Source organism: Chaetodon trifascialis, chromosome 19 (genome assembly GCF_039877785.1).
Source record: "Chaetodon trifascialis isolate fChaTrf1 chromosome 19, fChaTrf1.hap1, whole genome shotgun sequence".
Taxonomy (NCBI): Eukaryota; Metazoa; Chordata; class Actinopteri; order Chaetodontiformes; family Chaetodontidae; genus Chaetodon; species Chaetodon trifascialis.
In genome coordinates, this window is record NC_092074.1 from 5366947 (window position 1) to 5489686 (window position 122740).

The 122740-nt window shown below is 41.6% G+C and overlaps 2 protein-coding genes across 2 annotated transcripts; one reads left to right on the plus strand and one right to left on the minus strand.

The window, feature by feature from the left end:
* Positions 1–12913: 12913 nt before the first annotated feature.
* cd2ap (CD2-associated protein) lies at positions 12914–61824 on the minus strand. Its single transcript, XM_070987847.1, has 19 exons — positions 61508–61824; positions 46161–46318; positions 39115–39292; positions 37390–37490; positions 36681–36807; positions 35587–35765; positions 33653–33740; positions 33272–33366; positions 30726–30824; positions 29825–29878; positions 27632–27668; positions 26535–26597; positions 23262–23409; positions 23055–23164; positions 20874–20989; positions 19828–19911; positions 18014–18234; positions 17240–17303; positions 12914–14830 (listed from the first exon to the last, which is right to left on the minus strand). Exons 1-19 carry the CDS (start codon positions 61509–61511, stop codon positions 14789–14791), a joined length of 1968 nt encoding a protein of 655 aa, XP_070843948.1. The 5' UTR covers positions 61512–61824; the 3' UTR covers positions 12914–14788.
* Positions 61825–71067: 9243 nt separating this feature from the next.
* tnfrsf21 (tumor necrosis factor receptor superfamily, member 21) lies at positions 71068–115380 on the plus strand. The gene is made up of 6 exons (XM_070987743.1): positions 71068–71446; positions 80991–81702; positions 89588–90172; positions 102469–102734; positions 110959–111211; positions 112848–115380. Exons 1-6 carry the CDS (start codon positions 71420–71422, stop codon positions 113075–113077), a joined length of 2073 nt encoding a protein of 690 aa, XP_070843844.1. The 5' UTR covers positions 71068–71419; the 3' UTR covers positions 113078–115380.
* Positions 115381–122740: the final 7360 nt, after the last annotated feature.

Consider the following 122740-nt stretch of genomic DNA (forward strand, 5'->3'; position numbering starts at 1 on the left):
GATTGTTACATGGGTACTATCGTGCTTTTTATAAGAACTTTTCAACAGCTGTTGCACCCTTGTTGATTTGTTAAAGGCCAAAGCTAAGTTTGCGTGGTCTGCTCAGTGTCAACTGCCATTTGAAAACGTTAAAACTCTTTTGTGTTCTGTGCCAGTCCTTGCTGCACCACATCTTGATGAGCCTTTTAAATTAGAGGTTGACGCTAGTCATGTTGGGGTTGGTGCAGTTTTGCTGCAGGAACATGAGGGGATTGATAGGCCAGTTTGCTACTTCTCAAAGAAGTTCAACTCATACCAGCTTAACTACTCGACCATTGAGAAGGAGGCATTAGCTTTAGTCTGGGCCCTCAAGCATTTTGAGGTTCCTTGAATTGTCCTAACAGGCGGCTGATGAGGTGGACTATGTTCCTGCAGTCTCATAATTTGGACATAAGACATATTAAAGGCAAAGAAAATATTGTTGCCGATGCCCTTTCACGGGCTCCATTAGAGTAGTGCATTTCATTGTAGCCCAGTTGGCTTCCAAAGTTTTTTATTTTGTAGTTTAATAAGTATTTTTTGTGTGTACCTGTATGTTTGGATTTTGGTGTCGGTGATCCCTTTGGGGCCCCTGTCTTGGGGGGGGTGGGGGGGGGGGGGTGGGGGGGGTGTGATGGGTTTAGTTATGGTAGTTTAGGTTTAGTTCAGTTTGCATTTTTACAACACTTACACACATTACTTCCACTCATGCACATCCTACACTACTGACTCCACTGATTTACACCCTTTATGCTTTAAATATTTGATTTGATTTGATTTGATTTGATTTGATTTGATTTGATTTGATTTGATTTGAAAAAAACTTTGACTAATTTGGTTTAATTTGGTCTAATTTGGTTTTTCTGATTGCTTAGTTGGCCCAATTTGGTTTAGTTCTGCCTTGGTTTAATTAGAGATTTGTTTAAGTTGAATGCTCAATTTGGTTTTATTTGGTTTGATTTTTGTTTGATTTTTGTTGTGACCACTTGAGTCAGGTCATGACAACATCAGTTGATGCAGCTAAGGTATGTAAGCTATTTTAAAAGTTTTCGGTTTTAAGAACAGTTTAAATCGTGTAATGGAGTCCAGCATGTGGATGTGAGGGAGAAGGGAGCTTCAAAGTTTGGCTACAGCATAAGAGAAGGCCCTAACACTCATTGTGCTGAGGTTGATGTACAGACGCAGACTACAGGGACCCTTTCTGAAGGAGGTCTGTGGGATTAATAGAGGATAGATTATAACTTGAAATGTATAGCCAGTGTAGTTGAACCAGCTGGGGAGTGACCTTTTGAGTGAACTTTGAATGTGTAATAATCAGTACTATAATGAATGTGTAATGATCCCCCTCACCCCCTGCAACCCCAAAAAGGGATGCTCCTCTCCTCCAGTTGGTCTGGGACACTCCAAAGTCTCACTTGTACTAATGCTTCACTCACTCTCTGGGTGGAAGCAAATGACAAATGGTGTGATCAGTGTTGAAGCAATGGAGCAAAACCACTTCCTTGTGGAGGAGCATCTGTTCCTGATGGAGGCAGCTATGCGCCTCATGAGTGGACACTGGCGTTGCTTTGTTTGGTCTTTCAGATATTCCTCTTCACTCACACAATCTGTGGAAAGGATTTCATTATGGATCGGCTCAGGTACCGTTTGGTCTTTCAGATATTCCTCTTCACTCACACAATCTGTGGAAAGGATTTCATTATGGATCGGCTCAGGTACCGTTTGGTCTTTCAGATATTCCTCTTCACTCACACAATCTGTGGAAAGGATTTCATTATAGATCGGCTCAGGTACCATTGGAGGAGGGTAAGTAATATTAACATATTCTGGATAACTGTGATCTTGAACTATATGCTGTCCTGCTCCCGGTGTTGCTGCAATCATAGGGTGAGGACACTCATTTGGAGATGAAGCACAAAACCTCCTGAAGCATATTTCTAACCACAGGAGAACCTGCAGAGTACAACGTGCAACAACCTCCTCTGTCCTCATATAAAGGACATGAGTGTATATGTGTGGGTTGTCTCTCCCCGGCTTTCTATACATTATGGTATCACGCAAGCGTGTTGTGGCTGGCGGGAGCACAAGCTGGTAGTCACATCCGCTCATTACCACACTAAAGAGTTTGTCTGTGAATTCCCTTATTTTCAAATTCTCATCGCCCATGAGGCCACCACGTGCTGCGCTCTGCAGATATTCTGCTGAAAATGCATGTACCAGGTCTGCAGCAATGTTCTTGACAGTTGCCATCTCAGTGCGACTCAAATGAGGAGAATGGTCCCCTTTTGAAATTACTGTAACTGAACTGCAGGGGCAGCGCTCAGAATGGGACGTGGCATCACTGCTGTCAGGCACAGCACCTGGTATGGCATCCACACTGTCATGTGATTTGTTGTGTTCCGCAGTCAAAGTCTGTGTGTTTGCCCCAGCTTTAGTACAGACATCTGTGTGGATGCTCAAATGTGGCATTTGAGCAGTCCTTCTTAGGAATGTCACCATGTCAACAATGTAAGTCTTCATCAATTTCTGAAGGGCACATTTGGAATCTAAAGAGAACAGGACATACTGTTCTGTGCTGAGTCTATACGACGCATCAGAGCTTGACTGATCTCCAGTTGTCTCTTGAGCATGAGCTTTGACGCTTCTGCTCAGTATGGTGGCAAGCTGAATGGTGATGTTTCTAAAATCAGTCATGGAAGTCATATAGATGCTGACAAAAATCACTGGGACTCTGGACTCCACGATGGGAGTCTCTCTTAAAAAGACTGCCAAGACTGAGTTGACAGTATTTGAAATTTGACGAAAAAGCATGCGGGAGAACACCCTAGTTTGCATAGCTAAATCTCCTTTGATCTGCAGGAAGTGGTTCAGCTCCTCTTCAATAGAATCCCCTAGGAAGGTGTGGATTCGGTCCTCAGTTAGACCGAGGATGGCTGGAGAAAACGTGCCATAGATTTTCATGTATTTGTAGACCTGCGGCACAACAACATCTATGATGGCTTTTGCAAAAGTCGTGATCATCTCCATGCAATCACTGCATATATTCATCAGGATTTCACAGGTGAAAACACTGGTGTTCATTAAGTCCCAATCACTATAAGAAAACAGAAAATGACATTAATATGCTGTTATATCCCATCTAAAAACAAATTTTACATTTTACTTTGGCATTTGTACAAACAACATGACTTTACATCTAAATAGTATATTTGAAGCTGCAGTACTTACTCTGCGGAGAAATTTATCAAACATTTCCTGACAACCAGAGAGGCTTCCTGTGGATCAAGTTGGGGTAGGTCGATATGCAGCATATCAGGCATCTGCTCCAAAGCAGCAGAACATCCTGCTCGGTCTTCGTCTTGTTGTTCTGTCATGATGATCTGATGTTCCTCTTTGTGGCAATAAGATTCTCTGAAAGTTGTGTTGAAATAATTGTTCTGGTCTGGAGTGTGCACCTCTCTTGATATAGGCTTGTCCTGTGATGTCACTGCCCTTTAAGTGCTTTGATGTTTCCTTTGATATTTTGGTTTGTTCATTTGAACATAAAAGCATCATTTGAACACGGTTATTTTAGCTGTGTGTGCGTGCGCGTGGGCACGTACGTGCGCGTACATGTGCGTGCGGACATGTTCTTAACAGGTGGTTCATGTAGCAGAGTATATGAAAATAAAAGTTGAATGTTGTAAATGCCGATGCTTCTGAGGAACAAAATATTAAAATTAAGCTGATGTATATTTTAACGGTAAAAAAAAAAAACAAAAAAAAAAACAGTATTTTTCATTTTTCATTTCTTTTTTTCATCTCAGTGCAGTCAGACCGGCTCACTTGCTCGCACAGTCAATGTAAAGATTCTGAAAAAATAGTAGTTAATTAGTATTAGTATTACCAATCATTGATTTTATTCACGGTGGAAGGAAGAATAGGAAGAGGCAGAGATGAAGAGGACGCTTCCCACCCTGCTCTGATCGGACAGCGCCGATGCGGACGGACACTAAGCTGCTCTCCACCTGATCAACAGACACGGCTCATCATCCTCCATCCTGCTCCTGTGCTTTACTGAAGGCGGCTATGTTTTTATCAAGGACCGCGTCACCCCGTTGTCTCATTTTGTGCTGAATCAATATTGTATGAACTACTTTTTTTTATTAATCACGTGACGCTAGCATGCCTGCAGGTGTTTTCAGCTAACGTTAGCTAGCAGCTAGCATCGCCTCTTCAGCTGCTCAGTGAACAAATTTTAAGATCTCTCTGTGGAACCACGTTACCAGTAACATGTCAATTCATCTTATTTTCGTGGCCACAGGATCAAATTTCTACACAATCAGCAAACTAAGTTGAGTTAGCTAGCTTGGTCATTCACATTTAACTCCTGTTAATTTGTAATCTAATCAAACAGCGGAGGTAAGATGTGATCTTCCATTGATTTGTTGTAAAGTCCACAGGAAGGACCAGCTGGGCTATTTAATCATTTGTTGTTCAGCCATTTCACGTCTTCATGTCATGTCACTTTGCACATGATCATAACTGATGAAAGATGGACACTGAAGGCAGATGCATTAAGTTTCATATGTCAGTTCTGTACAAATTGTTGAGAACCTGTTTGACATGATTAATTGTATTTTACAATAATTTTATTTTCTGAAGTGCATTGGCTACTGAGTGTCATAAATGTAGTGTGGTACAAAAATGAAATTATTTTAAAGATGTCAGTCACTGAATGCGTTGGACGCTGCCTTGACTTTAATAAAAGACTCATTTTGTAAGGTATTCACTTGTCCAGGTCATTTCTGTGTTGGCAATTTTCAGTCTTTTCATTCTACATTCTACAGCTTTACAATGCATTTTACAATGAAGTGGAGATTGCAAAAGAATAACAGCATTGATGCAACAACCAGCTTGCAGTATTATACTGTAAATAAAGCACAATACTGTTTATTTTTACAAGCTAGCAACTGTAGCTGCCAGTAGTTTAACTTAACAGAGACATTTCTTACAGTGTACAACTGCTGCTACCACCACTGCCACTGCTAACTCTACTGTATCTAACAACAAGTCTGAGGCGCTTTGGGTCGCCTCCATGCCCTTAGAGGAGGGGGGAGGCCCATTATGGAACTGCTCCCAACTGCTCTCTTGTGGGGGGATTACCAGTCAAAGTTTTCACTCAATCAGAAGTGAGGAAATGAGGAAAAAGTTGACAAAGCCTTCCTTCCCCATGTTCAGCTGTTCCTGAACCATCCAAGAACTCCGAATGGAGCAGCGGCTACCAGGGACGATGCAGACCCCCATCCCAAAAGTTGATTATGTTGCATGAGAGAGAAAGAAATTGAATAAATAAATAAATAAATAAATAAATAAATAAATAAATAAATAAATAAATAAATAAATAAATAAATAATCAAACATTTTAAGGAATGATGAAACTCTTAGAGAAAAGTGAGTGTGTGAATGGGTCACTACAAAAAAAGGAATGCAGTAGAAGGAGGATATATTCATGCCAACCAACAAGTATGCAAAGAAAATAAGGAACAGGAGTTAGTAGTTTGTCCGTGTTTGAGAGGTTATGGATGTATGGCTTTGGTAAACTTTGGTATTGTGTCCAAAGTGATATAATATTTAGCCACATAATACTGATGGGCTGAAAGGATGATCTAGCATGATGCTGACCAGCTGCTTCACGTCTCTTCCTTCATCATGTTCTGATCATAAATGCAGACTGCACAGATGTAACGAATTCAAAGATACACTGTAATGTACATTTAGGTGACTGGCTGAAGCGGAAGAGGCTGTCTGATTGGCTTCAGGTAATTCCTTGTTCAAAAAAAGCTTTTTTGAATCAAACCAAGTCAAGTCCCAACAAACCCAAACGCAGTTTTCACTGTTGTCACTTCACTTTAAACCAAAACTCTGATTTATGGGCCCCCAGAAGGCCTTTGGACCCCCTGGAACCATTTGGTAATCAACCTGAGTCCTCTCACTGAGCACGGCTGTGGATCCTCTGCAAATGTCGCCTACAGGGGAAACTGAAAGAGGAGTCTGAACTTCTCTTCTTCTACCTGGTGTTGTAATCGCAGCGTGCATCTGGAGCCAGTGATGAAACTGCACAAGTGAAAATTGGAGGGAAACTGACAGCTTGGCAGGGAGCAAAAACAGGCTGTTCCATGGCAGTCACACTGAAAACACTCTGACCTCCATGTTGTGCTTTTGAAGATACACTCATGTCTTTAGGATCGCGTTGGTCATCTGTTCTCACATGCTGTCAACATTAATCAGCCTGTATTACCTTTTTTTGTCCATATGCCTGAAATTCTTTTGTGGGGCGGAATTTATCCAGTTCACCTGTAACTCTGATGAGAAATGAAATGACAGTTAACTCAAAAGCAGCATGCTGCATTCTTCGAAATACTAACAGTCAACACGAAAGTGCAGTAATCACTGACAGACGGACATCAGGAGATGACTGAACACTCGTCAGCCTGCTGAGTTTCTGGAAATGACAGTGCGATAGAATAGGCTGATAATTCAATTCTGAGATGAGCGGCGCTCAGTGGGAGTCTGATGATTGGTTGGCACTGATGCGCTGTGGCCCGAAACACTGCTGAGATTGTGTCAGGGTTGGGTGCTTTGATTCCTTTTTGGAGACCGCTGACAGTTATCATTTAAGGTACAGACGTGATATGTGAGGACACAGACACAGCAAAAGCCATTCCCTTCTTCTACAATTACCTTTTCTTACTTAAAGAAATCTTGAGAATTGATTCCTTGTGTACCACTTACTGCTGCTGGAAAAGAGGCTCTGAAAGAAGTGATAATTCAACTTCAGCAACTTCCCATCTGTCTCCTCAGATGGTTTGATTTCAGTCAATCTCAAAAGGAGCTGCAACAGATCTGCAGAGAATCTGCCCTTGAATTGCTGCAAAATGAAAAAAACATTGTGAGCTGCTGTCTTTTGATCGCTCGATGTTTTTTTAATAGAACTAAATGTTGTTCCTGGTTGATAAACTGGATGATTGCAGGAGCAGAATGGCTTTTCAAAAATACACTAAGATTAAGACTAAGACAGTGGAAGGCACATGGTGTTGCACATGGGAGAATTTAACTCAAACAGTCGATTAACAGATCAAATTGTACATTTCCCCACGCTCAAACAGCCCTTGTGTGCACATACCCACCACTGTTGCATAGATATTGATTTGCTATTTTTCTGATTGATTTGATTTTTCTATTCATCTGTGGTGAGAGTCTCTTTCGTCTTTTCCTAACACGAGCTTATCTATATTCACACAGTGTTGAAGTAGAAGATTAAGTTATTAATTTTATGTATGGTAGACTGGAAAACAGTCCCTTTGCCAACAGTATATTAAAAAATGAAGCATTTACATCATCATGTGTTTCCAGTTAATTAAAGTCTATAAGATAACAACATTATGAAGCTGTTTCCAGTCCCATGTAATATTAGCACCTTTTTATTTGTTGCACTGTTTGTGCTGCAGTGTCAAACACAGCGGAGAAACATGAACGAGCCTGGTCTTTAAGCAAAGCTCTCGGGGCGTTGCAATTGAAAATAAATTAAATTGGACATTAACGTGACATAAATTTCAACAGTTATTAAACATGGAGATGAAAATTGAGCCCTGTTACATCTGCGCCGAGAGCAACGCACAAACAAACACACTCCAAGTGAGTGAGTCCAAGACATCTGTTCATGGTTCATTATAGACAGACAGACACACACACACACACACACACACACAGGAGCACAATTTAACATGTCCATACAGTTTGATGTCAACCACGGCTTTAGGGTGAGAGGTGGCACCATGCTGTACTACTGAATGGACACAAGGCACATTATTAATATCGTGTGTGTGTATGTATGTGACTCCATGACTGAATGAGCTTACAGCATGAGCTAAGCGACACTCCGTTCCTAGTACACATTCAGACATGTATCTAAGAGGGTTTGGGCAGCCGTCTCAGAGATACACAGTGAATGGAGAAATAGATTAGGAGTCTGATGACAGGCCACATTCACCTTAAATTCAGTCAGAGGACTGTTCACTGAAGACCAACAGCACTGCATTCATTGGCTATTCAACGGGACCTGGTGTTGCAGCCTACTGTTCCTGCCTTGCTTATGTTGTTTTGTCTTTTTGTCTTCACAAAAAAAGAAGCTTGTCTCACCCACTCAATGCCGTATTCAGCCTCAACAATGTGGAGTAAAAAACGACCTCAAGCAAAACATGCAACGACAGGACATGAACAGCTACATCACATTAACAGCTGAGCAGAGAATGTAAATGAGGGCACACCCACGCGGGGCTCCTGTGTTGACGTGACCGATACACTTTCATTTCTGGAGGACGCCCAGCCATCATCATCATCATCATCTCAACGTTCCGATGGCTCACATTAGTTCCTGCATCGTGTTGTTGGAAATGCGTTCGATCACTGCGACCTGAACGTTCACAGGACACCTCACTTACTGTCTTAACACTTCCAAGAATTGTTGGTGCGTGTTGCAGAAGCAAATTCTACCACAGCTGCTCCCTTGAAGTGCAGAGCTGAGATGAAAAGCACACATTGCCCTGCGGCAGATCAAGCAGGCATGTATGGATTCCACCACTGTGCGCACATGCTGCACCTGTATGATAAAGCCTGAAGCTGAAGTATTCTTCCTCAGCGAACGTCCTGGAGATCTGCTGTATCAGAATCAGACACAGATGGGATCTGCTGCAGTTTGATCTAGATCTTCGTGTGCAGGCCGCTGTATGTTATCAAAGCATCAATGAGAAAAGGTCAGTCAGACAGAGATTCCTGCCCTGATTACACCGACAGATGAGTGCTTTCAGGTGGCTGTGACAGCCTGACAAAGCCGTGTGAAGCATGATGTCGCTACAGATGTAGCATGTAATGTCCTTTCGTGTGGGCACACCTTGTCCTGTTCTGATGCACCAAAGGGGATGACACAAGGTTAAAAAGCATAACAACCAAACCTCCAGAGTGATTTTTCCTTAAGCTGAGCTAAGGGGCAAAATGTGGACGAATGAGGAAACCAAGAGAGGCTGAGGAACATGAGCTGGCAAAGAGCCAAAGTCACATGATGCTTGTAAGAGGGTCAAACCAAACAGAGACCTGAATGAAAGGAGGAGAAGGATTCAGATAGCCTGTCAATTTGGGACTTCAAAAGAAGAGAAGAGAAAAGCTCAATATCCCCAGAGTGCTTTCATTCGCTGCGGGAGGCCTTTGATCTCCGTCTATCTGAACAAACTTTCACCAACACGCTCATACACACATGCATGGTTGATTCAAAATGGAAAAATGGATTCCAAGCTGACCTGACCTCCTGCATATGGACTGTTTCCTAATGAAATGACCTTTTCAGTTAAAGGTTGTGCACGTGTCAGAGAATGACCCCCCTGACCCCAAAATTAAAAGCCTCCAGAGAGAAGACCACTGTGTGTAGCATGGTCCGGGGGGGGGGGGGGGAGATAATGATGAGCTGAGCCATTCCTGTGCTCTGGTTAGCTTTGTTAGCACTGCATTCTGGTCCGTCGAGGGAGGGTCGGCTACCTCTCCTCTTTCATAAAGGATTCATCCCCATATGTCTGTTCAACATCATCGTGACTCGCTCTCAAAGGAGCAGACTGACACCTGAACACGGCGTTCAGCACAGGAGTCTTCTTCAAGCTCCATGTTTATCTGCACTGGAAATGTCAAGGCCAGGTAAGTTCTTGTTAGAGAAATTCTTATACTTAATGCCCATTTTGTGTGATCACCTCGCATTGACCTAATATTATCTGTGTGACAGTTTGTGCTACTATCTCATGTTGACAGAGGCTGCGTCCAGAGGAGTGAATACCACAGGAACAGAGCATTTCAGTTCCTCTCCTCAAGGCCATCTCACCTGCTTGCTCCCGTATGACAAACAATGAATTGTCTTCAGCATGACAGTAGCAAGAATGCAAGCCTCCACCCTTTGGGCATTATAAAAGTCTCATATGAACTCTGTATTATTGAACATTTACACTGCAGGCTCTCTGTGGTGACTTGTTCCCTTGCAGCAAGAATAAACAATCTACTCTCATAAACTTCAGATGGTGTTCCTGAGTCTTCTTTAAAACTTTTCCTGTGTCAACAGGTAGCTGTTTGCTAACACGTTTGCCACAGCTTAATAAGGTGAGAGTATGTTAGTGTTGTGTTGATCGGCTTATTGCAGCTTTAAATTCTAATGAAAATGTGTCCACAAGGTGATTTAATGAAAGCAGGCTGCACTAATTTAATGAATTTGTTCTAATCTAATGAATTAGCGCAGCCAAGAAGGAAAAGATAAATAAATTAGGAATGTTGTGTTTTTATCAGCGTAAATATAATAAAGCAACTAGCTGATACTGTCATGTAGAATAAAATGATTGAACTTTAAAAACCCTGAAAACTTTCTCAATTCAATTTAATTTTATTTGTATAGTGACAAATTACAACAGAAATTGCCTCAAGACACTTTCCATATAGAGCTGGTACAACAAGCGACAGTGGCGAGGAAAAACTTCCTTTTCACTATCATTGTAAAGTATTACTAAACAATATCCAGTTTTAACTTTAACTCCTGCTGTTGCAGAGAAACACTGAATATTTAAGACCATGTTTCAGAATACAACTGTATGTACACAGAGGGGCTGCAGAGTCCTGCATGCTGGTGGCTGTAGACCATTCGAACGCTCCACAGATGCAGAATACTGCTGCAAGACTTGGAGTCAGAGGTTGGATTAAAGCAGATGTCTTGAGGCAGCGTCATAAATCCCTCATTTGTAAACGCTGCACATTCTCATAACCAGAGTCTTAGACCATTTTCCAGAGTAACCTTTACTACAAGTTTCTGTAAGACGCCCTGTTATAAGTGCACACATGCAATATATATACACACAAACACAGGGCTGGACGGACAGAAGCCCCTCTATCCATCCATCTTCTGCGAATTATTGGCCAAGTCGAAGCAGGCAGTCCAGACGTGCCTCAATATTCTCCGCTCCTCCAGGGGGTCCTGAGGTGATCCCCGGTTCAGCCGCTTGTGTCTGCTCGCTCATTCTTTCGGTCAGTGCCCAGAGCTCAAGGCCATGGGCGAGGGCTGGAACACAGATCGACTGAAAGCTTTGCCTTCCGCCTCAGCTCCCTCTTAACCACACCAGTCTGGTGCAACACCCACCAGACAGAAGTCCGATACAATAACAGACCGAACACATCACCAAGGACGAGCTTCACTGCAAACTGCAGGTCCTCAGAAACTCCCTCTCTGCTCCGAACTGTCGATATTTTCACTCGATATTTCCAAGAAAGCTTAAGTTGTTAAGAATTCAAGCATTAAAAAGCCCTCAAAGTTGTTGGAAACTTTTTAAGCAACGCACAATTCAAAGGCAAAGACAAACAAAAGAAGAGAGTCTGTGACAGTAAATAAAGATATTTATTCATTTTTGAGAAGAATCTCAACTCATGCAAGGATACAGCTCTTGTAAACAAAATCACTTGAAAATATGTTATAAATGTGCACAGATTTCTTCTTTTCTTGGTGTCAAACTCTGGAATGTACAATATGTTGAAGTTAAGCCGCATTACAGATATTACACAAAGAGCTGTCACCCCAATCCCCTGGTCCCACTTTCCCACACTGTGATTATTTCATTGCCCAGCCATATTGTTAAAGAGCTGCTGTGCTAAAAGTTAGTCTGTTTCATGGTAGGCATCAACATGTTGCGTGAGTGCCATGCTCATTAAGGTCAGATATACAGTATCAACTTGGTCAAAGCACTCTGTCGCCCAGAATTTAGCATCACGGACGCTGCTGCACTTGACTGTTTGCGGGCAGACACCGGCAAGAGCATGCGCACACACACGTCGAACACATGCAACGAAGCCTGAGGATGATTTAAAAGCAAAGTAACACTTCTTTAAGACATTTGTGAGATATGTATAAAGATATTTAAAATAAAAAAAACAAGGAATAACAGTAACCAGTACTTGTATTTGTGGTACACAGTAGTAGATGTGAGACATTTATACAACGTTTGAGTTGGAAGTGAAACCTGCTGTAAATATTGAGATCAGATCCTGAGGGCTGAATCGTTCCTCTAACCCACATCAAAGCCAGAGGGGGTCACACTCGGTGCTGTGTTTCTCAAACGTATCTCAGTGCTGAGATAAGCTGTTCATCAACAACAGAACCGCTCACTGCATCCAGAGCTCCCTGCTGCAGGTCAGAGCCGACAGCACACTGGTTCGACTCGCACCGTGCGCAACATTTCTGTAGCCCTGAACTCTGCCAGCAGTGAGAGGAATTCAGTTCTGTACAGTCTGTAAGCGACCCTTTCCTTTTCTGTTCGTGAGCTTCATCTTAAAGCCCCTCTGTGTAGGATTTTAACATGTGGTAGCATCAAACGAGACGAAAAGGCATCCATGGCAGCAGCTCTGTGAGGCTGTTTGTGCTATGAGCTAAATGCTAACACTCAGCGACAACCATAGCGACAGCCATGTGTTTGCATGAACACAATTCCATTGGTCAAGATATTAAACTCTAACAATAATATCAGCCTTGAAAATCCAGTATCAGTCAGGCAGTAAAAGCAACATGCTGATAAATGCTAATTACCAACAAGTACAGCCGAGGCTGATGGGAATGTCATTAGTTTCGCTGCTATTTGGTCAAGTATTGGACAGATAAGAGTGATTTCAGCGGTGGATCGCCTGATAAAGGATTGTCTCATTTTTCTAATTCTATGTAATTTGAAGGATTATCTTCTGATGTTAAAACTCTACACAGTGGGGGTCTTCACTCTGCTCCTGAAGCAGAGTCAGAATAAAGAGAATGTGAGTTAATTTCATTATTATTGCGACTCTCTACTCCGTGCTTCCAGTTAATTGATGCACTTGGAATGTGGGAAGATAAGTAGATGACAAGACAGACACGTACAGAAGGACAGAAGTGATGAGTGCTGTGCAGGCTCATGCATAACACATTACAGAGCAGAAAGACGAGGCTTCTCTCAGATCATACAATTCACTTTGAATCAAAGAGGGATGAAAGAAAGGAGAAAATGGGGAAAGGGCTGTGTCAGGGATTAGAGAGATGGTGGCCAGATTGAAAGCGATAAGAGAAAAGCAGGTTACAGAGATGATCATACAGAGGTTGCCAACGTGTTGGTCAGCAACCTTGTTAAAGAAAGACTGCAGGTTCTCCTTCTTCCTCATCTCTGTAGTTTTTTTTGCATATGGATTCTGTCTGCATTCGCTGCTGATTATAACTCTGGCAAAACCTGTTAGAACATTCCCAGCGGGTGAGACAGTTTGACAAAAATAGAAGAGACCAGCAAAGAAGAGGCCCTCTATATAGTATTTGACTACGCATGTCAGTAGACTTAAAAAATATAGATATACAATATCATGCTGCAAAATCTCCAGATACCATTCAGGAAGAGCGACATGAACGAGTTTGGGCACCGCTGTCCAAGATTTCTGTTACGTGAGTAGAAGGTGAACTGTTGTGCAAAAGACATAATGTTAAATATCAAGCATTCTTTTCAACAACATCTCTTTTAATATGTAGAGCTGTTGAGCATGTGGGTGGATCATTCATGCCTTGTGTTGGAGCCTTGAGGAGCAGCTCTCTGATAGAACAGACTGAATTGAATTCTGTAAGTATTAGACTGTCGATAAAAATGCTGAAGATGAGAGGAGGATGGAGGATCTAGAAGAGAATAATGATTCTAAATACACATCAACATCCTCAATTGACTACCTCAAGAAATAGACCTCAGAAGAGCAAGACTCTCAGAGGAGTAGACGCCTTTTGAGAGGAAAAATGGGCGAACTGAAAGCTGGCTGTGAAAAGCCTGCTTCAGGCCCTTCTTCCTTTTTTGTTAATTGGAAACTGTAAAAAAACAGAAATAAAAAAAGCAATCTCGCTTGTTGTTAAAGAAATGTCTCATCTCGAACTTTATGCCTTTTTCAAATCTCTTCGCTTTTCACAGCAACAGAACTTTTGATCAGGAGACCCCAAACTTCTTCATGCCACTGTAAGCTCCCATTAGAAACACTTAATAATATATTTTCATTTTTTAACAGGCACAGTAGTGTTACCCTGGATAGGAATGCTAGAAACCATATAAAAGACAAAAAAAATGAAAGCCAAGCTCTGTCTGAAGCACAACAGCTGTGTGGAGTGGAGTGCTGCTGACAGGCGCCGTGCAGGAAAAGCAAAACAATTTGCTCAATCAAACATCTTCGTATTTTTAAAATTAACTATTTGCGCATCCTAAAAAAAATATGAGACAGAAAATCAGGAGAGGAAAACGAGTGCCGCCTGCTTTGTACAAAGTCAGTAGTACTGAGAGCGAACCTCCTCCCTGAGGAGTTCAAGGAACGCCAGAGTGAAGGGAGAGAGCGTGAGCGGCAGGGCTGTCCAGCGCAGTAGTTTGAAGTAAGGCCTCAGTTTTTTTGTGTTGGCAAAAAAAAAAAGAAAAAGTAATACAGAGAAACATATACATCTGTAACTTAATTACATCTAGCTTGAAAAAAAAATTATATGTGCAAAATGTAAATCTTACAAAGATGGGGAGAGTTTATTTTTGTCGATCACTGGAAAAGGATTGTGCTCGAGGTGGTGCGTCTGATTCCCCACCTTCTCTCTGTCCATTCCATCTGTCCATCAGCACCCCCCTGCTCTCTGGTTGGTCGACAGGCCAGCGGGTGACCTTGAGGCTTGCTGTTGATGGAAGCGCAGGCTTCACGTCGAGTGGATGGTCCGCTTTAGTTTTTCTATCTCCACCTGTGAGGACACAACGCACACAGGATGGAGACTATAGCAGCAAAAAAGTAGACCAAGACTGGTGGTGTTGTATCTGCCAGAACAGTCTGAGCGCACGATCCAGCCAACGTCACCCCTGCTGTGAAGCACAGCGCTGCAGGCGTCCTGCTGTGGCGGGGCTTAGAAGAGCTGGAATGACAATGAATCGGCGTGCTGGAGGAGAACCTTAGCTGAGAAGCAAACGTCTCTGTCGACAAGTTCTCACATCATCATGACCTTTTACGTGACATACATGACTGATGGACCAGCTAAGCTTATTCTGCCTGCCATTTATTTCCACTGGCGATGTGGTTCTTGGGTCAAAGGATTAATCAGATGTCAAAACTGCACATTGTCACAACACACATCAGGAGTCAGGACGACTACACGGCGTGTACGAAAAGGCACGAAAAGTTTTCTAAAAGTTGCCTTATGGGTAGAAACGTTGCTATAAAGAGTAACAGAAAATAGACTTGCCGAGTAAATCAATAATGTTCGAACAACGTGACTTCACTGGAAAGATGAAAGACAGCAGCAGACAAAAAGGGAAGCTTTGTGTGAGCTGTACTAACATAATTATCATATTTAGTTTCACCAAGTTTCCTCCATTTTTTCCCACCATTTGAGGTTTTGGCTGGTTTTCCTTTAATTCCAACTTCTTCTGCAGTCATTTAAAGGAGGGTTCAATAGAGAAGTGCTGCCATCAGCTGTTTATCTCCATGAACCAACGACTAATGGGTGAAAACACACATTTATTTTGGTAACACTAAAATCGATGCCAGTCTCACATCTGCATGGTAAACTGGGGCCGGAAAACAGTTATCTTTGCTTAGCATAAAGCCAGGAAATGGGAGAGAAGCCAAGTCCCAAGGCAAAGTCAAATGTAGCTCTAATTATTCTTACTACCACTAACACAAATACGACTTCGATGGAAATATCTGAATGAGAACCAAGAGGAAAGCCTGAAAGTCCTGAGGCACAATAAATGTGAAGGAAGTCTCCTTTTATTTCATCTCTTTCTACTTTATCTGTGGCAGTAGATGTTAACCATAGGGAGGTTTAAATAAACCTACAGTCATGTTCTCACGTGTGCATGTGTGGACTGTGAGCCTGGGCTTCTCTGCAGTAACTCTCTCTCTCCCTGTGAGTTGAGAAGGGCTGGGCCGCGTCCACCGCTGCTTCACCAGACAAATCTAACAGTCAGGCTGCTGGTGCTGGGTCACGGCAGCGAGGGAGACGCTTGAGGCACCGCTGAGGTGAAGAAGCTGACCTGGCACTGTGCTAACAAGCTAAGATAGCTTCGGGAAAAAAAACACTGGCTGGAGGATCAGCTCTATGTGTTCTTGTATTAACATATTACCATTACCATTGTCAGTCAAGAAAACTTATTAATACTATTACACAAACTAATTTGAGGTATTAGATTCTGCAACTGTCACACTCCATCAATAGCCCCCCCCTCCCCCCCCCCCCCCGCCTCCTCAATGTCCACCTCTCTCAAACCCCACAGTTCAGGTTTGCAACAAAGGCTCTCTCTCTCTCTCTTCTACACTCCTGAGTGGTGCTCATAACTGAACCTCATGTGTAAAACGGCTGGAGTGGCCCTTAAGGACTTCCACCAGTGCGATGGAGATGTTTTTCTGTGCAAGTCCCTGTCTCCTTAATCTCGTGCATCATGCACATGTACACGTGCGCACGTGAGTCGAGGTAGTACATGTTCCCACCAATGGTTTCACACCACTCCATTGATCAATAGGTGGCTAACTGCTAGGTATTAGCCATGGACGCAAAAAATGCTGAGTTTAAAATACTTTGTTGGTTTATGAGGAAGGATGAGAGAGATGGATGAGAAACAGAGAGGAAGAGTTACTGTCAATACCGGTGTGTGTGATGTGTGCGAGACAGAATAAAAGAACATACTGAACATGATTGAAGGTTACATTTCCATCATCTGGACAAAGGGAAATCACAGAGTAGGATCAGAGGGAGATAAAGCTGATCATGTCAATGTGGTGCGTATGTATACCTTAAACATTGAGGAGGAGGTTTATGTAAGTGCCGCGTAGGGAAACACGGCACTTACTCCTCTGCTAAAGTGTAGATTACAGCACATATACATAGTCGTCCATCTCCGAACAAGTTTTTCTTTCTACACTTTCCACGAGTGATCACTTCCTGAAATATGGCACAGGAACTCTCCCACCTCTGTCAACCATTCTTATCAGGTCTGCACTTCACCGCGTTCTTGTCTGAACCTTCATTGTGCGCACTCCGGCCATTTTGCCTGTTACTGTCTTCATGTGTGAACAGACAGCATCAATATTTGACTAAACTAATGAGAGTAATGACTATAGACAGCCCAGCATGTGTTGTTGTGGGGATCAATGTTACCTGCAGGGCCACACGCTTTAGCTTCTCCTCATCCAGCTCTCCTCGTAGCTCCGCTATTTCTTTCCTGGAGACAAACACACACGCATACACATGCACACGCACACATTAGCACGTGTATACCCCTGCAGCATGTGCAAAAGGTTCAAACTCATGATCTAACTGCCGTGTGTTCTTTTTTTTTCTTTTTAACATAAAACTTAAGTGCTGACATGCTGAAGTTCCACAAACAAAACCAAACGTCAGTGTAATTCTAAGTATGTACATGAAGCTCTGCATCTAAATCACTTCACTGAATTTATGGTTAATGTTCAGTGACCCACATTACATACATGCTCCTACTGAGCCAAACAGCTCATTTCATTCCTTAAAACAGCCAGAATCACAATATATAATGTGACAGCCTGACCTATATAGAGTATAATATTATGGAATAGTAAAGAACCCAACTTCCCTATGATGTGGGATATGGGCAAATGTTGGCTGGAAAATTGCTGTAGGCCATGGAAATGCCTGACAGAACTTAAAAGGATTATTAATTCAGAGTGACTGGAGTATTGTGTAATGCAAACAGAAAATAGGCTCAAAACCAGCTTGTGACTTCTGTCAGATCCCATTCTGTCACTCAAGTCTGTCCTGTCACTCTCTAAATGAGTGTACACTACGTGTTCTTTCAAAGACACGCATGCAAGAGCACATTTCCACAAGGTCAGATGCTTGCATGACACATTCGGTTTTACCTCCCAACCTATTTTCATCCACACTGAGTTTCATTACATTTGCTGGGCCTTGAGCAGCTCCACGGACATCAGCAGCTCCTTCATCTGGCTCCTCAGCTCGTCCAGCTGGGAGCTGGACTCTTCAGGCTCCAGTGGGGCCTTGCCACCCAGCAACGCGCCGTCTGAGCTCGGGGCTGGCGCGGGGCTCGGCTTGGCGTCGGCGCTGACTGCGGTGGGCTTGTGGAGTGACGGTGAGTGGGATAAGGTGTTTGTGGAAGGCTGTGAACATAACAAGACGACAGACATTGATTAGACATTGACATAGGAGTGTGTGGGCCAATACTGGAGGGATGACCAGCAATCATTGAAAAGATATTTAGCCATGGCATAGATAGTTCAATTGTTGAGTAATCCTTTATGCAGCACAGGGATAGAAATATTTCATCATAGGATAAAGGTGATCACTCAGAATAACCATCAATGATTTGCCGTGACCCTTTCTCCGAAGGGGACAGATGTCAAGAATAAAGTAAGTGATGTTGAACGATGAGAAATCAACGCCGCCATTTTTTGCATCACTGAACTGTCAAATGAGCATGCATGAACAGAAATGCTTCGATTCAAAACTGCAATCCATACTGACTCCACATGACCCCGCATCACTGCGCACCCCCCGCGTCTCCATAGGCAGCACTTTAATTGCACAAATCCCCTGCTGTCTATACGTTGTGAACGTTTTGGACTGCTAGCAGCGCTCGGAAGCAATCTCTTTAAGTGTGTCTCCTGTATTGTCAGTATCTTGGGCACATGGGCATGTAAACACGGTTGATGTGCCACACAGTCCTGGTGATTGTTTACCTTTAATATCTATAATGATCAATCAAGGACCCCAGTTTCACTCGGAGCATTTCCAGTTCTATATGTTTTCAGTCAGTCTGTCTTTTCACCCTTCTTTAGGTGTATTCTCACATTCACTGCTACCCTCAACTATTCCTGACATTACCCGGATGAGCTCTATGCGTGAAGGCAAATGTACAAATCAGCTGGACCGGACATTACCCAGACTTTACCCTGGCAGAGAGTGAGTGTAGCTGCTTCGTACTCTTCTCTGCTTGCCTCTATATTGATTTCCACTCTTTTGTTGATATTGCAGGTATTCAGATACATGAAGCATTCATTACGAATGAGTCCTCCTCGTTTCCAGTAAAGAGAATGTGTCTGACATGGACAGTCTCCTGGTGTGTGCTTCATGTGTGGAAAGAGACTCAGGTCTGGAAATAATCTGGACTTCATGTGAGAACAGAGTGTGTCCTACTGTTACAAAGCACCTTTTCCATTCCCTCTCATTGACTTCAGTTATTCAGTTTCAACAAGGAATTCACCTCTGCTGCCCCAGAGGGCTCGCACACTCCTTCTCTCATCCTTCAACTCGACTGGAGGCTCAGAATCTCATTTTGAAATAAGATGAGGGTGAGGAGACGAACATGCAGAGTCCATGTCCTGTGATTTCACCTCTGGACGTTCCAACCCCTGGATTATGAGTGCTCCAGGACAGGCTTTATTCTGACTGCTCCCTCTGTCTGAGTGTATGTGTGTGACAACGGGGTGGCTTGCTGCTGTGTACCCCCAGCTGAAGAGCCAGGTCGAATCAGTCTTGCTTGACCATGACCAATCCAGACTACACAGCATCTAAGGCAATTAATGAAAAGCTCAACAGGAAGACTGAACAGTGGGTGGTAGTCCTTCCTCCCTCTCCCTCTCTCTCTCTCTCTCTGTCTCTCACACACAAGCACGCACACAAATAAATGCAATATGTGGTGTTTGCTATCTGCAACTATCAAGAAATTGGTGACTAACGGTGCTTTGAGTTACCTTTCTGGTTTCTGTTAGCTTTGGTTTGGCTGCGTCCTCTTCATCAATCTTGAGGGATTTCTCCGCGCTCACTTCCTTGTTGGGCTGCAAGGGAAAAGTTTCATTTATAGTCTGATTTACATTCATATCTTTATTTGATTTTCAGTTTACAGCTTCAATCCAGTGATACAATATTCAGGGAGGCAACTATCCATAATGGCGTCTGACAGTTAATCTCACACAACTATATGGAGTTGACACAAGTCACAGCTCTGAAAGGATGGAGGAAGGCAGGCGGTGAGAAACCTGTGTGAGGAGGGCTGCCATTAAGTGGGCGTTTCACAACCACTCACATGCTCAGAAAGTGGCTGTCAAAGTGCAAATTGACAACAACATGGGAAAAGCTGCTGCATCCTCACAAAACCTTGAAGTGATTAGGAAAAAAGGGAGTGCAGCACAAACAGACAGGCTGAAGGAAATCATGTTGTGTTGCAGCAATGCTTTTCGGCGGCGACTGCAATGTGTTTCTAGCATTTAATATTCGCTAATTATCAAGTCCTGCAAGCAGGCATCTGCTGTCTGAACAGAAATGTCTTGACAACCTATTCTTTCATTCGACAGCTCCCGATTGAAACTGCGATTTTTTACTATGTTATTAACTGCCATGTTTACTTCATATTTCACATTGAAAAGCGGCTCTCGTGGTCTCTTCCATTAAAGCAAACAACCATTCACGCTCACACTCACACTTAAGGACAATTTTAGAGTCACCAATTAACCTAATGAGCATGTTTTTGGTCTGTGGGAGGAAGCTGGAGTACCTGGTGAGAACCCACACATGCACGGGAAGAACATGCAAACTTCACACAGAAAGGCCCTGCACGACCCAGTGATCGAACCGGCAACATTCTTGCTGTGAGGCACGTGCACTACCTGCTGCTCCACCGTGCCGCCACTCGAACTCAAGGGGTCAATTTAAATCTTACTTTGGCTGAGAGGTCACATGGTTTTCAATGATCTGCATTGGCATAGTCATAATCTGTGTGTGAGTGCTCGTGTGCGCTCACCGAGTGTCCTCCAGCAAACTGGGCAGGCAGCCTCCTGCCAGGCATCTTTGGTCTGTTAACAGTGGGGTGCGAGAGCTTCTCCGAGGTAGACGACAACTCATCAAAACTCATCAGATCTGTCGAGGACAGATGAGGAGGCAGAGGAAGACAAAAGGAGGGAAAACAACAGAGGAAATCTGTTTAAATTGAAGGGGAATATTTCAGTTGTGAAATTAAGTCAGACTGCATTCAAATTGATTGAAATGAGTAGCTGGTTAACAGCTTGGGCACAGCTCTGTTTCCTGCCTTTTAATGATATCAGCAAACAGAGCAGCAGAAAATAGACTGTTGTAATGCTTGACTTATTTTAGAGTGACATTTTAATTTCATTTCAATTTAATTATAAGCAGCAGTCTAAATGCAAAGACTGTCTGATTTCTATACAGCTATATTAACGCTCACTTAACTGCATGTTCTGAAATTGGGAGCATGGACCATTAAAGGCAGAATTTCCACCCTCTGATGCATTACAACAGGCTAAAGCTAGCACCATAATCATCAGCAGAGAGAGGGTTTACACAAGGCAGAGATTGGTGGGCGCCGCACACACTCGAGATTTCTCTTTGTTCCTGTAGCACCTTTGTGGAGCTCCCTTGACCTCCTTCTCTTTCTGTTGTATAACGCCATATTGCACATTTCATTTAAACTCTTTCAAGGCCGTGAGATAAACAGTAGATCAAGGAGACGCCTTCAAAAAATAGGTGCCATAACACACAGTTCTAAATTATACTGAGCATGAACAAATACAAACTTAGCGCTACTGAAGGCTGAATAACAGGAGGAGGTCATATCATTTTTACCATCACGGCTCATGTCATACCTTTAGTTTATGTGTGCGTACCTGTGAGCACAGCAAACACATGCAGAGGAAAGAATGAGTCATTCCCAGTTTCATTATGCAATGCTGAAAAACTTTTGCGACCGTTGCGTGACAGCACTTTGCAGCTACACAGTGGCAAACTGCTGCCGTTAGAAAGGCTTGTCAGTGAATTGAATTGAATTTTCATGTTCCACGGCAATGCGTGCCAGACTGACTCCTGGTGAGAAGTGTAGAGTTTTAGCAGTTCTTTATCACCTTTACGGAGCACAAGCAGAGAAGCCTCTGGTGATATACCTTGAGGTCAGCTCCATTCGTCACTAAACTCCTGTCTTCTCTCAAAACGTCAGCCTTTAAACTACTCATCTTTTCAATGATGCCTCTTCCTTTTGACGGCTTCCTCACCACCTGCTCTCTCTTTTGATTCCTCAGACTTGCACAGAGCTCTGTTTTCGTTAGTGGAGGTGATGTCAATTAAGGCTCCTTATGTTGTTCTACATCTTTCACCATTTTTACACATTAACAGGTAAAATATGCAGACCTGACAGCAGCAGACTGTTGATTGACAATGTTCTAAAGCTTGACCTGAGGGAACTCTTCATGGGGAGAGTTAATGAGGAGTATTCCCCTCTCATACTTATTATCAAAGTATTCTGCTACTGAGCAATCTCAGCACCAACTGAAGTTCTTAAAGCATTTCAATGCCATACGAGGACTCAAGGTTTGATAAACTTGAGATACTTTCCATCAGTCTTGCATATTTATGATTGATTGGCAAATGGAATTTTAAGTTAAGAACCACAGTTCTTGAGTGAAATCAAAATTTCCCACCAATTTCCAAAGAACCTGAGACCAACTATATTTTATATTTCAGCTTTCTTAAGTATTTAAAAGCAGCATGCGAACAAAGCCAAAAGTCCAAGTGTTTCAGCCATAAACTGAAGCGAAGACACACTGAACTCACACATATGAATGGATATTTGAGGTTGTTCTGAGTTCTGTGACAGGGGCAAACGGTTTGAAGGTCTGGTGGAAAATAGGTGAAGCACCTAGTAATTTCAAACATAGAAAAGTTTGGGAGCTGTCACACACTCAGCCGCTTGTTGTCAAAGCAAACATCGTCTGGCAAACTCATTCATGGACTGCTTGTGGCTAAAAGACACAGATTGGAAACCACTACAGTGATCAAACGAGAGAGAAGCGTCTTATGTCATCCTGAATATCTTCTGGAGTTAAAAGACTAGATCAACAAGTCAAATTATTCACCCCATAATTTAGGATTCTGGTTATAATTTGACACAGCCTGTAGGCCACACTGCACGTACCCATATCCAAAGACTTCTCCCCCCACTCCCCAGACAAAGTTTTGGGTTTGGTGGGCAATAACGGCTCGAAGTCAGATTTTGGTCGCGTGGAAGGCACCTCTCCATTGTGTCTGCAGATGGAAGGGAAAAGAAAAGGAAGAAATATTCATTGTATACAAGAAACAACAGGCTGCATGGATAAACAGGTGCCGGAAATAATAGACTCACTTGAGGTTTGGCGAGGGAGTGAGAGGCTTGTCGGGCCTCTTCGGTGGGAGGCTGCCCGGCCTGCTTTTTCCAGGAGGGGGGATCGGCTTCTTGGGTGGGACCACCGGCGCCGCAGGCTTGGATGGTTTGAGATCTGGCGGCCTGTCAACTGAAACAGAGAAACAAGAGCAGAGAGGAGAGTGATGAAATGTGAATAATGCGAGAAAAAAGAAAGAGAGAGGAGAGACAGTGCATGCATCAACAAGAACCATGTCTGCAAGAAACACTGAAACTAAATTTCACCTTTCACAATTACACACACACACACACACAAAAAAAAAATCACACAAAAAAATATATGTTTTTTTGCAAAGCATAAATGGCCAACAGATGACCTTCCATTCTATCTGTAATTTTTCTGCATTGTGAATTATTCAGAGCTTCTCCTGGCTTCTGGCTCACTAAGAATGAGATCTGCCTGCTACAGTGCCTGTAAAAAAATTAAAATATTGTTTCTGAATAATGACTAGAGGGACTCAGGTGGGAATAACAGCACATGCCAGTCAATATTTTCACTGAAAACCAGGCAGCTTTTATTCTGAACTTGTAAATGCTTTGCCCTCAAGGAGTTAATTAAATGAAGCTGTCAACAAGTCCTGAACATATATTTTAAAATATTTAGTTAAAGTTAGTTAAATAGATCTTGATGTACGTCACAGTTCATATCAGATATACATGTGAAGTCTACGCTCTAAATGCTCCAGCTAATTTGCATGTGAAAGGGACGACTGGAAGCACGCACTCATTTAACATGTGGGAATAGCTTCTTCTGAACTGAGCTGTGTTAATTGACATGAACTATTCAGCCAAGCAACGTTAGGATCATTTAAGGAACAGCAGATAAAACTATGTAATTCAAGGTTGCGAAATCTGTTCTGTGGATTGAATCTGAGGCGTTAACGAGTCAAGCTGAAGTGTGAGATCAGCAGGACGTGTCCTGTTGTGCCTGCGCTTTAATTCTTTTAGAGTTACCTGTATTCATTTAATATTCCACACAAGTAAGGTTTCCATTACTTAGATTTCCATTCATTCAGCCATATCCACCATATTATTCTAAATTCCTGTAATAATTTTACATGTTTTATTTTTAATGTAATTTCTACGTTTAAAATAATAAGCACATTTTAGCTTTATACTTTATATATGTGTGTGTGCTTGCATGCTTTTTTCCATCATTTTAAAATATGTGTGTCTTACTATTGCGCCTATTTCTTGAAACAATCCAGTATTTTATCCTATTGTATATTATCTATTTCTAACCATTTATTAAATTAGTTATCTGTCTTCAGTAACAAACAGTTACTTCAACCCACTCGACCTATAAACTCCAGGGGAATAAACACCTATTATAAGCTAAGGTAGGTTTTTATTAAAGGAAAAATGGTTTTAATTTATATTATATTTCTGCTACCCCACCTGCGCATTGGACCACATAAAACTAATACAGCAGTCCTACCCTAACTTTCATCGTTTTATTTTATTTTATTTTTCTTACAGATACTCTTTTAACCACCAGTGGTTAAAACGGCCCTTTTAATAAGACTGTCTCTTCCCCTTTCCCCTGAGCCCGTGTCTCGTAACATCAAATAGGATGTTGCGTTTTTATCTTACCTAACCCTCACCATAACCATACCCTAACCTAAACCTAACCTTACCCCAAGTATTCATCCTAAAATTGAATGATTTACCCCATAAGGAAGGTGAGCCCCACAGTGTGACTGTGTAAACTGTCCCCACAACGTGAGTAATGCATGGCACACACACACACACACACACACACACACACACACACACACACACACACACACACACACACACACACACACACACACACACACACACACACACACACACACACACACACACACACACACACACACAGAGCTCATTTCCTGTGTGTGGCTTACTAAGATAGAAACTGCACGTCTGTCTCTTCACCGACAATGACTTGACAGCTCACTTCAACATGTGATGTGATTTCATGACGAGAATAAAGACCTCAGTTATCAATACTTCCTGCAATCACAGACCAGCCACCACAGACGTAAGTCTGTTCACTTCACTTTCTATTTCCATCTATTAATAACAGATTACTTTTGCTCAAATTTAAAGCTGGATGTGATTTAGTCTGACGTGTTAATGTGGGTTGGTGGTGCCTTCACTGACTTCATATACTGTATCAGCATATGTTGATAATACGATATGTGTCACTTTAACCTATTATCACTTTCATTCAATGTTTCAGTCGATTCAACAATAAATCTAATTTAAAATATATGTAGCTTGTGTTACAATCAAAGAACAGAAAAAGACAGAAAGCTAAAGAAAGAGAAGCAAAGAACTGCAGGCACAGATTTGGCGGACACAACCTCGTACCTGAAAATTTCCATCGCTCAGAGTTTCAGCCCCAAGTTAGGCTCTTGTGCAGATATTACGTTGCTTGTAAGCTTACTTAAAAAAAAGCAATCTTAATGTGTGTTTTCTGCACTTTACACTCACAAATCTGTAATTGTGTAACATTACTCAACAGACTGCACAGCGACCCCGTTCTCAAAGGAGCACTGCTGGAGTCACACACGTACAAATGCAGTTCAAAGCAAACTCGAAGAGTGCAAATGCAACAGCATGACCAAACAGTCTTCATGTGTCTGCCGGCACTGCTACTTAACACCAAGCATACCTGGAGGGGGGGCAGCATGAGTCAGAGAAGATAAAGGATGAAGCTCAGAGAGCGAAAGCAGGAGGGATGAATTCACAGAGAGAGAGAGAGTGTTGAAAGGAACTTCTTGCTGCTTTACAAATTCAGATTTTTCCATAAAAACATATAATAATCTAAAAAGATTGAATCAATGATTTCCAACTTTTCTTTCTTTTGAGAAAAAAAAAAAGACAGTCGTCAACAGTAATATATGGAATAATCTATCCATCACAGAACGTGTACTTTTGATATTATTTGTCCATTTTATTGACAATACATCTGTACTTTTACTTAGGACCATTATTGGGCATGTTTTTATATGAACTTATTGGTACTTTTACTTTCAGGATGTGAGTACGTCTGCCACCACTGGGGAGGAAGGCACAGATGACTAAAAAAGAAACAGCCCTTGAAAATGGTCTGTCTGTCCAGGCTCTTCGGGTCATTAATGGAGTTAATAGCCTCTCAGACAAATAGAAACGGACTGTTTGAAATTTGGAAAGAAATTTGGAAAAAAGATGGCTTCTGAGATGTACCTCTGTCCTCCGTCCTGACGTGGTGAGGCTTCTTGTCGGCACTGGGAACGTCTGGCTTGAGGGCTGAAAAATGAAACATGGTCCACAGAAAAGTCACCTCGTCTGCCTGACCTGCCTGATTCAAGACTCACAACACAGTGACAAGGAACACGCACACTTTCACAAGTACGACCACACACACAGAAATCCACCGCTCACTGAGACACACACACACACACACACACACACACACACACAACACACACACACACACACACACACACACACACACATATAGAGGTACAAAGAGACACACAGTTCCACACACTCCATCTAGCACACACTCATTTGTGGTGTGCTGACACATATTCACTGATATCTCAGAAACAGACACACACATCAAACTGTGGAGGGAGACAAATGCAAACTCACTGTTACTTCCTGTGCAGACAGGAAAACAATGATGCAAGTGTGCATTTTGCAAACTGGAGATCTTAGCACTGATATGAAGCACTGCTGCTTTCACAGTTAACGCTCAACAGTTTGACGTTTCAGGCTTGGCTCCTGCGTGTGATTGATTGTTGACATGGTGACTTTGACGAAAAGCAAAGGAAACCTCTGCATGTGCAGTAGATCCCTGTAAATTCACCTTATAACCATGGGCTGACCTCAGTGTGTTTGGATGCTCTTAAGTATGTTATTACTGACGGTTTTCAGCCGTAATCTGATTTCTCTACACCTCTGCAGGAAATCACATGTTTAGTGAATGAAAAAGAGCTAAATGTAGGTGGTAATCTCCTTTGCTTACACGATACACCAGGTGCTGCAAGACTAAGGCGAAGACACAATACCTGCGGTACATTACATGACAACATGTGACAAACAATCTCACCTGATTGAGTGGAAACAAATGTATTTTAAATGACACTTGGTTTCTGGGACTGAAACCAACAAGTCATTAAACACTACAGTTACACACCCTGTCAACGTGTATGTTGAAGCTGTATTAGGGAAATGTATTCAATATCAATAAGGTGAGCTTTTCCAATAACACCACTGCCTCACACCTACCACTGAGCTGATAGCACTTAACGTGGAGGATGCAAAGTGTTCCTTACCGGCACTTTTTGATGGTGGAGGTGGCTTCTTCGGCTTCTGACAGGAAGAGAAAGGGGGTGATAAGACAGAAAAATAGGTCAGAGTGACATGAAAGTAGATGATAACTCGCTAACATACTCTGACATTTATGGTCTCAGCCACAGAAACCCCAACCCTGAAGGAAGGAGGAACAAATTAAGTTAGTTAAACCTCAAATTAATAACAGAAAGATTTCAGCCTCAAACCTTTTATAGCTGAAGAGTTGCAAGGGAAAACCAGTTTAGTAATTATATACTGTCTATGGGCAACAAGTCAATAATTACATGGAGATCCTGATAAGTTGTGAAGCTCAGTACCCCGAGGCAGGGTTCTGTCACTGTTACCCTTTTTCATTGAAGTGAAATCATTGAAGCACTGAATGACATTCACTTAAGCACAGACAGTTGTCAAATTTCGCTCCTGCTAGTATCAGATCTCAGTGCTTCAGCATGGTCAACTACAGCACGTAAGCAGGCAGATTGAAAATGGCGTTACACTGCATCAAATCTCTCAAATGTTCTACTTTAGTCTTCTAAATCTATTTCTGTGTCTGTTTACATCGTCTGGACTTTTTTTCTATAATGTTTTAATGCCTTTTTTTTTCTATGTAAAGCACTTTAAATTGCTTTACTGTTGAAAAGTGTTATACAATTGAACTTGCCTTTAGTTATAAAATATGTTGGTGCTTTAAATTTGCTTGGTTGGAGGATGAGGGCGATATGCATGACTGGGGTAAGTGAAGCCAAACTGAAACAAAAACACTTGTGACAGGCTTTTAGGGCTCTGTGCAGCCTTAACGGCAGATATTGTTATTCCATTTACCAAGAGCGTCAAACAGGGATTACTCATGGGAATAGCAAACTGTAGTACTCTGACCAGGACCTAAAGCTAAAATGAAAAGGGCTTTCATCTACAGTGGAAAGTGGGAGGAGAGGCACGGTAGACTGAATATCACTGGAGCTGTTATCTGCAGCCGACAGGCAGTGGTGGGCGCTACTTTCACATTCAAGTTCTTTTTATGGCTTGAATTGGTGAAAAGCTATTCTCAGATCATTCTTAAAATCACTTTGATAATAACTTCTTTCAGCAGATACACCTAACTGCTCAGAACAATGTGCTTTATTACGACAGTGTTGCCCCTGACTCTCACCAACAGCTCTCCTTCTCAGACTACATGTATGGAAGTCTTCCCTTTCAGCTGATTACCATCTGAATGTGACATTATGCTCTCCATCTGCAGTCTCAGTAACGTGTACTGTCGAAGTGTGATCACACACGTCAGACCCGCTGGATTACCCTGATTCAACCTTGCGGCACGCCAGGAGCATCACTAACAGTAGACCCGTGACTGTAATGACTGAAATGGCTGTTCACTGTAATCTCTTTCCATGGCCAGCACCGTCAGAGACCCTGTGGGCTGAATTATCAGCTATGATGGGGTGATGTCTATTAAATAAGCAAGTCCTTTACAATCCAATCATATTATATAACCCCCGGCGGGTCTTGCCTAACACACATATTATGTCATACTCACAGGAATAATTTCTGTTGTTATACATTCACACTTAGGGAGACAAAACACCTTCAATTGTTTCTTATCAGCGTTCTAGAAATATGTTGTGTAAGGGGGGTGTCACTCGAAAATATGATGGCTTGAAAAACGGACTTCTCAATACAGTTTATATGAAAACTGATTTCACGTCTGCCGCCAAAATTTTTAAATAAAAAAAGAGACGAAATGGGAGGAGGACAAATGGAACATGCAGGGATTTCAGGGCGTGTCTGTATGTGCATATCTATGTCTGACCCAAAACTACAAACAATGGCTTTATATGTGAGGTATAAGAAGGTGGGTTTGTCTCAGTCTTATTCTCCTGGTTAAGTTCCTCAGGCGCCCCAATTCGTCTCTTTTTAAGAGGTTGATTAGATGCTTGACCTGTTGCCGTCAATAACAAGCATTTTGCCTATCAGTAATGTTTTGAGACGTTACTGGGTCATCCACCCCCGGCCCCAAACATTCCTTGAACAAAATCAATATTCAAGTGCATGTAGGCAGCAGGCTAATCTAATAAAGGGATAAAAGAGTGATGAAATGGAAATCAGGCCTTTCGGCTTATAGCCACATTCTGCCAAGACAGAAATGACAAAAATGATCACAGACACTGAGAGCATACCTCCTCTGATTCCTGCTTAGGGGATGATTTCACTGACCCCCTCGACGTGGGAGTCTGAAATACGAACACAAGGACACAGAATATAATAATGGATTCAAATCAATGAAAAACCACAAATCACCTTCAGTAATCACACCTCAAGGGTCCTTTAGATGAACATGGAGAACAGTGGGGATTAGAAATCAGTTTGTCTTCACATAGAACAGATGCCCGGAGGGCACATTCACAGTCTGCTCAAACACTATGAACATGACTGCTTCACAATCATTTAAGACGCCTGGAAGAGAAGTCTCAGCAATAAGGTCTTAACCCCCATAAGGCATCTGGCTGATTATGAAGGAGCCTTATAATCTATGTGGAAAAGCATTCAGAAGAAATCAAACAGGATGTCTGCATTTGTTTCAAGCATGTTCAGAGCATCATTGAAACAGTAAAAAACTAAATGAACTAAATTGAAATGCATACATCTGTTTAACCTCTTATCAGAGGAACAACAGAGCAAATAACATTTTTATGACTTAAAAAACAGTCATTTATGAGGGAATGCTCCTACTCAAGTGCCCTTTGTTTGCAGGCTTTCCATACCAGCGCAGCGGCCCGAGCATTGTAAGCATAACACCCACTGCAACCACACATTTCCAGATGACACATGTGACACCAGTACCAGTAGGAAGAGACACAAACACTCTCATCAACAGATGTGCAGAACATTTAAAAGATGGCAACTGTTCATTTAAGTGCTGCACTTAACATGTCATGACATTATTGACGAATCATTAGTTTGTACAACCAACAGTCCAAAACCAGCTAATCAGCAGCATTGAGAAGCTGAAACTAAAGAAAATGTTTGCCATTTGCTTAAAAGTGACGATTAATCATCTAAAATAGCTCCCGATATCACCTCTTTCTCTGCTTCAGAATACATGACGACAAAGTTGTCCGGGAAAACACCTTCTCTGCCCCCGATGTCGCCTCGCCACCAGCCGGGCTCCCCTGTGTCCTGTTAGAGAAAAGAGAAAAAAAGGCTGAATGGCTGTAACATTTCCGCTTCAATTAGGAATCTTTGCTTTGTCTCTTTCTGTATAATATGTCTGTTATTTGCTTATCTTGCAGCAAGAAGCAGATTCAGAAGAAAAGCAACAAAACAAATGTCTTTACAATTAAAAAAGTGGCCGAAAATAACAAAAACCACGAGATCATATTCCAAGAACTTCTCAACAGTCTCCACTAGGTGTCACCATACATCAACATGTCAGCTGAGCTGAGCCAGCACAGTGTGTGGCTCTGCTGGCTGGCTGCTCGTTCATTCATGATCATTTCCTCCTGAATGACTGGGACTCTACAGGAAGGACTCGGGGCCAATTCTCTGGAGTAAATCAGTCTTAAACTGATACGACTAAATGGGGCTTTATAGAAACACAGGTGTGACAGGAAGATGCTAAACTGCAGTGAGTAATTTTAGAGGATGCACAATAAAGTCATTAAATAATTTAAGAGGGCATATCAGCCACGGACCCCCTTAAAAATCAGTTTTATGAGTTGTTGAGTTAGAGGAAACTTTAGAAACTTTGTGAAATGCTGTCCATGTCAAATTCTTGAGATTACATTAATGATAAGCCTTGTTAACAGCAGATCAGCTGCACAGCTGATACAACAAACACTGTCACACACAGTATATCATTCATTTCCCACTTGCACTGCTTTCATTTTTCACGGGGTTCTGTTGAACAATGCATCTTTTAGTGCCATCATGGCACAGAATAGACATATAATCAGTGATTAGTGGCGTGTCTCTTTCAGCCTTCTCTCAACCTCTATCTTATGTTAGCTACAAACACACATCTGTGTCAGTGTTGTGTTGTGTACAGACACAGCACATTGTACAGACTGTGTATATGCCGACCTACGATCTGAACGCAATGTGGGCCAGGCACATCCCATTACACCTCCATCACAACACATTTACACCTTGCATTAAAGCTGCAGTAGGTAACTTGTAGTATTTTTTTGTCATATTTTCTGCCCCTTTGCCCAGACAGCAGTACATGAAACATGTAATCTGTGAAAAAAACAGCTCCCTTGGTCTCACCTACTGCTCCTACGGCGATTTGCAAGAATCCACCGCACCCGACACTACCAACAACCACTCAGAGCCAGAGTAGCGTCTGAGGGAGTGTCTGACATCTGTCAATCACTACTCACACAGGCTGCGAACCGCCCCCTCCCTCCGCTCATGCTGCCGGCTGCCGCTCAGTCAAACAGCTCTGTGAGCACGTCAGGAGGTTAGTGAAAGCTATGACAGAGCAACAGCCACCCGCAAAGGAGAAAATGCCCACACCGCCGCTGCCAACAACAGCATATACGGCTAAGACAATAAATAACCATAAAGCTAAGATGGTGATTGTTACTGTAACACTCTGCTGTGTGTACGGTATGTTAGCGACTGTGATGTAGCGAATGGGCAGAGTTAGCTTGTTTCCAATGCTAAGGCTAACGTCACGGCAAATGCCGTAGGGAGGAGGGGCTTGGAGGCAGGGCATGAGAGCAGCAGAGGAGGGGGAGTGACAGCTTTAACATGCGTTTTTGTCCAGATACCGATCACATCTAAATACCAGGGGTATAAAACAAAGCATTCCCTTGCACCCAGTGATCACGTACATAATTTATAAATGGATCAACAGCTATGAAAGAAGGAAATGAAGACATGCAGCGTGCACAGTGGGGTACATCTTCTCAGAACTGATCTCGCTCCTCCTCGTCTGACACAGTCGAAGCATTATCTCACACTTTAACCTTGTTCGAGAAAAATCCTTCCTATGATCAGTGCATGCATCTTCTGCTCATTTCCTCTTATGAAGGTGAAAGTGCACATTCTTTTTCAAGGCCATGTTCCATGTGCCCTCTTGGCACTTATTGCTGTATCATTACTTATGTAACAGCTGAGATTTTTGGTCATCAGGAGGGAGTGGGGAAGAGACCATGGGGGGAATGGGTGACATGAAATGTTGCGTTTGAATTGTAAGTTGTCCTCAGTTCAAAATAAAAAGCAGCAGAACTTCATTTAGTTCTTTTGTCTCCTTCTTGTGGTGGGATGGACAAATTTGTTGCAAATGCACTCTGCTGAAAAATCCACATTTATTTCACAAGTTCTGTTGTTAAAATTAGATGTTGTGCAACAGTTTCCGCCAACAATTTTGAAATTTTTGATGTTGAAGAAAAGAAGAGCACTTGGAAGGCTCATATTGACTGGGCTATTAGACAAACTTTAAATAACAATTCTGTGGTTATGAGCAAGGATGACATCAGACAACCAATCTAACAGGTTAGTGCAGCTAACATGGCTCAGTGACTTCTTTCACAGGTGAACACCAAACTCCGCCTGTCAGCCTTTGTACTGTTCTGAAATCTGCTGTTGTAACACTTTAATGCACAAAGCAGAAACTGTACCTTGCTCAGGATGTGGATGATGTCACCTTCTTTCAGGGTCAGCTCATCCTCGTTCGTAGCTTCAAAAGCAAATGTGACCTTACAGTACTCTTTTGCTGAGGAAACAGAAATAATAGGGTCTCACGATGGAAAGTAGAGCATAATTGACGTACACAGCAGGGATATGAACACTTCTAGTCACTACAGTTCTCTCTTACAGTTACACTTACAGTGGCGCTGTAACTGATGAGAGACACAAATCATGCTAACATGGCTAACACAACTTCAGAAGTAAAACAGAAAAACCTGTTTTTCCTCTTACACCGACAACAATCAGGTGACATTAAATACACTTTTCCACATGTAAAAGCATAACATTTCAGTACTTTGTCAGCATTTTACCTTTGGATTTGTTGTCTCCATCTGCTCTCTGCGACTCTGTCATGTTGGGATGGGCGGGCTTTGCAGCAGATGGTAATGATTGGATTGGCTAAAATGAAGCAAACCATACAGATGGCAATGATTTATCGCACATGAGTGGATATGTGGCTTCGTGTGGGCGGGTCCTGTGTGTGAGGAAGTTTGTGTCTGAACTCATCTGATCATGGCTCGATGCTATTAAGTAAAAATGTTCATGAATGATGCTGTTAATTATGGGGTTACCAGGTAGGCACCGCAGAGGATGTGAAAAGAAGTAATAATCTCTGAAAGAAAGTAACAGTGAAAGAGAAAGCATGTACCTTTTCTGCCTGTTACTAGAACCAGAATTAATGTGTCATATTAACCTGCTAAAAGTACCACACAGGTGAATGACAGAACTGTTCCCATTAACAGAAAATCACTAAAAAACAACCAAAAAAAAGTAAATAAAAAACTGAAAATGCCACAAGCAGGATGCTTTACGTCCTGGATGCTTCTGCAGGCAGAGGGGAGAGCAGTTAAGTGGATTGTGCAGGCCGATCGAGGCCAAAGTGAGATATCCTGTGAAGAAGAGAGTGTGAGAGCATGCGACATGTGGTGGTATGTGAGGAGTGAGGAGGTGTGAAGGAAGCCGTGTTAGTGGTGGAAGAGAGTGTGAGGGCTGTGGTGAAGAGGAGAGAGAGGGGAGAAGAGGGGACAGTTTCAGATACGAGTTACATGCTACACTAATTAAGCCTTTGTTATTCATTGTTACACCTAAATGCCAATATGTTATTATCCACCTGCCACTGACTTAAATCCACCTTGCATCTAGTATGTCAGAATAATAGATAAAAACAGAGAAAATCATATGCAGAAGAAGATATTTCCTGTCTGATTCTGAAGTCGTGTGCATGTGCCAATGACAGCGAGCGAAGCAAAATCAATTTTTCATTCCTACTATGGATTTTATTTCCTCCAGCTGCAGGTATCAAATGAGACCAATCACAGTTCATCTGATTTGCATATGTTGCTGCTAAATAACATCTGATGTCAGGTTGTTTTGACATGTGCTGCACATGTATTTATCCTGCCAGAGAAAGGCTACTCCATCATATCTCAGTGGACTAGAGCTGGTGGGACTCATTGAAAGTCAGTAGAAACACACATTTAGAGCAGGAGGACCACAGAAGGGGAACAGAAAGGTAACGTCATGAGAAAATGAACAGGGTGTTCCAGAGAGCTACTGTAAGATAACTACATAATCTATCTTTTCATTTGCTGCTGTATTCTTTACAGCTATCACTGAAGCGTTCTCACTGTGTGGACATGTAGGTAGTTAAGTGTGAAGGCAGTCAAGTGTTTCTATCTGCTCTGAACAGCCACACTGGAAGGAAGGCGGTCGTAGCGCTCCGCTCGACTGTACACATGAAAGGTGACAGAAGCAGCTGTGTCATGAATGAAGAAGAAGCAGAGGAGAGCTTCTCTGTCACCTCCACACACGTGGCCAATCATTGAATGAAGTGGATGGGAATGTCAGACTGTCACTTTGGGGAAGTTAAAGAAATTCCAACATTGGAAAGCTACAGGGTGATGTGTAACAAATCCATTACCGAAAGTAGGATGACGAAGGCACAGTACATGTGCAATTTCTAAGTGCGCATTTTCCAGGAGCTAAAGGAGGAATTTCTGTCAGTTCCCTCTGTATTTTCACTGAAAAATATCTGTCTTCAGAAACAGAAAAAACAATTACCATACTGAACCCTAATCTGTACTGTGCCTCCTCTAAAATTATTCTAAAAACATCAGATATTTCTGAAATGAGGGAACTGATGTTGCTCATAATGTATGTCATGTATGTAAATATATATCACAGTGCTTTCACAACATTTCTTGTGCCGTATATGCTGTATATTCCCAGCTTGCATCTCACTCACTCTCTCCTTCTTTTCCTCTGTCTCAGGACTTGGCAGTCGGACCTTTAGTTTGACCGACCCTTCTCTGAAAATGTCTCCAAAGCCGACGCCTCGGATCTTCTTGGGCTGCGCTATAACTCCATTCCCTGAGGCAGGCTGAGGCGATGTGGGGGTGGCGGTGCTTTCCATTCCACTTCCATCTGGAGAGGACATACAACGGGGTGAGTTAATCCACAAGTATCTCATCTTACTGCGTTTGCAGTACTGTATAGGTCAGCACACATGATTTGGCTCATCCTCATTTTGTTCCCCTTTAAGCCACCAGAGGTTGCTACAATTGTGTTTGTGTATTAAACAAAGACATTTTAACATTCCTAAACACATGAATGAAAAGATTAATTCCTAAAAAAAATAACAGTTCTTCTGAATGTCAACAGTTTACCACAGCTCTGATGAAAAACAGATGTAAGATGGGAAACGTGTGTGTATTTACACACTGTATTATTTAACATTGTAGTATTCAAATGTAGTTAAAACTTCAAGCTGTGGATATTCAAATATGTGCACAAACGCGCACACAAACATACTGCTGTAGCTCTCAGTCATATAACTAGCAGGTAAAAGGCTTAAAAACATGCAGCTGCACACTGAACTTCTTGTTGAGGCTTGCAGCGAGGCTGCACTCAAACTCAATCACACCTCAACAGCTCCATTACTACACTGATGATAAATTAAGGGCCATGAGGGCAAAAGAACAACATTACAAAACTGGTGAGAAATTCTCTGCATAAACAGTTCTCCACTACCTCAACCAGAGAATACATGTCTGAATGAGACAAGAGAAAGTAGTCATCGCTGTTCTCTGAAGAGCGATGTAAGCAGTTGCTGTCAGACACTCAACAGACTGCCCTGAATGTACCTGCATTGTTCTCATACAGTTTTCCTGAACATCAAGGGCATTTTAAAGGCACTCTACAACCGCGTTTGAGTCCAAAGAAGAACAAGAAAAATGCTGAATCACTTTGCTGAACTGCAGCAAATGCAATGCACCTTCTCCAACTAAGCTGCATCCTTCACATCAATGAGGTCCTGCTTGTTTGCTGCTTCTCTCTTACCGGTTTCGTCTGCTGCCGTGTCGTTGGACTCTCCGTCCTCTCCATTGGCATCCAGCTCTTTGACAAAGTTGGAGGGAAACAGCCCAGACTTGCCTGCCAGGGTGCCGTTCCACCAGCCCTCTTCAATCTGCACAGACAAAATATTCACTGAATTCATCTGACACGGAAATGTGACTTTTTTTTCTCTATTTTTTAAAGTAATCTGGTGGCTCTGAGGTCCTGTTTAGCTCAGGAGTGAAGTCTTCCACAGTTGCACCGAAATTCCCCTGATGCCATTAATGCTAATTATAGATAATCAAGGCTATTAATTAAAACAATACAGAGTCTGTGATTTAAGACCACAGCACATGTATTTCCCTTTCAACAAACTTCTTGTTCGCCCTTCTTGTCACATACACTCACAGTATTGCAGAATGCACAGTCCTGTCTTTTACTTGTTCTGACTTGCTCGTTCCACAAATAACCATTTAACAGTTGGTGTATCTTCAGCGGTTAAACACATGAAGTGGTTGTAATGTTTCACCTCTACCAGCATCTCTCAAACCACACACCAAAACCTGAAGCTCTGTGTTGTGTTTATCCTAAACACTAAAAGGTCAGCCAAGGTGAACGTGAATATCCCAAGAAATGGCATTGCAAAAGAAAACGGTTATATCACAAGGTGCACTTACTGTGACTTGGAAAGATAACTTTGCAAAGACTCAGGTACCTCTTCAAGGATGTCTACGATGTCTCCGATTTTCAGCTCCAGCTCATCTTCGTTCACTGGCTGATAGTCAAACAGCACCTTGCACTGTCTCCTCTTAGGCTCTGTGGAACAGAAAACACCAGTTAAGTCAACCAACCTGCTGTGTGGCTTCCACATGTGCACGCCAGTCAGTGTTTTTGTTTTTATCTAATGGGAAGAGCTATGCTGTGTGCACGGGCACGTCTCTGTCTCATCTGTAATGCCAAAAGGGGCAGTGTGAGATCTGTGACAGGTGAGAAAGCAAGCAAGGTGTAAATCCAGGAAGTGGGAAAGCTAGCAAGAACCCTAACCCTCCCCACAATGAACTCTGGAATTGTTCTGCTCGCTGATCCTGTGGCAGGTGGCTGACACACCCTGCTGAACAAGCAGAGCCGCACACAGAAAACTGAACAACCGAACAAGACATGGTGTTGGCGTGAATATGTTTTCAACGAGGACAGCACAAACGCTGCATCAGTCTGAGCTGATTGCACAGATTTGCTACAATGAAGACCAGACTTAGGAGCAAAGCTTTCCACGAGAAAGCGAGTGACTAGTAGAAAAACTGGTTACACAAAAGAGGCTCAGTGTAATGATACAGTAACAACACAGTGTCATTCACAGGCCAGCATTAGTTCACCTGCAGCATATGCTGAATATTCTATGATCAGAATTTTTGCTTTTTCACCACACCACAACGTCCCTCACACAAAGCTTTTATTACAAGAAGTCTCTGTTTATCTGATAGTGTATGGTGCACATGTTTCTGCTGATTCGTCAAATTAGACTAAATCAAAGGGCAGCATTACTCCTGTATATTAACATCATGTTCCATGACTTGATGGCAGTTTGCAGAGCAGAGAGCAGACAGTGCAGAGTGACAGCTGGTGCTGGAGGAGCCCTTTGTCACATGGTCACAGGTACTGACATTCAGGAAATACACAGAGCTTAGGCTGACTTATATTACAGGCTTTTATATCCTACTCTACTTCTGAATGCAAAACAAATATTTATTATTAATGCATTAACACTGCAGACTGATTTCTACTATTTATAGCAACATTTTGTGCTGAGGAAAAGGCAGAGCTGCACCCGATGGGGTTTAGAAGGAAGGATGTAACACAGCCTATCTGCAAGCTAAGCAAAAGATGTGTGTCTGTGCTTTATAATGTATTTAAAAATCATTATCTTGTCTCTAATATTATAATCTAAACCATACCCATAAACGTAACTTCTCTTATGGAGCACAGAGAAAAGGTTTTGGTGAGCAGGCATATGGGGAGCGGATCCAGGATCCATGGAAAAGAGGTGGCAAACAGGCAGACATGTCATTTTATAATATCTTACTTCTGATACTATGTTAATTAAAATGGCCTTAATATTGACATATATAATATATGACATAATATTGACACTAGACATAACCACCACTGGCACGGTTTAACGGTGCTATCATGTTCAACAGTTGCATTGTTCCCTGAAGTTGAGCTTTTTACTTGGGACTCCTCAATGAGCATAAGCATCGGTAAAAATAGAAACATGGCAACAGTAGCTAGGTGGGTGAAGACAAAGATAAAATGGCACTCATGACTGAGTCTCAGAGCAGCTGAACACACATGCACAAGCTCACACACAGCACACGCAGGTGAAATGATATTTGCAAACAAGCAATGCAAATAATATATAAAGAAAACTACACCAGCTTACTCTTTGCAGCTGGTGGAGGCTGAGGCTGGAAGCCACCAGTTGGGATGCCAATAGTGCTCATCCTCTGAACCAGGTTGGCCACATTCCCTGCACTCTTCTCTCTCCTTGAAGGCTGAGACGTCTCCTCTTTTGGCTCACTCTTTGTTTCCTTGACATCTTTGGATTCCTTCTTCAGTTCCTAAAAACACCAGACACACAGCAATAAGTGGAAAGTGTGGTTTCTACAGTCTTTAGAGCAGCATACTTTAAACACTCATTAAAAGCTGCTAGTGCTCATACTGCTTATACAGCATGTTTAGCAACAATGATCAATATTCTTTACATATTTAGACAAGATATTTTAGTGATTTCGAGTTTAGACAACAAACTTTAAAAATTGTAATCGAGCGAGTACTTTGTTAAAAGTATTATTTAACAAACAGGCGCATTATAACATGAGAGGATGAAATGAGGGACACCAGGGACAGTGGCGCACAACAGGTCAGTGAAGTAAATGTCCATGGAGAAGCAGCACAGCTCTATCTGTGCAGCAGCAGACATACACACAAGGCTGAGTAATCGTCTCACAGAGCAGAGAGGCAGGACTCTTCCAAGGACGTATTCTTAAAAGAAGGCATACAGTAACTTTAATTTAGGGTACAAACAGCTGGTGAATCTATTCATTCACATAGTTTGACTGTAGCAGACACAAGTTTTTCTTATTGCTGTTTTCAGCAGTGCTGTGACTCATTTCCTGACCACTGACCAAAAACCTAATTTTCTAACCCCAACCTTAAACCCCAAATGAACCCATGAAGGAGGTGAGGATATTCATACTGTCAGCTTCATCACACAATGACAATCTGTGTTCTGTTGAGCTTAAGAGACACAACGTAAACAATAACTATGGCAACCTGAGTAAGTGCTCAATGCAGCATTGTATTAGTTACAGCCCACTCATGCTAAATGTAGCTACCACTAATGATCCAAATCATGTCACAAGCCAGGCAGCAAAACAGCGTTGCATTCTGCCAGCGGGGGAACTCCCTGACAACAGCACAGAGTCCACGTCACACTTTCACTCAATAGTGTGAGTATGAACATGGGGGACACATTAGACCCACTGATCCTGTAGAGGGTCCTGAGGGGCTGGAACCTATCCCAGCATGCATGGGGAAGAGATGGAGTACAGATCACCTATCTATCAGAGGACACACACGCAACCACATTTGCACTGCATTTATACACACAGGTTGCCCCTTAACCCAACCTGCATGTTTTGGTGCTGTTGGAAGAACGTGAAGCACCCACACATTGCTGATTGATCAATCAATTCCAGATTGATCAGGAATTGAAAGACCATGGATAGTGAAAATCTGGAGAACAGCTCAGGTCAGGTTTAATTTTCAAGTTAAAACAACATAATATTTATTCTGAAATACCACTGTACATCTTAGACAGTTATTTAAGCCTGGAAGTGATGTTAACAAGCTTGTAATGTAACGTTAGCTGTGTTGCTGTCTCTTCACCTGCCCTCAGAATTGTTCTGGTTAAGTCGGTAACATTATGTGACATTATGCTCACGAGAACACATATTTCTATGTCGTGTTCATACAGAACCATCACAACAGTGTGTTCCAAGCTCTTTAGCAGGCTGACGAGACATGCATGCTTCATTACATTAAGTTAGCATTTACATTGGAAGCTTGAATACATCTGGTGTGCTTTAAATGTGTTCAAGAGGTGTGTTGATATTTCAGAATTCATTCATGCCTTTCCCATCATATCATATAACACTATCAAACAGTACTGTTAGCTCGGAAGTGGTTAAATGCTATTGTTAGCTGTTGTCTAACGGTCACTAATGGGTTATCAAACATGTTGGATTAGCTTCAAATATGGCCCAAAGTCCCTGGATTTTTACTATCCACTGTCTTTAAAGTTGCTGATTCCTTACATTTTAATCAATCAACAATCCTTCAACTCATAGATCATTTTCAGAAAGAGGAGATTCCTCATCTTACTGCATCCGCCGCAGGATATTTAGGCTTTTAAGGCTGAATATTAGATGCATGATGATATAAAGATAGGAATAATGCCTGTTTTCATGTTTCCCAAATATGCCTTCCACTAAAACCAGGAGATCTAAACTGTATTTGACATGTGAAAAAATGAAAGCACAACAGAAAGTCTTCTTTATATTTCTTCTGAATCCACCTCATTCTTCATCAGCTTGCCACTCTGACCTCTTAAAGCACACGTGTCACAAGAAACCCAAGTGTAATATTAGGGTGTGATCACACTTTTAATGACCAGACCAAGCCAGTGACATGACTGACATATGACCCAATGCATATACTGCAATCTCACTCCGTGTCGGCTAAGGTCAAAAAGCAGCTGACCTTAAGCTGACGAGCTCTTACATCCAGAAACAGGACCACAGAGTCAGGATATCATTGTTAAATCTCCAAACAAATTTCTTATATGAAGAGATGATTAGGATTTTTACACAAACACACCAACAGACAGGGGTTGAGTGGTGCTCAGCAGTTTCCAGCTCTTAAAAAATAAAACCGTCACACTGGGAGCTAAGAGTAACAGCAATTAAATGTGTGTGTGTGTGTGTGTGTGTGTGTGTGTGTGTGTGTGTGTGTGTGTGTGTGTGTGTGTGTGTCTAGCTGGCCAATGAGCCAGTTCACCATCCACTTCCTGGTTCACACATGCTGACTTTGCAATTTCACTGGATAGGAAGTCCAGCTGTGTGAGTGTGTGAGCATGAGCATGTGCGTGTGTGTGTGTGTGTGTGTGTGTGTGTAGCAGCCAGGCACTGACACAGAGATAAGAAAAGCAACAGAACAAGAGAAAGACAAACAGTATGGCACGATCTGCTACAGAGGCAGAGACAAAGCGATGCAAGCAAACCGCTTCAGACCCACAGCTGACAGAAGTGAAGTGACAAAAGATCAATGTGAACACTCAAGAATGACTTCCACTCATCTGAGGTGTCTCCGTGTAGTTCACTGACACTGCTGAAGAGTGTGAAAGGTCTATGCTGAGAGCTTAAGAAGTGAGACCACACGTCGCTACGTTTGCAGTACATACACACACACACACACACACACACACACACACACACACACACACACACACACACACACACACACACACACACACACACACACACACACACACACACAGAAACTGTTTTTCCACTCACTGGGTGTTAATTAGATTGCACATACAATGAGAACATACAAATGGGCATTGTGTCTTCTTCCAGCATTCTCAGTTTACAAAAGGATGTTTCTCAGCAGATTTCTATTGTTATTTTCTTGTAGTTGAAGTAGGGAAGTTGCAGGACACTTTCTAAGAAACAACACACACTTTGCTGAAAAGGTGAGGCTAAAGCTGTGAGTACTTGGACTGATAACTCTCCATGGAGGACACAAGTATCAGCTTGACACTTTATGGTTTCATAATCACCTGGAGTAGATCTATCAGAGGACAATGATCCCTGTAATCATTTCATCTAATGAGAACTGACTCCTATTACCAACAGGGGATTTAAATAAAGGGGAGGAGAGGGCACAGCATTATTAGAAAGGCAGTCTTAATTGGACTTGGATATTGAACCTCTTTACTTATTTGGTACAGCGGGACCAATAAATCGTCCACGCAACATGTCAAATATGTACGTTCAATGGGTGAGTGCCAGGGGTGTGAGGGCTGAGGTCGAACCCAGCCGAGTGAGAGAGGCTGAGCAGACTGTTATATTATGCTTTGAAAATTAACAACTGCAGACATTTACCCTAGTTTAAGAATAAGACAGAGTTAAGAATATTATATTGCATTTATGCCATATTCTACCAATAGATCGCTTAAGCTTAAGCTTTGTTCTCTTTCCTGGTTAAAACAGTGAGACAAATGTCTATCTACAGAAAAGGAATGTATTGTAGGTCTGGACAGAAAGGCTCGGTTGTGGGCTTGGTTGTGCGCTTCATGCCCAGCGACAGCATGATACTGCTCCCCTAGTTCATACGTTGACATTTCAATATGCTTTATTTTGCAGTCTACAGGTGTTCTATAATTTAATAGGTCTATCATATAGCATTATCATTGTCATATATCATTTTTTTTTTAAATCACATTGGTAAGACTGCTGGAAACAGCAAACACCAATTTCTGTTTTCATTCCAGCAAACTGCTATGTACACACTGTCACATGTAATCTCACACACCCAGAAACACTTGAACCCGCTTCAGCAATAGAAAATGGATAGTTCTACCTACAGAAACACACAGTCCTAAAAACATATTCCCATGGCAGTTTGTGTACACAGACCCCATATTCTTCCAAAGCCCACACTCACAATCACAGACAATGACATTCCTCTCTTCAAGACAATCTGTACTTTAACAAGACACATTCATGTAAGTTAATACTAACTAACTACAATGATGAATTCTTAAATCGCTTACCAAGTCACTCTCCGACATGTTTCATGTCCCTTGATTGTTCAGCTACAACACTAATTAAAGCAAGCAAGAGGAAGACAACATCTCAGGCGACAGTAACGCTGTCAGGAGCAAAGTTCAACAGCCAGCAGGCTTCTTAGAGGATTAACTATCAAAGCTCAGTTCCTGGGCCAGGCTGTTTAGCTGATTACCTATCTTACTACGTAGGATTACAGAATGAGGAAAAAAAACTGGAGAGAGATGAAAGAAGGGAAGGGAAGTGCATTAGCTATGTCAATATCTTGCACAGAAAAGACAAATTTCAAGTGTACTAAGTCTTCTAAAACCACAAAAGTTATGCATCTATTGCCCCATGGCTGCAGAGTTAACTGTGTGTAATCACTGGCTGCAAACTGAGTCTCCAAATGTGATTTAAATCCTGGCATGTTAACAGCATTTTAATTCCTCACTTTAAATTAATAGGCTATTGACCAGTTGCATTTTTTGCAGCTGATTTTAAGTTAGCATTGAGCCCAGTCGCACCACCATTCACAGTATGTCAGCTCAGCATTTAACAGCAACAAAGTGTCACTGCAATGTGATTAAAAAAATCTTTCCAAACACAATGAAATCTCTATCTCCACTTAAAGCACTTGGAACGAGCAAGGCCTGACCTGGCAGCAACAGAGGCCCCCCCTTCCTTCCTATTACAAACAAGTTCAGTGAGGATGCAGAGACATCTGATGTCTGATCCTTTCAAAAGGATCAGACATCGTAAGGATCACTAAACTCTATTACACAAAAATATTAAATTCCACAGTCTTCCAATGGACACAAACTGAAAGCAATGAGTTCATCATAACCTTACATCAATTCGCTGTCAAAAATTGTCATTGATCACATCAACAATCTCCACCAATTCCCTCCAGGTATGACTTTTCCTGTCATTATTGTTTCACAGAAGACAGTGAGACAGTTCAGTAGATCTCAAACTGTCGTAGTGAGTTTCTATGTTTAGCAGCAGAACTGACCGGAAAATAAAGGTTGATGATGGTCATAATGAAGGGAGGGCAGGTATTTTGTCTCCTGTATGTGAAATGTGAAATTACTTATTTGATCCAACTTCCTGTAGGATGCTTAATCGAGAACTTTACTTCATGTATTTCATTATTAGACAGGACGACAGAAGAGAGAGGAGGACAGGAGAGAGGAAGAGGAGAGGCAAGATCAACCACAGGACAAAGACTGACTGGGTGGGTCTTAATGCATTTTATCAAACAGAATTCAGCATCTGTAACCACGAAGACATTCTAAATATCTTCGGGCGGTTCAAAATAAGTCTGGTCAAGTGCTCGAAACAAAGCCCAGCCTCAGACTTTGCAAGAGCCTTTTGCCAACAGCACACCATGTAGCAAAGAATCACAGAGATGAAAAGAGATAACGCCTGCTGGTCCCGATTTACACAGTCAAGAAACGGGGATGAGTTGGTGCAAACACACCAACTCATCAACTGCAAGTGACACAAAGCCAAGCTAAAAACACTTCACTCAACTCTCATTAGTTTTTACTGCTGATACAATTCAGGTTTACTATATGTTTAGTTGTGATAATGTTGACCATATTCACATTTTCAACTTTGGTTCTTTTTACCTTTTTAGGTTTTCTACGTTCGTACTTTACGTCTTGTTACGTACATACATCTGCAGAGAGCTGGCTAGCTAAGGTTAGCGAACTGAACGCTGTCAACTCCTGTGGCTTCAACCTCATAACCAGAGATGATATCTCTTCAACAAACACGAACTGAGAGCTCAGGACAGCGTGCAAAGTCTGTTCCTGTTGCACATGCGGCTGTTAGATTCACTACAACACAGCCTGAGCCAGCTAGCCACCTGGAGATGGGTGGAGACACTTGTCAGTACATTGCACTGTAGGCCAAGGGCAGAAACAGTTGATAGATTCAGTGCAGCTTCTAGTTGTTCTATCAAATCCGACAAAGAAAGGCCGGACTAAACTTTTACCATTATCAACTCGCATCTTTCATCCAATCCAGCACAACCACGTGTCAAACAGCCTCATCATGTCTGCACATAGGTTTGTTTACACACTTCAGTTTGTAGTGATTTCCAGATAAACTCGAAGAAGGCCAATAAAACACGCTGCTCACCGCAACTTCAGTTCAAACTTTGCATTAGGGATTCTTGTGTTCGGGGTAATCGGGTAATGGAAGTCTAGTAAAATGAAGTCATCCCCACACGGGAAATCATAATGCCTGCTCATTTTCTGTAAAAACGTTCTACTAAATTACCAAAGAAATGTATTTCATTTGTTCTTAACTGAGCATACACCTGGCATCTCTCAGAAACTCAAAGACATCAGTGACCACATCTGCTGCAGCCTGTGACCAACACTCAGCCACAGACTGTTATGGTCTCCTAATGCTCGCTGCTCCAATAGGATTATCTCTAATTGAACAACAACAACAGACAAAGGCATTTGAAACCTCAGAGGAAGTGCACGGTCAGCTCTACAGAGTACACAAGCTAACTCTATTATAACACATATGATCAAGTAAGTGGAATGACAAAAGAGCAATATTCTAAAAATAAACTCACCTTAACAAAGTTGTCAGGGAAAAGGCCTCTTTTCCCATTGAGGTCTCCCTCCATCCAGCCATCCTCCTCTATATACCGCACGTTCTTGATGATGTCGCCCAGTCGCAGGGTCAGCTCGTCATCATGGAGCGCATCATACTCAAACTCCACCACAACCTCTACTCAAGACAGGGTGAGGGAGGAAACAGATGGGGGGGGGGGGTAGAAAGAGAGGAAGCCAGTGCGGTGGGGTGGGCAGCAGGAGGTGAGGGAGGTCACAGAAAAGACAAAAACAGAAAGGAGTAAAGAGAAGGCAGTGGCAGGAAGGGCATAAGGGTAAGAGAGATAAGAAGAGGAAGTTCAGGGGAAGAAAGGGTTTGAAGGGGGTGATAAGAGAAACAAAAAGACACAGAAATTAACAAAATATCAAAGCAACATTGTAAGATAACAATAGATTCAGATTGTTGGAAATAATCATTGCAATCATTCCAAAACCATGATTAGAAGAACTTTTACTCTATAACTCTGACCTGTTAGTTCGACAGTATCCACTGAAATTGCAATTTTTGGAAGAGACATTAATGTCATGCATTCCTGTTGACAGTTAAAAAAATGCTGCTCACAAAGTCTGTGAAGGAACTCAACACAATCCAGAAGCAACATAAACAATGAGCTTCAGCAAAACGCTTTCTTATGTGTACTGACATTACAAGATAAGGAAGGAATGGTAAATTGCCCCAAATCAGGCACAACTGCTTACAAAAAGTAATACACGCATCACTCTGTTTAGTTTCTGTGGCAACAGCCACACAGAAATCATCACAATAACCACTAATCAAATCGTACAAACCCAGCCTAAATATGGCAGTTCTAGTGGTGAAAGAAGGTCTATTCCCTCAGCCCTGAGAATGAATGAATGTTTGGCTCAGTGAAAAGAAGTGCTCATCATTCATATAAAATAATTGTAAACAATGGTCACAACAAGTATGTGACAGCAAGAGTGCTTAAAGACCTTGAATGTGCTGCTGTTTTGCAAGATAATGCATTTCCAAGATTGTTGAAGTATAAAACTGCAATAAAATTATTGTATTGTGAACACGCAGCCTTCTAATTAGGCTGGTCACTTGTACACGTACCATTATAACTCACTCCATGTAACATGTACTTTACAGTGTCTGCTATTAGGGTTGGGCGGTAATCCAGTAATAAGGTATCCCGTGGTATCTAAAAATAGCAACGGTATCAGTTTCATTACCATCATTAAAAAAATGCTGCGCATATAGGTCTATAGGGGCCTAACATAAATGAAGGCCAATGTATCTGGTTGAATTTTTACTCGTAAAGTACATGCTAAAAAAATGAACCTGAGCAGTTTTACAGATGTTTTAACCAGAACCTTTGTGATTGGTCTCAAACTAAGACAGCGTTATTTCGAGCTGGAATATAAGTTTTTCGTCGCACAGTGAGAAGGCAGACATTTTCGTGATCCGCAGACCCTCTGCTTTCATATGATACTTGGCTGTTGTGGTTTACGTGAAGTGGTGAAATCAGCAGACGCAGTACCTTTGACGTGCTCTATTTTCATGTTTTCGTTACATGCGCATAGAATTTCTTGGGGTATGAATTATGTTTCGTTTGGGTGGCAATGCTTGGTAGAGGCTTTTAGCTGAGTTTTCCCCATCATTCTGGTATGCTACAAGTTAGCATTGGTGCTTCTTAGCATGAGCATTGACCGTCTGAACTGCACGCATGTCATGCTGCCCTGCGAAGTGACTTTTAATTAGTCACGGTAAAACCGTATACCCCGGGAAAATGTGGGTTTGACGGTATCAAAATTTGGATACCGCCCACCTCTATCTGCTATAACATGCAGGTACTCTTCAGTCACTCACACACACCCATGCACACAGACACTCAACACCCAATGAACCATGTCTATACTCACAAACACAGGTTAAAAACATGGAAGACAACACAATGGTCACCACTGTATTTGTTCTATTCAACAATGTTAAAGTCATGACCCAATGAAAGTGAGAGGCGAGGGAGACTGAGAGGCTACCTGGCTGCTTCCAGTGCAGCAGGTTGAGCAGCCACTAAAAATAAGCAGGCTGCAGAGGACTAACTGGTAATGAGGTATTTTACTATGTGGTGTGGCCCTTTCTTACATGACTCAGAGCAGAGAAACTCCACTGACAGAGCTGGCCTCACACCAAACGCAGCCAAAACAAAAACATGATGGGTGCACCGCAAATTGACACACACACACACACTCACACACTCACACACTCACACACTCACACACTCACACACACACACACACACACACACACAGGGGCAGAGTCATTCAACACTATATTGGTCAAGCAATGATAAGACGAACTGCTTTAACACTTGGCTCAGTGTTGACTGTTGGCATATGTGTTTGTGTGTGTGGCTCCATTCTCCCTCTGACATCACCAACCTTGGCCCCAACACTTCACCAGCCTGGGCCAACCTCCAAGGAGAAATTGGCCCCGACCAATGATCTCAGACCAGCCTTTCCCTCTACATCAAACACTCTGCATTTAAGCCTTTGAAAAGAGGATAAGAGGAACAGTGGTTCAAGAGGAGGGAGAAAGTAGAGTGGAGTGCCTGCCTTGCCTAGCTGCCCGCTCCACTGTCTTAATGCCTGAGAAAAATCAAACAGAGTTGATTGATTAGCGATGCTAAAACCAAGCATGTAAGGGAGGACACTGCTCCTCATTATGCCATATCAAATTGGTGTCATTAGGATAGATTGATATTGTACTACATATATATATATATTACACTATATTGTACTACTAGATATACCTACAATGACATGTTCATGTCAAATCATTCACACCGTAATTACAAGGAAATGAGTAGGAAAACCTGATCACATCCACCTCCCAGTTGTACATCTGAGTCAGGCATATGGGGAATTTCTGAGGGCGGCCGTATCTCCCACTTAGTGAACAGAACGACAGAAGTGTCAACAAACCTGCAGCACAATGACTGTAAAGGCTCTTGATTAATGCGCTGAGCAGCTAATCAGCTATCTCGCTGTAAAATGACGTTAGCAGTAGGGATGTCCCGATCACGTTTTTTTGCCCGAGTCCGAGTCCGACTCATTTGATTTTGAGTATCTGCCGATACCGAGTCCCGATCCGATACTTCTATAAAACATTATGAAATGAACTAAGAGCAAAGAATAAGATCCAGGATGTCCCTTATTTTATTTTTTTTACCAATGGCTCTTTTTTAACATGTACCACTTATGCACAATTGTGCCTACATGCAGTGCAGTGTATTGTAAACTTCTATGAAGTAGCTTGAATTACAAGTCAGAACAGAACACAGAAATAAAATAAAATTTTCTTCACATTCGGAATAGTGCAACATTAAGTAAGGGATAATGCCCGACGAGGTGTCCATTATCAGAAATTAATGGACGACACGGAGGTGTGAACCACCCGACGCGAAGCGTCCGATGTGAATGAATGGACTTTGCTTTCATTTCTGATAATGGACATCTCGAAGGGCATTATCCCGCTTATACCATGGTCACTTACAGAAGAAATAAATATTAAATCAATTATTAATATGTTAATGATGTTTTTTACAAGAAGCGGCTGAGTGGACTATTTGATATCTCTCGTCGTGACGTGTTGCCAAGGTAACTGGCTATGGCCAAAGAACCTGCAGCTCGGTCGGCCACAGCTGTTATATTAGGCCTAATTAGTGGAGGGAAGTGAGATGATTGCTTAACGTTATGTTACGTGATACAAAGTATCATTTCAGAGGGCAAGTGCACCTCTTACCGCTTGTGTGTGTCCTCTACTGTCTTGACGTTGTGATAAATAAACTGTGAAACAACGTATGTTAACATATGTTCTGAGTTTCTGTTGCCACGGTTACCAAATATCATTTGAGCCAGCGCAATAATTTGGAACAATCAGGCGGAACTTTTTTATAAGTGTCCACAACACTTTTTAACGGACACCCTGCAGCCAATCAGAATCGAGTATTCACCTAGACCATGGTATAAAGACTCAATCATCTAGTATTAAAACAAATAGCTGTTTAACTTAAAATAGGCATCAAAATATCAAATGCAAACAAATGAGCAAATAAAAGTGACTTTTATCAAGTAGCCTAAGGCCAGTACTGTGCGTTTTGGAACTGCACTCCTAACTCATATTCTCAGTGCAGTGTATTGTAAACTGCAGTGCAGTGTATTGAGGGGTCGTATCAAGTTTGTGGTGTTAAAAGCAGCTTTGTCCTTGCCACCTCTCGAGATCCCGAGCTTCAAAACAAACTGCTGCGTGCTGCCGTGTTCCGCTCACGCGCTGTTCAGTGGCGTCTGTCACAGACACAGACCCGGCCTGTAAACGTTGGTAGTTAATAAATACTATTTTATTCTCATTTATTTTTAAATGAAAATATATTAGCCCATATATTGTAGATGTGATTAAAAATAACAACTAAATATATATATATATATATATATATATATATATATATATATATATATATATATATATATTAGGGCTGTCAGTTTAACACGTTAATTAGATTAATTAATTATGCTGCAAATTAACGCGCTATAAAAATTCAAGCAATTAATCATGAGTGGCAAGTCAATGCACAAGCATTTTAAATTTGGCCCTTTGAGTGACCCGTAGGCTGCAGTGGCAGGTCGCATCTTACCTGCGCCACTGGTCAAAAGCAGGGTGACAACAGACATGGATGCGACACCGGAGAGCGAGGCAAGCCTACTTGGACCTTTGAACGGCAAGTTTATTTCTAAAAAGAACAAAGACGGGACTATTAACAAGAACGCAGTGATTTGTACCTTGTGTAAAAAAGAATTTTCCTATCACCGTAGCAGCTCCAGCCTGAATTATCATTTCAACGCTAAACATGTAGTTGCTGCTAGTGCCGCTAGCTGCCTCACGGTAGCACCGTGAGCTCACTCCGCCAACCCACACTTGCTGAGTTAGGAAAACGAATGAGCAAAGCCACGACAGAAAAACTGACAAACTCAATCGCAAAGTGGGTTGCTGCTGATTGCAGGCTGATTTCAATCGTGGAAGACGAGGGCCTAAAAGAGGCGTTTCAGATAGCGTCATCTGACTCTAATTTCCAGCTACCGTCGAGAACTACAGTGATAAAAAGAATTCACCAGCTGTAATGTGAATGTCAGTGAATTGTAATGTCCTAGAATTCAAATTCTTTATTTGGGGACCTTTAGCAGATATGAGATTAAAATGCGATTAATTAGATTAATTAATTACAAATCCTGTAATTAATTAGATTAATTTTTTTAATCGCCTGACAGCACTAATATATATATATATATATATATATATATATATATATATATATATATATATATATATATATATATATATATATATATATATATATATATATATATATAATTCATCCGATACCTGATCGGGACATAACGTCTGATCCAATCGAGTCTGCAGTCACGCGGCCCCGATTTCCAATCACGTGATCGATCGTAAACCCTAGTTAGCAGTGTACTTTTCCCTGTTGAATGTTTGTTCGGTGGCTCATCCAAGAAGCTACGGTGCAGGACGAGATGTGTTCATGTTTGCAAGTTAGATAAGATGAAGATGTTAGCAGAAAGCTAATGTCAGCTGCTGTTCAGAGCCTGTGGTTCTTTTGTTGTGCAGCAGCTCCTGTCTGGCTCAGTGTGACTGTCTGCTCTGCCTGCAATAGAATGCTGTGATTTGATTGGCTGTTTCTAAATAAGGTCTCCATCTAAGTCGACATACCAGAATGACAACATCCAAAGCAACACTTTGCAAAGCAACAAGTATAATGCAGGGTATTTCTGAAGGTGGATCCCTCTACCAATTTCAAAAGTGCTTTCTAACAGCTTGCTGGATTCCACTGAATTTGGGACCCAGTGCTTTTTAGTAAATTTGAGTAAGATCTCCCTCCCCTGCATGCCTCTCTGGGTGATCTCAGCAACTCTCTTGATTTTGCAGCTGTCAAACTGAAACTGCCCAGCAGGTTGATACATGAAAAAAAATATTATTCTGGTACAGTGACTTCCCCGTCAGACACGTCCAAAAAACAACCTTTTTACTGCAGCATTTACCTGACCACATCAGTCCCACTATGGTCACAAGCACCATCGTGTATACGCATGAACAAGGTAATAAACTGCCTAAGCCACAGTTTGTTGGAGTCCAGGCAGACATTATGGATCAGGCAGTGACACCAGGCTTAATTTACTTCCAGGCGAGTAGAGTGACACTCGTCTCCTCTCCGCCTCTGTCAGTAATTGGTCCAGCAGCTGTCCAGTTACAATGAAATCACTTTCCCTTAAGCAAAGCAGATCAGCTGTAGATATGACTATATTTAAGATCATAAACGAGCCAGTACAAACAGTCTAGAGACGAGGTGCAGAACAATCACAACACAAACTGAGCAACACACAATAAACAACTCAGCAAGGACCCCAGACAGTAATTTGGGACTATCTGTCCATATAACCACAGGAAGAGATACGGTCTGCTACAGTAAACAAAACACGAGGCAATGCTGACAGACATAATCATACTCTGTTGAGTTAATTCAACACACAGGGCGGTCCTCATCTTCCAGATGATTGCAAGTGGAGCAGAAGGACTCTGCAACCACACAAACACACCCTGCCTGAGGAACGCAGGCCAGCCAATTCAGTGTCACTTCTGAACACACATCCCTACACAGCTACTTATAGTTTATGTTTTAGATTTTGATTGATAATATAGTGTTTTACTTAAAATATAGTTATCTTCAGTGGGGGCAAAAGGGCAGCCATTTTTTTGTCTTTTTAAAGCATTTTGTTAAATGAACGCTGTACTGTGGAAACAGCTTGACAAAGCACAGAACAAAATCATTACTGATATGATGTAACATAAAAATTACGTAGGGGAAACAGAAATCAACTTTTATTTATTTATTTTTTGCAATTAAGTCCAACTTACGGCTACAAAACTTGGAGAGGAAAAAAAATCTTTTTGGACATATATCAAAAACTGCCCATTCAGCTTCCAACCTTGTGTATGGGCACACCTGCACCCCTTGTTGAAAACAGGTTCCCTCAACTATGAAAACATTTGTTGAGGTATTTGCTTCAAAGACTGGAAACGCATAAAATTTGAATGTGTGCAGCATTCATTGAAGAGCAAGAACTGGAAATGACAGGCAGCACTCAGCAGTTTGTAGCTAGTTGATGCAGTGACTGAAAAAGAGACCCATGTAATGTTACTGTACATGACATTGCATGGCAAGCTGAAGGAGGATATTTATAGACGAAGCCTACTGATTCATGTATTATGATCCGTAGAGACGCTGCCGTTACTGTGGTGGTGGAGTTAAACTGAACACATTTTCACAGTGAAAGCTGAGATATTTGGGTTAATTACAATGTACTTTTATTCTAATAAAATTTAAATCCTTTGTATACATTACAGTTATTACGCGGGTATAAAGGTGTGAGGCAACCACAGTGATCGAGGCTTGTTTACTTCCATCTACAACTTCAATTGGTGTATATTTGAAACCTTTGTTTAAAGAGACCAATCTGACTCAATTACGTGCTTTTTGAGACTTTTGGTAACTGAGCTCTGGGGGTAGGAACAATATGTCTCCTCTTTATTTTTATGTGAGGACACGCAATGCACACAGATGAACTCTGATGCTCACTTCTCTAGGAGTCAGGCACCACTCACCACTTCTGGCTGCTGCTACTGAATGAGTGCAGTGAGTGATGGGTGTCGGCCTGTGAAATGCCAGCAGAGGGGCAGTGGACAAAGTCTTCTTGGTTTGTTCCTCAGAGGAAATGCCTTTCTAAACACACTTCCACGCAGCCAAAAACAGTCAGTGTACAGGTGGTTTGTGTGTGTGTGCGTGTGTGTGTGTGTGTGTTTGTGTGTATGTGTGTGTGAGGAGCAAACTTCCTGCCAGATTCTGGCTTAAATAGTTCTACTGATTTATGAAGTAGCAGAACTGAGATTTTTTTTGAGTAATGACAGTGAAGAAAACAAAATAACCTGGATTACAACTATCCAAGGTCAAATCACATCAGGGCCTTCAATCAGGGTTTACAACCTGAGGTTTATGCAAAGGTTGGAGAACTACTTCATTCATCCAGTGTTGGCCACTGTCCCAGGAACAGTTACACTCCCTTAACAGTGACATTAATACAAGCTTATTATTGAGCCCTTTGCAAGAGCAGGAAGCTAACTGGCTCGCATGCATGTCTCCCTGGCAACCTTTGTGTTAATGAATGAGTGGATGTGGGTCGGCAGATCTGCGGCTCATTCATGGTCTACCTGATGTCAGAATGTAGAACCATAAAATATGATGCTTCCATGCTGTTATTGGTGCCACACATGCAGAGCCCTTAAAAGAAGTGTGTGATGTGGAATGAATTACATCACACTTTCATTTAAGTTTGGTCTTGTCTGAACACAGTGACGCTATGTGGGAATAAACATTATAAAGATCTGATGTACAGCTTTCCAAAACAACACCGTCATCGGGCCCAGCAGCAGCCTCACCGCACAGCCAGAGTTGTTCTCTTGTCTTGCCATAACTGCAGAAATAGGTCAAAAAGCTAAGTGCTATGGCCAAAAGCACATCCACTAAATGGTGTGCTGTCAAGCAGATGATGAGAGAAAAAAGACTGTACAAGCACGACATGAGATACACAACCAAGGGATGGTGGGTGTCCTGCAGCATTGCTACAGCTCCGTGGAGTTAGTTAGTTCCAAAAAGGGGATTGACTTCAGTAGTGTTGAAGAGGTTTGGTTACAAAAGATCAGATGTACCAGATGATTTTGTAACAACAAAAGGGTGCAATAGAATTATTTCACCACCCCAAGGGGAAGCGTGCGGCTGAGTACGAGGAGATCTTAACTGCTACTGTGAGTTCTAAACCAAGCACATGAATTATCTTGTTTTTGAAACATCAGCTCTAGTTAAGATATTTGTTATATTCTAGGCTGATGCAAAGCAGTTAAATAGTATCATCAGTACTCAGACCTTTATTTTTGCTTTACTTTGTATGCGGTATGATAATAGAAATGTGATGCGTGTTAAAATGCAATTGCTGATTCGATAATTGACAGTTTTGAGCACTGAGCAAAATAATAAAGGTGAGAACAAAGTTTAGGACTTGTGAAACGTGTTAGATAGGTGTCGGATCCTCTACAAAACAAAGTCTAGTCTGCCTCTGACTTACAACTTCTAGAAATTTAATGACAAATTTTACAGCCATGAGTAATAAACCACCCCACCACTCCAGGGACTTCAGCAGTTTCTCCTGCTGCTTCTTGTGGCAAAGATGTGGACCGAGACGTGAAATGGATAAAACATTTCCATTCACCAGCCGAAATGCTGTGTTTGACTGAATGATACAGAGATAAAGAACAGTGCCTGGCTCTTATAATGTACGATAAGAACCACATATTTAGACTTCTTCAAACCACACTGCCATGTTACATCCTGGCAGATTACTTGGTATTACTCACAGTTCTACAGACCACCAGCACCAAAGGAAAAACAGAGTTAACAATCTCTGATGACGGTGTCAGAAGAGTTGCGAGTGATAATGATAGAAAGAAGGAGTGAAAATAAAGGAGGAAAAATAAAGGAGTGCACATGAATACACACTAGGAAACCTTCTATCTTTCAGTGACACCTTGGTCTTGGGGAGTGGCAGCTGAGCATTCCTGACATATTTGCCGTAGCTCAGAGACATGAGCGAGAAAGCTACAGCTAAAGAAGTGATTCCTTGACACTTTGAGCTAAAACAAGCTCACTATGTACGAGTATGCAAGCATACACCCTGTCCACAACTTGCTACCACACTGTGGTGGAGTTATTTGTTGCTGTTATTGCCCTTGATTCAAACCTTAAACATTATTTCCTCTTACATGACAGTGCTAAGGATGGGGATCGACAACAGGAACCATCGAGAGCTGGTTTAAAACTGTCCCATCCATTGGAATTGTAGGGCTTCAAGCTTATTAATTCCTTTTATTGACGACAGCCTTTTTTATGACAGCTGCGCATTGCAGAACAATGGCGTCAAACTCAGGCCTCTCTGATGCTGGAGCCCTGTAACAAAGACAGATGGGTTGAAATGTCTGTAAAATGATCTTTTCAAGTAAGGGTGGAAACACTAGCATTATACTGAAACAGCTTTCTATTTAATATGGGCTTAAATTCCAGCAATGACCTGACACTCTATGCACAAGTGCTAGTGCTTCACAAACAAGCAGCATGTCCATCACAGACGGTAAATATCCTGTTATAATAACATTACCGCCATGCAGGTAAGCTTAGCAGACTTTTTCTTTGACTAAGAAAGCCTAACTGAAGATAAAGCTGTACAGTCTGTAATTTCTTCCATTTTAGATGATGACAGGCAGACTGTTGCTACAATTAGCTCTCTGCCTTCAGCCAGCTCAACTGAAATGTATCAAGAATCAATAAGGGAATGGATAAAGAGAATCCATGATGGCATTGGTATAAATAAAATCTTAGCATTTCCCATCCCTAGATGCAGCTGGTACACCAACACACCCTCTGGATTACTTCTGGAAACAGCTAATGTTGACATTAAAAAGTGGAAATGTTTTTACAATGTTTTAAATTTTTCCTATAATCAAGCTCATGTGATTATATCCAGCTGTATCAGTGAGTGTGGTGGAAAACTTTAGAATTTATCACAATAAACTCAAGCAATTTTAAAAAATACACACATATCCCTGCATGGATCACGGCCATTTATGATGCAAGTCCAGCTGGTTAATACAAACTTTAAGCTAACATAGCTAACAACTTGATGCAGGCTTTACTGGGTAAAACAATGGATGATTATCACTCTAATTTCAGCCTGGCATCAGACCTGCAGAGCACTGGGGGTTTTTTCCCCTCAGTAAACATCTGATTGTGACTGATTACAGCAGTTTATCTCTAACAATTCTTTCAGAGCAATGCTGATTATTATTGCAAAGAGAAGAGATCAATCTGTCGTGCTGAGCTGTATCAGACATCTCGTCTCACTGGAGTTAATAGCACGACTGTCAAAATTGGCCAAAAATGACGGCTGATTATTCCCTCTAACAAAACATAGGTTCCAACCATTCAAATATCAATTTTTGTGATTTATGTCCATTAGAGGGAAAAACAATACAACGATAACAACAGCCTTTGTGCTGCTTTGTTATGAATGCCTCTTTGTGTGTGTGCGTGCTGTCTCCTCAGCATACCTACATCATGCCCAGTCTTGCTTCGAGTTGTGTCCCTCTTATCAGATACAATTTATCTTTGTTTCTTCTCCCCTCAGTGTTATTTTACTAAACCCACATAAGGGAAGAAGAATTAAATAAAGAGAGTGATTCAAATACTCCTCACTATTAGGACCTAGGATTCAATCTGAGAATTTCACCCTCACCAGACACATTCTCAAGTCTTCTAAATCAACTTTATTAATTTCTGTGTGTTGTCCTTACTTTCAAGTGTACCAATAACACTCCTGGGAGTGCACAGCAAATCCTGCGCTCACTTCCTGTCTGTGTGACGGGTCGAGGTTCAGCAGAAAGGAAGGAATTTCCAGGTTATCGTTTTCCTCTCCTCACACAGTGCTTCCAGCTAAAGAGTTTGTACAATATGGGTCTTATATAAGCCAGTGACAGACAGGAGGATGTTGCAGGGGAGGGAGAGAAAGGAAGAAGAGGGGGTGGGTACTCAAGGCCACGCAGGCGAGCTGACTGCCAGGCAGACTGTCTAAACCAGTGTGCTCTCTGTGCTTCTCTCAGTCACTCAAACACACAATCAGTAAAGAGGAAACTCATAACTGCATTCCTTCCCACTGATGTGAGAGGTAGCTGATATGAAGGGCAAAGTGTTACCCTAGAGAAATCAAGTGAGAGCGAGATGAGAGAGTTATTGTTGTCTAAATAAATTCTCCTGTTCACCTTAATTTACCCACGGCACTGACACTGAAGATAATAGCTCAACGTGCATTTTGCGCCAGTACCTTGGCACACATTAGACACGCCCGGAAGCTAAGTTGGGGCAACTAGATAAATGCTTGACAAATTACATAACCAACTGTTCTACGGGACCACTGCCATGTGCTAACAATGGCTGTGCCTGTCAAATGTCAGAGGTCATGTCGTGGAAATCTGAGAGGAGATGTAAGCATTGCATATTACAGACATAACACAGGAAACTACCAGAGAAGACATTCATGCTGTGAGAAAAGAGTATGTGAATAATCGATACAAGAGTCATATCAACATCTATAGCTTGTTTTATGGGTACAATCTGTGAAGCAATTGTATACAAAAGGACAGCTCTACCAAAATTCAAAACACAAGTTTGGAAGCTGGTATAAAACTCTAAAAAGAGGCAAGATATACTGTTAATGTGAAAAGTGTGTCTGAAGAATGCATCAATCTGACCAAACTGCCATTGCCGTGGATGCCACAGAGTGTGGCCATAATGTCCCTTCTCCCATATGACCAGTTTGGCATAGCCTGTTTGAAGTGGCTTTTATACCCTTAAAAGAAAGTTGTAGATTTCCTTATTTAAAACTACATGCAACACAACAAGCAAACTCACATTTCCCAGTGTCTCTGTCATCAGGTAGACATAAGTAGCACAAAATTTCTCCAGCTCCATAAACATTAATAGCTAACGTGCTAGCTACCAGGATGTTGCTGCACAGTGTTCGCTATCTACGAACGTACATAGACTTTGTATCTTTCTGGGAGATCTGACTTGCTGTTGCTATGTTTTTGTGTGTGTGGGGGGGGGACTTCCACAGTAAATCAAATTTGAAATGAAAAGGTGTAAATATGCTCAAATCTGCCTGACATGTCCCCTCATTCTGAATCCAGTGAAATGTGTCTGGCTAAATGCATTTGGTATTAACTTGAGTCTAAGCAGTTCTTCATTCAGATTAGATGTGACAAATGCATGCTTACTACTGAATGATTATGATCTAATCTGATATTTTACAAGACTGAAAAACACAGGAACAGTGTAACTGCAGACATATGACAGAAAATCAAAGGGAATACATGCAGAGTTCCAGCAGTGCAATTTCACATTTGAAGACTGTGATCAAAGGTGCTCATTAGAAGTGTGCAGGCCAGTAATGATTGTTTCATTCATCAGTGTTCAGTTTGAGATATTTGTGATATCTATGATAATTAATCTTGTGACTTTGTGCAAAATTACATTGAGTATAATAATAAATGCCTTTTTACAGAGCCAAGCTGGGTTATTTTTATAAGTGAATGAACCTTTAAGCACCAGATTAACCAGGCTAGGTAAACTGACCTTCATCAGTTAAGTTGAAACCAGGGTGGGAAATAAAAACAAAGCACATGCTGGTAAATATTGGTTGAGGCCAGTGAGGTTAATATTCAATCAGACATTTTGGCACAAGTCCAGTCTTTTTGGGTTCAGTGGAATCCTGCAGTGAAGTTGGCTAATAAAATAGAAACTGGGACATCCCTTTGGTGGCCTGAGGGTTTAAGAATTTATCCATGTAAACACAATGCCCCCAGTCTAGCTGGGAACCTTCGTTGCATGCCATCCCAGCTCTCTCTGCCTTAATTTCCATCTTCCACTGTACTATCCACTATCAAAATAAAAGCAAAAAAAAGGACCCAAAAATGCAATACAAGATAAAAGATTTGCTGCTGACACAGATGTGGGGAGCAGACCAGACAAAGCACTGGAATGTTCAAACACTTAATGCTACAACACAAAATTCCAGTTGGTGGATTTTAGCCAATCAACCACTAGAAGGCTGCATGTAGCCCCAGTCAAGTTCAGAGAGAGCAAACACAGAATGTGAGGGGCGCTCTCACACAGCGAGGACATGTTCAAACATATCTGAGATACACTAAGCAATGAGCCACCTGAGGAAAGGAATACCAAAGAGCATTACAGTGCCTTACAAATTCATGTGAACCTAGTGTCCCATAAATGGACACTTGTTAAGAAGTTTTTGAGTGAGTGTCAGATAGTTTCTAAGTCCATGGGATATATAATTTTTCTCCTAGGTTCACATTTGAAGAAGTCCCAAGCTTGTTGTATAATGATCATCTGCACTGTTTTTCTTATTCTCTTTGCAATTTACATACAGTGTTAGTTTCATTTGTCATCCACATCTTTACTGTGGTATCACTACAGTTTTTAATACTAATTCTATGCAACAGTGCATGCAAAGCAGTTTCGTTTAAAGCAGTTCTCTTGACTTAGAATGTCAAAACCACAGTCTGCAACCTTACACATCTGAAGGCTAAGCAAAGCAGGGCTTAAAACCTGTTTTACAACATAGCAAAGTTCTTGAACAAGTCCTACTTGCACACAACCACACAGACCACACTGCACTTCTCGCAGCATGCAGGAGGCAGGCTTGATACAAACAAATGTCAGAGTTTCCTCTATATTCAATGAACATGACCATCACAACAACCATTCTCTCTGAAGAAGTGACAACGAGCATCACCCACTTATGGTGTCTTTTTTAAACTCATGCATACAGAACCGAATATAGTCACTTTGAACTCTGTGGTTTCAGTGAAATACTCTTTTTAGTTGTTAGCCAAAAGACCCGAATTTCCTTAAGAATTAGATTCATTTAATACCCTGTGTTAAGGATGGGGTCATCGGTGCCCATAAGAAAGGAGCCCTGGTCGGTTCTGGTGGCGAAAAGTATTGTGTGCATTGGGATGTGGGAACTTACTGTAAGACTATCATTGTCATGGAAAGAATGTATGTCATGACACCCTTTCCCTTAGATCAAAACCTAAAGCAAATGTCAGAAGAGGAAGCTGACCTATACTATCAGAAGAAGCTAACTTTCTGTCTGGAGTTTCCCGTCCGTGAAGTTATTTCGACTGCAGAGAGTCCAAATTTGTGATTACATAGCACAGCCAGAAATAAATAAACTGGGAATTTCAAACTACCAGGGTAGTTTTAGACCCGTCAGTGGTTTTACAGAGGCCATGTTGACATCAGCTTTAAGGTAGCTCATGTTAACATTAGCATTAGAACTGCAGCCAAATCCAAGGATGGAGGTGGCGTTATCCAGTTAACCGGACAGCTAGCTGGCTAGGCTAACCAGCTAGCTAACTGGCTTGCTAACTTTAACTCCTTGCTGGCAAAAGCAGATAGCATGATTTATGTCACTGACACTTGGTTTAATGCCTTACGCGTGTTCGACTTGCTTTGTATGCTGAGTCGAAAAGAATATAACATATAACGTTAAACACAACACAGGCGCCACATCATGGAAAACTCACCCATTCCTGTCCTTCACACCGCCTCGCAATCAAACGTTGGAAATCTCTTATCCAGCAGCTTCACTGCTAGCTAGCTACTAGCCAGGTAGACGCGTATAATCAACCACAAAGTGTTTTTTTGTCGACTCACAACCGAAAAAAGAAGTCAAGTGAGCCGTAGATCCATTCGTCCCTGCCCCAGCAGCAGCAGCCTCCCGAGTTCTCTCTTGGTGGTGCTTCAAGATTATTGTGCAGGAAGTTAACCAGGAGTCTCCACCTTTCTTGGACTTGCCTCCACGGCTTGCTGCGGGCTGCCTGCTGCCACCAAAATCCAAAATAGCAGGAAACTTCGCGATGTTTCAGAGAGGACAGTCCCGCGAGAGGAATGTTTAATGGAATGTTGATTCCCCCCGTTGTATTATTGGCTCACTCAGCAAGTACAGTCACTACTGTATGTGCGTGCGCGCGGGCGTGTCGGTGAGAGCGCGCGAGAGAGAGACTCACCCGAGCTCCTTTTCAAATTTGTGGTGATTTTATATTGAAGTAGTGGGGTTTCTGGCATAATTAGGGTGTGGGAAACAGCTCTACCCGTAGCTTTATAAAAAATGCAGTACAGACATTATCAGCACTCATATAAGCTGTGAGGGCTCTTATCCATAAGTCTAAGATGACGCTGCATGATTGAGAGTGCCCTGCCTCCAGCTGATGTACTATTACTTATTAATATGCATAAAAAAAAACTGCACAATATAAGCTTAAAGTGAAAAATAGATTTAAAGTATACCAAAACAAGGTGTTAATTTAAAATATATATACACATATCAGCCAGATGAGATGGTGGGATAAAACAGCCGCAGGTGTTAAACCAGCCTGGATGATGGTGGGTTATACCATGTAGAACAATGACAACATGTGGTTTTTAAGGCTGGCTTTGATGGTGGAGAGACCCTTCTAAAAGTAAGCGTCCAAAAAAACAAGGACAAAGGAAGGAAAATGTTCTTGAAGTGGTTGATTTGTGGAATATGGATTAAAGATATGATAAGAAAGAGGATATTAGAAAGCTATATACTGTATACATGACAATACCTTAGACTACATAAGTGATTTTTGTAAAAATCTGTGCCAAAGAAGTCCACTAATGTAACTCTGATGTGTGAGCTATACATACAGCATAAGCATATAAGGATGAATAATACAGTATAATATACATAATAATACATTAATTACATAATGTCCTACATGATATATGTGCATTTTATGTAATATGCACACAATATAAAAAAAAAACAATACAGTACTATGAATGAAAAGGAAGCAGAGTGCATGCAGGCTTACACATTGTTGGTCAAGGTGAGAACCAAAGCTGTTATTCCTGTCACCAACCTCACCACCTCATCTTTTCTCATGTGTTGAAAGGCCTGGAGCAGACAAAGAAAAAAACTGTCATATCTATTCAGTTTTAATTCACAATCTCCCTGTATTCTTGCCCCAACATAGTGTCAAAGGCTCAGTTGCCGGTTGTCTGATGACAAAATTTCTTCCATATTCTTGCTCGACTCTTTTAATTTCACTCCTTTCTCTCTCTCTCTCTCTCTCTCTCTCTCTCTCTCTCTGTCTTTCTTTGTGTGTGTGTGTGTGTGTTTCTGATTTAAATCCATTTTGATTGAACGAGTTTTGGCAGTGCCATAAATGGTTTGGCATCAAAGGACACAATAGGATCTTTCCCATCTGCTGAGTGACAACATGCTATTTGAAACATTCAAACCGCACCCCAAGCAAAGCGACTGTGGGAAAGGGAATGAAGTGAAAACTCATAAAACAATCATATGGCTCACCCCGTGTCAAAATGTGTCTGTTACAAACCATAAAAAAAGTCAGAGGGGACTTACTTTCAAACATGGCTTCAATGATTCTGATATATTCATTTTGACTTCCAATAGCAAGATTTTGTTTTTCATATTAGATTTATAAATCACACAGAGAAAAATAGCTTGGACTGCAGCAGTGACGAGGCCCTTTCTGTGGCGGTGTAACATAAAAAGCGGCTGCTGTCAATTACCCAGCTTATCTCTATAAAACCAGAGAATGAACTGTTAAAAAGGAAGTAGTTGAGGGCAAATTCAAACTGACAGGATCCATCTAAGCAAAATGTCAACAACCTTTCAAAACAAAAACTCTATGCAAATCTTTGACCACATAAATACTGTACACACGCGTACACACACACACACACACACACACACACACACACACACACAGCGTGGTTCATTGTTGGCCGATTTGAATAACATGCAGTGGAAGCCTGGCTGTCAAAGTGGATCATGGGAACCACAACAGTCCTCATTAACTCTCATTAATCCAAACATCTGTGCTTTCTGCAGTCCATTTATTGTCCACATTTATGCATTTATTCCCAAAGTTTGGAGATCAATAGAGGCACATTGCCTTTATTTTATAGCTACTTCATTTTATGGGTCTGCAATTTTCTAATAAGTTCCTTGGAGTTTCCAAAAAAAAAAGAACTGTGTAGTTCTCTATTAATCGAAGGCAAAATAGAGACAATTTACAACTGGTACTCTTCTAATTATTGATTCCGAACAACTATCAATTAATAATGACTGGTTATTTATTTGTCTTTAAATAGACCAATTCTTTCAAAGAAATTCTTATTTTCCTCAGAATTAGTACCAAATTAAATGGGCCTATTTCCATACATGGCTCAGCAGCAACTGTTTCAGTGTGAAAAGCTGTTTTCACCTTTGAGAAAGGGCACCTTCCCCCAACACCTCCAATGACGCAGATCAGTGCCCAGCAGTGATAAGGAGCAGTTCCCAGTTATCAGTGTTGGTAGCTCCTATAGGAATATTGTCAAATTAGAGTTCGGACTTAATCACCTTTCCAATGCCGACGCAGAGATGAGAATTGTAACAGATGTCATAGGGCTCAATTACCCGCACACACATGTTCTAGTCATGACCTTCCTTATCCGACTATTGGTCAGCAGTTTTAAAGACCCTGTCACAATCACTAACCTAAATGTACAACATTACACATATCCAGCCGTCTTTGGCACATTGACTACGGACCAACAGATCAATAAGAACGAAGACTTTAAAGCATTCATTCCTGCCCACAGGAAGGTTCTGTTCCGCTGGATCTTCCCTAAACCACTGAACACCTCCTGATGGATGAGTGATCTTATGCTCCATTTAAATCTTGAAAAGATCAAATTCACACTCAATCCAAGAACCACTTTTACTTCGTCCTGTTATGTCTTATCTCAACTAGCTAAACTCCTTCCCTGATAATTCACGAGTGTGAAACATTTTATTTACTCTCTCTGAAACCTCACCCCTCACTCAGAAACAAACACCACATTATTTCATTTCACATTTGTTTGACGCTCACTTGCTCACGAACATCTACAGATGCAGATGATAACAAAGGTTTATATTTAAACATTTATGCTGCAGTGTAACACCCTGACAAAAAATCCACCTGTCCTGTTTTACTGCATCAATGTTCCAAAAACACCTGTTGCTCAACATAACTCGGCTTCATTGCTGCATCTAGAGCCACCTTGTGGGTAAAATGTGTAACTGCAGACAGTCCTATTTGTCAGCTCATGCATCAGTCTGTATCATACACAGTATATAACAGCTTAGAGTATATGTCAGAGCAAACAGAGACATTTAAATATTCAGAAACGCTTAACTTTAAGCCCCCTTTATGGCTTATAATGACATAGTTGTGAGAATATATTGGTGTTTATTAATGTATTTGTCGATAACTCCTCCAGGGGGCTGCTGTAAACAGGTAATGAATGAGTCAGTAAAACATTTTCATTGGAGAAGATAGAATTACTAACATACTGTAAATGAAAAAACACTTAAAATGTCCTTAAAGATACATACAACTACATTCTAGGGAGTTATAACCATGCATTAAATGTTGTTTTATACAGCTTGCAAATGCTTAGTAGAGGGATTTGTAAAGTGTTCCTGAGTATTCAGTATTATTGCAAATTATATCATACTGTATGTAATAGGATGTGAATTTATAAAGTGACTGTTTTTCTGTTTGTTTGTTTTGTTTTTTGTTTTTTTCCCATCAAAGGAGGGTAATCATCAAATGTATGTAGAAATTATTATTATTATTATTATTATTATTATTATTATTATTATTATTATTATTATTATTATTATTATTACCCAATTAATGCAGTAACTGACCAGCCTGTTGTAAAGTTTGGTGCTGCATTAAAGTGTAATTACAAAGAGAGTCCAGTAGAGGTCAGGCTAACCCTGGTATTGTTTGGATGCATTATTAACTTGAGGAACAAGTTTTTTCTCTCACTTATTTTGACTTATTTGAAAGATCCATGCTCAGCCCCTGAAATTCTGTAAAAGTATCATATCCATAAGAACCGAGAATATAATACAGTATTTTTTTCTTGTTCTGGTAAAAAAAAATAAAAATAACAGAACTCCTTTATTGTAAATGCTGTTTTTGCTTCAATCAAACTATGACTTCAGACTTAAACATGGGCCTGATGCATACATTCCTCTGTTGAAAAATTGCAAAAATTGAGATAATGATGTTACACCTAGCAATTTGAATCCATCCCAAACCAAATTAGGAAGTCCTCCATTTCTCAGACATGTTCCATGTGGCAGCCTGTACCTATAAATTAAGTGTTTTCCCATGTTGACACAAGCCTGCCCAAAGCTAACATTTCGAGCTACCCCAAAAGCACAGAGGGAAATCTGTGCCACCCACTAACACTGTGACGAGTGTGTTCGTCTGTGTAATGAAGCACCACGCAGATGTTAAGTCATAATGTAGATTTAGTTTCTATTGTAAGCTTTCATATAAACTCTCTTTTTCCAACAAAGATGGCTAATCTTTTGTACCATCTACCACTTGTGGCAGAAATGTCTCTCTTTGGACACCTTTAGGCCTCATGTGTTGGACACTTGGGTTTGAGATCGGTCTGTTACCGGGAGACTCCGCTTGGCAGCTGCCTTAAAACCCCAACATGGTTCCATTGAGGAGCTTCACTTTGGTTGCCTGAGAAAGAGTCAAGCATTTACTACAAGACATGGAAAGAACTGAGCTCACACCCAAACCTCTGAGGGATCCTTCTTCACAAGCTTCATGCGTGGCAACTTAGAATTCAGCTACAGCAAAATGAACATTTGGCTATAGTATATGGAATGAAATGCATCAACAATGGGGCTTTTATGGAGCATATTTTTAGAGATATATAGAGTGAGACAAGTAAACTAAACTGTCAGCCAAAAGACTTACAGCATCAATAAACATCTAACTACAGATGTGTATTGAAATAGTGAAAGACAGACAGAAAGAGGAAATGTATCAGTCTTATTAACATCCAGTGGGAGCATCAGTCACTCCAAATGCAAATACACCAGCAGGTTTCTGGCACTGAGACGTGTGCCTGAGGCCTGTAATGGGTATAAACAATGAACATTTTCACAACAGACCTGAGTGAGAACTGTGTGATTACAGCAGACCCCCAACAGAGATGTGGCATGAAGATGAACATGTAACAATGGAAAGCTGCTCGACTATTTGCCTTTCCACCTTCAGAGCCGGTATGTACATACGTCTGCACGCCTCTGAACACAAGAGTATTGAAAATGTACCTGGGATGGGGTGGAAAAGGGTTAAAAGTTAATTAGCTTTGAGTCATAACAGGTTTGACATTCTCCAACATAATGCTAACAGGCTCATAGTGGTCTCATCTGCAGGGGTAAATGCCATTGAATTAGCATTTGAAAGCATACGCAGTTAGCAGCAGTATCAGTATCATTCTGTCAGCCTGTCTCCTCCTGTGTGTGTGCGTGTGTGCGTGTGTGTGTGTGTGTGTGTGTGTGTGTGTGTGTGTGTGTGTGTGTGTGTGTGTGTGTGTGTGTGTGTGTCTGAAAACTAATCCTTTCATCCCAGTTAAACCAGAATGAAGACAACGCTGAACCATGCCTAACATAGGGAGGTGCTGACAGAGACATTTTAGTCCATTTTAAAGATCCCCTCCAGACATGTTTAAAGACATATGAAATAGTCATTGAATAATAGTTTGTGTCTAATACAGGTTTTCCACAAAAGTTCAATTATCTGGTATTATCATTGAAATGAAATGAAAATATTCTTCATTTCAAAAGTTTAACTCCTGGAGACAAGTTTTCTCCTGCAGTCACACTCCTACAGTGTGGAAGTTGTATGCTGGACCATGATTGGCTGAGATTGGTGATCACAGAGGAACCTTCCAACACGCTCTGCATATACATCATTCTGCACAGTGAAGCCAGACATTGAAGAGAAGTCATAATATGGAAAAGAGGGGCTTGAAATAATTTCAGGAAGGATGCTTGTCAATATGCGTAACAGTGAGTGGAAAGCTCATTTTAAAGGTCTGTTTTTTAAAACTTGGGTCTTATATTCATAGTTTTGACCATTGTTTCTTTCAGTTATGATAACATGATAACAACGTGCTTATAATGGCTGAGATCTGGGAACACAGGACCCCCAGAACAAAGCTGGACAGAGCAAAAAACACAACCAGTCAGATTATCAGACATGTTGTGCACAAGACAACATCTTAGATGATGAAAACCACCTTAACTGGAGGATTGTTTGTGTGACCTGCACAGTGTGTGCCTCGCCTGGTCCGCCTTGTTTTTACCAATTTTTGTCGGTGTTGATAGTAGATGCATGCATGCTTTAAGGGCTTGAGCTTGTGTGTGTGAAAGCATATAAACACACACTTCCTCAAACACACAGCCCAAGCCTCTTTTACCCATAATAGCCTGTTCTTTTGTCTATATAAGGCAACTTCACCTAGTTACTGCAGTCTGAGGATATGTGTGGCCCTGCAGCACTCAGGCTGTTTGGCCCACTGAACGTCAGCTCAGCTCTGCAGCATGAGTGAGCAGCAGCGTTGGCCAGCACATACAGTACAGTACGTGTGATGTATCACTCTCGAACCTGCTCCTGGGGGTCACTCTTTCTTTCACTCTCTTTTCAGTCATGCATTTCTATACTAAGGCCTACGATCAAAGGAACATTGCGTGCATTTCCCCTTAATCTCCCCTCATCCGACAGTCGCTGACTCACTTATGCTCAGTTCTTCCCCCACCAGCAAAAGTGAAGTGGCACGTTTCATCCCTTTATCTCCCCCTCCCCCTCACTGCTCCGTGTCCACTCACTCACGTTCCATGTGCAGGGCAGATGGTGCTCCAGTCTTTTATCAGCTGCTGTTATTTGCAGTAACGTCTGAGGCTACAAGCACACCAGCTTGTGTGTACGCAGACTGTTTACTAATGGCCTGCCTAACGGGCCAACACACTGCATGCGTTGTGTCTGGATATCTCAACAGCAGGACAGTAACTGGATAGATGACGGGTTGACTGCTCCGAACAGATGACCCAAGCTGCTTAAGCCTCCATGTTTGCTCCACTGACACATATGGGCCTGTGGCTGTCGCACAGTTGGTGCTTGATCGCATGAAGATAGCTGAGCCCAGTAGAAACCTGGGCCAGTGTCTGGTTTGAGCAACTACAACTAGGTGGTTACAGGAATAGTTTGACATTTTGGGAGATATTCTTACTCGCTTTCTTGCTGAGAAGATCAGTAAAACTCTGACTTCTCATGTTCATCTTGTCTGCTAAATGTGAAGCTGGAACAAGGAGATGGAGAAGCATAAATAGAGTAAATAATGTGAGCAAACCGAAACAGCCAGCTTGGCTCTGTCCGAAGACAACACAAATCTGCTACCGGCACCTCTAAATAATTCACTAATTAACATGAACAGGTTCAATTACATAACAGGTGGACGGTGCACCTGGCCGAGACGCAGTTCCAGCAAATAACATCTGAGCGGAAATTGCTTTTTCACGCTTTGTACAGATTGAAATAACAATATCTTGCATGTCCAAGTGTGGCTAGCAGTTAGTATTTGCTTCCAGTCTTTATGCTAAGCTAACTCAACCCACTGCAGATTTAATGATCAGAAATGGAAGCGGTCTCAATCTTAAGGCTAGTTCACTTCATCTGTGCTGCACACACACACAACAAAAATCTCTTCCAGACACAATGATCTCCTTTCCACAGTAGAAATGAACATTTGCTCGGAACAAAAAGGCTGCTAAATTATTCATATGTTGAGCATTACTAAGCACTTTCTAAAAAACAGCTAAATACACAAAGAATGCCCTCATGCTGCAACAGGAGAAGCTGGATGACTGTCTAGCATAATGGAATGGCTCCATCATGTCATCCAGGGAGGGTTGAATCAGGGGTGCTGCCCTTCCATCCCCTCCTAGGAAATGTAACAACTATTCACAGATGGCCTCAGGTGGCAACTCCATCGACTGTGGATTAGACTTGCCCTTAATTGACTCCAATGACCCCAAGAACTGCCGTTACGCAGTGCTGTTGCCTGCATTTAAAGGGGTAATCCAATGAAACTAAACTGCATCTTTAATGCGCTGCACAGTGAATGCAGTTTTTACAGCACTATCCCTTTTTCTGTTTACTTACGGATCCTCCTCAGACCTGGAGGTGTTGTGTTGAAACATCACCAAATAAAACTTAAGAGAGCTCTACAGCAGTGAGCTGAGTGTTTGTGGATATGAATATGACTAATCTATGATTTTGATATCAGGGGCTGAACAGGAAGACACTGGAATATGAAAAAGGAGTTCTTATTTACCCAATGAGACAAGATAAAGCAAATTTGATTATTGAGTAAATGTGGCCCTAAAAGAGGTCAATAAGACACAAGTGAACTCCAAATACAGCCAGCTGAACTGCAAGAGAACAGAGTGACTTAACTGATGACACATGAAGGGACCATACTGTATATATTGGACGGACAAACCATTTAAGAGACATGAGACAAGTAGCCTACTGTAAGGTAGGGACCTTACAGTAGGCTCGTGTAAACAGGATAGTCTTCTTTGACCACACCCTACAAAATAAAAAATGCCATATAAACAAACCTGAAATCTACTTCACTGTACACAGCATGGAATATTTGGCTTGTCAGGGAGATATTTAAGAAGTTGGAAATATCTTCCAAACAACAGTAACTTCTTTTCAAACTTTTTCTTTTCCTTCTTTGTTATTAGCTGGCATATTTCTGAACCACAATCTGTAATGATTTCCTGAGAGGCACAGACTGTAACTTGTGCAGTGCTGTACCATCACAAACACAGTTAGATGGGAAACAATTAGTTAATTAATCAATTAGTTGATCAACAGAAAACTAACAGGCAATCAGTAATCAAGTATGTACTGATTGTAACACACACACACACACACACACACACACACACACACACACACACACACACACACACACACACACACACACACACACACACACACACACACACAGAGGACATGTCACGCTGGGCTTCAACATGGGTTACCTGTGAGATATATCAGCCCTCCAGGAACAGAAGGGGTTCAACACACGTGCATGGCTTTTGAGCAGCTGCGATTGGCTGCGACGCGTCGCTTCTCCCGCCCCTCTGTGTCTACGTCATCGCGGCAGTGTCCGCGGCGCTCTGCGGCGCTGAAAGAGAGCCGCACTGCTCACTGACAAGCCTGGACAGGGCGAGGCGGCGATCCCAGTGCGGCCCTCATCCATCATCGCTATGGGAATTACCACAGCGTTCTTTCTGAATCAAGCCCTGATCCCGTACTATCTGAAACCGGTCCACCTGGAGACACGGACTATAAAACACTGCAGTTGAGACTGTCGCTGCACCACAGCCCGGATCAGCTTCTCTCCTCCAGCAAGCTGAGGAGGAGGATGAGAAACATCTAGAGATGAGAAGTGTTTCTCCCGCAGACAACTTGGACAAGGTTTGCTCGATCCTCATCTGTGTGTTCTAAACCAGGACCATGCCTGCCATGTGTGTGTCCGCAGTGGTGAGTCCATCACATTTTATTCAGCCTGCTTGTTTTTATTCTTTATTCTAAGGACTCCTCCAGCAGGTTCTCCACTTAAAGGGACAGTGCCTGTTTTTTTCGTCCCAGACTGAACTTCAAATCAAGTATCCCGAATCATTTCCAACTTTGACTCCTAGATTAACTTAAAAAATGGTACTTTTCTGTCTTTAGATTTAACAACTCACCAGTGTGTCACTCCATCCTCTGAGAGTGAACAATACAGAAGAGTCTCCAGGGGAAGGATGGAGAAAGAAAGGGCACCCAGCAGTCTATTGTTTACTCCATTAGACTCTGGAAATGTCAGTTAACTGACTCTTGTCTCTTGACTGTCAAAGACAAGGTTTGATTAAACAAAGAAAATTTCTAATGACATCATTGTGAGCTCTAAGAGTATTGCTTTAATGGAAAGTGAGAATTTTATCATCATCATCATAACTTAAATGTTGAGGCTGGATGGATGTTTTTGTTTTTGTGCCAGTAATCATGACCGCAGACAGGATTCCCCTTATTGACATGGTGGAGGAGTTCTTTTGTTGTGCCTGTGATGCGTTGAATATATGTGTTCGACACTGTATGTGTTGGCTCAGTAGCTGCTGGAGCTCTCATCCTCAGTGAGTCAGCTGAGGCTCCAGCACAAAGACTTAGCCTTTGTCTCCTCACAGAGCAGGACGGCTGCTGTCGAGCTGGTGATGTTGACTTTTTCAACACAAAGCCAGTTCTGTCTGTTGTCGCTGTTGTCAGTGTTACGCAGACATCCAGTTCACTTTTAATGACTTTTTTAAATGGAATTCAGAGGATTGAGTTTGATGTGTTTTGGTATTAAGACAGGATAATGATAAAAAAAAGGACATAATCAAGGTGTCTGTTTTTATTCAATCAAGTGAATAAATGGTTGTTAAGTATGCAAAAAGCTTAACTATGTGGGATTATTTTAACTTTTAATGAAACAAGAGCCACACATTCATTTTTACAAATTTAGGACTTGACTTTTTCAAACAAGAAATATGTATAGATTTCTAAAAAAAAAAAAAAAATAAATAAATAATTAAAATTTGACAACAGTTTAGTAGAAGTAGCTGTGCAGAGACTTATGTGCCTATACAAACACCCAATGTAACAACTAAATTTGGTCTCATCGACTGTCTCTTCCCAAAGGGTCCAAGCTAAGTATGTGCTTTCAGGTCAGGTTCGCAGCATGTTGCTGCAAAAAGCTTTGGGCTTTGGTCAGATTTTGGTTTGTATGTTCATATATGATAGAGGTTATAAAGATGTTTTTGTATTTGCTCTCTTTGACTCTGCCAACTGTCCACTGTCATGTGTTCCAAGTGGATGTAGAAAGCCCACTGAAAACAGGGAAAGGGACATAGTGCAGCCAAGATAATGGTTAGTTCTAGATGAAATAAAGGAAAATACAGCCTTCTGTTTAGGCTTTGGGGCTCAAATTTGAAAGTATGGGTCTCATATTCAGGCCTTTTCTATAGAAGACACTTATGAGGAGCACCTGCGCTTTTCCCTAAAGGCACACTTGGACAATGAAGGCTTTTATTGTTTATCATGTAATTTTCAATGTTGGAAGAATCTACTCCCAGCTTTATTACCCTGCTTGAAGCATATTTGTGGCAAAGCTCCAAAAGTATTCTAGTATTAAGCGACAGCATATCCCGAACACGGTCAAACACTTCAAAGAAAATTAAGGATTAAAAGTGAAAGCTGGTTCTCCCCAGCAGCCACTTTATATGACACGAAAAACCCAAGTAACTTCAGTGACATCACTTAAATCATATCTGAAGTGACATAAAACCGCCCGCATTGCCACTAAACACTAATTGGCTGCATAATTTGAATTTCTAATATTTTTAAAAGGGTCAGAACCCTCTTTGAACACATTACTATTTCGTCTGTCCCTTACATTTATGGCTCCTATCACTTTGCAAATGCACAACAAAGAGGTTCTGTCCAAAGCATGAACCCAAGACTACAGAGACTAATGTTTGGAAGTTATATTTGCAGAAAGGACGAGCTCAGTTCTCCTCAGTGCTGCCTGCTTCAGTGCTCTGAGCTCAAACGTCTACACAAACAATCATTGCTGGCTATTGTGAGTGATGAATTCAGCACGACTGAATCCAAACAGAGTCCCTTTCTCAGAGCTGAAATGAGCAGCGGCTCGGTGCAGGATGGCATGAGGACACACAGGTGTTGCTGTGTGGGTGAAACTCTGTGTGTGTGTCGAGGGAGGGGGGGGCCAGTGAGTAAATGCATGCAGGAGTGCAAGTGTGTGTGTGTGTTTGTGGTGGGCCCTGCTTTAATTGGATAGTAATTACAACTTAATGTCTGCCACACACACACAAACACAAACATCCCACCCACATCCAAGTGTATGTATGCACACACCTCATTATGTAACACACGTGGCCCAACACACACAAAGACACACACACTAGCCTAAACAGTAGATTGATTGTCTTCTGTCCGGACCCACCGTGTTCAGTTAATTAAGTCATTCGTGAAAACCTACAACATTTCTAAAGGAATTACAATATGGAGACATCTGAGGCTCCTCTTGGACCTGCTTCCTGCTCTGCGCTACAGTGTGTTGCTGCTAAGCATGAATCAAAAGTCTTGTCACACAGTGAGACTGAGCTGTGGCGGTGCTGTCCTGTCTCGCAGACAGACAGCTCTTCCTGGATGTTGACAGGCTGTTTTTGGTGGCACGCGGCCTGTCTGTCCACGTGCAGGTTCACTGCTTATTTTAGGATGTTGTAAAGAAATATACAGACACTCAAAGGTGCCGCCGTCCATATCAAGTTGCGAATGGGTGGGTTCTTTTGCCCTTTGTGTGGTAGTCAGGAGGACACTGCATGGTCCAAGCCGAAATTTTAGGCACTCATTAGAAGTGCTGCATGGAGTATTGTAAAATCAGTGTCAGTAGGAGTCAACGGGAGGCTCACAGTGTTTCCAGCTCACACCGAGCTGCAGGTGTCAGAAGGTCTCACAATAGCAGAGGGGAGAAAGAATGAATACACAAAAAAGTCATGATTCCGCAGTTTCAATAGCAGTATGCATTTACCCATTTATCTTTTAGAGAGGTTAAAAAGAAAACTTAATTTGATGGGAAATGAGATTCTTGAGTTTTTTTTTAAATTCCTACCAATGGGTAAATTGATTGTAATTTCTGATTGTAAAATGTGCTTCATTTAAGACTCTACAAAAACAGAAATAGGAATTTGAGAATTGGGTCATGTTAGCTTGATTGACAGGTAGTCCTGTTCATCACTTTGAGTTGTGGTGGTTATTAATTCTTCATCCCACCTCACCTCTACCCAGACTGGACTCTAAATTTGCTGAAATTTGAATAGTTTACTTCAAATACTCGGAAAAGCGGCAAAACACAGAGTCCTGCCAGAAACTGATGTCATATGTTTTTGTGCAACAATTCCACCATCATGAGACATTTGCTGTTCTAATAAGATATGGCATCAATAATACATCAGTGTTAAAAAAACGCTCAAGGCAACACATGCACACAACCCAAAAGGAGAGACATGCTGTTGGTGCACATTATATGTGTGATTCAGAGTAAACACACCTGTATCAGTGCTGCCTCATTCACTGCTACATAAACTGACTTTGCTGCTCTCTGACTCTCAGAGCAGTCCAAACACACACTGTCTGATACGTGTAGCGCAGGCAGCCCATCACATGCCCAATGTGCAGACTGACAGTTTATGCTCGTGCACAAAAACAGGGAAGTGAAACAAGGTTCAGGGTTAGCTGCCTGTCACCTTAAAAAATGTTTAACCTATCAGTTCTGCTCCTGCTTCAATTCCTCCAAGCTAACCTGGTCCTGGGCGTGTCTCTGGATGGCCTGTTGGAGGTGGAATTACAGGGTGTCCTGCTCAGCTTGTCAGCCAGCAGGCAGGGAGTCACAGAGTCCGGGGGGTTAAAGCACTTGGTTCCTTGAGTGTGTGTGTGTGTGTGTGTGTGTGTGTGTGTGTGTGTGTGTGTGTGTGTGTGTGTGTGTTGTGGGTGGATGTGCTCAACAGGAACCTGCTCTGCAGTGGTGCAGTGGTGCCACGCTGGTGCCTATATGATGTAAACAAGAGCTGCCTGACCAGCGACTCCACCCTCAGATCTCTCTCTTCACCCTGTGTTCTGTCTTTTACTCTGTTAGTAAGTTACAGAGGCATCAGGTGAAAAGTTTCCTGTGACCCCCCCCCCCCCCCCCCCCCCCCCCACACACACACACACATTTTCCACTAACAGACTAAGCAAAAGCAAAGTCCTTGGCATTGGGTTGCACCAGCTAATCATAAATAGATCCTGAGTAATACTAGTTATTTTCAAATGAAAGATTATGCCATTGGTTTACAGCATTCACAATATATTGATTGTTTCAGTAATCAGTCATTTGTAACTTAGCTAAGAAACAGCATCTGCAGCTTCATCCCAAACCGACAAATAATGAACATTTGATATTGAGGGGGAGAATTTTATCGATCGACCGCTGTCTAAACTAAGGTTTTCTCCCCTATCTGATTGGTTTTAGGGGAACTGCAGTAATTTAGCATTGCACTTACATAACTTTGTGGCACTCAAGAGACACAAGAGACAGATTTCAAGAAAGACTGGTCCAATCTGAAGCAGAAGAGGCTGAGATTTCCTGACTTCTGCTGTGTTCACACATCATATACAATGGAAGGTAGAGATGGAAAGATATCTATGTTCACCATGTTTGACACATCAGTTACAACTTGTTGATGTGAACGCTATTTACATGCTGTAATCTCATAATTACAGTAACTACAATCTGACATGAACGTGGTATTAGTCTCTAGCTCTAGTCAAGCTCTAGAAACTCTGTATCCTATATTTCCCATAATGCAGCTTAAAAGCATTTCTTTATTGCTCCTTGTTACTGCACTTGGTTTATGAGCCTTATCAAGACACTTTGTGTCCTGCTGTCTGACTGGCTCCGGCCTGTGCACGAGGCACATGATGTAGTTTATGGGCAGTGCGGCAAGACATAGAGACAAAGTTGGCATAATAAGAGGAAGGCTGGCAGCGCTGAGACTGAAATTGATCCATGCATTGCTGAGAGGCAGAGGTAGCTGTGCAGAAAGACTTCAGACAGTGCCTGTTGTCTGTGTGTGTGTGCACATATGTGTGTGTGTGTGTGTGTGTGTGTGTGTGTGTGTGTGTGTGTGTGTGTGTGTGCGTGTGTGTGTGTGTGTGTGTAGGTGTGTGTGTGTGTGTGTGCAAGCAGGAATGCACTGACAAAGTGCCAGCACTGCACTTTGTTTCCTCTTCTGCTTTTTGTGTCTTTGTTGGCATTTTATTTTCCTAATGGCAAACTGGAAATGCAGTTACACAAGACCGGTTGTTTGTGTGTGTCTGAGAGGGAAGGATGCTCACAGAGACTGAAGAAAGACACATGCTGACCAGACATGAGCATCTGTTTTCTGCCATTAGCTGACTGCACCCTTTGCCTGACAAGTTTAATAGCAGCCGTGGAAGTGATATCCTCGTTGGTTTAGAACTGTAGCTGCAGACAGAATTGGGTCCTTTACACTCACCTTCCATTGGTGGTCCTGTCCTCCATTAGCTTAGCTATGTTATAGTGGAGGGTAGACTCAGCGTAGACAGCTGTTTGCTAAAATATTTCCAGTGACATGAATCATTATGGCTTATAAACACTGTGCAAAGTAACAATAAATTAGTGTAACTTAAATATTGACATGGCACTGTGTCATTAATAATTAACATCCATGTGTAGGGTTGCAGAGGATGGGTTTCTTGGTTACTGTTGCTAAGCTGCTAACATTACACACAAGTCCAGCTGGTCAATATGTAACTAAACAACACTTTAAACTAGTGTTGTTTCAATGTAGCCTGTGCTGGGTAAAACCAAATCTGTGGTATTAAATGGACAGATCACTCAAGTGAGATGGAATATGTTAACTGGTGGGTTTCAGGAACCTGGCAGGCAGATTGTGAACACAGCGAGCTGTTTCCCCCTGCTTTCAGTTGATGCTAAATTAAGCGAACCACCTGCTGGCTGTAGCTTCATATTTAGCAGACATGAGGCTGGTATCCTCTTGCACCTCCTCTCATCACCAATTTAATAACTGGATGAGGCCCAAACTTGTGTCTGACCCTTGAACAACTTATCAAAATATATTTCAGTTATTTGTGAGACTGCATTGGGTGAAGCTCCCCCGGAAGAAGATAACAACACCTAAATTAAGTTCACTGCTTATTGAGTCTAGTAGGGCAACTCAGAATATAGATTATGGCCCATGGTTGAGCTTAATTAATAATTAAATTAAATAACATTTACTACTCATTCATTTTAAATAATTGCCTTACTTCCAAGACCAACTCACCCTGTTTTACCTCAAACACTCTTGAGTTGAGTTTTCCAGTTATAGGCACAAATATGTTGTGAGATGCTGATGGTAATGTGTGTGCACAACGTGCAGCCTCGATGTAACGTGCTGTGCGTTCATGAAGTTGCACATGTAGAAGTAGGTTTAAGTCACTAAAAAACAGTTATTAAGCTGTTTTCTCTTGACTCTTAGGAGATGCTTGCTATTTTTTAAAGAGATCTCTTCCCCAGAAGAGGAGAAATCAGCACCGTAGGTAACGGCATGGAAGGCATGAGCGTCCTATACTAAGCAATCAGAAAGTTTCTGTTTAATACCACAGCATACCTTCTCCTCCACAGCCTCGCATTAAATAGTGAGTGATACACCTCAATTATGGTAATGTTCAGGGCATGCTGTTCTAATGATAAAATTCTACAAACAAGCAGAAAGAGCTGGGGGGTACCATCCTTTGTCCTGAAACCAGCAGAATGTTCCCATTTACTGTGGCGTGTGTTCTCTACACTTTGAACGTTGATGTGAATGAATGCATTGACGCACTGACGCAACTGAGTTATGAGCAGCATGTCCAGAACATGCGCTGATGTTTATGGATGAGGCTCTGGGAATGAAGACAAAGAGCTGAATGGGTGGTGCGGTGAAAGGGCAAAGGAGCGGTGAAAGAAAGGACAGCTCTATTCTTACTAGCACTAATCATGACATGAGTTTGTCCTGCTTTGACTGTTTGGATAAGAGAAGTTTGTGGGAAATGTCTTTTTGGATCCTGCTTTCCTTCTTCATGTCTTGAAAATGTATTAATCCACCATCGAACAGGATCTCCAGATAACTGGAATACATCAAACACACTATATTGGTATGACTCTAAAGCTTTTGTTCAGTGGGAGATTTAGATCAGTGCTCATGGATGACCAACATTCACATGCGTCATCAGCAAAATTCTCCCCTGAGTGCATCACTTCAAACCCACCAGTCTGTTTGTTCTGCACACACACACACACACACACACACACACACACACACACACACACACACACACACACACACACACACACACACACTGATCCACACTTTGTCTGACTTGGGTCCATTCTTGTCTGTGTTTCTCTCTTACCATCTGTCATGGTGTGCTTTTATACAGCTTCCCAGCTTTTTTGGAATCACGGTTATATGCTGCAGTGAATGTACATCAAGTTTCAGACATCTTCCTTTTTAAGATGTTTGATGGTGATATGATGTTAGTTTTGGCTTTTCGAGCTGGCCATTGTATCAGATCAGGCAGTCAAAGAGTCATAAAGTCATGGCAGACTACACGTTAGAGCTTCAAGTACATTGGTGATTGTTGCAGTCCGACTTTCGCCTGCTGCTCGTAAAACACAGTTTTCACCACCAACCAGAACAATTCATGTTCACTAGGTGGCCTTTTTTTTCCCTTTCACTTTGGTAGCAACATATATAATGGGTGTAGAGGTCGATGTCACACCCAAGGGTGATATTCAGATGGACACAGGTTCACTGAAATGAAAGAAAAATCATTTGCGATAATTTTTGCAATAAGTCTACAACAAAGCGTCTTAAATATATAATAAATCTCAATATGCAGAATCAACATTACAATTAGCGATGTCTGTTACACTTTTCCCAAAATAACACAAACATGCATATTCCAGTATATTTTAGTTGTAAATGAAAAAGCTCTTCAATAAACTTCTTTAAAGACACAATGTCTAGAATCTCGACATTTCTGACTTTGGCGCCACGAAGTGGCAGGATTAAAAGAGAACGTTAAAGTGTTTCTGCAAACCAAAACTTTAACACATATGTTGCATGCATGGCTTAAAGTAGTTGAGACAAAACACAGGATTAACACAAGGATTGTAAGCGAAGGCCCTGGTTTAAACTGTGCCATAATAACTACATAGTAAAGCTCTGTCAACACTCAAGCATTACTGGAAACAGTCCTCCATCAGTCAGGCTGCCTGATGTTATTGCTCTGACATGACTCAGTCCCTTTGTGTGTGTGTGTGTGTGTGTGTGTGTGTGTGTGTGTGTGTGTGTGTAAACTTAGACATGTGTGGGTTATTCCCCTAAACACAGTGAGCTGTCTGCTTCCCAGCAGAGGTGAGAGGGAAGCCTGGAAAACAGAAAACAAACAAACAAAAAAACCCCAGGAAAAATAAAATATCAGTTGTGGTTGTAAAGTGATCGTGCCCTGTGAGGTGCTCAGCTTACGAGGAGCAGGATGAGTCAGGGGTGTGAGGAAAATTCAATTTCGCTGGATTAAAATGGGTTTCTGAAAGAGACATTTCCCTACACATCTCATCAAAGTAACCTCAGTGTACAAAGGCATATTAAAAATGAGTTTGGGCAAACAGAGTGAACAGGCTCAGTTAGGCTGAGAAGGGGAGCTTTTGGTCTTTCTGTCTGTTCCTCGGTGAAGCCAGCTGTCCATCTGTCTGTCAGTCCATCTGTCTGTCCACCCTATCCAGCCATCCCTCCAACCAATTTGATCAAGAACAAGATACAATGTCTTAACAAATTGTTGTCATCTTGCTATTAAAACTGGATATTTGGGAATATTGGGGGGGATTATAGATAAACGTTTCTTAACAGCCATTTCTTAGACCATTCTACAAGTGCATTAACGTTTTACACAAGATAACTGATGGCCACTTTTCTGTGATATTTGCAGAACTATTGGTAGAACCATTTGTAAATGTCAACATTTTTGACCTATACATTATTCTAGAAGGAGAACAATAATGAGTTCCAGCTTTTTGCCAGCACCAAATGGCAGGCCAATGCTAAATTCAGACAAACACAGTTAGCAACTAGCTATATTTCCATCAGAAGTTGGTAGAGACCAAAAACATAACCCAATGGAGAGTGAACTTAGATTCATCAGGTGACCCAAATCAAGTAACTGATAATGTTGCTCTGTAACAGCTGGATGTTTGCCATCAACTTAAAAGGTGACGATATGTCAATGTTGTATTCAAAACTTGTTTCTGCTGCCCCCAAGTGGCCCAAAAAATTCAGTTACTGCAGGGTTAAGGTATTGTTGGGTGTAATAAACATGTCTTCAAATACTATTGCCAGTGTTTAGTTTTATCTTTAACATCCACTCTTTCTTCTCTTCTTAGCTCTTGTATACAGTGCTGGTTGAGATCTCAGCCCGGGTTCTGACCACAAGCAGCCCAGCTGACCAGCCCCTTCTCTCTCCCCGCCACTATCAGCACACTGACCCCGATTCTGGCACCCAGCTGGTCTGCGACAAGTGCCCCGCAGGCACCTACGTGTCCGTCCACTGCTCCCCGACAGCCGTGAGGGAGTGTAGCCCCTGCCCTGAAGGCACCTTCACGAGGGGTGAAAACGGGGTCCAGCAATGCCATCGCTGTCGGGCTCCATGTCCTGCAGGACTCATTGAGAAAGCGTCCTGCACGGCCACCCAGGACCGTCTCTGCACATGTCCTCCCAATAGCTTCTTGTCAGGGGATGGTGGCACAGGGTGTAAGCCCTACTCACTGTGCCCTCCAGGGACCAGAGTGAAGAAGCGGGGCAGTGAAACAGAGGACGTGGTCTGTAAGCCGTGCACCAGGGGGACTTTCTCAGGTGTGGAGTCCAGCGCAGTGAAGTGCCGAACTCACACAGACTGCCAAGCTCAAGGGCTGGTGCTGCTCACACCAGGGACTAGAGATACAGATAATGTCTGTGGACCCCCTTCTACAGCCCCCTCTTCCTCATCATCAGTCCCTACAACCACCCCACAGGTGCCTACACAGACTGTGCTTCTACAGGAACCCATGACTTCTTCATCCTATCCATCATCATCACTGACTGGACCTGCACACAAAGGTGAGAGCAGAGACCCTGTTTCTTCTCCTTTATTTCCAATATAGCTAATTTTGGCATATTTGCATTTTGAGTATGTTAATTACTGTGAACATTGTTTCAAATGGCTTTTCAGATGTCAAGTGGCGTATTACTCCTTGTGACTTGTAAAAATGAAATTAGCCCCTGAAAGGGCTGAATTAGTCTAGTAAGAGTCAGCTTAAGTATGGATGTACTTTCTCGTTAATTTCAGTTGCAACCCCACATTTAAACATTTTGGAAAATAGGCTTATTCTACCAGAACGTGTATTGACATTTCATCCAGTTTTAAAGACACATTTTAAGTTACAGTTTAACATTCTGGTTGTGTTTACCTGCCGTACATGTTTTACAAGGCAAAAGATTTTAGTAATCTGCTTTTTGGATCTTCAGTTAAGCTTAGCTGCCAATTGGATGTGGCTGACTGGACTGCTTGAGCTGCTGATAGCAGAGCTAGGTTGTTATTAGCCTGGCAGCAAGGCTACCTGGTCACCTTTACAGATGATTTTAAGCAATTTTTACATTTTACTCTGCCTGGTTGAGGGTCTTTAAGGATACATGTCTGCAGTTTAAATGGACTTTACTCAACCCTCCAATCATGGATTTTCACCTGAGAAACTGGACTGCTACATGGCTTGTTGTGGGTCTCATCAGTGATGACCATAGCTGATAAAATTTCTAATATTAAGACTGAGTTCTCTTCCATTGCAAGTCTTATAAGTGATCTCCTCCAGCGGCAGTCACTGCTCCAAGAGTGTTTGGCCTCCTTGGAACTGTCAGATGCTGGCAGCATTCTATCAGCTCTTGGAGAAAAGGTAGCGAAATGGTAAACACTGAGAAATCTTGCCTCCCCTCTTGGATACACATGGATCTGATGAACGTGGCATCACTAATGACCAAGGCTACCACGCCCCAACTTCTATGCACTGCAGTAGGAGTTAGTAGATAGCATTCCTTCCCTACCTCTACCTGAGATCATCGCTCTGGAGAGGTGGCCTAGGAGTCCACTGTCCCACCCCAGGAAGCATCCCTGGCTCTCGTGCTTATCAACCTCCACACAGCAATAGTATATGTTGGAACTGATGATGTCATGTCTAGGTGATCAACCAACAGGACATTGAATCACACAATCTAAAGTCTGGCAAAAACTGTGTAAAGTCTGGCCTATCCCTACTCTTTATACTTTCAACTCTTACTCTTTCCTAATCTTTGAACATTTTAGTCGTCTTTTTAGTTGACACCAGTTGCTGTAAAATTTCTGTTTGGCAGCAAGGTGTTATTTCATCAGCAATTTTGATGATTTCTGCACAAAGTAGGACTTCTACAAATTGGACAACATTCATCTAAATAAGAAAGGAACAAAGCTGCTTGTTTCTAATTTTATCCATTTTATAGCTTTGAATTCTCTCTGACACACACCTCAGCATGACCCTTTCCACACTTCTCCTCAGAAAAGCCTGTTTTACTACAGTGAGCATCCTGCTGGCCTTTTCTGTGATTTTAAAAGCACTCTTCCTGTTGTGACCAGCATAAGAAGGATTAAGTGCTCAGCAAGTCATCTTTCTCACCGTATGGTCACACCATCTAATCTCATTCACATTCTCTGCCAACACACGACTCCCCCATGCCAAAGTGCCAAATACATGCAGAACAAGGCCACTAATGTAAAATCTCTGGTACAGGTAGAAGTCATTTGTTTGTAATGATTGCATTTTATCTCAAGATCTGGACATTTTTCTGATAATAGAATCAACCTGAGGATGCTCCTTGAAGCTTGGGTAGGGGAGGGTGGGGGTAGGTGTTTTCTTCAGAAAAAATATGTCTTTCTTTCAGTAGTATTCCAGCAGAAAACCCAGTGTCAGTGCTTTCTAATGTACAGCCCCCACAAAAAAAATCTTTTGCCATCAAAAATGAATTCTAAGAGCTACAATCAATAATCCTATCTAGATATAACATGGTTTTAATTCTAAGTGTATTTGTTTTTAATATTCATGTCCGCTGCACCTCTGACAAATGTATCTCTTTCACTGACTCGGCCCACTCATTGTCAGGACCATACTCTTGGTTGCGTTTTATCTTATGCTTTAAGATGGTTTTACCTCCTTATTTAAGCAGCTTGCAGTTACAGTCTAGAGCAGTGGTTTTCAAAGTGGGGGCCGCCAGGGGGCGCTAGGGGGGCCTCAGAAAATTAGAGGGAAGTTAAGAAAAAAAAGAAAAAAAGCAGAACATGTTAGTTAATAATATTCTTATGCTAAACAAATGTAATAATTATTGAATAGTGAACACACACACAATTGAGAGAGGTTTGATTTCTTTTGTTCTGTTCTTGTCTGTCAACAGTTTGTTGAAAAGTTCATTATTCAGTGGGAATATAATACAGTGTTTAAAACATGTTCGTTAATATTCTTATGCTAAACAAATGTAATAATTATTGAATAGTGAATAAAAGTAAGAAAATCATTCTAAAAGTTGATGTTTCTTTACATATTTTGTAGCATTGTTGGTGGGTTTGTAAAGGGGGTCGCCGGCTAGAAGCTAATGCTGTTTGGGGGGGCCATGGCATGGAAAAGTCTGGGAACCCCTGGTCTAGAGTTCTTGATTCTATCCTGCAAATAATTTTAGGAAAGCTTTTAACACTATCTCTTGTGAGGTAGAGCCCTCATTATCAGTGGCTGAGCATCTAAAAAAAATCAATATCATCTGCAAATGTACCCTTGATGAAAATGCACCATTTAAAACCAGAAAAACTAAACACGTGTGGATAAATGAAATCTTTGTACTCTAAAACATATATTCTTAAAAATTGTTGTAAAAAAGCTAGTCCTTAAACTTTTTAAATCAAAGAATCTTCCTCATTATTACCTCACCCATAGATCCCTCATCAGTTTGTTTACCCGCTAGACCTAACACTTGTTCTCTTTGTTCTGTTCAGCCCTGTTTCTCAACCTACACCTTTAGAAATTATTAACAGAATGAACCCGTCCTCCTGTCCTCTGGACATTGTCCCTACTTGATATTTTAAAAAAGTTTTTAACACAATTTGTATTTTGTCCTGAACATTTTAGCTTCCTATTCTGTGGTACTGTGCACCACTATTTCAGAAATCATCTTGTTCAACCCCTGACACCTGGGCTAAATTCAAATTGCTCTAATAATTTTAGACCTATCTCTAACCTTTTTCCACCAAAGTCCTGGGAATGATCGTTCTATATCAGACTCGAGCCTAAATTTTGGGGTTCCTCAGGGTTTGGGCCTTGGTCCAATTCTGTTTACCATTTCCATGCTGCTGTTGGGACATCTCAGAAGATCACACAACATCAGTTTCCATTTTTATGCAGATGATACAGAAATTTAACTTGCATCAATTAAAATTTTTTTAACTTATGTCTCGAGGACATTTAGAAATGGATGGCTCAAAATTTCCTCCAGCTAGACTACCAGCCCATTCTCAAACTTAACATACACAAACACCCAAACTCAGTCACAATTGCATTTTAGTCTGGATGTTCTATTCAGCTCTATTATGGCAGAGGGGACAAAACTCCTGCTGTGAACAGCAGGACAGCAAGCGGGATTTTAACAAATGGTAGAAAACTAGAGCACATTACACCGATCCTCTCATCCAGTTTTAGTGCTTATTCTGTGATTCTCGTTCTCATTGTTCTTAGGATTGACACCTTCGTTTGAAAGCACTTTGTGAAACTTTTTTTTGGAAATGTGCTATGTAAAGTTTATTATTGTTATTATTATTACTATTATTACTAACTTTCTTTCTGGGTGTAAATACGAAGAATCGATTAGCTAAGCTTAACTGAAAGAGCACATGCAGGGAGAAACACCTAGTTCAAAAATGCACATGCTCATTTAAAGATGACTAATTACCATCATGTTTCTAATTTTTTAAAAAGAGATGTAAAAATGCCAATTTGCGCTTTTCAAGGTTTCGTCCTTTAAGACAAAAACAATTAATCCATTCACCCAATACTTTTGTGCAGCTCCAGCCAAAGTGTGGGTTCCTACCCTTATTTCATGGAGAAATAGTGACAACACATAACAATAAAATAACCCCTAAAAGAAAAAATGGCAGGTTCATACTATTGTTTGTGTACAGATTGAACAAAGACATTATGAATCTAGCTATAGTTCTGATAAAAGCATTTTTTTAGCTGCTTACCTCTTTCTCAAATCTTCAGAGCTAAAGATGTTTTAGATGATTTTTATGTTGTTTTTTTTTTCACGTTAAGATTTTTGTGTGGAGTCACACGTCTTGTGCATAATTGCTAAACTTGTTGTTACAGCACCATTACATCAATGACACACAGGTTTTTTCTTGTGGGAATTCCTGCAATGAAGGAGATTCGTGGGCATGGAAACAAACTGGTGGCAGCTCCCTATCTCAGGAATGTTACTATTTGTGGTCAGGAGGAGTTATGGGTATTTCTGTTTTCTCCGTCACCTTCCTTTTTTCTTTCTCCCTCTCACCTTACCTTGAGATCAGAGAATATGAAAAATACCACCCTTTTCTTTTGTCCCCCTCTTCTCAGTCTGACCTCATCCCATGTCACCTCTTTCTGTTTTTACATCAGTCCTGTCTCAGTCAGTCAGCCAGTCATTTCTCACAGTCCACCATCCATAGCCAGTATACCCCTCCTCCCCATGTAGACACCCACATCCATAATACTGACACCACTGTTTGTGTTGGCATTGGATCAATGGATTCTCAGCCAGTTAATTTGACCCTGTCTGTGCTGTAAGGGGAGAGTGGGGGTGGGCGGGTGTGGGTGTTATGCACTCAAGACTGTTATTTTTCATCGGCCTTTTACTGCCAGTGGAGAGGATGGGAAGGACTGCCCTGGAAAAGGAGCAGAGAAAGAGTTGTAGAGCACCAAATGTCTAAATGTCTTTACTCAACAATAACAGCGGTGATTAAGGCCTTACTGTATTCACTATATGTCACTTAATATAATTCACTAGACGTAAAGAGGCTTTGAAACAGCATCACAAATCTCCTAGCAACCACAGATGCCCAGAAAAGAATTTGCTGTGAATGTTTAACTATATATATAAACTGGGTCCAAAAAATGAGATACCAGTACCTTGAAAATGACTTAACTGGACTGGAGACAGCACAATGCTGGTAAAGACACATTTATCATGACTAAGGGTGGAGAAACTGGTGTGTTGATGTCAGCACAGATAGAAAAAGAGAGAACAGACCTTTATTCTTCATCGGTGACTTTTTGTTTCAAAGTATGTTGATACTTGGAATGATAAAATTGCACTTAAGAAAAGTATAGCAGAGAAGTATAGTATAAAGAGAGATAATCCCTTGGTCAAACTTGCACATTACATAGTTTAAGGTACTGAGATTATCAGCATTCAATATGAGAATATCATCTTTGTGAATCTTTAGTTACTGTGTATTTAGACACCTTCATATTACTTGTAGAATATAGTAATATATAGTAATATAGTAATATATACACAATCACTGTTGCTTAAAGGCTGAGGATTTCCACTGCAGCTGATTGATCCATTCATTAAATCCCCTGAAGTCTTCTGTGCTACTCTAAAAAGTTGACTTTATATGTTAGACTTCTTGCTGCCAGCCAAAACATGAGCCTAAATTTAGGGATTAGACCTGCACCTGTGTACCTGTCTGCTGATAAGAGGATGAGCGGGATTAACACGCATCCAAGTGACAATCCTAAAAAGCAGCAGCCCATTTGTGAGCTCATCATTATAAAACACCAATCCCATTAGCAGCAGTACACAGGCAGAGAGAGAGCAGCAGAGCAGTGGCAGCAGTCATATCAATAATCAATAGAGGTTAATGACGCACTGATATCGACTGACCATTACAGTTTGTTCCCATGCCTGAATAACACTGTCCCTGCTGTTATTTATGTCAAACAGAACAATCCCATTTGTTCTTTTCATTTCAACAGTCGACAGATTGATGTGGTTGTGAAACCCATTTGACCAAACTCTTAATTCTCCTTCTGAAGTTTTTTTCAAATTATTCCTGCAATTGAAGCCAAAGTCTGATCAGATTTGCCCTAGCTTAAGCTTAATCGAGCAGACTGTGGGATGAGCAATGCAGAGCTCATCTGCTGTGAGATTACGAGGTGGAGCACAGCTCAGCCTCAGTGTGGTGGAAGGAGTGAAGGCAGGTCGTACTTTGTTTGCAGCTGACAGAATGCACCAACATTTCCGCTGATGATTTAGAGTGATGCTAACACACACACTCTAATCAAATACCTCTCCAGAAGATAATTCATTTCAATCCTGGCTCACTTGGTTTCACAAAATTCTACATATTGTGGAAATTCTTCATATTAGAGTTTCACAAAGAGAGAGTTGTCATTCAGGAATTTAATGCAATAGTCAATCTGTCATTTGCAAATGGATCCTGAGCTTGTTAGGCTGAGGGACACTTGTATGGAGTTCAACACTCGTGTTTGTGCGTGCAGTCTCATAAGCCACAGATCATTCTGTTACCCACAAACAATTTGCCCTTTAATTAATAAACAGCTGCTCTTTGTTCAGTCATAGCTCCTATCCGTCTATCCATTTCTTACTTAGCATCTATCTGCTGATAACTGAAGGTTGAAGGCTGAATCTCACTTCTAGTACATTAACATCAACAGGAAACTGGTAGAAACAAAGAAGAGAAAGGATCACACTGAGCTCTGTGTAATCTAAGACTGCACATAATCATAAATCAATTGCTGTGAGTATAATGCCGGTATACAGTGCATGTTGCAGTCAGTTTCCTGTTTGCTGAATTGCTTTGAGGAGTCATTTCTCTTCCAACTATAACATACAAGCTCCTTCATCTGGCATAAAAGCTACATCATATTTTAAAGGCAGTTTTAGATCCTTTGAGAACAATTTGCTTTTTACTTTTGAGCAGAGCCTGATAAACAACATCAGCTGATTTTAGCTTTTCACAAATGCACTGGAATTTTGCACATGAAAAGAACCTGAGTGGAAACAATGAAAATTTGTTCACAACTCAAAATAATTAGAAAAATATTTCACGCTCGGCTGAAATGGAAAAGTTACAATCCACTACATAATAGTAGTGGACGCAAACGTAGATTCATAGAATTTTTTCTCTTGCAGATTTTCAAGAAATTTGGTTCAAATTTGCTCATTATTTGGATGGAAACCTGACTGATGATGACCAAATGACTTTTGAGAGAATGGTGCTTTGCAGAAATATTAGGCCTTTACTGACTGACTAGGCCAGTTAACTCCTTGTACAGGCATGGGTCATCTCTCACCGTGACTACCACCCCTGTGGCAGGGTTGCCATCATGCCCTTCCTCTTCCAAGACTAGTACCTAACATAAGATCACCTCTTGGTCACAAATTATTTGTTAACCAAATTTAAGGGATCCTATACAAAATTGTTTGATTATGTTAAGTGTTTATGTTAAATGGGCTGATTGAAAATTGGTTGATATCAAATTTCGACTCTCAAATATGAGTATCAGCCTCAGAAATCCATTCTGGGTCTGGCTCCAGTTGAAGTACACTGCCCACCCAAAGATGGAGGACGTCAGCTGGAGAAGCAGATGAGTGAAAGGAGAAGGAGGATGTTGTTCCTCCTACTGTTTGTATGCCAGATTGCTTGCATGGATTAAAGTGTTAGGATTCCCTCCCATGGTGCCTTCTGTTTTCATTGTCTGGGTTAAGCAAATCTCTCAAGTGAGTGAATTTAATTCCCTCTCTCTATCTGTGTTGTCTCTCATCTCTTACTTCTGTACTCTCTTGTCTCTTTGCTCTCTTTGTTCTCTCTCATCTCTCTTCTTCTTGCTTGCTCTATCTTCATCTCCATCAATCCTTTGGTCTCTCCTCACAGACACCTACAGACAGTCAGCAGCCATTCAACTGAGGGGTAACTCAGGCGGGGAAGCCAGTCGTACAGAGGAGCGACTACTCAGCCAGCCTCACACTCCCAGCCCACCAAATCATGATCCCCCACGGACTCCACCACTCCCAGTTCACAAGCAACTGATGGACCGTGAGCCCCAGCAGGGGCTACCCAATTCTGACACTGTGCCAGGCCCCAGCAAGAGGGCAATGGAGGGTGTGGAAGGTGCAGAGATAGTCAGGGTTGGGACGGGTATTAACAAGGTAGCCGGGCAGGGGAGTGGAGGCGGTGGAGGTGGGGTCTCCAGCTACTACAGGCCCACTCGCAGGGGTTCCCCAAGGCCAAGCACCCACAATGACTTTGACATCAATGAGCACCTCCCCTGGATGATAGTGCTGCTGCTCCTGCTGGTGCTGGTGGTGATTGTGGTCTGCAGCGTGAAACGGAGCTCTCGCGTGCTGAAGAAGGGCCCCATGCAGGACCCTAGTAGCATCATGGAGAAGGCGATTCAGAAGAAACCTGCACCTCCAGCACAGGTCAAAGAGAAGTGGATCTACTACTCCAATGGACAGGGTAAGCCCGCTTTATCTGTAATTTTAACAAGAATGCCTCTCGTGAAAAATTGGACAAAACTGCTTTGCCACACAAATGGATGGCAGATTACAAGAAAAACCAACATAAAGAGCTTCAGTGCTTCTTGGCACATATTCTCTCTAGAAGTCTTTGGAGCATGAACAATGTTATTCCAAAATATTTTCTTTCATTTCTTGTTTTGGTGATGATGCTTCAAAATATCTATTATGTCTGTTCAATTGGGTTGGAATGTGTTGAGTCTAGCAATTAAGTTGTAAAACAAAACTGATGGGGGTAACAAGTCTACTATTCTGCTCAGCTGTTTGCAAGACTATGATATGCCCTCAGAAAATATGTCTTATCACGGCTCTGCAGTGTTGGTTTTGGAATCTCAGGACAGGTAACTGCTTCTGAGCCGTGTAGAACCATCTGTTGATGTGGGTATCTCACCAACAGTAATGAATTCTGCTCCACAGCACATGGTGTGGAAGGCAGGGATTCATAAAGCAGGGATGTGGCCCTGTTGTAATACCACACTGTTGTCACTATCCACATCCCACACACACCCACATACGCACACATACGCACGCGGGCACACACACACACACACACACACACACACACACACACACACACACACACACACACACACACACACACACACACTGCTTTTCTGCTCTCAGTTCTTCAGTTTCATCTTGGTGTCTCCTTCCTGTCCTCATCTCCCTTATGTTCTCTCCTTACTCCCAGTTGCTTTCCTCTTCCTTTGTCTCTTCTCTCTCCTTTTATTTCCTTCATTTCCTCTTCCTCAGTCTTTGTGTCTTCTTTTCTTATTTCATTCACTGTAGCTTTCTTAGCATTTTCTTATCTTACTTATCTCCTTTGGAGGCCTCCTCATTTATTTGCCTTGCTTTTGCTTCAGTTTTAGCTATCTCGACCCCATTTTTTAGTGCTCTCTGCCTCATTTTATTTCGTCTGCCTGATACTTGCTGTTTAAATTCTGGATTTCACATCTCTATTACTGGTTACCCTCCACACTCCTCTTTAGCTCCCAGCTATTGGCAGTGTGGCTATCAACAGGTCGAGTACATTTTGCCCCATAGTTGAGCTCTTGATTTCACACTGAAAGAGACCCAAACCCAGGGGATACCTCCTGCTTGAGGCACTCCACTATCCACTTTGAAACTCTGTATGTGTGTGTGTGCTATGATAAAGCTGAGCCACCCGCTACCCTCTCTCTGCTCCCTCTGCGCCAGACCACAGAGAACTGGAATAATCTGGTTTCAGCTGCATCAGGGTTGTTGTTTGGCAAGGCACATTAGTGGGTCAATCGGGTCTCTTACAGGGCGACAAAGACATATATAGATAGAGGGAAATGAAGAGAGAGAGGGAGATGGCGCAGGAATTGTTTCTACGTGGGGGGTGGAGGTTGCGAGTTGGACAGGGGGAAATGTAGTATTGTACAGTTACTGGCTAACCACACAGGGGCTTCCCTGCTGTTACTGAGCCGCAGTTAGTCAAGAAACTGAAGTTGGCTGACAAAGACAGGGATGGAGATTGTAAGAGAGACAAGGAAATAACACTGGCATCAAAAAAATGTAAGGGCAGGTTTTCACCAAGTCATAGATTGCATGTAGTTACACATAAAATCTGATTGCCACTGTCCGGACCAGACATTCATCCTCACGTGGTTAATGTAAAATGCTCACAGTTTGCTTTTTTATTTCACAAAACAAAAAAATCATGGCTTAAAATAAGTATGTTACTGTATGTGATGTAACTTAAGTGTTTTATTTAAGTCAAAATAGGTCTGTTCCACACATGGCACTACCAGTGGCCTCCTTAGGTGAGGTTAAGATGGTTATGATTAGGCAAAGATCTCGGTCATCATTAAAAGAAACCACTGTTGGCTTTTGGTAGAAATAGTAGCAGTTTTCAGTGTCCAGTGGTACAGAATCTCATCAGTTTATTAATTTGGTTTTGACAGTACTGTGGCTGAACATGTTTAGTCTTTAAGCACTGAGAAAGAGCTAAAGCTGTTGCACTGATGATGTGCTGCTTTTGTTAAGCAGATGGTGTAGTCAAAGTGTAACACTTTATACGCACAGCCATCCTCCCTCAGAGGTTTTGTGGCACAGCCAGGCACCGTTACTGCTGTCTCTACCTCAAAGAAAAAACTGTTCGCACGACCACAGCCAACCACTTGTCAAGACCATGGAAACATAGCTGTAAGTATTTGAAACACAGCATTTTTTTTTATTATTTTGTGGACATTTAATACTTCAGGCTGCCTGTATGGGTAAATATTGAAAACATGCTGAGATGAAACCCAGATCTGTGTGACGATCAGTGATGAAGCCTTTAAAGCTTTAAAACTTTAAACTGACCTTTTTACATTTCTGTGTGTGTGTGTGCGCGCGCGCTTGTGTGTCTATTGTGTGCATGTGTGTTCTCTTGATTGGATGAGCAATCTTGCACCCATGTGCATGTATTTACGTGGAGATGTATGTATGCACATGCAACCCAAATAGCCATTTTACACCACTATTTACTCTCTGGAACATAAAACAGAACAGCTTCTTAATCCTTCCAAGGTGCGTGGCTGGCTCCCCTTGAAGGTTGTAATGCCCCTTTACTAGAGCAGTTAAAACACACTGGCAATAAAGGAAAAAAGAGAAGGGAAACGTCAAAGCACAGATCACACACATACAGTACTTGGCATTTGCACAGAGCCGGTCAGGAAGTAGTGAAAACTGCTACTCCACCACAGCAGGGCTGAATGGGGCTTTCCAGGGCCATGGGCCAGATGTTTATTGCATAGGATCTGAAAACTGTATTTGTTTATCTGAAACAAGGGTGCAGCAGTCAAATTAAATAAAAGGGAATCACAAAAATGCTGTATAAAGGTCAGCTTGCGGCTACATTAAGCGGACCATGCTGCTGTTATCACCGTTGGCCTAAATGTTTGTCCTCAGCACAGACGACCATGCCACTTTGTCACTTATAGTGTTATGTATGTATTATGTTGCTTTTTGCTACTCTACAGTCAAAGAGAACAGTAAATGCACCAGTAAGCTTCCAACAAATGCTTGTCAGATTGTCTAACAGTGTTTGAATCAAATTTAATCAAATTTAGTAACTTACTGAAACAATCCAGTGACCATGCCCACTTCACACAGTGATTGCTCAGGTCAGCAGAGATGGAACAGCAGGTGGGGTGTCACCTTCTGTTTCAAGCTCTCTTTTTTTGGTTTTCACCACAACTACTTTGTCACTTTGTGTTTGTACAGTATGGTGCCTTCAAGGAGAGACAGTCAGAGAGTGTGCTCCCTTATCTCCAACTCCAAAGACACACAAAAACATAGAATTGTTGTAGAGAGACTGAGAAGACATTAAGATGCAGCCCAGAGGAGGCTATGACCACAAGCTTTTTGCTCTGCCTTCAAATGTGGTTGTTAGAAACAGATATAAATAGATTTGATTGAAGCATACTGTAGCCTTAATGGACCATGCTGGTGGTTTTTCATGTTTTAGCCTGTTAACTATACTGCATAATCGTGACTAAGTGGGGTTTCAGACCGAAAACAGTCTTGTGTTAAAACAGCTCAGAGGGTTGCACTGGTGGGAGCATGTCATTTAATGTACCAGGGACATAAAATATGATCCAGGAAGTCCTGTTTGAGTCACATATCCATGAGTTTTAAGCGTTATCAGATGCCAAAACACCAAGTTATCATGGTGGCAACAATTTTAGCCTTCATCACAATGATTACAATGTAAACAGTAGAAATACATTATGATGATGTTACAAAGTAAACACGTGCATGTATTCAATCGGCCAACACAGCGCCTTGCTTTGAGCTGCAGCAAAACTCCTTGTACAGGCGTGGGTCTTAAGAAAGGTCAAGCACATTTTCTCTTAATAATTTTGAGACAATAATCTATGCTTTTATTTCATCTTGCCTCTAAAAAATTGTGCCATATTACTCTTATTTTAACATCATCGCAGTACTTACCAGTAAATTTTACAACTGGCTACAACAGCCCCACCATTGAATGTTTTAAACCTATCAATCAATGAACAGCCACAATCTTTAGTTATAGATGTAAAACATTATAAAACAAAGAAAAATGCAACAAACTAAGGATGACCTTTGAAATGAAATGAAACTGTATCTTTTTTTTTTTTTTTTTTAAGTTTTAAAATGTCTCCAAATTGATTTTAACTCCTCAGGAAATGAATAAAACCATTGGTTCAGTCCAAAACCTCATGGTATACTTTGGAAAATAATCAGCAGTAATGTGTATGCAGTTTGTAGTTATTGGTCATAAACATGGAAAAACAGCATAATGGTCCTTTAAGAGAACATCAGCTAGAAGCAGGTTGTGCCTGGTGTGGTCACCAGCCATATTATTTACAACATACATTTCCAAAGTAAGATGCAGATTGTAGAGGAAAACATGAAGGAAAACAACATTCTACCTGCCCACCATCCTCCCTCGTTAAGCATCTACACTGTTAATGATGCCAAGTTCCACATCCAAGCCCAGCGGGGAGCCACGTGTTAGAATATACTGCGGCGTGCAGTACCAGGGTGGGCCGAGGTAGCCTGCTCTCAGTTCAACCTGGGTTTGATTGTGAAGAGCAGGGCTTGGGGGTGGGGGGGTGGGTTGGGGGGGTTGTTGCCTCTTTGGAGGTACTATACAACGCCTGTTGTGCTCTCACAAAGCCACACACACATTTCATCAGTTTAACGTTGTGTGTTCCCAAATTGGAATGAATGTGAGAGGACTATGTGATGTGATTAATGGAATGGTATTTTTAAAGATGCTGATGCACACAGCACCCTGCTTCACATCATGTTACACACAATAACAGGGTGAGAATACTTGCTGGATCCATTGTTTTTTCTTCACTGTAAAAGTTCTCATTTCAGTGTTTGATTTGAACAAAACCTCATTATTGCTTAAATCAGAATAACCAGTGTTTCATCTGTGTTCCTGACAAATCTTACACTCAACACTTATGCTACCAGCCAGAATGCAGTGTCATTGTCATTGTGGTCAGGTTTAAAAAGTTGCTGAACTGATCCAAAATCCTGAACTGAATTGTTTGAAGCTGCTCAATTTGTTCAAAAAACCTTCTGCAAAGGTCACATATAGCTTAAGTTTAGCAGCTGCCTAGCTCCCTAAAAACAATGAATTGGGTCACTGCCCCAACTAAAGGAGTTTGTGGGGTCTTTCTCATGAGGGAGGGCAAGATGGAACAAGAGATTGACTGAAGGATTGTTGCAGCATCAACAATAATACTGACACTGTTACCAAACTGTTGTGGTGATGAGGGAGCAATATACCATATGACCATGTGGTCATGAGCAACCACTTGAAGTGCTTGTGGAATCTGAGTAGGCCTCTGAGATGCCTTCCTTTAGAGGATTTTTGGGTATATCAAAATGGAAGGTCATGTAAGGGTAGACCCAGAACAACTGGAGGGATTGCATGTCCCATCTGGAAATGCCTCTGTATCCTCTTGGAAGAGCTGGAGGACATGGCCCAGCTATTTGACTTTGTCTTCTCCCACTGTGATGTGGAAGGAAATGGGTGGATGAATGCCCGTTCAACCAAAACCAACCAAAGCTGTCTTGTGGAAATAAACAAATTAATAAAAAGTAAAGCAGCTGGGGATCAGCTGTCTCCTACATCAGCTGGTGTTGTTGAGAAAGTGAGGAGCATTTTTCCTGGTGAAGGTGAATGAGAAGGGGAGGTTTATAAGTTTTGGGGTAATGACCAAAAGCATGAGACTCGGATACAAGTGATTGAAGGGGGATTCCCTCCGTGGGTAGCTGAATGCTGCTCTGTTCAGTTGAAATGAGTCACTTGAGCTAGTTTGGACTTTTCATTAGGGTGCTTGCTACATACCTCCTTGGGGAGGCATGTCCCAGTGGCAGGACCCAGGCTGTGGCTAAGGAGGCCTGGCATATCTTGTTTAGTCTGCTGCCATTGTGTCCTAAACCTGGTTCCTGATAAAACCAAAGTTGCCTGTTGTTGATAACACAGGAGGTCTACTAGAGCAGTTGGCGCTCAAGTGTCTCAGACTTTAACTGTAGTTGCTGATAAAGAAAGGAACATTTTTCCTTGTAGCATGTGTAATCCAAACTGACATGCAGTGCCTGCTTATTCTGCTTTGCTCTTAGGTTGTGAACAGCAGTTAACTGGCAGTAATTAAAAGGGAAGAGGAGAGGTGAATGTGATACTGCTTACTGAGGAGAAATGCATTCTTGTTGGGATGCTACAGATCAGTGACCTGAGGTTAACAGATGGGCTGTTGCTGATAAGCCAAACAGGGAGTTCAGTGTTGTAGTTAGAGGTGGGCTTGAGGGTTTTCCCTGGTTGGTTTTGGAAAACTGTGGAGAAAGGGCATCAGCAGTGTGTCACAAGTGTGTGTTTGCTTTATCATCAGGCAAACATAAAAAAACATGATAAAGGTTTTTCTTCAGTTGATCCATCATGTAATGCTGTCATTGCAATTGAGATAGATTCATGAATAGTGCACACGTATATGGGTATTTTTTAAAACAAGGTGTTTCCTTATTCATTCTAATTTTATTTTTTTTTTATCCATATGAATTGATGAATTGATTGCAAACAGTTTCTGAGTTTTACTTTGGTCCACATTGAAATATTGTGCAAAACCAATGACATTCCCATAGCTGTACTTTGTGTTTACTGCTAAATGCAGTGTCAGTGTTGGATGGTAATGTGCAAAACTAAGATGGCAACAATAGTTGCTGCTAAATATTAGAATAGTAACATTTTCAACCCTAGCATTGTTAGCTTAATGGAGCCGCTAGAATGGTTGCAGACGTGGTCTTATTTCTTGATAAATGCCTTAAAAGTAAAAAATGATTATCAAAGTTGTACTTTTGTTGAACGAAGCCTTAATTGTACATATCAAAGAAACAGAGTGATTCAGCATATTGAAAACCAGTTCACACAAGCACATCAGACTCTGAATGACTGTTGATGTCGATAGCTGTGCTGCTTCTCTACGGAGTGCTTACATCCCTTTCTTATTGTTTTCAATAGGAAGAACTTGCTGATTACAATGTTTAGCACCCTGAGCTCAGACCACCAGAAGCTGTTGATAGTTACTTTGCAACAGGACAAGCCAAGAAAACTGCTTCCTTCTGTTTGGGGCTCTCTTTAGTTTTACTGTGCTGATGGAAAATATAAAGCAATTAGCAAATGGTAAATGGACTGCATTTATATAGCGCTTTACAACACATACCACATTCACCCATTCACACACACACACACTACCAAATAAATGCGTCATCTTCAGCTCATCATGGGGCTAGGACAGGAAATAGCACTTTTGTGTTCCTTTCCAACACAACAAATGGTAACAAAAACAGTGTCTCATTATGTGCTGTAATATATGCAGAAATGACAGTTGCCTCTAGTGATGCACCAATTTATTTATTTTTCAGTTTTTCACAGTTTGTCCCTTCTGGGGAGCTGTATCGTGCCTTGTATGACAGTTTGACAAAACATGTCTGTTTGAATAAATGCCAGCAACTAACAGCAAATAGCTGCTGTTTGGCGTTCCAGTTTTTTATGGCTCAGAGAGCTTACAAGTCTGCACGTTTTACAGGACAAGTGCACACACTCTAATACACACAAATAGGCACAGTTCATCCTACTACTTCCCCATGCAATCACATAAACACATCCGCTGGCTGACATAGTGAATCATCACGAGACTTATATAGGTCATTTAAATGTGGTCAGCTAGCAGTGAGGCATGCAGAGCAGGGGGATTTCTCTTCTGTCGCTGTGTGTTGTGGATGAGAGTCGACAGGCCCTCGACTTAGAGGGCCTGCACGCGAGGTCCTCTGGGTCCCGGAGGGATTCACTCGAGTATATTAATCTTGAGCACACGTAGGTTATTGTGTGTGTATGTGTTTGTGTACATGTAAGTGTTCTTTACCTTTGAGTTTTAATCCATTTTGGGTGGGGATGCTTTGCAGAATGAGGTCAAATTAAGGTGTTTTTCACCTCTGCAGAGGGTTATCTTGGGATTAGTTCAACTCTGGTTTTGGGTTATTTAGTTTTAGGGTAATAGTTGATGGGAAGGTCAATTTAGGTTTACCACTTGTGTCAAAGGTTTTACAATAAGAATTAGGTTTAGGTAAGGCTGAGGTTAACCCACCACTACATAGTGAGGTATCATGTGAGGGTTTGTAAGAGGAGAGTGTGAAGGGTAGTGTGTTGCTGCATTCATGAAATGTGTGTGACATGTCAGGGTTTCTGTGTAAGCATGTGTGCAGACTTCACATGTTTATTTATACTTGCCTCTCAGCTTGTGTGTGCTTGCATGTCTCTCTGTGTGTACATTTGTACACGTGAGTGTGCCTGAGTGTGTGTGTCGAGCCATGAATTACTACCAGTGGCTTACATCCATTTAATCTCTCTCTCTCATCCTAGATTTATGCACTTAGCATGTTTGCTACACTAAGCATTAATCGGGGATCAACATGATGCTTATCAAAAGTGATGGAATTAATTCTGTATTGATGCTCTGGAAGTGTAATGGCAGTTCAGTGGGCCACAGAAAGCTTCAGTGGGTAAAATATGGTTTCATGAATTTGCAGAATGGGAAAAAGCATAATGAACACTGGTGAAATGAATATGACAATGTTGATATGAATATTTTGCATATCAATCACTAATCATCATTAAGCGTCATGTGTGACTCAGTGGAGGACATGGCATCAAGCAAAAGTTGGATAATGCATATGAGAGCGCACGTGCATCGCCTTTTCTGTGACACACAAAGCAACTGAGTTTTTATATTTTTGCTCGACAAACAGATGAGTCAGCGTTTATATTTCCAGCCAAGTCATTGTCAAATCACATAACAGTCAGGGAGGAAGTGGAGCAGAGAGTGTGTGAACAGGCAGCAGAACGTCTGAGGGGGAGAGCTGCTCATGAAGAATCAGTATTCATGGCTGGAGAGAAACGGCAAGCATTGATGTGTGTGTGTGTGTGTGTGTGTGTGTGTGTGTGTGTGTGTGTGTGTGTGTGTGTGTGTGTGTGTGTGTGTGTGTGTGTGTGCGTGACCAAAGAGATTGAACAGTACAAGGTGAGACCATTTGAGACACAGATACAGTTAAAATCAGAGAAAATAAATTTCTGAAAATCATCACATACTAAAAATTTTACAAAGCATCCTAGCTTAAATGCACTGAATTTACATGGCTCCAGTGACAAGATGCAGCTGTGACTGCCTGCACAGCTGTGGCTACTTGACTAGACAAAACCAATCCAGGTCATGTGTGCTCCTTTAAAAACCACAGCTGTTTCTACGTTTATAAAGGCGCCTTAGAGGCCACTTTCTGTCCATGTTGTTATAAAAGTGCTGGCAGTTAAAGGGCAAGCAGAACAGGGTGGACGTATGCTAACAGGTTGCAAAACTCAAGGTTAATGTTTGTAAGTCAGAAGAAATACATCCATAACAGACTACATGTGGATGTGAGTAACTTAACCCAAAAACTACAGACTAAAAGTGCACCAGATGCCTGCTGCAGTGAGGGTGAGTTCACACTCTTGGGGCAAATGAAAAAGACAGGTGGCACTGATTACCTGTGCTTAGGCTCTGTTTACCTGATTAAATCCAGATGCAATTTACTTATGACTTTCATTTATAATTTGCCACATTCTGTATATCTGTGACTTTTAGCCAGATCACAAATGTGATTGCAATCCATCAAATGTAAATCAGTGTCAGGATAACACTGTAAAAATGTAGATATTGAGAAAAGTCAAAAAATAACTCAGCCAGGTGCAAAGGACCAGCTAGTTGTGTCAACTAGCACAGAGCACAAGTTAAAGTAACTTTCTAACTTTGTAATCACTGAGTGACTGGTTTAATTGCCACAACTAAAAAGCCAAGCAATAAAATTAGCTGTCACAGTATAGAAGGTGGCAGTAATGTGATTTGGTAACTGTCCAAAAGAATAATTTATGCATTTAAGCAGCTGAGTTCCAGCTATAACAGCGCAGCTACCTTTAGCTAACACCTTTTCATAAACCAGCAGAAACAAAGGTTTTCCTTGCGTACCCTGGCTCACACTCATGCTGCTCCTTCTCCCATCCTTATCAACTCTCAAGCACACATTTCATGCAGTGTTTGCACTGATCAGCAATCAGATAAATGCTACAACAATATGTGTTGAAATCCTTGGAGCTGCTTTCTTCCTGTTGCTTTATATGTGACAGGACTGACTAATGTCAGTGTAATTTCTGTGCCACTTCACCTGCCATTATCCCAGGGCACAGACCCTGAGTAAGTAGGGGGTGGTTAAATAAGTGACTATTTTCACAGACCTCTTAGAGATGTACTTACACCTGGAATGAGTAAAGATAACTCAAGAGTCTCGGAGAGATGGATGCAATCAGATTTTAGTCTGTTTCTAATGGTTCTTGGTTACATTTACAATCAGCTTTTTGATAGCGGATGGTTATCTGACCTGCCCAAAACACATTAAGTGGCTAAGTGTACATGGGGTATACTTCCTATAAATATGGACCTTGCTCCATGTAACTCCATGTAGATTTATGAGAATATCTAAATCGATATGTATTGTCCACTGATAGTCAGCAGTTCCTCATAAAAAGACCATCAAAGCTAAAAGCATTCGTCTCTGGTATTTCTTATACTTAGGTGGAATGAGAACCAGAGAACAAGTGTAGACAGGTCTATCAGTCCATCATGTTTAAAGTATTTGTTTTCACTGCTCCCTGGTCCTTGACTTCCTGCACTGGTTACACATCAAAACACTTGTGAGTCCATGTGACTTCTGTTTACAAGTCCTGGTTTCCTGTGAAAGACAGTGGTGTGAACAAAATGTAAGCAAAAAAAGAAACATACTGATAAATCATGTAGCACTGGGAATGTTCAGCTCTTCCACCGTGTGTGTGAATTCAGTTTTAGGGTGGACTGTTGCTTGAGTGATTTACTAGAGGATAAATCTCCAAACACTCTCCACTGACATCGATCAGAACAAGATCCAGCTTGACGTGTTTGGTGTAATCGCAAAAGCTTTTGAGAATCAGGTCCTGTAGTGGCTCAACAGCTGCCAGTTTTCAAGATGAATGAGTTTGTGCATTCCACCACTTCCAACCACACAGCAGGTGTGTGTCTACATACTTAAAGAAGAGAATGCCCCAGCCGATCCTGGGAGATCCAAGACTGATGGCATGACATGCTGCCTCTTGCTTCAACCCAAGTAGTGTATGTGCTATCCTGAGCATGTGTGTGGAAAGTTGAGGTGTCGGGTAAGAGGTGGATCTGTTGCCATGTGTGGATTCTTTGGGCTCCTTGAGTGCCACTGACCTCATGACTTAGTTGGATAACCCGATAGGTAAAGCATCATGTCACACAAGTGGTGCAGCAGAGCTTTATGCCTGGAAGGGTCCTGAGATTTCAATCATCCAGATAATTCAGTTCAGTGAATGTGCAATTTGTTGCCATTACAATTATAAACAAACAAGTCTCTTAACAATTACCAGTCTGCATTAAATGCAAAGTGCAACTTCATGGTAGCACTAGGGGAAGAGTCAGTCACCAAAGTCACCCTCTGGGCAACAGTGGATATATGTACCAAGTTCGATGGCAGTCCATCCAGTAGGTCTGTTCCAGTCCTCTGACTGACAAAATTAGCGCAGCAGAGGCTAAGATATCTTGACTTTTAGTCTCCAGTGTGGGTCAAGCTCCAGCATCACCAAGATATAACTCCATGGATTCTTTGAGTCTTTTGACACTGACCTGGCTAGTGAAGGTCTATGTGTTTCAACCACGGCACGAGTTTAAAAAACAGCAGGACTATCAATGCATCAGTGTCTTTAATTTTGAGATTGAGGTTACGGCTATATTCATCATAGTAAACAAACCAACAAGATGATGACAGAAGATGCGTATGGTGAAAGAACATAATTCTGGACACACTCTCTTACACACATCATATAGATGTTCAGTGGAATTGAAAAAGAGAACAATGGTGTATTGTGTAGAGCATGAGGGCTCCATTAGTTGGAGGTAATTTGTTTGCTGCTGCTTTCAGTTACCACAGCTTAAAGCGACTGGCCTACATTCTCCAAATAAGAGGAAACCATCATCATCTGAGTCCCATTTTCTTTCCTTTGTAATATTGAATGGGTGATTAGTGGTTAAGCCCTCTTCTTTCACCTTTTAGCTTGGATTCTCTAACTTTTCTTTCTCTTCCACCTCTCAGGGGTGGATATTCTGAAGCTGGTGGCAGCTCAGGTGGGCACCCAGTGGATAGATATCTATCAGTCCCTGGCCAACGCCACTGAGAGGGAGGTGGCCGCCTTCTCCAATGGGTACTCGTCAGACCACGAGCGGGCGTACGCTGCGCTGCAGCACTGGACCATCCGGGACAGTGACGCCAACCTGGCCAAGCTGATCAACGCCCTGCACCGACAGCGCCGCATCGACGTGGTGGAGAAGATCCGCTGTGTCATGGAGGACAACCCACAGGTAGGCTGGATGGACGTGTGGGCAAGACCTACTGTTTGCACTGTTTAGAACCAGATCATCTGTTTATCATGCTTATTCGTGATGCATGAAAATAGCTTTGACCTTTCCTCTCTTCACATCCATCTTCAGCTCTGTCAACATCACTGGCACAAGCTGTAGTACACACTGTTCTTTGCATTTCTCTCCCACTGAAATCTAATCTGTGAGGAAAGCAGTCTGGTGGCAGGAGCCAATCCCTGTGGTTTAGCAGCATTCCTCACATTAAAGCAACAGTTCACTTTGGAAGAGTGATTTGATGTTTTAAACAGTTCTTACACTCACTGATGCAACCTCTCTGAACCACACAGTTTTGGAAAATGCTTATTGGAATGAGTGCATAGGCGAGGGAGGAATTAGTGTGACTGGATCAGATTCGTGTCTGTTTGAGCCCAGACTAATAGGTACTGTGACATCACAACTCAGGCAGGGGCCAATGTGGGCCGCAGAATGCAGACTTCAAACACTAGATGGCAGCACAATGGGATATTTTACCTGTTTAATCTATTTATTAGTCTGTTGATTTAGATGTAATTAAACTGAACCAAGTTTTTTTTTTAGATATATAGAAGTACTAGTGAGATATAACATACTCTATCACAGTGTATGTAACATATTGCGGATATTTATTGTGATCACATCGATGTAGAAATATCCAGTGATATCACAGAACAGCCCTGATTTGAGACTGATTTGTTGTTTTGTTTCCCTTCATTCACTCATTCACTCATTCATTCATTCATTCATTCATTCATTCATTCATTCATTCATTCATGACATTATGTTCCTGTTCCTGTCCCCACACTTGTTACTATATATCTGCTGCTATTTTTCATGAAGCTAGGTGGCTCGCTTGCTACATTGGTCTGCAATTAAGCTAACATAAAGCAGCTCACTGATTTGCAATATACAGCCTAAAATATTGTGTGTTCAGAAGGTGCGCGGTTGCATACAAAGTAAAAGAAAGACACAACTTAATGCAAATTATCCTGAGCTGGCGTAAACTGATACAATAATGTGGCAATAGATTGGCTGTTTGGGGTGAATCAATGTAAGCTGTCAAGCATTCAAATAGGCACGAATGATACCAGGTGAATATTTGCCTCACTTTCTAACACACCTTTACAATGATATCTGCTACATTGCACTGCATTCAAACATGTTAACAGCTAAAATGTAGAGCTGCTCTAAATTTTTGCCATTGCAATTGTAAACAAAGTGCTAAGTTACTACTAAGTTAGTACTGCATGATCACTACTAACAAACTGAAATATAACTTCCAGCTTTGCTAGTCAGTGCTCTTCACACACAAACAGAAAGCCACAAACACAGGGGACACAGCGGACACACAGTATCATTCATCGCCATTTACTTTCCTCCTTCTTATTCTCTTTTAACTTTCCAGTGATGAATATCAAATGAGTGCCCTTGACTGGACTCTCCAAGGTCAGCGGCGCTGCACAGTTACAGCCCTGTTCTAAAGACACACAGGTCATTTGAGCTCAGTGTCTGAACTCTTTAGTCATCAGTTGTACAGTCATTTGGCCTTTTTTCACATCTTAATAATGAACAGATCATCTGTGGAAATAGTTCTTTATCTTACTGGACTGATGGATAAGATAGCAGTAGTTTGTGGAGGGGGAGGCATGGTAATTCTGGAGAATTTGGTGATTAAAGGAACCACAGGAAGTGGTAGCAGCATAGCTGAAACCATTCAAGGATGGGATTTATCCTTAATTAACCTGATATAAGATGGATACACTGTGGCCAAAAGTAAGGTTTGGGGTTGTTTTTCAAGGTTTATGTTTGCCCACTTGTGGAATGACACATGGCGCTATTACACATGGATGTACTGCAGGAATGTCCACCTATGATGTTCTCTATGTGTGTGTTCTTATTGTGTTAAGGGGCGATTTGTAGTTGTATTTATAGATAGGAGTGGGTTTCATTAAGATTTTATCCTGCACCTCACTGAATGACTTAACATATGCACTTAGTTGCTTCAAAAACTGGTAACACAGATTTAAGCTTACCTCAGCTATAGTTACAGACAAGAAGGCAAAACAGGAGGGAGTGAAAAAGAAGAAAAAAAAGAGAATGGAAATTTAAAAAGGTCAGCTTCAGTGGATGTCCTGCGTGTTCTGACTCATTTCACAGCAGGTCAATGTGACTCGCTGATGGGAAGCATGTCAATGGGTCTGTTACATAACAGCAAGGTATGACATTGACGTTAAGAACACACATCCACTGTATCAACGTATTCCCGTCGGAACAACTGAGTGTCAGCTGTCTCATGGATGTTTCTATTTTTATCTCTGCTGCTGCATGAGAGTTGAAAGCAGACAGAGTGATGGGTGTGATTCCCTTTCTCTCCACTATCATTTCTGTTCCTCCTAACTGTGAGCTAAGATGCAGACAGATCACGGATCTGACCATGAATAGGTGCAATCACCACAATGATACCGATCTGATCAAAACGTCTACCAAGCACCAAAAGCACCACTAACATATGAATGAAATCTGTCTTATTTTCCACCTAGAATGCAACAAAATGTATTCTGAATAATTGATAGGAAGTTAAAAAATCTTATTTTCCAGCTACAAATAATATAACTCATGACATTATATTTAACTTATGTAAGTCAAGAAATGCAAGTTTTGTTTATACAGTAAATGAATGTTTAATAGAGATACTGCTGTGTCTGCTTGCTTTTCTGGCTCGGGCGTCAGCATGCACAAGTAACTGATTAAAGAGCAGCCATGCTGCTTCATTTCGATAAGTCTCCTGTGAGTGGCTAATGGATGCATGATGTCAGAGACTGCAGCAGACAGGGCTGCTGTCCTCAGAGACGAGTGAAGAAGAAAAGGAATCACTGGAGGGGAAAGATAGTGATTTTTTTTTGCTGTTCTGTCTTTTCTGTTTATCAACTGAAAGCAGAGTAAAGTATGAGTCAATCCGTGGAATGGATTGTTATTTGAATATAACAATATATATAAGTGGTGACAGTCTGTGATGGACGGTCAAACATGGGCTCAAACTGTTTTACTCTTGCTCGTCTAAAGCACAACGAACAAAAAAGAGTACCACTGCTGCACTCTGTTGATGGGATTGTTGATCATTTCCAATGACTCAACACTTACTTTGCCAAGTGCTGAGAATTCTGGCTCCAAAAAAGTAATTTCATTCTGTTTTTGAACAAGACGTGCTCAACTAATTGGAATTTGGAGATGGCCAATGACCAACAGCCGAAAGCTGTCAGCTGCTGACTTATGAGTCTATGTTGATGTGTAAGAGGAAGCACTGAGGAGGCAAACTGCCCAATCTTTATGGTAGAAATACTCCAGTCATTGTAGCGAAGCCTGTGTTGATGAGTTTCTTCTGACAGATTAAAGAACAACTTCAGTTTATTGGAATTATTGGTTTATTGCTCTTATCTTTATCATTTTGTTCAGAATTTCTGTTCATCAAGGTAGTTTGTGAGATTTGGGAAATAGCCACATGGCTAAAGAGAAGTCCAGCAGTGTAGGGAATAGGAACAGCAGTTGTGCACACACAGTTTTTCTGTGTAGTGACGCATTATTGCCAACATATCAGATGGACTCACCTTGAGTTATGTATCTGCTCATCTGACTGCTCTTGACTTATGTAAATATCAAATGTCTCAACTTCCTAAAAGTTTGAAAGAAGCCTACAAAGCATACTAGCATGTAAAAGTACTTGCATATTAGTAGAAGTACTGTAAAAGAAATTTGATTCAGATAAAAGTAAAAAAGTAGGTCAGTTGAAATGTACTCTGCATTACAGTATTAAAAGGTAGCTGTGGGCTATATGATGATAATGATAACATTATATAATGGAACAATTAAAGAAATCATCCCTCCCTCCCTGGTGAGACAGTGCCCTTATGTCCAAACCAGCAGTAAATTCCTTTTCTATAGCCAGCTCTTTGTAGCCTCTCATAAAGTGATTATTAAATATAAATTTATTACCACCTGCCTCAGTGTAGTCTAATTATTGTGAACCAAAAAAGTAAGACAATTAAACAAAATTACCAACAATAGATAAAAGAGCAATGGAGACTGTGTGAGGTGGAACATTATTATATTACTGTACATTCCTTTGTTCAGCTGACTCTTATCAAAAGCTATTTTCAATAAAGTGTATTCAGTAGTGTGGATACAACCCAACAATTGCTGTCCTGGAGTGTTTGGTTCTACCATGTCCAGGATGCAGAGTGGGCCTAAGCCATTCGCAACAGGGTAGTCAAATACCAGTGGCTCGAACTGGATTCAAGCAGCTACCTCAGTGCGGGGTGCAGAGGAGTGGTGTAGTGTGGGAAAACCTGGACAGATTGATGACCAGCTGGGTTTCTGCATTCTGGATGAGCTGCAGTGGTTGGATGATATATGTAAGCGCACCAGCCAGCAGCGAATTTCAGCAGTCTAGGTGTAAGACGATGAGAGACTGGACCAGAGCCTGCACCACCTCCTGGGTGGGGAATGGATGTTTCCTCCTCATGTTGTGGAGAATTCATCTGCAGGATTTTCACAGTGATGTTGGCAGCGAAGGATGGCCGGTCCTCCAGTGTCACATCTAAATTATTTCTGGAAGAAGAGTGTCATCTGCAAAGCTGAGGTATGACGCCAAAGTTATTGCAGTTCATCCTTAGAGGACTGTGAGTGTCTGGGCCAAACTTTGTGGCTATCCATTTAGCTTTTGGCAAGATTTTCACTGAATAAATGAAAACTGTCCTTTCTGTCAATAAAGAGAAAGACAACACAGTCTAGCGCATGAGCTGCTCAGGAGTCTGCTTTTGTTATGTGCATTATACAATTCTATGTATTTGTTTTTTTTTCATAAAAACCAGACTGTAAGAGTCTGATTTTCAGTGATTAGATTATTCACAGGAGGCACACAAAGCAAGAGACACACACTCACCTACTCTCTTTGTTTGTACTCGTCTCTCCTCTTTGACTATCTGCCTGCACAAAAAACTCCAACATACAGTAGCCATTCTCCCTTCCTGCCTCAAAGATGCACAAGCAATCGCAATTTCTTCCCTAATTGGGTGTTAATGATTCAGGTCCTATTAGACGCCTTTCAATCCCTTCCATAACAAGCCCCCTAAGATAATAAAATGAAACCACATCCAGTGCTTTCTGGAGAAAAGGACAAAAATTTCCCAGAAACAGCATTGATTCATTTAAAGGTAATTCAGAGAGATTAGCTGCAAATGTTCGTGAGTGCGTTTGACATTACGTATTCTTTAATGCAGTCTGGAAGCAGGCTTATCCATTGAGGATCAACTTTAAATGTCATAGATGAATTAGTGGTGAGGGCTGAACATACCACGGCATCATAGATTCTAACAGTGGGGCTGATTCTGTGCTCACATGGTGGCCTGAGTTCCTGTCTTAGCTGCATCTTAGTTAATGACTCCTGTTTTGGGATTAATTACAGCTAACTGAGATTCTTCACTGTAGCATTTTTGATCTAATTAATCAAAAATATTCCCAGTGTGCGTGTCTGTCCCCTGTGCCCTTCATACTGCCGCCATCTGCCAGCTATGCCAATGAAGCTCGCTGCCTCAGTCTGTACGTGTGTGTACATAGTGTGTGTCTGTGTGTGTGTGTGTGTGTGTGTGTGTGTGTGTTTGTGTGTTTGTGTGTGTGGGTGCATCTGAGTCCCTGTCCCCAGCAGGGCCTTGTGCTGTGCTGACAGGACTAGTCAGCAACTCTGATCCTTTTTCTGTCTCACACACTCACGGACACACAGCATGCTGGGAGCTTTCTGGAACAGCGGTGCTGTTCTTCCTCGTGGTGACCCCTGCGCTCCAGCTCCGTCCTCAGTAGCTCGACTTGGAGCTGCTGAAGGCTGCCAGCTTAAGGAAATCAGATTCCATGTGGTTTGAGGGGCTTTCAGACAGAGTGGCAGGCGTATGCAAAGTACACTACCTGGGTGGGCAAAGAGGGACAGAGCCTTTCATGTAGCAGTGGGCTGGTAATGTTGTATGGCAATGATTACAGGGTCAGTGTAAGCACAGCCTTGGCAGAAATATTATGTTAAAGTTTCGGGTCTAAGATACAAAACTCTTGAAGGGTATCTGTCTTGGAGGTTTCTACCTTCACCCGCAATAATGGAGTGACACTGATAAAACTTCAGCAACTTCTCTTTACAGAAACAATGTCTCTGCTCATCATCCACAGACGCTGTTAACAGTTTTAATGAAAGTGTATCCAGTAAAAACAAATACAGTACAGTTTTAAAGCACTGTGGAGAAAACCATTGAACTTCCAGAAGCTCCAACAGACTGTTTAACTGCAGCAGAGTTAGGATTGCACATATACATAGAACATAGTTAGTCAACTTTTTGTGGGTTTATAATTGCACTTCTGTCTTGTAATGACTAAATATGTTCATGTTTTTTCTCAGTTGATTTGCTGTGTATTTTCCTAAATGTCTATAAGGAAAATTTTCCCTCTAAAATAGTTTTTCTTTCTTTTTTTATTTGTACAAGACAGTAATTTGACTTGAACTTGATGGACTAAACACAGAGTAATAAATAAAAGTGTATCTATGCAGGTTCATAGCCAAATTTGTATGACATTGTAAATTCAGGCTTGATGGAAAGACCCAAAAATGACAGTAAGTTAAAGCCAGTGTCACAAAGCTGAATATCTGTTTGGATCATTTTGTGGTACTTTTGTCACATATGCACTAACTTCCTGCCCCCTGGGGCTGCTATATTTGTCATCCCTCAAGGGTCTCCGTGTTTTTTTTTTTCTGCATCTGCTCTTAAAAAAAACATTTGTTCCAGTTACATCTGCTGCTGTGTGAAAGTCAGCGTCTTTGTGTGTACGTGTCTGTGTGCTTCTGGGCACGTATATGTCTGCACGCCTTTGTGGGCGAGACAGAGTGTATTCTGTCAGAATCACACAAGTTGTGTCACACTGCAGCCCCGTGACCCAGACATTATGGCATGGAGAAAGAAAACACAAGAGAAAGAGAACAGCGCTGGTGTTTCTGTGCCATGTCCTGTTGGAGCTCATTCATCAGGCCTGATAGCAAACTGGAAACCTTTCATTGTAACAGATTTGAATTCTCCACTGCATGAAAATGGATTTTCATCAAAAGAAAAGGTTTTGGCCCAGTTGTATTTTCTGTCTTTGTGTTTGTGTTGTTCTGTCTAGTTTTCCTTGAGCTCCACTTTCCATCTCCAGTGTGCTTGGTGAATGAAATGACCTCTCTGCTGCTGCGACCTTTAGGCCCAGCCGGGCTCACACTGTGAAAAACAAGATGTGCTCTCATGATCTCATCCCCAAACCAGTCACTACTGGTTCAAACCACAGGTTCATTACCACACCAAAGAGAGAGAGGGGGATGAGTGGAGGAAGAGGAGGGGGTGGGTTGCAACAGAAGAGGGAAGAGAGAGAGAGAAAAAAAAAAGAAACAGACACAGGAAGATGGAGCGATCGGGGAAGAAACTGAAATAAAATGGGCCACAGAGAGAAAAAAAGAAATGAAACTTTAAAGAGCGGACAGGAGAGGATGAAAAGATGAGCGGGAAAAAAACAAAAAAAAAAACACGGAGATGGAAAAAAGGAAAAGGAGAAAACAAAGAAAGAAAGACAGAAACAGAGATAAAGTTAAAGGGGGACAGTGTAACTAGAAAGAAAGAAGTGTGAAGAGTGTTTCAAAGAATCGATGAGAAGACAAATATGAAAGGATGTGGAGTGAAACAGATAAGCGAAACAAAGGTGAAAGAATCAAGAGGAAAGTAAAAGAATGACATCATTTCCTGCCTCTTCCCTGTTTCTAGACACTCATCAGCATGAATGTCTTGATGTGCTGCAATCCAGAGTAGCTGCCCGTCCAGTCCTCGTTGTGTTCTTCAAGCCATTAAGTGCTTGTATATTTGCAAATATTAGTGTTATTGAGTAAGATTTTTATTTTCTTTGTGTTAAGAGAGACCACTTTTGCATTGTCACGGAGGTTGGAGAGAATGAGGGGAAAAGATCTGAGAGAATGAGACAGATGGAGAGATACGAGACAATGATGTTGAATTCAGTGTTTTGGAGATGTCGGATCTCATGTGCTCCATGGGCAGCAAATACCAGCCTGTGTGGTCGAGTGTTGGTGTGTCACACACTTGCGTTTCTCCTCATCTTCCTTCTCTGCTTTCTGCAGTTTGACATCAACCAGCTGATGACCTCAGTGAATGTAAGCCAAAGCCTCAGTCCCATCCACAAGCCACTCGAGTCTCCCAGCAGCGTTGGCAGCAGCGGTACCATGGGTGGGGCCAGCGGTGTGGGTGTGGAACAGTCCCCCGTGGACCGCACCAAAGGTTTCTTCCCCGATGAATCGGAACCACTGCTTCGCTGTGACTCCACCTCTAGCAAAGACTCCGCCCTCAGCAGGAACGGCTCCTTCATTACCAAAGGTGAGCAAGTTAGCCACAAAACACAGAGACCAGAGCGAGTCACTAAGATGTTCTTTAAAAGCCACTCCGCGACCATTGTGTGACAGTTTTTAGCTCAGTCAAGTGGGCTTGGGGGCAAAAATGAGTGTTGGGCCTGTAAACCACAGGTTCTTCCCACTCTTTGTCAAACATTTCAATGACAGAATACTACCTGGCTCCTGTTTTGCTGTATGGTTAACTGGCATTCCACTACTTTTGGCAACAACTAGAAAAGTAAAATACAAATACAGCAAATTCACTATGTTTCTCAAAGTCTTCTGTCCTCACTGAATGTCAGTATGACAGGGACACATAGTTTCACATTGAAATCTTGCTTCATGCAGCTTTAGCTTTTCCACTTACTAAGTGTGGCTATGGAGGATATTGTTGGTTTAAATTATGGTTAAAAATCCAAAATAGAAATAAGGAATATTCAGGCCATAATAAGAAAAAAGCAAATTGAAAATGTAAAATGGCAATTAAAGAAGTGACATTTAGAAGCACTAACAGAAGGTTCTTCACAATTTCACCTTTTTTTTATTGTCACATTACATTTTCTAATGACCATTTTACATTTTAAAAGACCTTTTTTCAGTTTCCTCTTTCTTTTTAAGGTTAATTATGATCCGATTATTTATTGTAATGTTGTAAAATAAGTTTTTTTAATTTGATCTCTTGTGGACTTTTTGGATCCTCCATATGTGGCAGCCATCTTGGCAGGAAACAAACTGGTTTTAAATGCTACTGGTGTCAGTAAGGTAACTGTCAGCATATCAAGTGACTTTATACTGTTTTAATGATCACTGTCAGCTATTCAAGAGAACTCATGACAGTCAAAGCCTGTCAAACTTAGACAGAAGAGACAGTTTTCATTTACAGTACTGTAATTAAAATGTAATGAGATTTTATTTTACGTTACTTCAAGAAACATCCCAGGCTGTCATTGCAGTGTCACATTTTTGTCTGACGAGGCGTTTGTGGTAGCCAGGACAAACCAGTGTTCTGAGGCCAGATTTGTTGTTGGCCTGCGTCGATACTGAATATCAGCAGTTTCACATTCTCCAAACCCTTAACAAATTACTCAGACACTCACTAATATGTCTCACACATAATTGAAAATGGTGTGACCAGTGCTCTCAGTTCAAACATGGATGCTGACTGCCCCCAGGTGGTCACTCTCAGTATTGTTCTTAAATGCACTTTTCTTTTAACAATAGTCATATAAAAGATGTCCATATTTTGATCATATTCTGTCTCTCAAAGTTAAGGAGAGTACAGGTCTACTCAAGCCAAAAAAAAAAAAAAAGACCAAAGCTATATAGCATAATATTAGATAAGTTAAATATTACTCCAAACTTTTGACTGTTTTTTTTTTCCTTATATATAGTTCTTATTTACACAACCAGCAGACACAGAGCAACATAAAAAATATAAAAAATAAGCTGAAGGGTGTTAAAATGCTCCATAGAGCTGAGGAGAACTGCGATGTTGACTGATAATTCTGTTATCAAGTGAACCACTGTCACATTTCATCTAGTCATTTGATCCACCGTTAATATAAAAATACGGATTCGAGCAGCGTTACAATCACGGTTTCCCCTCTTTGTTTCCCCTCCAGAGAAGAAAGACACTGTGCTCCGGCAAGTGCGTCTGGACCCGTGCGACCTGCAGCCCATCTTTGATGACATGCTGCACATCCTGAACCCAGAGGAGCTGCACGTCATCGAGGAGATCCCGGCTGCCGAGGACAAGCTGGACCGTCTGTTTGAAATCGCAGGAGTGAAGAGTCAGGAGGCCAGCCAGACGCTGCTGGACTCGGTCTACAGCCACCTCCCTGACCTGTTATAATGGAGGAAAGAGGAAAAAAAGCACATGGGTGAGAAGTGGCAACGAAACGATAAGGATTGTCTCAGTGGGAGGGACGAATCTGATAAAGTAAACTTGGGTTGGTATCTGATTTGATAGAGTGTGACCTGTAATGTCACGTGATTCAGACTGGGTGTTGTAGATAAGGCCCCTCCAGTGACTCTTTCAAATCTTTACTGCTACTACTCTTTACCCTCCGATCTCAATTCTGTTGTCTTGTGTGTGCACACTATTACTCCTTCAAAACACCTCCATCCTCTGATATGAAACAGGGTCAATGTTCAATGTAACTGAAGTATTCAGAGTGTCACAGCAAGGAGTGTTTTTTCACTTTTCTTAAGTACGGTCAGACTTGTGTAAAGTGGTATTACACGAGCACTGTGACCTAAACAATGAGGCTTAAGAGCCTCCAAACAAAAAAAAAAGCTGGTCTGAAGAAAAAGCTACATGAAAAAATATAAAAAGCACTTTCTTTATCTTAACTGACCAATGCCTTCACCTTTAGAGGTTCATGCTGTTTCTTTTTTTTTTTTTTTTTTTTTTTTTTGCTGGTTGTGCCAATCATCTTGGCTTCCTTTGCCTTTAACATCATGTCATAAAAATTATCTAATGTGGGTAAGGTTATTGCTAAATGGTTGCAAGAAAGGAAACTACACACAGACAATAGTCAATAAGCTAGAACTCAGTGACACTGGTATTATCCGTGTGGTTTTAATGGGGTTTAAGGTCTTTGTAAACCACATTCACAGATATTTTGCCCAGGTATGAATTCACCTGTAGCTCATGTGCCTGAGCCTGTTACATGTCCCTTTTCTCAACCCATGAATCCTCTTTTTTTTCCTTCCACCCCTTCTAGTTGCTCGTACCTGGAGCAGATTTTCTGATGCATTGTAGTTGGTAACCACTCTACCAGACCAGCAGGGGACAGTGTTAGATGAGACAACTGGCCTGCTGCTCTGGAATAAAAGCCATATATCAAAAATACTGGATTATATGTCACAATAACCCACAATTAGAAGTAATATTTAGCTTATCTAACAATATGATATATGGCTTTGTTTTTGAACTGCTTGTGGCTCCAAAGCTTACAACAAACTGGACAGGGAGGGTGCAGTGTTCCTTCCCTGCCTGCTTCTCTGGAACCAAAGCCATATATCTAAAACTGTTATGATTTGTTGCTTTGGATGATCTATCACTTTTGGACTCATGGACAGTATAAAATACTTCTACCGGGACGCACATTCAGATCTCTGCTAGCTAGCCCTGTTCACCTCAACAAATGTAGCGTTGATAAAGTGTTCTTGACACATTTTGGAGCTCCATGTCAGTGTGGTGGGTGTCTGAGTGTTTCAGTGCTATAGTAAAAAAATGATAGACTACATGTGATTTTTTTCATGCAGTGGTATATTGCTACATTCTCTATGTAGTTGATATTAAAATGTAATAATGGTGCACTAATTGTATTTTCTATTGGAGAGGCAGACATGTATTTTCTGTGTCCTTCATTTTCTTTTATCCTGAATTGCTGTTAACTAACATTTGATTTAATTGTAATGTTTTCTACTTTTAGTTTGATTTCTTATGTTATTGTAGCATCTCTTATCATTATGACTTCTTTGTATCTCATGTTTTCATGGGCATTCACCTGTATTTCCCCCTGCTTGGTGTGACAAAATGACCTGGCTGGGATGTAAGATATGCATACTCCATACTCTACTTGAAGTCTACTTGTGTTACTTGATTTCAATGAGGAAGAAATAATGTACTCTTTCGGTTCCTTCCAAGTTCAATGTTCTTAAAATAATAATAAAACTGAAAACCACCACCAAAAAGTCATCCACCTTTGAAGAGGATTTTGCAGACACCATGAGAGCAGCATATGATGGACTCGAAGCCAGTTACGATCAAAGCTCCAGTGGTGCTAGATGTGAACTCTCACAAGTTGGCCTGACAGAGGGGCTTTTAGACCCCAGACTTATGACTATTTAAAGTATTTCAGACTGAGAGAAGAGTGAAGGTTGTGCTGCTGTGGACTGTGGGATGTTGATAGTGATGATGATGGCATTGATGAGAATGTGTGAGCTTGCTCTCCACGTTGCTGTGGAGGCTCAAACTGCAGGGTGTGAGCTTTTTATTTAGGAAGTCTGAAAGGATGGAGGTGAGTTGTGAAACGCACATGTGGCTTGAGTGGATGATTTCATCAAATTTCACACGTGTAACCAGTATGTTTACTACTATGTAACCTCTTAAAATCAACCAATTAAAGCTCAAAACATTTGTCATAATTTTGCTTGTCATTGTCACTTATTCAGATTTTTGTAAATCTGCACGTAAGTCCTTATTATTATTAGAATTTTTATGTATCTGTAGATGAAGACCAGCAGTTTAGCTAAATGTGGCACATTTACTTAACAGTTATATCACATAGTATGATTTGTTCATGAGTAAATACATGAATGAATAAATATGTACAGTTATAAGTCTTTTAGTTTGTAGCACAGTGTTTCTCAATTCCGGTCCTCGGGCCCCACTGCCCTACATGTTTTAGATCACAGGTCTCAAACTCATTCCACAAAGGGCCGAGTGGCTGAAGGTTTTCTTTCCAACCAAGCAGCAGCACACCAGACTTGACTCATTTCATTAGCTGATCTCAGTCTTCAGACAGCTGATTGGTCAGACTGCGTGCTCTTGATTGGTTGGAGGAAAAACCTGCAGCCACACGGCCCTTTGTGGAATGAGTTTGAGACACCTGTTTTAGATGTAACCTGCTCCAACACACCTGATTCAAATGAGTGGCTTATTATCAGGCCACTGCAGAGCTTGATGACAAGCTGATCATTTGAATCAGGTGTGGTGGAGGAGGGAAGCATCTAAAACATGCAGGACAGTGGGGCTGGAATTGAGAAACACTGTTGTAGTGTCTGGGAGTGTCACACATGAGGGGATGGGTATAACTCATATTACATACATTGATGGGACACACCTGGGGAACAGCCAGAAAGCAACAACTTGGAACCCTGCCTTCCACATATTTAGTCATAAAATAAAAGCTAATGTGCATATGTGAAGAGAGGAGCCAGCTGGACAAAGCCATAAGAGGTCCACCGCTATCACCACTAGCTTTGTAGCAGGAAGCCATGCAGAATGGGTGGCACGAGTGAGTCAGAAGGCATGTTAGGTGGAAAGCATATTAGACCATGTTTTCAAAAACCATTTTTGTCTCCACATAGAAACACACATTAATTCCATTTTCAGACATTTTCTCTTGTCATAGTAGGAAAAGGGAGCCAGCATGCCCAATACCAGGAACCTGAAACTGAGAGAGCTAAATGGAATTCATCCATCGTTCTTTTTATTATTCTTACCTGTGCTTTTCATACTGTGACTCACAGGGTGGAAAACATTTACAACATTTTTTCCTCTCCATTTTTCACTTCTCTTCCTCATTGTTAGTCTAAAAATGAAAACATATATACATCTTTTGTGACCTACTTGCACAGCCAGTCACATCTTTCCCAATACCCTTAACACCCACAGTGACTGACAGTTGTTCTACATATGCACGCACACACACACACACACACACACACACACACACACACACACACACACACACACACACACACACACACACACACACACACACACACACACACACACACACAGTTAAGTCACCACTGTGTCCCCATTGTTGTAAATGCCTCACTTTCTCATTTAACTATCTCCAATGGGCAGCAGAAAGGTCAGTGTGGCTCCAGTTACAGGTAGGTGAAGTTTCTGAATAAGATTCTCGTACGTGTGTGGGTGTGTGAGTTCAATGCATGTGTGTGTGGGTGTGTGAGTTCACGGTAACAGGCCAAGGATCTGCCCAAAGTTGGAGCAACAAAGATGTCTTTGATCGCCACCAATTCACAATGGACGTGTTATGTAACAGAGCAGAATAGAGGGTGTGCACGTGATGTAATGTGTCCTCCGGCAGCCATGTTGGAGGTTTGACAGTGGCCAAGGACAGGTCAAAGGAAGTTTATGTATGTACAACTTGTCAGTCTCAACTGAATTAAATGGACACAAATTAGTTATGTGCTTGTCCATATAACTGATTTTTTTAGAAGGCTAACGTTGGCTAAATAGAGGCATCACTTTGCTGTTGTCATTCGTATATAAAATATAGTCTTTGCTAAAAGCTGGTGATAAATGCGAGCACAGGAGCACGCAAGATGATGATGATGATGATGGAGAGCATTCTTGTTTGTGATGATGATTCACAAACCTCGTGTAGAAACCATTTTCTTTCTACCAAACTACATCCACCAACTGTATGAGTGCACAGAAGGAAGTGTGCATCTACCCCCCAAACCCCAGTGGATCATCTTGAGTAACCAGGTGATGATTTCTGGAAAGCGACATTGCTGTTGAGTTTTTCAAATGTATTTTTTGGCACTTTGAGCAACACTACCCAAGTGCCAACTCATTCCATTACATTCCAGAGAAGGCAGATGGAATATGTATTTAATCCACAGCGGGCATCTCCAAAACTCTGCAACTCACACCAAACACAATCTATCCCTTTGATTGTCAAACAGTCCACCTGGTGTGCAATAAAAGCACAATCTCATATCTTGTTTCTTCCTGCTGCTGATGAGTCTGCTCTCTTCGTTATGAGAAACAAATACTGTAAAGAGCAATGTGTTCATCTCAGTTATTCATTTTGCAGTAGGTTGCATTGTTGCAATGTTGATGCGTTAGTCACTCACAACCATGGCGACTCATATATGCGTCATCATGATGTCTACTGCTTAATGCACACGTACTCTGCTGCACAATCCACAGCATGGGTTCAGCATAACTGGAACTTTAAACTGTCACACTGAATGGTCAATATACGCCCTGAGCATTGACCTTGTACGCAAAAACCAGTTAGACAATAGTTAAATATATCATATCATCAGGACAAAAGCATTCTGAGGCCTGGGAGAAAAGGTGTCTTGCGTTTTTTAGATTCTTGTTTGGTCCTGAAGGCAACAACTCTGCACAGTGTTGTTGCAACTGGTTAATTCACTCTATGAATTCCACTGAATTGTTTCAGAGATTTAACAGAATCACTGGCCACTGAAGCCAGCAAACATTGCTTAGTAAATGACTCCCCAAATGTCGTTCTTTGTCTTTGATCTTGGCACTTGGATTCTGTGAATGTTATATAGGAACAGTTTGTAACAGGCTGTTGGCTTTCCTTCTAATCAATAATGACAAAATGGGAATTCTTGCTACAAGTGCCCAGTATGTACTTTAAGTTTCTCAAGAAAGCAAAAGATAGAGCTGTAGTAGAAACAAAGTGAGCAGTAGACCTAATAGTTCTGGTTTTAAATTACACATACTGACACTTTTGAGAAAAAAATGTGTTTTGAGTGGCACTAAGTGTCGGGTTGTTACTGGACAAGCTCAAACCTGCAGAACAAGTAGTCCAGCCTTGATACTGACTGGTGGTAATGTCTCCTTTTGCTATGTGTCAGTGCCACTGTGTACACCATCACTGCAGCTATGCAATCTGTTGCTGGGTTTGACCAAACACAATATGGGTAGCTAGAGGTTGGGTGTCCTGCCTAAGGGAACTTTTACAGTCACAAGGCAAATTAAGGGATTATGTTTGCAGCCATACCAGCCACAGGACCAACAGCCTAACCTCTAAACCACATACAAATTATGCTTTTCTACTAATTGTGCAACCAATTACAGATTGTACAGTAGACATAATTTTGACCACAACAGAAATCTCCTCAGCAGCTCTGCAGCAATTAATGTGCACACAGTCGTACAACTTACATGCTCACCCTTGCACTAGTTGCCATTGCTTTCCGAAACTATAACAGAAGTTGTTAACAGCAAGCACGAGGGAAGACTATAGAAGACTTAAGAAGTTGAAAGCACTTGATCTAGTCTACTTTCACAATGGCTGCATGTCACCATTGCACAGAATTTGTGTTGTTGTTACTTGCCTCCTTGTTCTTCTTGACCTAAAGAATGTGTTGGCTATCGATTAACAAAAGCTAATAAATGTGCTTTTGAAAGAGGAAGTGATTGACATGGGGCTACAATATGGATGAACCAAGTAAGTCTTGTGGATCTTTGCAAGCAAAATTTTGAAGATGAGAATGATGCAGCAACGCACCATGCCTGCAACGCAACAAGTCCTCCAAAATAAATGACAAAATGTTTGTCCATGTCCCCATCAGCAGGACAACATGATTTGCCTGTGCCTTCAAAACAGTTACAAATCACAGCTGTTTAAGTTCAATAAAGTTTTCTGATGTGATAATGCTATGATTTGGTTTGGTTTGGTTTGGTTAGATTTCAGCACTGAAACTACTTAGTTAAGTCTAGGGAAAGATGCTTTGGGTTAAAATGAGACCTTTGTTAAGGTTAGGAGACCTTTGTCATCATGGTTACAATAAGAAATATGCAGCTAAAGTTATGGAGCAATTATCATCATGCTTTAAGATAAACAATGAAATGGGAGACGAACAGCGGCCTCACAGGTTAAAGTCCAATGTTTTGTTGACCCATGCATCAGTCCACCCTGACCTCACCTGACTTCCTCCTTTCCCCCTGTCATTATTACCACTGCCACTAGAGAGCTTTGCCACTTGAAATATGCTCTGTTTTGGGGCTCTTGCTAAAACAGCTGATTCTGATTTCATGTTCTCAGTCTCAAATTGAGTCTACCCTAACAAGGACGACATACACAAGCCCTTCTTTGTGCTCTTTAATAAAATAACACCACAACACCAACAGCATAGTTGTGAAAACCAGGCCAAGGAGCACTTCACAGCAGCTAAACTTATGACAGCAGAGGCAGCTGTCAGCCAGACTTGGCAAAGCTTTGCAGTGTTTATAGACAAACAAGTTACTCACAGCAACAGCAAAGCTTAGGTATCTACAGCCAGTTCTGAATGGGAACATGTTCCAAACGCATAAGACACTAGGTTTTGTGAAGTGCTTCTCCTCCCCAATACATGGGGAAATACACCTGTCAGTAAAGACACAAAAGTAGATGATATAAAGGGAATACTTCAAGGATATGCTGAGCATGCTCCAGAGTATGCATGTAAATTAGATGAGCTTGTTTTGCATGCATTGTTGAGATTTGGGAGGTGTGCTGTCTGCTGTTGGCTGTTCAGCATTAAGAGCCGAGTGTTGGGGCTTGGCTTTGTTTCCCAGTATTTTAGGTGTCATTTCTTGTACAATTTCGCGACTGTTTGGCTATATTGAAATCAGTTCTAGATACAGAATCCCTGCTGCATTTTACAGTGCATTTATACGGATTTAAATCTAGCTGCCACTACGTTGAACACTGATTTAACACCTCCCTGGTGCTTTGTGTTAACATCTCACCTTTTAACCATCTCATCAAGTTGCTGCTTCTGTTTCTGAGAATACTCTCCTTTGAAATTTTTATGAAAAATGAAGTGGCAATTAGAAAGAAAGGCATGAGGAAGAAAAAAGCAGCACATAAAATCAAACAAGGAAACTGCAGAAATAATTAAACCTGTTGAACCACTTCCAGCAATGCGTGACCCTTACTATGTTTCAGGAAGTTTTTCCAGCAGCATGTTTCCCATAGCTCCACTTACAGGTTGACAGCCTCTACACCCTGCACGCTTCCATAGTGAAATGGGTTTGTTGAATACAGAGAAGACAATTTGAGCAGAAGAGAGATGAAAACAGAGCGATGGTAAGAAAGCTGGCTGATTTACATGTGTGTGAAAATGCTTATTTGTTGGATCTTTGCTGAATAGGTTTTATAATGTTGGTGTGTTTCAGGAATAGGCGCACTAAGTTACAGTTTGACCTCTTTTCTGCTTATTATGCAGTGCCTTTTCAACAAACCATAGCTTTCTAAATGTTTGCGTGTGAGAAATGATTGGGGTCACTGTGAAATAGCTCTCCCTGATGGTCTGTTTGCCTTGACTCAGCTTTGTCAGTTCAGGCTGCACAGTTTTTTGCTGTGTTATCTGTGAAATTTTTGTATATTGTTGGCTTAGTGTTGTTGCCAATTCAATGTGGACTGACAAAGGCAATATTAATAATAGACAATTACTCCTTGACATTAAAGTGAGTCAAAGGAAAGCACATTGATTTGTCTTTGGGAACTTATTTGTTACTGAAAGACACTTGTATTTGCAGTAACAATAGTGATGATTGTTTGAGTTTCTTAGGAGCCTGTTGGTGTACTGACTGTACAGGTTTGAGTGTTGTGGGCTTGTGCCCAGCAGGTCAAATAGTATGACAAATAGGACACTGTCGGGCCATTGAAATGCAGTGTTGCTGCCTTAGTGTTTAGACAGTTTCTGACATGGCAGAAACTTCAATGCTATTACTTTTATTACCATATTGATCTGTTTTTAAATGTAAGATTACAATCAATTGTTACACCAAGATATCTACAGTAAAATCAGATACCACTGTCAGCTTCTCCGGTAACATAAACATTAGATTTGAGATTATCAATTGATATTGATTGAGCTCTTGGTATATTTTCTTTGAGGTCTGCTCTGTATTACATGTTAATTTACTGAATGTATGTATGTATTTCTTACATGAATATGGTGGTCTGTCTTTGCTCCTCTCAGTTCCATGGGTATTTCATCTATTTCTAAGGCTCCGGATATAATTGTGCATTTACTGCAATCTTTAATGATTTTGAGATGATTCTGTAATGGCTGCAAACTACCAGTGGCCAATTGTGAACAGCAATCAGGTGTCTATACCTGTGTAGTGTGACAGGCTAAACAACCTGTTGTGCAGGGTCTGGGATGCCCCATGACACCCTGACGAACAGTCAGAATTTTTTTGTCTTGACACGTCTAATGTGACATCTCCCACGACTAGTGCTCAGTGACAACCGTTCAGGTGCTCTCTCCAGAGTGCAGTGAGGGCAAATATGACAAAGACGAGGGGGGGGGGGTTGCTGAGATTGCTGCTCTCGGGTGTGACCGAGTCAGAAAAGACAAATGTTGGCGAGAAATTTTGGAAGGACTACATCAGCCTGGCGAGTAGCGGACTGTGCTGTCAACATTATCCTTCCTCCTAATATCGGGTATATGCTTATCATTACACCAGAAGCATATGGTTAGCTAGCTGCTAATTCCAGATCTAATGTTAAAGTAGCCTGTTTGAACACAGCCAATCCTGCTCAAGCCTGACAGGGTGGAATCAACAAAAACAAAAATATCGCGCAGTCTGATGCCGGCATAAGATGTTAGGATATGTGTGCAATTGTAATTCTGTTTCACTGCACAATAACACAATGTATTTAGAGCTTGTGAAAACATGATTTGGGTTCTCTAAATCATACCTGTGACTTCCTACTCCCTTAATTTGAACTTTTGCAAAGCTGATAAAATGTCAGTCGTGAAAGATTATCAGACATCAGAACGAATACATCAGTAAATAACTCCTAAATAATTGAGATTGAGATTAAATCATCCATCCATCCATTATCTATACCGCTTATCCCTTTCGGGGTTGCGGGGGGCTGGAGCCTATCCCAGCTACAATGGGCGAGAGGCGGGGTACACCCTGAACCGGTCGCCAGCCGATTGCAGGGCCACATACAAGGACAAACAAACATTCACACTCACACTCACA

Excerpts from the sequence above, each read along its gene's own strand:
- tnfrsf21 (XM_070987743.1), top strand. The coding sequence starts at position 71,420 with ATGCCTGCCATGTGTGTGTCCGCAGTG. Across the intron at positions 71,447-80,990 it reads CCATGTGTGTGTCCGCAGTG|CTCTTGTATACAGTGCTGGT; the intron begins GTGAGTCCATCA and ends TTCTCTTCTTAG. Across the intron at positions 111,212-112,847 it reads CGGCTCCTTCATTACCAAAG|AGAAGAAAGACACTGTGCTC; the intron begins GTGAGCAAGTTA and ends TTTCCCCTCCAG.
- cd2ap (XM_070987847.1), bottom strand. Across the intron at positions 33,741-35,586 it reads CAGAGGAAAAGAAGGAGAGA|CCAATCCAATCATTACCATC; the intron begins GTGAGTGAGATG and ends GCTTCATTTTAG. Across the intron at positions 26,598-27,631 it reads TCCACCATCAAAAAGTGCCG|CCCTCAAGCCAGACGTTCCC; the intron begins GTAAGGAACACT and ends TTCATTTTTCAG.